Below are 144,179 nucleotides of genomic sequence, written 5' to 3' on the forward strand. Positions count from 1 at the left end.
AGAAGACCAGAGCTCAGTGGTTCTAGGTACAAGTAGGCCAGACCAGGGTGGCGCCTCAGTGATGTTCAAGGTGAGATAGCAAAGCTTTGTTTTTAGCATTGTAACAACACTTTATGTAATTATTCCAGTGTCTTACCAGATATTGTTGCTGTCCTCTTGGTGCAGTGAGATTTAAAGGGATGTTGAAGCCAGTTGGCTAGAATTAGTCTAGCCAGTCTGGCAGTGAAGTGCTGCTTCTTGCTGCTCTCCAGTGTTACTGATGCATAATAATGAGAAAAAGTTTTAGAAAATGAGATGCAAGCATCAAAAACACTATATTCTCCAGAAGAGACTGTTGTGTTTTACTACATCACAGCTTTTAATATGCCTGGAAAGACCTTCACTGTCTTTATGTTGTGACCAACTCGACCTCCTAAATAGGTGAGCTACCACATACAAGTGGTTAATAGGACCCAAAAGCAGAGCTGACAGGACTAAAAGCAGACAGATACGAACAGAAACCACATGTTGCTAAACAATTAAACAGTGCGCCATCACTTGTCAACAGCAGTACCCATATTGATTTTTATTATTAATAAATAAAACAAATTTGGGCACTTGCAACATCGCAGAGTTACTTGTGAGATCTGAACACAAGCTGAATTAACCACTGCATATGTACTGTGCACAGTTACCACATACGCTTCTGCATACCTTTCATTTATCTGGAGTATTTAAGGGCTGATCAGGGCTGAAATATCCCACCCAGTATAACTAGTAAGAATCTTTGTCTACATGTATCGCTAAAGTTGACAAAATGACAAACCCAAAGCATCAAATGATGGGCAAAAGCCTGGGACACCAGAACATAACCAATGGGTTTTATCTCATGTTCTTTCTCTGCAGGGTCCAGAGATGTGCCTGTGCTGGTTGGCAGATCTGTCCAACTGGACATACAGGATAAAGACCTGATTTTTAATATTCTTTCCTGGAAGCACAATGAAAATAGTATTTTACAGTTTATTCCTAAATTTAATGATGTTACTCTGTATGACCCTTATAAACACAGTGTGGAGTTTAATAAGAAAACTTACAGTCTGACCCTGAAGACGGTACAGAAGAATTACAGTGGACTGTATGAAGCACAAATATCTGGTCAAAAGGAGAGAACTGTTGTGCAGTACAACCTTACTGTGTTCGGTGAGTGTTTTGTACTCTTCATTTTCAGTGTGATTTTGCTGTGTGCCTGTGTGTCCCTGCCTATTTTAAATATGGAACAGGACAGTTTAGCATGAAATCACCTCATCATTCAAACCCAAAATTTACACATGTGCCTGAAGAGAACCCAGATACAAACTGGGTTCTCAAACCAAGTCTGGCTGTTAGTTATATGGTATCACTTTGAGATGTTAAAAAGGCTTGAACTGAGAAACTACATGATTTGTTTTTTATCCAGATTAACAGATAATAACAAGGATTCATTCAGAAAATAAATTGTAATAAAAAAATAAAAACAAATTCTGTGAATTTCAATTCTTAGATAAATACACAGATTGAGATGGTTCATAGCACTTCATGCCAATATTCCCATTTCCAAGTTTAAATGGCACAAGTTTTTGCCCTAATCCTGAACAGATGCCATTAGTTCAGAGCAACTGACTTTTACACTCAAAGCTTGTGCTGCTAATTCAGTTGTTTGTGATGCAGAAAGTTTAAATTTGAACAGAGATTTAGCAACTTGGCTTGTAACGTGAACATAGCCTGTTACGGTTACTAGGATTTTATTGTGTGTTTAGTAACAGTACAGTGTATGTATGTGTGTACCTCAGATCCAGTGGAGGCTCCAGCTCTATCTCACCAGCAAAACAACATCACCTGTAACATCACCCTGACCTGTAGAGTTCATGACCTCTCGATCAGCTCTAACTGTTATAATGAAATCTGTGATGAGAAGATTGCAGATACATCACCTAGAGGCTTCATGCTTTCCCTGTCTGTCAGGGGCAGCTCCATCATCTGTAACCACAGCAACCCAGCAGACTGGAAGGAAGATGTGACTGATCTGGAAACATTTAGACAGTGTGGTAATAAAGACTGTACACACATGCTCAAACACACCTAATTTCTTCAAATCTGTACATTCTGTGATGGTGTTCCAATACCACTACTTATCTTTTTCTGACTATGGTGTATCATCTGCACAAACACACCCCATTATTTTAACCCATTTTTGTTTTTTGTGATTAGGGTTAAAAGATACATCCAGTGACTCATACCCACATTTGTCCTGGCCTGTCCTGAGTGCGGTGATGATCCTCATTCAAAGTGTCCTGAGAATCATCTAGTCACATCTCCACTCCGGAAATTCAACAGGTATTTTTTTGTTAAATTGCATGTTTGAATGTAAACAATCTCTGGCACAACTCTTGTTTCTTGCTGATGTCAGTAGCATCAGTATAAAAAAAAAAAACAGGAAGGTAGCGGACAACAGAAATATTTTTACAAACATTCCGCAATTTAAAATTAAAGCATCTTACAAATATGATTTAAGTACTGTTTTACAGGAACCTCTACATTTTATAACGTCTGTATGTATGCTATATTGTGTTGCTGTCAGACAAAAAACTTTATCTCCAAAATGGCAACTTTACAGGAAAAGGGAAAAACATTTAAAAGTAAAAATATTTTATTCCAGGGTTTTTATTGTATCAGTTCTATTCATCTATTCCTTATGAAGTTTGGACACAATATGAACAAGTGTTTAATTTATGTTATGTCAAAAAGTGAAAACCCATACTGATCATTCTCCCAGGAGCTTAAAATGACAGTAGCTTTCTTTTAACAAGCCAAACTTTGAATCCCACACTATAAAGGCCTGCGCAGTATGAAATCAGAAGGAAGTGCAAAGAACCTGAGGAAGGAGGAAAAAGATCAAGAAGAGGACACAGAGGCATTCCATTAAAAAAATCTACTTCTCAATTCTGTGAAATTTTAGAAGTTGAGTATTTTACTGAAATGATCGTGTTTGTTTTCATTATGTGTGTTAATAGCAAAGGTCAACATACATATGAATGAGTTATTTGGGTTTAGCCACCTGTATTTTTCTACTAAAGTTTTCCACTTTAACACAAACTACAAAAGTTTTCTGTACACACACGCACACAGTGGGGCAAAACGTATTTAGTCAGCCACTAATTGTGCAAGTTCTCATACTTAGAAAGATGAGAGGTCTGTAATTTTCATCATAGGTACACTTCAACTATGAGAGACAAAATGCGGGGGGAAAAAATCTAGGAAATCACACGGCAGTGATGTTTTGGAGCTGTTGATGGCTAAAACATGGACTTTCAACTCCCTCCACAAATTGTCTATGGGGTTGAGGTCTGGAGACTGGCTAGGCCACTCCAGGACCTTGAAATGCTTTTTACAGAGCCACTCCTTCATTGCCTGAGCGGTGTGTTTGGGATCATTGTCATGCTGGAAGACCCAGCCACGTTCCATCTTTAATGCTTTTTACTGATGGAAGGTTTTTGGCTTAAAATCTTACCATACATGGTCCTATTCATTCTTCCCTTAACACGGATCAGTCATCCTAGTCCCTTTGCATCCCCTATCCACCTCCATGCTTCACAGTAGGTAAAAAGGTAAAGGTGCACGTATACGAAATGGGTCCTCCGCATTTAACCCATTTGTGGTAGTGAACACACTCACACACACACACTAGTGAGCTAGGGGCAGTGAGTGCACACACCCAGAGCGGTGGGCAGCCAACTCCAGCGCGCGGGGAGCAGAGAGGGTAAGGGCCTTGCTCAAGGGCCCAACAGTGGCAGCTTGCCAAGCCCGGGAATCGAACCCACAACCCTGTTATCGATAACCCGGCGCTCTAACCGCTGAGCCACCACTGCCCCATGGTATGATGTTCTTGGGATGCAACTCAGCATTTTTCATCCAAACACGACGAGTTGCATTTTTGCCAAAAAGTTCTATTTTGGTTTCATCTGACCACATGATATTCTCCCAACCCTCTTCTGGATCATCCATATGCTCTCTGGCAAACTTCAGCCGGGTCTGGACATGTACTGGCTTAAGCAGGGGGACACGCCTGGCACTGCAGGATTTGAGACCCTCTTGGCGTAGTGTGTTACTGATTGTAGCCTTCGTTACTTTGGTCCCAACTCTCTGCAGGTCATTCATCAGGTCCCGCCGTGTAGTTCTGGGATTTTTGCTCACCGCTCATGATCATTTTGACCCCATGGGATGAGGGCTTGCGTGGGGCCCCAGATGGAGAGAGATTATCAATGGTCTTGTATGTCTTCCATTTTCTTACAATTACTCCCACAGTTGATTTATTCACACCAACCTGCTTGCCTTTTGCAGATTCAGTCTTCCCAGCCTGGTGCAGGTCTATAATTTTCTTCCCGGTGTCCTTCGACAGCTCTTTGGTCTTGGCCATGGTTGAGTTTAGAGTCTGTTTGAGGCTGTGGACAGGTGTCTTTTATACAGATAACGAGGTCAAACAGGTGCCATTAATACAAGTAACGAGTGGAGGACAGAAGAGCTCTTGAAGTTACAGGTCTGTGAGAGCCAGAAGTCTTGCTTGTTTGTGGGTGACCAAATACTTTTTTCCACCATAATTTACAAAATCAATCTTTAAAAATCCTACAATGGGATTTCCTGATTTTATTTTGTCATTTTGTACCTCATACTTGAAGTGTACCTATGATGAAAATTACAGATCTCTCTCATCTTTCTAAGTAGATTTTCTGTCATGTATTGATTTTATAGTTTTATAGTTTATTTTCTTCACTAATCACCATTTTAAAATAAAATATGTTAAGGTGCTGTTTATAAATTATTTAAATTAAATTGCACCAGCAGAACATACTCTGCAGGACTATATTCATTACAGTAGCTGTTAGCTTCTCTCTGCATTGAAAGCTCAGATCAGCTCCACTGGTTTCCACTGTGAGAAATGTTTTTGAGGAACTATACAAATATTGGAATATTGTTTTAATATCTTAGCTTAATGTTACCAATTTTCTCTTCTTTTTTCAAATATCAAATAAACCATTCATTTGTAAGCACTTTTGTCATTTTCTCCCCCAAAAAACATTCTCACCTCAGAATGGTTTATAGACTACTTTAAAGACTAGCAAGTGTTCCTCAAAAATGTCCATCCATTTATCTTTCCCTCAGTCCTGACAAACATCCATGCAACTGATGGTGCAACTGAGCAGTGCCTGATTTCCTCCAGACATACAGATGTACAAAATGAAGGGTTAGGAGTGGCTTTTCCAAACCAGTCACCTTCTCTGTCAGCTTTTCTAGAGTGAAATAGCCACTATATATTGACCAGATGCATTTGCAGCATTTAACACATTTGTTCATCTAATTGTACATCTGTAGTTGACTGTCTCTAGGGTCTGCTGTCCCTGCGGACAAGGTCTCTGGTTTAATGAATGGGTTTATGCATGTGCAAAGCACACTGACTAAAGTATCTTTACAGTATTGCACTACCACAGCTATGTTTGACTGTTGGTATTACGTTCTTATTGTGCAATGCATTATGTCAGATGGGAGCAACTTCCTAGATGAATTGTCACAAAGGTAGGCCAACCATGGGGAAGACTCCTTACTCTTGTTCTTTAGCCTACAGAACATTGCTAAAAATCTAGTCCCAGTTATCATCTTTATCAATAACGTGTGGGTTCTGTGAGCCATCATCAGTTAAAAAGCAGAAAAAAATAGCCAGTTAAAGCACTTTTTTTTCCCCCACAAGTCCTCCATAAAAGGTAAATCAGCATGTTTTTCATCTGAGTTGTAAATAGGCTTGTAAACCCATGTCTGGACATTTAAGGCTATCATATCTCTCATTTGTCATTCATCAATGAGTTCTTACGCTTAATTTGAGGCCCTCAAGCCTAACAAACAGAGAGGGGTTATGGCCAAGGGGAGCACACAGCACATATCAGTTAATGTGACGTCAGTGGATGTGTGCAAGGCTATGAAAAGAATAAACCCACAGAAGTGCACTCAAAGTTTGCTCATCGGAGCTGGTTGGTGCGTTTGTGGACATATTCAACCTGTCCCTTTCACAAGCTTTTGTGCATTCTTGCTTTAAGACCACCACCATCGTCGCCCTCCCTAAGAAAAGTGTTGTGACCTGCCTGAATGACCTGTTGCACTTACTCCAATTGTGATGAAGTGCCTCGAGAGAACAGTCATAAGCCACATAGAGAAGACCATCTCAGACACTCCAGAACCACTACAGTTTGCGTACTGTCAGAACTGATCCACTGACAACGCAGTCAACACTGCCATTTACACAGTCCTCACACATCTGGAGGGCAAGGAAACGTATGTGAGAATGCTGTTTCTTAACTACAGCTCAGCATTCAACACGGTCCGAGCTGAGCTGGTGGACTGGCATGATGACAACAGTCTTTCCTTGAAGTTTTATTTCCTTGACAATACCAAGGAAATGATTGTTGATCCGAGGAGGAGGCAGGAGCTACATACACCCCTGTACATATTTAGTCAGAGGTGGAGAGGATGAAAACTTTCAAATTCCTTTGACAATCTCACCTGGTCACGCACCACATCGTCTGGAAGTCCCAAAAGCGGTTGTATTTTCTGAGAAGGCTGAGGAAATTTGGCATAGTCAGCCAAAATTTCAGCAACTTCTACAGGAGTATGATGGTGTTCTTACTAGCTCCATCACAGTCAGGTATGAAAACCGCACCACTCAGGAAGGCTCTCCAGCGTGATCAAGACTGCACAGTCCATTTCCAGAGCAGCCTTAACTGTAGGACAACTACAGGACCAGGGTCATCAGGAGGGCCCACAGCATTATCGAGACAGTACACACCATCAACACAGCCTCTTCACGCTCCTATTATCGGGCAGACGCTACAGGAGTGCAAAGTCCAGGACAGCCAGACTGACAAACAGTTTCTATCCACAAGTCAGCCCCATCAACACCTCTTACCCCATTTCACTCTGAACAGGCTGAACTCTGACATTTAGCTGTTAATATGAGCCCACTACATATAAATTGCTGCTACTGTTGTACAAATACTGTTTACTTTTGTACTTGCACAAATCACTTTATTCATGCATATGCAATTCTACTTGCACAACTTGCATACGCAATTGTTTCTCTTTTTATAGTGATCTTTATAAGATATCGGTAAATGGAGGAACTACAAAGTAAGAAGTATGTGTAACTGCTTGTTTCCGCTGTGCATATGACAAACCTTTAAATATTTGAGTCATTTATACATCAAAGAACATCCTAAAAACTCAAATGCATCGTATGGCAAAATGCTAAAAGCAAAACGTAGTTAAGTTATTCATTACCACAGGATATAATTTTTTTTTAACATTGAACTGAAACTGCATGTTATGTTTATGTCTCTTTGCATAATAAACGTTTTATGTATTCATCTTCATGTTTTATGATTCTCACGGTACATTCAGACCCGTGCCTTGCCCTGGGTGGTTTAACATAACTTCCTCTTCTAAAAAAGGAAGTCTCTCATGTGCAGTATGATGGCGATGGTAACGCAGCTGATTTTCTTTCTTGCCGTTTTCAACTTAATTACCGGTAAGCCAAAGTCTCTTCTTTTCTTCTTCATGTTACACCAGAGGTTTACACAGCTGAACCAAATTGTTTTGACAAAAAGACCTTAAAGAATCTAATTTTAAGAGCGGAAGCCACATGTCATTCTGACGATATAAATTCATATTTAAAAAATTTGATTTTTAGAAAATCTCCCCCAAAGAGGGGGATATGTTTTAGGTAGTTGACTTTAAATAACAAATTAAATAATGTATTTTTTTAAAACAAATCAATTAGAAATTTATGAACACTCCAAATACAAAAATTATAAAGTACAAAAATAAATATACAAAATAAAATTTAATTAAGAATGACTCACTACTCTATTACTAAGTACGTACAAGCTGACTGTAGCTCAGTGCTTCTAGGTACAAGTAGGCGAGTGATATTCAAGGTGAAAGAGTAGCCTTTTTTCCCCTTCACAAACATCTTTTAACAAAGCACTACTCACATTATGTGTCAGGTTGTGTAATGTGAGCAATGTGTCCCCCCCAAACTTTAAATTTAACCTATGTCACTGACTTTTTGGCACTGTTTCTGTAGACTGTTTTCCAGAATCAAATTGCTGTAATAAACACATAAAACTCCATCTTCAGAATACAGCTGTAATGCAGAATATCTCTACTGTTGGTAGCAATATGTTAAAGGACATCACCGCCTGAAAACTATGAAATGTGTTGATGTGAAGCACCTCTTTCCATGTCTACATTAAGCTACACAGAAAGTTAAATATATGCTATACCGCCAAGCAATTATATTTTTGTTGAATGGAAGAAACATATGATGCATCTCTGTTACCCTGAAAAGCATGCGTGACCGCTTAGTTACATTGCCCAGTTAGGGTTAACAGAATCAAATGCTAAAGGTTAGCTCAGAACAAACACTGCCCAAGATCACACTGAAAACAGAGCATTTTAAAATTGCTCTCCAAGATGCAGCTTTTTAAGCTTTTGTACTGTCTTTATTCTTAGTTCTCTTTCTCAGATTTTTTGTTTAACTATATGGATACGTGCGCATGTGTAATTTTTACTGTACATTGAAGGGTTGTTCGGATGAACCCTAAAACAGGATCTACAATAATGTCTGGACAGGGTCCGTAAAATGGATATGGGCCAGTGTCAGCATGGACCTGGTTTCCAAATGCAGGGTCAGATCTGCTTACTGTACTCCTCTGGATCAGCACCAGCCAAGCTCCAGCCGAGTTCCAATGCCAAGCTCTGGCATTTTAACTGTTACGTTTTTAAACGGCTTCATTTCAGAGTAAATTTGGCCACAAATGTCTATTAAAATATTAACATTCTGCTATTCAGATTTAATTTTTCTGAACTAGCATTACAAAACACTGATCCAGTCCTCTCCAGCTAGTGTTTTATTCCAACATTTCTGGTTTATTTTAGGACTATAATTTAGCACTACATCATTGTTAAAGTTTAAAAGAGTAACATTTGTACCATCTTGCTTTAATGGGTGGACTGGTCCTCTGGTCAAAATTATTTCCTTGTGTCCATGAACCCCTGCATATGCAAACTTTACCTAAAGGTAAAGTTTGTTACCAAACAAAAATTCAAGGCTGAAAACTAATTGGTTTAGTTTGAGTCACAAACATAATCTGGAAGGTTATTCCAGAGTTGGGGAGTTTTATAAGAAAATACCCTTCCCCCTCCTGAAGCTTGTAAGTCGAACTGGAACTAGTAAGTCGAGCCATGTCACTCGACTGCTGCATTCTCTTCACTGGCTTCCTGTATCTGCCCGCATCAGATTCAAAACCCTGACGCTGACCTACAAAGCTATAAATGGACCAGCCCCTCCCCTCCGTGATGGCAATGGTCAAAAGCCAATCTGCACCAAGAGCCCTCGGCTCGACCCGCCATCCCTCAAAATCCACGGAAGACAAGCGTCCAGGCTTTTTTCTGTTCTGGCACCAAAGTGGTGGAACGAACTTCCCCTGGGTGTCCGAACAGCAGAGTCGCTCGTCTTCAAACGCAGACAGAAGACCCTCCTCTTCCAAGAGTACTTGGGCGAATAGCAGAGTGGTCACCTTATTGACTTGTGTTTAGTAGTGTCTAAACTTAGAGGTATCTTTAAATTATTAGTCTATTCAAAGTAGCTGAGGTTTTTCTTGAGTAAATAGCAAAGCACTTTTGTAAGTCACTCTAGATAAGAGCATCTGCTAAATGCCTTAAATGTAAAAGTAAGTTTAGTGTGTTAATACTTTTAGTCACTCTACTGGGACAAGCAGCACATCACCTCCAGGCTCAGCGAGATATCAGAAAAATGGAAAACATGCACCAGGCCTTGTGGTCAGCTCAAACTCCTTGAACAAGGATGTCAGGGGAGCAAGCGGGTAGCCAGGAATACCAAGCTATGTGGTTCACTATCTACTGAAGTTGACAAAACAAAAAATGATGGGCAAAAGCCTGGGTCACCAGAAGATAACCAATGGGTTTTATCTCATGTTCTTTCTCTGCAGGGTCCAGTGATGTGCCTGTGCTGGTTGGCAGATCTGTCCAACTGGACATTCAGGATAAAGATCTGATTTTTAATATTCTTTCCTGGAAGCACAATGAAAATAGTATTTTACAATTTATTCCTAAATTTAATGATGTTACTCTGTATGACCCTTATAAACACAGTGTGGAGTTTAATAAGAAAACTTACAGTCTGACCCTGAAGACGGTACAGAAGAATTACAGTGGACTGTATGAAGCACAAATATCTGGTCAAAAGGACAGAACTGTTGTGCAGTACAACCTTACTGTGTTCGGTGAGTGTTTTGTACTCTTCATTTTCAGTGTGATTTTGCTGTGAGCCTGTGTGTCCCTGCCTATTTTAAATATGGAACAGGACAGTTTAGCATGAAATCACCTCATCATTCAAACCTAAAATTTACACATGTGCCTGAAGAGAACCCAGATACAAACTGGGTTCTCAAACCAGGTCTGGCTGTTAGTTATATGGTATCACTTTGAGACGTTAAAAAAAGTTTTGAAATGACTTGTTTTATATCCAGATTAACAGATAATTAATTGACTAGCAGGGGCTTAGGAGCTTTTAAACTGGAATGTTTCATTTAAAAAATACATTTTTAATTTTTCTATGCATCTTAAAGCTGATGTAGCACAGGTGTGATGTTTTAGGAGCTACACTGGTGTACTGGTGTCTTTAAACCAGATCTAAAATCACCTTCATATTTGTATCTAGATTGGATACATATCTGATTAGTGTCCATTAGAACAGCCAAATCAGGTGTCTTTCCCTGCTGCATGTTTACAGTCATCAGAGCTGTAGAGTCTAATTTGAAGTTTGCCCTAATCCTGAACAGTCGACGAGTTGTGAACAGAAGTAGATGTGAACAAAAATTGAGCAACCTGGCTTGTAATGGGAATGTAACCCTATAATTGTTATTAGGATTTTATTGTGTGTTTAGTAACAGTACAGTGTATGTATGTGTGAACCTCAGATCCAGTGAAGGCTCCAGCTCTTTCTCACCAGCAAAACAACATCACCTGTAACATCACCCTGACCTGTAGAGTTCATGACCTCTCGGTCAGCTCTAACTGTTATAATGAAATCTGTGAGGAGAAGATTGATACATCACCTAGAGGCTTCATGCTTTCCCTGTCTGTCAGGGGCAGCTCCATCATCTGTAACCACAGCAACCCGGCCGAGTGGAAGGAAGATGTGATTGATATGGAAATATTTAGACAGTGTGGTAATGAAGACTGTACACACATGCTCAAACACACACATTTCCTCAAATCTATACATTCTGTGATTGTGTTGTAAGACCACTACTTATCTTTTTCTCCCATTAGAGAACACGCATCAGTCGCCTTTGATATGGTACACCTTTTTTGGTGTGGCTCTGACCGTTCTCGTTCTAGGTATTGTTGTAGGTATTATCTGGATACAGAGGACTAAATCAAAAGGTATTGATTTTCACTTATTAGTACATTCATATCCTTTTGATCAGTTTGTCATTAGGTAACTGACTTTTTTATTTTAAGTTGCATCCATTGCTGGCACAGATGTGCACATGCACATGTAACAACTTGTGTAGTCTCTGTAGAAAAGTATTGTGAATAGAATCACACACTCTGGAGCAGAAAAACACATTTTTTAGCACCATGCCAAATTGCAGGAGTGGGCCAGAGCACGGAGCTGTGTTCTCAAAAACAATTGTAAACAATTGTATGCATAGTATATGGCTTATAAAAGGCACTTTTTATTCAGTTTTGTTATGTAATACTTTATTGTAATAATTCTTAGAATTACACAACGATTTGTATGTGTTCAATTAAAGACAGGACTTAAACTCAGTGATTGCATTTAATAAAGCAGCAACTGATTTATGAAAACTTACTGCAGGACCACAATGTGCTATTTTGGTGTGCAGTTTCCTGCCACCATAGCCTGCTGTATACTGTGGCAAAAACACAGGTTTAGATGGTTCAGATTTATTTTCAGTAGTGTGTCCTCTATGTTAGGTCATCAGATCTAGACAGCTGTGTAAAGTGATTAAAGCTACTTTAATATTCTCTTGGTTGGTCTGTTGGTTTAAAAGCACACAATGGCTACCGAACAGAGGAACCTTAATAGCAGTTTACTCTAAATCACACTTAGTAATTGTTCCATTAATTCCATTAAATTCAAAAAAATTTTTATAACCAATTTCTGTTTAAATTAAAGTCTAAACACCACACAAAATAACAAGGATATTCTCTTAATTAGATTAAAAGATGCCCAGTGCACGAGCCGGTAAAAGTAATCAAAGGTGAACTTTGACTATACGCATTACCAAGAACCTTAAACTCAGAGTACTGATGTACTGCATGTTCCATGACCAGCACGTCCTATGCAATATAACAAGGTATACATAATCATGTTCTTGAAGATATGTGTGTTTATATTACATTCCAATAAGACTTATCTGAATAGCAGGTGCATACATTAGTGGAACAGACATACAACTTGAGTAAATCTGTCTCCAGCTGTGAGTACTTAAAAACAGACTTTAATGTTCAGGGACGTGACAGCTCTAGAGAAAGTTGACCAGTGCTGGCCCTCCCAATGCTCGATGAAAAACGCCTTTGGGTGAGGTTGTGGGTGGTCTGTACAGACTGCAAAGAGAGTTAGAGGTGAGCAGCACAGCACATATTCAAGTATCAGACATGTATTATTTCAGGAGGAACATACAATTTAAATAATAAATTGCTTAATACTTGTCTGAAAACTGCACTTTGCGTTGTAATTGGCAGATTAAGACGCAGACCAGCATACATTGCCCGATTGTGCTTGGAGACAGGTTGGAAGGGAAAAAAAAAAAAAAAACAAAAAAAAAAAAACAACAACGTTTGGTTGGATAGAAACCTCTCAGAAACCCTGGGATGCATCATCAGTGATGCTCCTGGTGTCAACTGGGGTTTATGGTTTTTCAACATCAGGCCCCCTCGCCCAGATGACTCCTCTGCTCAAGTCCCAGATTGCACCCCAGCAGCAGCAATCTACGAGCTAGCCCTCTTTATCCAAAGCCAACATATGGCTTTCTCTGCAGCTTCTGTAAAAGATTGAATGACCCTCATCTTTGCCACACAAGTTACTGCTAGGCCTACTAGTGCTTTACAGAATAAGCAGCCAGCAAACCCCTGACAGCCCACTTCAATAGGCTCACAGGTAGCCCGCCAGCCTCAGCTTCTGCACTGCTCTACCAGCACACGTTTTGTGGAATCAGAGATGATTAAGTCAGGGCGGAGGCTGGTGTGCATGATGTGAATGAGGAACTTAAGCTGTTTCCCATGACCTGCTCTCACCAGCCAGTCTGGAGCTGTGAGCAGTCGGCTAGCTCTTGCCTGTGGTTTGGACAGGTTTTTTTTTTTTTTTTCAGCACTAATGAAAGGGATGTTTTTTTTCTTGGGGATATAAAACAGTATTTGGGAGACCAGAAATCTGAGTATTGCACACTACTCTATTCTCTCCCAAACTGTTGACTGAAAATCTGCAGGATTGTTATCATACAGTAAAACAGTAATTATACCATGAATGCACATCAGATTATCTGTAAAATACAAATCCAATCCTGTTTCTTAATTCTCAGTAGTTATCAATTCACTAGTTATCAACTAGTCTATATACTACAACAGCATAACAGAATTTAATAAATTATGTTATGATGTTTTGGTTTTGCTGTGCCGCCACAAGATTTTCAGTGATCCCATCTGGCCACCCCCATGAAACAAATCTGGGGTGCCACTGTCAAGAGGCACTGGGTTTTTCATTTTTGCCTGCAGACAAAGCTACTAAAAGCAAACCTTCACCCAATTTAAATAGACCTTCAAGATCTAAACACAGGAATGCAACAAAGAACCACAAAAGAAACAAATATATCTAAAACAATAGTAATTATCAATAATTTGCAAAGAGTAAAATAAACACAAAACGGTTCTATTGAGCACTTAAAAGGTTTGACTCCATAAAACCCTTTTTAGAGGGTTTCGCTTCATAAATAACCTTCTACCAGATATCCTTTGTATGTGAAGAGCCATTTAACCCAGCAAAGAACCATTAAAGCATTCACACTGTCATGGAGGTACACAGAACCATCATCTTCACAAAAAAGGGTGAAGGAGTAAATTAACAGAACAAATTAATCCATAAAAAAGGTCAAAGTGATCATAGACTATGTGCAGGTGAGTGTACAGTGTGTGCCCTACTGTGGATCAAACAGGATAATCTATATGCAATTTAGACCAAATTGAGAGCAAAATTGTGTTCAGTGTTTTCCATCTATGACCTGAAGGGTTCATTTTAATTTTGTATTCCAAACTGCATAGGAGAAGGCTCAATACAGTGTGAGAACACAGTCTATGCAGAAGTTGAGGTGAGATTTAAACATTATTCCTTTGAACATTTAGTGGTTATTGCCAGGAAATACTGTGTAAGATTCACAAATGGCATCAAAATTAATGACTAAATTGATGACTGTGTGCAGACCAATGCTGCAGCAACACCACCGCAATCATCATTAGAGGCACCTTCGACTGTGTATAGTGTTGTAGGGAAGAAATCCCAGCCAAATGAAGGAGAGTCCAGTCAAGACACTGAAAACCAGGTGAGAATGACCAAAAGATTTAACTGTTTCACTTTCATTGAAAGTTAAGGGTTTTCCTTCGCCTGTAAACATTTTGGACAAGGTTTTTGTCATATTTTCATTTAGACTGTAGATTAATAGAGTGATTTTAGATCCCTTAAGTTGTTTACAAACAGACCATCTACACCCATTGTTCAGATTATACATTTGGCAGCAATTCTGGTCAGTCTCCTCATCAATGACTTAATAGCATGTTTTGTAAATTATGATGTCGAAATATTAATTATCAATTACTGCCAGTTTCTGTTTTGAGACAGAACAATACAAAAGTAAATAAATAAAAGCACTTTATATATTAATGGATTAAAATGGGCTCATCCTGCCTCGTCAAGACCTTTGTTTTTCCATTTTTCATTTTGACTTTGGCAAACATTTTCTTTACCTTGTGACAATTTTGTTATGATGAATGGCTTGATAGAAATGCTCCACAATGACTTATTCTTTACATTCACTTTAGTGGAAAGTAGTAATGCTTACAAATGTCATTTTGTGACAAGTTTAAGAAACTTGCCATTTTAAATAAGAACAATGTACAATTTACTATACTTTGATACAAATTTGTAATTTTCCTGAAAATATTTAGGGACCAAGATCCACAATGAACACTGGAGTTCCCAACACTTATGAGTCAGTCCCAGAGAGGGTAAGGATAAATTAATAAACTAAAAGTTTTAAGAATTGGTGATTCTAGGTTTTGTTAATTGAGAAAAACAGCAAATTGCACATTTTGACCTTTCTTGTTACATTACTTATTAAAGTTCAGCTAAAACACATTAGAACACATTAGAAATGCTTTCTTATAAAGAAATGTGCTGTTTAACCAATCATTAATTCTGTGAATTTAGTATGCAATCTTTAAGTGTTAAAATGTTAGCTATATTTTTTCCTGTATCTTTCACCCAGCCACAGCCTGAAACCATCTACGCCACCGTTACAAAACCCAGCAAAACCTGTGAATGAAGCCTAGTTAAATGGAACCACAAGTGCATCTTGCTGTATCCAATATCTTTGAATGTGAGTGTGTGTAATATAGAAAAGATAGTTTGATTCACTACATACCTGTAGTGAACACAGTGTATATGGATTTTGGTACTAGCTGACCAGCTTGTGCAAAATGTATTCCCAAACCACATTATGTCTGCTACTTCATGAATTTTGTACAAATTTGTTTAGTTTTGTTTGCACCAAGATAGCGATGAAGAACATTTACTTGGATATACTTGTTTGCTTACATAACTTTTGTTATTGACCAAATACTTATTTTCCACCATTATTTGCAAACACATTCTTTAAAAATCAGACAATGTGATTTTCTGATTTTTTTTTTCTCATTTTGTCTCTCATAGTTGAGGTCTACCTATGATGTCAATTACAGGCCTCATCTTTTTAAGTGGGAGAACTTGCACAATTGGTGACTAAAAACTTTTTTTTCCCCACTGTATTTATAGGTCACTTATTCTGCCCTAGAAAAAAAGAACAGCTCAAAGAAAGCAATAAACACTCAATATTGCTGTGCCATTGAAGTGATGTGTATGTAAATATCTAAATATATATTTATAAAATTACACATTAAAATATCAGTCTTTTGCTATGAAAAAAAACATTGTCCATGCTGTTCTTTCTACTGTTTTTGGTAACTGTAGCTTAACAGTCCTACCCCCCAAAATACGTAGTGGCTCAGCAGTTAGAGCTCTGGGCTATTGATGACCGGGTTGTGGGTTCAATACCCAGGTTCAGCAAGCTGCCATGCCACATTTTGGCCCTTGAGCAAGGCCCATCACCCTCTCTGCTCCCCGGGCACCACAGCATTGGCTGCCCACCGCTCCAGGCATGTGTGCTTCCTATAACTGTACTGTTTGTGTAGGTGTGCATATATTCACTGTATAGATGGGTTAAAGACTAAGGTCAAATTCCATCTGTGTCCAACACTAATGGTGGTATTGTTGTCTTGATTGTTGACTCTCCTGCTATTGAATGCTGTCAGGTACTTTAACTTAATTTACACTCATTGCTGACACAGATGTGAAAATGCGCACACAGCTTGTTTAGTCCCTGTAGAGGAGTACTGTCAAGAGAACAGGACTCTCTGGAGCAGATAAACATAAACCTGTTGGCACCGTGCAGAAAGCCAGGAATGGCTAGAGGGGTATGAAGCCCCCAAGCATTGAGCTGTGGAGCAGTGGAACAGTGTTCTCTGGGATGATTGTGCTCCATCAAATACTTTTAGGATCTTACAACATCCTGACCTCACCAACACTCTTGTTGCTGAATGCAAAATCTAATAAAGCCTTCCCTAGACAGTAAAGAAGGTTACTCCTTTTTAATGCCCTTGATTTCAGAAGAAAGAATGAATGAGGGGGGGGGTATTCTGTTTGGAGAACTACATATAAAACTGCATATCTGCTGCAAAGGTGCTGAAACTGAAAATATTACAAAACCTACAAAAACACTCATTAGGCAGCAATCCACTTTGATGAATATAAATGATAATTTTGCAAACTGTACACTCTTGCTGGTAATACACCAGTGGTTGTTACATGTGGTTGACATTCATTTCTTCTCACATCTAGCTGTGGTCAGTGCAGAAACACTTGCCACACTAAGAAAAACCCTTCAGAGCAAGATTTAGATAGAAATAAAAAATCTATATATTATATTTAAGGGTGATTGAATGTTTAATATGTATCATTTAGCCGCATGAAATGCTAAATTAGTTATATTGAAGCATTTGGCATCCTGAAGTATTCATTCTACAGTCTGTTCTAAGCTACATCTTTCTGAAAGCAGTACAGCAAAGGCTTTTACTCACATGCATCACATCCTTCCGGTCACATGGTCCTGTCTACTTCAAGGGGAAAAAAAAAAATTAAAAAAAGACGCTATTTATAAACTTGTCACAGCTTCTCACAACGAAGGGAATATACTGGCTGTACGCTAGAAGAGGATAAGATTAGCTGACATATGATTCATTTACAGCATAATTTCTGTATAAATGTGAGCCATAGTTGTTGCTATATCCAGTGTGATTCATTAAGAGTTGAACATAGCCCAGAGCAGAACCCCAACAAATTACTGAAGTGTAATCTGATAGCCTGCAAGTCATGTTTCAATTTGAACCTACATTTACTCTGAAAACTAATACAATAAACACTGGGGTTTTTGTTTTGTGCTTAAAAGACCAGAACTTCAAGATTGGAGATTTGGAGAACTGAAGATACAAGAGCAGAGGGAAGAAGTCTGAGTAAAACAAATGTGTAATAAGTGTTACCCCCCACCCCCAGACTTCAGTTACTAAATATTGTTGCAAGACATCATTCTACAGAAGTACCAGGAGAAATTGCAAAATGTAACCTTGCTTCCAGGAACTGGTCACTCTCTGTAGTGTAGCAGTCAAGACTCAAGATCAAGAACATGATGACACACTGGGTCAGAGTCAAGGGATAAATTCCGTAGTCATTGAGACCAAGTCAAGGCAAAGAACAGGCAGAGGCGAAAGAAAAAGTAAAGAGCTCTTGTCACTCAGCATTGGGAGTGGGAGGGCCGGGCATTACATTGGCCTTTTGAGTCTGGATAGCATCTGGACCTACTCTGACCGGATTCTGTTTAAATTAGTCATTAAAATGCGAGCCTTGTGGGACCAGATGAGATCAGATTTTACTTTCTTGTGTAAAAAGCTCACCAACACGAATTTCATATGTTTTACTTCCTGTAATCAACAATTTCTCCACCAAAGTGTCCTGCTCTGGGAGACTGAACAGTTTAGGGGTTCCACAAGTGGAACAATAGATGGTTCACACAATGCTATAACTGTGGTACTCCTTTCTTTGGACGTGGAAGCTCAAAACTACGTCTTGTGATTGATCTTCACTGTTGCTCCCTCTTTCATACTACAGTAACAAAACACATTCCGTTAAAGCTTGTACTAAATGTGGTTTGGGTGATCTGATAATCCAATCTCAATGTGTCTTAAGAGACAGTGACAAGTGGAATCTGAATCCCAACATGTTTTGGATTAAGCACAAGCTAGCATTCACCCTCTCTGTGTTAATGGCATGATGTGATAGAGGGTGACATCTTTTTAGAGGGAAAAAAAAAGACGTTATTTATAAACTTGTCACAGCTCATCTCACAACGTAGGGAATATACTGGCTGTATGCTAGAAGAGGATAAGATGAATATGATTCATTTACAGCATGATTTCTGTATAAATGTGAGCCATAGTTGTTACTATATCCAGTGTGATTCATTAAGAGTTGAACATAGCCCAGAGCAGGACCCCAACAAATTACCGAAGGGTAATCTGATAGCCTGCAAGTCATGTTTCAATTTGAACTTACATTTACTCTGAAAACTAATACGATTAACACTAGGATTTTTTTTCGTGCTTAAAAGACCAGAACTTCAAGATTGGAGATTTGGAAAACTGAAGATACAAGAGCAGAGGGAAGAAAATAAGTGTAAAACAAATGTGTAATAAGTGTTACCCCCCCAGACTTCAGTTACTAAATATTTTGAGTAGCACAAAATCCTGAGTAGGGAAACTTTCAGTGAGAAGTGAACACAGCAAGCCACCTAGACCTGCTATCTCAGTGGTGAGTGTGTGGCAGACACCAGTCCCTCCGCAGTCTGTTAAAGGCTCTGTACACGCCCTTAAAGACTAACTACATGTCTGTGTGCATGTCAGTCTTAGGATCTCAGTGGCTAAACTGTACATCCCTTTAGACAGATAATCTTTATGGCCTGTTAATGAATTAATTGTTTCTTACAGCATTGATGTAAAAGTATACAAAACATTCAGCTTGCAGGTTTCAGGCTTCCAGTCTTCCCAAAGGTTTATTAACTATTTAAACAAGGACAAGGCAAAACTTTAAATAAGCAGAAAAAGTTATCTGCTTGTTTAGAAACACATCACATTGTCATACAAAACCTGATTATACAGCGCAAGTAATATGTGATTCATAATCTTCACACTTGCATGACTTGCAGTTATTCACACATCTAGCTGCAGACACATGGTCCACAAAAACACTTGCCACACACAATGCAGCATTGAAGTTCCTGTAGAGGTATAGTATGTCCCTATCAGAACAAATGAGAGACATTTTACAACAAATTCACTCATCTTTAGAAAATGCTGAACATTTATATTCCTTAAGCATGCAAAAGAACTCAGTCTACAGCCTGCACTGCAATTCTCCAGTAAAGCAAAAGCTGAATCTCTTAAAAACACACACATACACCTACTGCACCACATCCTTCCTGTCTGCTTCAAGGGGGGGGAAAGACTTATTGACTAACCTGCCGCAGCTCAACCTCTGGCCTAAACAATGTGCACACTATACTACAGACTATACTAGAAGAGCTGAAGACAGAGAAATAACAATTAGTTCATCACCAGTTAAGCCATGTTTATTCATTAAGCCCTTCTAATGATGTACATTCTCACAAAGCTGCTTTACAGAGATCCAGGTCTGAGCTACTCTTTAACAAGTCAAAGGTGAGGCCGTTATCAGTGCAAGAATCTTGAAAGGAACTCAAAAGGGGAACTCCTCCGTGTCTAAATGTGAGCCAAAAGCAACTTCCTACACTCATCGGGCATTTTATCTGAAATATTTGCCACAGTTGTACTTTGTAGGTGTATGCTTACCGACTACAGCTCATCTTTTACTGCACAATATATTTGCGGAAAGGGCCTACAAGGAAACCACTGCTGATCGGTTAAAGTTTGGGTGGGGGACCATCTTCAACACAGCAGCACCAAGTGCCACTTTAGCTGGCTTAAAAATATCCAGCTAACCACAGTCCTGTGACAAGAAACTAAACACTGGCTAGAAGAACTGAAGGTTTAATTGTTGCTCTGGTAACGTTTGGTATGTGCTCCTTCCCTCCTACCAAAGAACACATGGTAGATGAACCGGTCATGCCTAAACACCCCTCTTAAAAATAAAGATGCTCCAAATGGTTCTTTGATCTAGAAGAACCACTTTTGATAAGGAACCAATAGAGATAATAGTGCAAGTGTGAAGAACTTAAATAGATACATTTAAATAATTTATCATTTTCACCACACTCACATCTGCATTACAAAAGTGGCTTATCTATATTAGCACTCAAACCTTTCGCAGCACTTATATTTTCGAGAGCGTGGGATATCACACTCCGATTTGCTCTTTTGCTTTTACAGACCACACAGTTGCAACACCCCCAAAATCTCACACTGATGATGCCTTTTTCACTTAAACTCATTACTTAAGCACCACTTTACACTGCAAAATGTCAAAAAGTGTTATCTTGCAAAGGATGTCTAGTTTATTTTTGAAGATGTGGTCAGAGCCAGTGGACCTTGAGAAAAGAAAAAGGGAAGTCATACCAAACACATTTGGAGCATGATTCTTTGCTGCATCCTTGTTCTATATTTATAAATCACTCAATTTTACAAGCTAAAAAGATATATTAGATCATGCTAAACTGACATGTTTTCACATACTTAGTTAATTCATTGAATTCAGAATATTATTGTTAAAATGTAAAAAAAATTGAGAGAACGCCTACATATCACCCTTAACTTTATGGTCTGAAAAGAGCTTATGGTTTGTCAACACTACACCCTCTAGCGGTCCAAGAATGTCATGTGACAGGAAAGATAGCAATGACTGTTACCCAGCAACTGAAAAACTAAGACAACCAAACTTGTACAGAAGTAAGGTAGCCTTTTCACACGATGAAAAGATAAAGAAGAGAAACCGTGAAGCTCATGGTTCTGACTGCACAGGGCCACACTTCCCTTTTGCAGTGTAAAAACGGCTTTGTTTCCATCAATAGCTTAACAGCAATCATATCGTATCAAGCCGACTGCAGGGTGAGCAAAACATACAGCCTGGCTAACTTCCCGTCTCAGCTGAATGCTGGTTAGATCAGTCATCCAAGCACATTTTTCAAGCAACACTGTGCCCTTTCAGTTCATTATGATACTGAGACATATAGTACACACAGGGGTTTATTTACAATAACAGCCTTATTTAAGAAGTTTGGCATTCATTTAACGAACCTCAAGACCTTCTATACAATATAAAGTTCACACCGGATTAAGCACAATTTAGATGCTGTTAAGGGTTGAACCAGAAAATCCCAAAACTATGGTAAAATAGTTAAGTATATATATATATATATATATATATATATATATATATATATATATATATATATATATATATATATATATATATATATATATATATATATAGAGAGAGAGAGAGAGAGAGAGAGAGAGAGAAAACGAGAAAGAGAGAGAGAAAACGAGAGAGAGAGAGAACTGCATCATATGATGTCTGCTGGTGGAGAAAAATTAGTGTTCCCCTTTCAAAAAAAGGGGAATTCCACCAGGTTTTTAAAAGATCATGCGTAATTCAACTGTGGAGGTCATTGGTAGATGTCAGAGGTTTGGTATGAAATGGTTCATTGCAGAGACAAACACAAATAAAACAGATTTGGTAGATTATTTCTTCGCTTCTTGGCAATAAATCTTTTGCTGTTGGAAAGCCTGTTAATTTCCATTTTAAAGGGTTCCACATTTCTAAGGAACATGCATTTGTGGGATGAGCAGTAGAGCGGAGTATGTTGTTTGGCAATGGCAGAGAAGATTTGATAATTATTTAATGGGCACAAACAGCTCATTTGGCTGATTGACACTTGTACCTCCACCTGATTGGCAGCACCTGTGAGCATGGGCCCTCAGTGGTCAGTAGGTGCCTGCTCCAAGAACCGGCACGCCATGTCTCACTGATCTGGATAGGGCCTGTGTGATTGGGCACCTTCAATCTAGTGTTCCACAAAACTAAGTTGCAGCATTATTTGGCCTCCTCCTCTTCCTCCTCTTCCGGAACGAGTCCAGATTCCGCCTACGGCAGTTGGATTGTAGGATCAAAGTGTTGAGATGATGCAGAGAACACTATGCCGATTGCTGCACCAATAGAGTGAGGGTGTGGGGCGGCATCTCCCTCACTGGAAAAACAACCTCTATCCTCAAAGATGACTCCAGGATTTGGGAGTGGAGAGGATGTAAAGGCCTGCCAGTAGTCCTTACCTCAACCCCATTGAACACTTGTGGGATCAGCGTGGGCGTGCGGTTCGTGCCAGAGAGGGGAAAAAAAAACAAAAAAAAAAACAAAAAAAACATGATGACCAGCATGAGGAGGAGATGCCAGGCTGTGTATGGTTTTTCCACACGCTACTGAGGCTCCTGTTTGTTAAATGAAAAAAAATTAAATTGTTATTGCCAATTGCCAATGTGTGTTTCTTCAAACTTTCTTCAAACGAGTCAATCGCATGGCAGAGAGGATTTGGCCATTTTTTTCATGGGCTCAACCCACATACTCAGCTCTGCTGCTCATCCCAGAAATGCATGTTCCTTACAAATGTGGCACCATTTCAAAGGGGAATTAACAGGCTTTTCCATCATGTGGATCAGGAGGTAGAGTAATCGTGCATAATTTTACACAAATATGACTCCCTGCCTCACGAGTGTTTCACAAAAGTTACATAGTGCAGTTAGCAGCATGTTGAGCCCAGACTGATGGACCACCATTTAAAAAAGTAAATAAATAAAAAAAAAATTAAAATACTGGCTCAGACATTAGGCAGTGTGATCGTAAATTATAACCATGTTTTGTAATAACTTTGTGGAATTAAGATATGTGGTTCCTATCACTACTACAAGAGTAACCGGCATGCAGCATCACACGATTCCAAATTACTACCTCAACAGGTTTAACATAACTATCATACAACACATTTAACATAATTATCATAATTCTGAAGAGCAACAATAAGACGCCATCAGGCTGGAGCAATGGATTTTGAATATGCTTTATTTATTCACCATTTCTTTTATCACAAAGAAAGTCTTTGAAATGCAGACTAGAGTCCCTTCTGTATATAAACTGTACACAAAAGCAAGGCACTATGCTGTACATTTACAGTAATTCATTCATTTTCACCCCATTTCTCCTCACACAACCAACACTCCTGTACCTTTGAGGCAAGAATTCACAACAGCCAACACACTTTGTCCATGCTGCAAAAGAGAACTCGCATACTTGGCATGTAAGCTCCTCTTGTGATGGAAAAGTACCAGCGCAACTGTAATACTATGACAACACTTTTTTAAACTTTTTTGTTAATATTTTTTTTTACCACACATTTTTTTTAAATTACGCTGCATTCTCCTCAAACATGCACGCACCAGAACAGCACCATCCCCACGGCAGACGCAGGACGAAACACAGGGACACCGGGACACCATAACTGAGGGTTTTTTTGTTGTACAAAGAGAAAAACACAAACCGTTTTTTAGTAAAAGACAGTAAAGAGCCTTACTTCACAGCACGGTTCATAGAAACACATCACACAGACGGTGGTGGCTGTTGAAAGTGCGTAAATTGTGCCAACACGAACATGACGACATCACTTTCTCCCAACACGACGGACAGAGACGGACACCGCGGCAGTTTAACACGCAAAGTGCAGATTCTAAAGTGACCTTTGATGTGAACCCCCCCACCCTATCTCCACTTATACCCCCATTCCTGTTCTCAATGGGATGCATGACCCTGCCCAAGAGGGGTTGTTTCAATGATGACCAGAGGGTCATATTACCCTAGTATACACCGAACCGGAGCGTGGTGCGGTACCATCAACGTGATAAGGTGATTAAAAGAGTCCTTTGGCTTTTTTAAGGTTGACTTGCTTCCATCCTGGCAAGGCCTCATACTCCTCCCTTGTCATCTCCAGGGCAATCTGTGGAAAGAGAAAACGCTCATGTATCCACAGATACTGCATGGTCATTGCTGACTTATTTCAAAAGGTCTTTTAAACCTGGATGATTCTCACTTACACCAAAACAGTAGTGGCTGATGTCTAATAGCAGTGCGCTGGTTTACAACCACTGTACGTTGCAGACTGCAGTTCCATTGATGCATGTTGTTGCCATATGGCAACAAAAGGGCAAAGTGGTTTAGGTTTCTTTAAATGGTCCAATTTTTAATAGAAAATATATATATAAAACCATGACATTTTACAGGTACTTCATTAATGCAGTAAATGACTGAGGGAAGACACTCCATCTGGCAGCAATATTTTAAGATTAAAAAAAATAAATTCAACCTCCACCTTGCGCCTCCTCAGCATATTTAAAAAATTATCGTTAGGGGAACGATAAGAATGTGGAGGCGGAGCAGGTAGAATAGAACTAAGCCAATCAGTGCTTTTTGGGCTTTGTATGTTGCTATGGTGACAAATGGGAGAAAAAAAAACTGTTGAAAAATGACAGTGAACAATTTTTGTAAGAGAGATACATTGAGCTGATTTTAAGCACTATACTAATGAGCAAAAAAGTCATTGGGCCTTTATAATAATAAAAAAAAAAAACATTTACACTTAACTCACACAAGCTAATTCATTACAAAGCCGAGTTTTAAGAGGTATCATTTGCAAATGGCACCACTTTCCACCATGTACATGTATTTTATGAGAATAGTGTTTTTTTTTTTTAAACTTTGACAAACTCATGTCAAACTCCAAACAAGTAATGTATTATAAAATAAATTAATACTCGCCAGAAAATGTGTGTCTAGAAAAAGTAATGCAATTTAAAAACATACCTTCTTTGCAAGAGAAAATAGATTTAAACATTCAAAGCTGTGAAACCGATGCAGCTACTTTAAGCAGCTGGTCACATTGCTTTTTCAAGCTTGCTGTGGCTAATAACGCCCAGTTTAACACTGCACACGGAAATAACTCTGCGGCTTTAGTTACTGAGGAACTAAAGAAAAGTGTGAGACAGAACTTTGAACAATTCTGAATATGGCATTAAGGACCAGTTCATTTTCGCTGTTCTTAAAGTTTCTGTATATTTTGGATAAAACAACTGTTTTAAATGAAATAAAAGAATAAAATAAAAAAATAAAATAGAATTAAAATAAAGCATTGTTTTTAATAAGACACTACATACACAAAATTTGCAATCAGCTCACCCCACAAACATCTAATGTGTGCAAATAATCCTTTTAAATCTTTTCATTTATTTTTGTTAATACATCTAAATGAAAGAAGATTCCTGCACACTAATCCGTTCATTGAAGCAGTCATAGCCTGTTAGAGAAAATAATTTTACTGACCAGTGGAGGTCAGTACATTGACACTTCAGATTCAAACTGTCTGTTCTGAAAGGCCTCATTTCTGCTCTTTACCATGGGACAAGGTAGAAGATGCCTTGGGTTTCACAAGGACATCTACAGGGGGCATTTCAAAATGGAATTAGGGATGCAGAGATATTTTGTGTACAGCTGCTGATGTCAGTACAAACATTTATGAAATTCTGAAAAGGAGACTAAACCCATTTGGATCAGCATTACTGTGAAATATAGCTCTTACTTTGTAGGCTTACAAATGCAGTAATGGCAATAAAAATGCAGATATTCGTTGGCATCATAGAAAGGCTTTGGATACATTTGGGTATTCATGTGTTACGCGTGCATTTGTAAACAGTTAAAATCACTGTATACAACTTAAAATAAACGACTGTTGATATTGGACCTTGTATACCATTCAGTGCTCCTTAAGAAGCTTTGCTTGGATCTTTGCTTTGCCTGATCCAAGAACTTCAGCTTTTGTTCCTCAGATCTTTTGCTTTTTGGCAGTTTTTTAGCCATCACTCCTTGAAAATGCATGTAGAAGTAGCTAGCAAGGGCCAGATACACAATCTTCCCTGCTCCTCCTCACCCAGTTCTATGCCCAAGCATAAACATACCCTGTTGCTAATTGTCTGGAATAGTGTTGTGTATCATTTAGAGCCACTTTGTTTTCCACATTTACAGATCTAAGGATGGGTGCAAACTGCTGACTTTTTCCCAGCACACAAATAGACCGGGGGGTTAGCGAACATGAGGAAGCATTTGTTAAATTTTACAAAAAGTGTATTGAATTGTACACAGTACCTTTAATCTCAACATTTTGCAGGCTATAAAAGCGGTGTGATGTGTTTGGTTGTGAGGTTCACAAGTTGCAAATGGTTGGGAATTGCTGAAACACATCTTCCTAAGATACAGAACTTATATTTAAGAGCTTGAATTTAATGCCCTTTCAGTGACTGGTCAGATTTGTATGAACTACTACAGCATTGGGGAACCACTCACCAAATTGTGTGAATCCTTTCTGAATTCACAGCTTGTTCTTTAGTATAATTAGGAAGGAAAAAAATTGCAGACATCCCTAAAGAAGCAGGGTTGATTTAATGGTGGTGGCTTTTTGAATTTAGAGCTTCACCAGAAGAAAAGTCAGGGTGTGATCATGCTGGGAAATCTTAAAAGGAAAAATGTGACAAACGTGTCCACTCCGTATCAGAGTGTGCTTCTGCAGAAGTGTTCTTAGTAACAATGCAGAAAGTGACAAAAGTGTAGAAGAATAAAGTGTGCAGGTCAATTGGTGAAGAAAAGACAGGAGAAGTGATTTCACTGTGCAAGACCTACTCATTTAAGAACCACTCACCTACCCAGAACTCCCTACAAACCAGCCTGAAGTACAAAAAGCAAAACATCAGATTCTACACATTTAGTAGCTTTAGCACTTTAAATGGTGATATAATTGTGGCTATGTAATATGCTTTTAATATGTACAGCTGGGATATTTAAACAGTAGGTGTGGTCTCACCTCAAAGTCTTCATCTGATAGGTAGATTTCAAGGCGTAAGGGGTCAACACCATGTGGAAGGGGCCGGCTCTGCAGTGCTGCAAGCGGATATGTGCTTTGACAAAGACGAGACAGAACATCTTCCACCAAAATAATCTGGTTACATACTTCTGCCTCCTACAAGTGAAGTTACACACATGAAAAAGAGAATTGAATTGGGGTCAACATTGCACTACTGCCACACGATTGGCTAATTGGATAACAGTGTATAAAATCAGGTAGATATGGGTGAGTAGCTTCAGGTAACATCAGACAGACTGGCAGATAAATGTGATCAGTGATTTTGAGTGTACAATTGTGCTGAGCAGAAAAGCATCTCAGACTAAATGCATTAAGCCTTAAGATGGGTGGGCTCCAACCCAGAAGACCACGCCAGCTTCCACTTCTGTCAGCAAAGAAAAGAAATCTGAGGCTGCAGCGGCAACACACTGACCAAAACTGAAGAGTTGAAGACAGGAAAACATGGCCTGGTCTGATTAATCTGAATTTTTGCTGAGGCACACAGTACCTAACAGATGGTAGGTAGGGTCAACAGTCCAGGTTGGTGGAGGTGGTGTAATAGTGTGGGGAAAGCCTATCAAAAGACCCTACCTGCTGTTTTATTAAGGCAGCTTTACCTGTAAATATACCCTAATGTTACTTGTGTTGCATGCTATGCCAAGGCAGCCCAAATGTCGTTCATGTCCACAGTCATCAATTTGCCAAGTGCAAAGCCTATAAGACTCCTTCAGGGCAATTTCTGCTCACAGGTAGTGCTGTACGCTGCAGTTTCTCTAAATCTGTTTATACAAGAGCATCCACATGGTTTAGAACAAATTAACAGCCAGGATAAGGAAGAGAACGTCAATTAGGATATTAGTATTTGACCATGACGACACGTCTCAACCAACCAAGTCAATCAATTCATTGGTATTACAACGTAGGATTGAACGATACTTTTTTGTTTTGGGGGTATACTGAGTAAGAATTGAGCCTAATCTAATCTTATTACAATTTAATCTACAAGTTTTCTAAATCTACCCAATTGACTATCTAACATTATCTGATAATTTAATGCTTGATAATTGTGAATGTGGGATTTTCCTATTCAAAACCTGCTCAACGTCACTCCTTGAAATATGAGGAAGGGACTCGAGACATGTAAAGTGCCTTGACTGCCATATTTTAATACTTCCGGCAGGCTAAACAGACGTCATTTTACCTGCTTAGTCGCCATTTCCTCCTAACAGTTTCTGAGTGTGAAAAGGGTCCATTGGGGTTTTTTTTTTTTTTTTTTTTTTTTTTTTTTTTTTTTTTTACATAAGTTTTTGAATCTGAATCATTGCATGCTCCTTCAGAGGAACTTCAGAATACACCCAACACTCTGTAATGTAAAAAAAAAAGGCTGGAGCAAAACTATGCAGGGTGGTTGATCCAATGTTCATATACGTGACCTTACCCGTTCTGTGATCTCTGCAATATCTTCTCGATGCTCCCAGCTGGGGAACATGTTGGTGAAGGTAAGAGGCTCCAGCCCTGCGTGGATCAGGTAGGACTTCTGAGGATTATTCTCATCTTTCTCTGAAAGAGGAAGACAACCTTTCAGCAGATATGCCTTCTGTGCAGTCTGGCCTGCGCTTTTCACCAAAAAAAAAGGCACAATGGAGTAAAGCACTATTTCAGCTGGAGTAGCTTCCCCAGTGAAGGTTCTGTAACGTCATGTGTAGGAGATGAAGTGTCTTTACCACAGATAGCCCAATTAAAAAATGTTGTAGCCAAGATGTACACAGGTTATCCCAAAGGCACCAGTACTAAGCAGCAGGTTGCGTTATAGTGCTAGAACCATTTCAATTTATCTTAGTAGTTTTAATACATTTACAGTATTTTGCATTTTTACATTACTGAACCTCACCTCGGCAGTACCGGAGCACTGTTTCCATGGCGCATTTCCTGTCAGCATCCCAGCGGATGCGTGCGGAGCCTGGGGCATCAGTGTCCTGTGGCCACCAGCCCTGCCACAGGTACACCTCATGATAGTTATCGACCAGAAACAGGGCTAATGAGTGAGAAAAAAGGAAGAAAATAAAGAGGAAAGGGCGGATCAGTCAAGGTGTTGGTTTTAATTTTTTTGGCTTGTTGTACCTTTGTAAGCAAAGTCACTTAATTAGCTTTTTGACAGCAGGTGATTCAGTAGTGAATGAACTCCGATAACCTCCTCCTGAGGAGAGCAGGCACCAAGGTGTCATCTCTGAAATATCCTCCTGGCCGTCTGTCACAATCACTATCTCACTACTATGGTTTTCTTCTTCCAGGAAGTCCAGGAACCCAAACACTTTACCAAACTTCTTTCAGACTACGTATATATTACAAATAAGGCCAAGAATCATTCGTGCTCAACTGGTTCGATAGTTGCATGGTGCTTGGACTCCGCTGATCACCACTGTTAATCTAACTTGAAAGCTAGACTCTCATAGCGGATGACACAACCTCCCCCTTACAACAGTCACTTTAACTGCCTGTGGTTAGGCACATGAGCACTGAGTGCACAGAGGGAGTGAGAACATGAACAGACATGAACAGATATGCACACATGGTAGTTAGCCCTTGGTTGTAGCCTGTATGTTCTATACCACTGCTGCTATCATGGATTATGATGAGTGAGGCGTTGGTACTCCCCTGTCCAGTAAATGGTCTTCATTACATTGCACTACACTCCAAAAATTAAAAGCTTAATATCTACCTGACTCATGAAATGTTACCAAGTCCAAATTACGAATTTTGCCAAACAATTAAGAGTTTGTGGAGAAGCTTCTGACTGCAGTTGGATCTAATTACTTACTTGATTGTTCTGACACCTTTTCGTGACTACAATTGGTCCTAATGTTAAACACCAGAGCTACCTCCGACAGCAACTGGTACACATGGCACACCTGGTTAACCTATTGCTAGACTGTGGAGTGATTCAGGTAAAGCATGCTGCCAGCCTTTAGATAAAACTCTTGATGAGATGTCACAGCATGCACATGGGTTACCTGGCTGCGGCGCAGAGTACAGGTCCTCTTGGAGGAAAGGGAGAGAGCTGACGAGTTCTGGAGCTCTGGACGGGAAGAACAACTCCTGTGCCACAAATTCACCCGAAGAACTACTTAACTGGAACAGCCGTGGGGTGAAGTTAAACTTGCCTGGGTCTGAAGAGAAACAGCAGAGGGTTTACAAAACATACAAACTGTTACTCTGCACACATATACCTTAAAACTATGAAGAGAAAAAAAAAAAAAAAAGTATATGGTAAATGAGAGACTGTACCTTGGAGCATGCAGTCATAAGCCTTACGATCTTTCCTGCCCAACGCTTCCCAGAATCCCACTGGCTCCGCCCCCTCGTCACACTCATGGATGGTCACATTGCAACTGCTGTGAAGGCCTGCTTCCAGTGGTCGCCTTGAAGAGATAGCATTAAGCTGCTATATCATGTTTACTTGAGCTTGAGTTCTATATATTGTGAACAAGTCTAAAAAGACTGACCAAGAACTTCTTCAAAACTCCAGCATCTCTTAAACTTACTGCTCTTTGATCTTGTCTGCGGCAGTGCAGGACACCTCACGAGTGTGTTCTTGAGTTTTGCAGCCATGCCACAGGTAGATGAGAGCTTTGTTTATGTTGAGCAGAATCATGGAGGTGCGAGAACGCAGACTACTGCAGTGACAAGCAACCTCGAGTAGGTGGCCTTCTCTTGGAACCTCACCACGTACACAGTACAGACGCCACTCATCTAGAGATTGAGGGGAAAGAGGGGGGAGCTCAGAAGAAAGATACCTCTAGTTAAATTGTTCCAAAGTATATATATTGGATATAAGTTGCAAAACCAGCCTGTTTTAAGGACCTTTATTGGAATGTCGCAAAATCAGACATCTTTACATATCTGCCTGTTCAGCCTATAGTCTAGCAGATTCCAGTTTAATACCACCATTCGCACAGTATTAAAAGTGTATTGTTTTAATGCAAGACAGCCAATCAGAAGGCATCTTCAGCAATACACTAATACTCTAGTATATCATATAGGGCTAGTTGTGGCTCAGCAGTTTAAAGCATTGGGCTATTTATGACAGGGTTGTGGGTTCGACACCCAGGCTCAGCAAGCTGCCACTGTTGCCTTTGAGCAAGGTCATTAACCCTCTCAACTCCCTTGGCACATGGGCTTACTTATCACCATGCATGTGTGAGCGGACCTCCATTTATTCCCTAGGCTGTTTTTGTTACTGTGTTTTAAAACTGATATGTAAATGAGATCTGTTCTGATTGGCTGCCTTGCCTTTATTGGGAAACACTACACTTCATATTTTCAGTGGGATTAAACTGAATAGGGAGATATGTAAAGATTGTGACATTACAAAAATTTGTGCAAGGCCCTTAACCCTCTCTGCTCCCTGAGCAGATGTTAAAGTCATTTAACATTATTCATTTTTATACAAACGATTTCCTGACCCGTTACTATGCTTTTAAAACTGATATGTAAAGGAGATGCCTTCTGATTGGCTGTCTTGCATTAAAACAATACACTTTTAATACTGTGCGAATGGTGGTATTAAACTGGAATCTGCTAGACTATAGGCTGAACAGGCAGATATGTAAAGATGTCTGATTTTGCGACATTCCAATAACGGTCCTTAAAACAGGCTGGTTTTGCAACTTATATCCAATATATAGACTTTGGTACTTATGGCACTTGTATCATATAGAATCTCAACAGAGCTGCAATAACATTCTGCGGTCATATACTTACGCTGTAGCCAAACCCTTTCTCTAGTTTAAGCATATTACTGACAGTCATCTCTGGAAAGCAATGTATTGCCTGTAGTGTAAATATTCATCTCATACTTCAACTTCATTCACAAATAAACAGATCCAAACACAAGACAGTCCTCACTCTGAATGTTCTCCTCCTCTTCTTCCCTCTTCCCAGAATGCACGATCATGCCTCCGTTGAAGCACTGCAGGAAACACGGTGGCTCTTTGCCCTGCTGCACCTGCACCTATGAAACAAACACACCTCTAATAAGCCTACCCTTTTTGTGCTTTTGCACAATTAGTGTCTTTAGGCAGCACTGAAAAGTTAAGGGACTGATTAGAGGTAAGGGCTACACACCAGCTTATGGATATTATAAAGTGGTGCAGACAGAAAACCTCCCACCCCAATTACCTGTGCCCCTCTCTCCTCGTCCAGCTCAACAGTCATCAGTGCAGAGGTTCCCTTCTCGCTGACTGTGGAGTTCCTGCCCTGCCAGAAGAAATAGCAGCACTTCTCCCGACCTGGACCAGCACTGCGAACCTGCTCAGGCTTCTGCCTGCTTCCCACTGTGTGCAAACAGACAGACACACAGACAGACAGACACATGGCTACAAATTAGGAACAAGTTGGTACAGGGATATTTCAGAGGCCTTTTTCCACTCTCAAAATTAGAAAGGAGAAACAGACAAGACAAATGAAGAGAAGGAACAGAAGGCCTAGCCCATGACAGATCAACGTAAATATCACCAAATGCAATCTATTTACTTACCCATATTTACTCAATTTAGAAGAATAAGAGATTTGTATTCGTTTAAAGCTACAGATCATGCCATGCAAATTATAGTGGGAAGCTTGATTTTCATAAATATATCTGATATAATGGATTTATATAATGGCGCCATCTAGAGTACAGTTGCAGGTATTGGTGGTTTTACCACATTCTATGGGAGACGTTCAGTTATGTAATCAAATTCCATTTACATTTCCTTTAAGATTTCCCAGCTAGTCAAGCCATGTTACTAATCAGGTATCATGAGGTATAATCAGGTATGATAAACATGGTCAAAGACTGAACAACTACAGTAAGGTTATACTGGCACCATTTATGATTCTGAACGGAATATCAAAGAATACAGTATACTAATTAAAGCCTACCTGTTTATTATACAGTACTACTAGATATTTTACAGCTCAATGGTTGTAAACGGTTTCCCACGAAACACAAAAACGAAACGTCTCTGCTTCTTCTTCCTCCTGACAGTAATACTGACCTGCAGCGCTCACCATGTACTTCCACTTCACCACATATGCGTCTCCCTCATGGAACTGGCCGATGCTCTGCTTGGGCAGTCGGCTGTAGTCAAACTCCAAAATGTGCCAGACGTCCACACTGACCGTGCTGATTTCAAGAGAGCGCAGACGGTCCTCAGAGCCGCTGTCCACAGGCCCATGGCCCCGACCCACGTCCTGCCCATCTATGACCATGCTGATTGTCGACTGGAGGACCGGCAGCATCAGAGCCACATCATAAGCGCGGCACTCTGAGCGAGAATCCGTACCCTGAGAGAGCTGATGGGAGTACGCGTGTTGGTAGGTGGAGAGCAGAGAGTGCCTGTTATTCTACTACTGCTATTATGATTATACACTCAGTTACAGTCAAAGCTCTAATGTTCAGAAGAAACTGACCTAATGTTCTCCAACATCCCAACAATAGATTAGAAACTTCCACATCACAAAATTACGTCTCCCCAAGCATCCATACTTAACATTTGGGGCCCCACAGTTAAATACCACAGCTCAAGAACTCCGGTTCCCATCCTTGGTCCTGAAGGAACCCCTGTCCTGCACATTTTAGTTTACTGCTCCCAACACACCTGTTCCAGAAATTTAGCTCATTAACATGCCCTTCCTACATTTAAGGTGGTGTGTTAGTGCAAGAAATTACAAACCTACAGGGCAAGGGGCTCTCTCTGGCCATGGTTGGAAACTAATGCTCTAGAACACAATATTCCAACCCTATTCCTGGAGAACCCCCTGTGCTACACATTTTATTGGTTTTCTGCTCCAACACACCACCTTCAATCCAGAAAGGGCTTGTTAATTAGCTGATCAGTGCAGGGAGTCCTCCAGGACCAGGGTTAGAAATCACTGCTCTAGAACACAGTGGGCAGCTCTCTTCCTGAAAATCGACCTTCCTGTAGGTTCCACTCTCTTCAAAGATTCATTGAAGGCAACAATTAGACAGATTAGATCTAACTGTTTCAGGGATAAGGGAGTAAAGAATGCTGACTGATGTCCTTGAACCATTTTTGGTTATCTTTAAGAACTATTTTTAGGGATGTGTGTGTAAAGAACTGTTGAATGGTCCATTACATATCTCTTTTACAAGCATGGTTCTTTGTGGAACCAAATATGGTTCTTCTATGGCATCACTCAACCATTTATGAGAGCATAGGGTTAAGACAAAAGTCCACCAGAAGGCTGATCAGGTGCAGGGTTGTTTTAAGCCAACTGACAGCACAGAATGCTGATTGCTGGCTATGCTTGGGTCACTAGACTAAAACTTTAGGCATTATTGCACTTCATACAGCCAAGCATAATAAAGCTACACTATATGGACAAAAGTACCGGGACACCTGCTCATTCAGTATTTCTGAGTAACTGTCTCTACTGTCCATCTTATTGCATTCAGCAACTAGACCATTAGTGAGGTCAGAATGTTGGATGATCACCCCACCTTAGCCTTAATTCATCCCAAAATTCATCCACAGCTCAATACTGAATAGCCTAGGCATAGTGCCAATAGGTTCATGTGTATCTGCTCCGAGGAGTCATTCTATTAGCAATCGAATTGCTTCTCGACAAGGACTATACAAGCAGTCACAACTGGAGATCAGAAGGTTTGTCTGAGGGTTCAGGGTTGGCCCCACACATGGATGCCCACCAGGGTCAGTAATGGGACTAGTAGGGGTTAAACATTCTGACTCACTCTGGGTTGTGCACTGCATACGTGACCCGTGTGAGATTAAGATTGGGCCCATTTGGGAAGCCCAACTTGTTCCCCATAAAACCCACTCAAAACCTATACCCACATTCCACCCAAGTGAGCCCCACACGAGTGTGTTGGCTGAGGTGTACCTTAAAGGTAGGTGTGTGTTTACAAACATTTGAACATATAGTGCATCTTTAAAGCAAGTTACTCTTGTTACTCTTACAGCCAACCCACATACACACAATAGGGGAATTTACCTTCTGCTCAAAAGACTGTTCATTGCCATTCTTAGGAGAACTGGCGGTCTCTCTCCAGTCCAGAAATTTCTCTCTGAACAAAGATGTCTCATTGTGTTCCGTCAACCTGCCAAATATGGCCCAGTCTGGGCGGCCCTGACCTTTCCTGAACACACACACACAGACCCACACCTTCAACATCTTGAAAAAGGAAATGCAAGGTACAATACTCAGCAAGAAGGCAAACAGTACTCTGTATTGTTCGGTCTCCAAACCTAGGTATGAGTGAATTGCATCCTCCTGGGTCGAGTGGGTTGATGTCACAGTTGGTGTAGTCAAAAGTGCCATTCCACAAGTGCTTAGCCAGCTGAAAGGCCACCTTCCTTTGAGCCAGTGTTACCTCTTTACCATGCCACACATACACCTCACTGCCAAAATCGAACACCAGCACCTAAAAAGACACAAAGGCAGTCAGCCACATTTAAATCAACAAAAGTAATCAAAACACTGAACATTTTAAGTCACATCCTAACACGAGCTTTCATTTGCTGTGTGGTGGCTAGATCTGGGTGACGTAATATATTGGTGATGACTGATAACACTGACGACACTTTAAAGATTTCAATCTTAAACACCTTGCCGAGGTTTTACTCTCTTTTGCTGTTGTGAGCCTAGACAGAGCGTGGATAAGATGTAAAATGATTAAAGCTTAATACTTAAGCTTAATTCTTTCCCCACAGAAATCTACAGCTACACTGCAGAATTAGTTTAATGAGAATGGTGTAGATATGGCCCACACTTCAAGTTCCTTCCCTCAAACACCACAAATTACATAAGCATCAATTATATCAGTATATATAAATTACACAGCAGTAGCTGAATAATTTGCAGTAGTTCTGGACAACAGGCCTTAAAATGAAAGCTCAAGAATAATCCTAGATTTCAGTGGGTTAAACACTGAACGCTCACATTTAGCAGTCTGAAATTCTGCAGAGAGAGGAGACTGCCATGATTTCACATCAGCAGGAGATCAAACAAGCACATTTTCAGCCACAACTTTCAAAATGAGAGAATAGTTGGGTTACTCAAAAACTGACCTAACCTTATAAACTGATGGAAAGACAGTACAACGTAAGTTTGTAAGTCTAATAGTCTAATATGTGCACACATTTTTCAAGGTGCTAGGGAAGGAAACTGTTATTTATCCCTTTAGGCACTGATCAGGCCTAGTGGGAACATTCACATTGTTGTTCAAACTGCTCCTGAAAGTAATATTTTTAATATTTACAAAAATATATTGAATATATGCATAAATGGATAGTTCTATTATCAGGTTCTAATATTTGTCTGACGGTAAAATCACTGTCATTCATGTACTTTAGCAGCTTACTGCTTTAACGAACACATTAATACATGCTGTAAGGAATTTCAGTAAAACAAAAAACATGCTGTGTAGTAAGCTGAACTGATTTCAGACCTCTTTGGATCCCAGCAGGGAACTGCGAGGTACTTTGCCCCAGAATTCATCATCAGGAAGCAGCCTATCATTCACCAGGCGGAAGACACAATTAGTCTCAACGATCGCGCTCTCAAACAACTCATCCTCTTCTGGAGACCCAGCCGCTGCAGTGGTACAAACACGTATTAAAACAAGCATTCATACTGAAATACAAAATCATGATTCATATAAAATCAACAGTTTAATCATAATTTAATACTTGTTTATTGTAAGTAACTACTCGAGCAGTTTGCAGTGTTTGCGTGTATTGGTTGAGGCATCAAACACATACGTTGGTAACTGGCTGGTCCGCCGAGGATTTTCCAGAATTCTGCTGCTGCCAGGCTCTGAGAGTTCACCCCCTCCTCAATGGTCTCCACCTGTGTTGCCCGGCAACCAAGGTCATGGTTCAACTGGATGAAAGTGGCCATCTCTGATGCCTAAATCAAAAGAGAATAAGGGGAGAACTAAAGCCTTCTGTATTGTGAGCCCCATCCAAGCTTCACAACCCTCCAATTAATTTGCATCGCTTTTACATGGTGTTTCACAATGAATGCAAACAGTCCCAGAGAAGACTGGGACTGTAAAATATCAAGGTTTGTATAATACTAAAATTATGATGGTAAATAAACATGAAACTCCGGCACTTAGACTGTACATAGCCTCATTGGCACAGTTACTGCATGCTAAATCACCAGCGAAGTTTGAATGAAAAACTAAGAAATATGATTGAACACTTAAGTGCTGATCAGCCTGATCTGAGACGTGTCTGGATATGGGCCTATTATTCTAAGAAGTACAGGTGATTGACAGCACCCTGTCAGTACTCTCAGGTTGTCATGCATCAACTAAACATTGAATGCTTTTCTACATATCGTTACAGTCACGCAAAAAATAGGTAGTGGTGTTCCCCACTATGCTACACCCACCACTAGCAATAACTTGCTTTCTTTTGGCTGCGCTAGTTTAGGTTCGCTTTAGATTTCTACATTTCACCATCTTAAACATTAGAGAGTTGTTAGTTACATATTTGTAACAAGCCACTGAAGTCCAAAATCGGTGAGTGTACCACTGAACCTACATTAGAACATTTCATAAATATGGATTTAGCTTTTCGGTAGTTTTAATCAATCAACATTATTACTCCCAAAAGGACTTAAATGCTTAACAACGCGGAGTAGCCAAGTAGCATCGTACCTTCGCCCTCTCAATGACATTCGCAAACTCTCCTATCCAAACAAAGCAGTGCTCAGGGGTAACCAGTAGAAAGCAGTCACCGCTGTTCAGAGAGGATGCTCTGGGTTCCACTAGTCTGGTCTGAACATGTCGGCGACCTAGACAACACAAAATGTATGGTTAGCAATCTCAAACGGCAGAAGCCTGCGTATAGTGCAGAGTAATTCTGCCCAAATAATCAGTGTTAGTGTAATTACTATAACTCTGTGCTTCTACAACAGTAAACACTCTCATTCCAAGCACACAGATTCCATGAAACAAGCTGTAATAAGAATGTCTCTAAATATATATAGGGAGTACTGGAACCTGCATCTCAGCAGTACTGTAGTTTGCCAGTAAACATGTATTTGTACATTTGTTTTCATTTAAATGTTATAATAATCATAAAAGTAAATCTCATCAGTAGTCATAATACATTGATTGTCAGTAAAATTACTGATATGTTGTTTAAAAGAACAGCTAGAACACTGTAAGGACTTGTTCAGTTCCAGCAGTCCACCTGACCTTCTTTAATGAAGAACTGATTCCAGCTTAGAAAGCCAGGGTCAGAATACATGGACAGTCATGCTACTGAGGCCCTGGAGCAAAGAGGGTTCAAGGCCTTGCTCAAGTGCCCAACCGTAGCAGTTTTTGTGGAAGTGGGTATTGCACCCACAACCCTGTGATCAAAAGCCCATCTAACAACAGAGCCAATTTATGCCACTTATTTTTCTTTTCATTGCTTTATTTAAGGTGCTGTTACAACCAGTTAGACTGTTAATTACTACATTGGAGTAAATTATTCAGTTTATTTCAATGCATTTATATTAATTTGACCCTTAAAAAAAAAAAATGTAACAGAATTAGTGTAGTGTCAACATAAAGGTGTGTGTATATATATATATATATATATATATATATATATATATATATATATATATATATATATATATATATATATATATATATATATATATATATATTTTAGGGGACATCAAGTGCCTGCAAGGGTGGGACTGACCTTTGACCTGCATGAGCATGAGCTTCTTGTAGGGAGTCGCACTGTTATTGGTGACCTGCTCGGAGATGCTGACGCTGCGCAAACTCACACTGCTGTAGCTCTCCTTACTGGCCAAACCAGCCAGAGCAGCATCCGACAAACTGGAGCTTTTACTCACTGCAAAAGACACAAGCTTTAATACACCGAGCAGCCTCCAACAGACTGGAGCTAATAGACCAAAACAAATTCAATTAATTGATACTGGAAAAAGTCATACTGGTAGCTGGATGCATTTTAAACACATCTTTAGGCAACACCTAGGTTAACACCCTAAAGCACCCATTCACAATTTATCTCTTGACTCGCTGTACTTTGTTCAACCCTCTGTGCATGACTTGATTTATTGTATTTAAATTTCCCCGTTTACTGAAAGCAGACATGGTATAAAATCACTTTATATAAGAGTATCTGTTAATATCCACCTATATAAGCAGGCTAAACTGCTAAAGGCTGAAATTATGCACGTGAGCTTCCATAATACATAAAATAAGATGCTATATTTCACTCTACTTCCCACCCTCCATCACTCACTCTTCTCCTGCGTGATCCTCTTGCTCTCCACAAGGCCAACGTTCAGCCGTTGTTCGGTGTACTCGTGCCTAATGTCCTCTCGCGCTGCAAGGATCTTCAGTGGGTTGCGAGAAGCCTGAACGTTACGTGATGGACGCACTGCCCTCTTGTGCTGCACCATTGCTGAGGTCAGCCTGAGGTCAAACAGATTAAGGCCAAGGTCAGAAGAAGGTTGTGTACAAGCACATTTTAGACATACAAACACTAAATATAACTGATAAATATAATTGATAATATGAAAATATTTACATATAAAAATGTTTTGAAAAAACAAGAATATTTCAAATAATAGGTAGCAATATATTAAGTATATTTAATGTATAGAAGTATATTTGTGTAAAATATATTGCATACATTGCAGGGGTTGGGCTTAGTAGCATAAATGCTCACATTCTTTATGCATTTACATTTCAGAAGTAAGGAAGCCTGTTTAAAAAGAGTCGACACAGGGACTTCATAACACGCACACACTCAATGAATAATGTTTCAATAAAGCAAACCATGAGGATTTATGAATGAGTTTCCGGTATTTGCAGGCAGACGTCAGATGAAACAATTCTTACTGCATTGATGTAAATGAAGAACAACTTCCATGGTCCAGTTAATATCTCCATATATTGTTTACTACTGTACTATTATACTGTTTTAACCAAAGATGGCTTTAGGAATAACTTGCAGGAAAATATTTAGGGCAACAATTGTTCTTAACCATGCCTTTGTCTATACAGTTATGAAGCGCTGTGATGTTCATCCGCTAGTCCCAGTGTACATCAGCTGGGCCCTTGTGTGAAAGCAAAGTCATTAACTTTATGAACTGATTATGCTAGTAACCGCAAGGTGACAGACATTTCACAAAGACTTGAGAGCTGCTTTTTAAACCAGTCCATGCTTGTTTATGTGTTAAAGCAGAATTGTGAGAATTGGGTTCCCCCTACAATCAGGAAGTGAATTTGGGTTTTGAACCACCCCTGCAGGACACACTTTTCTGGACAGGCTGAGAGATACAGAAACAGCATCGGGTGGAACTCAGCATGTGGATCGAGCTGGTACAGTAATATTACAAGATCTAACATGTTTGTGACTGACGTTACCAAGTTTGTGGGATTGTTGTTCTGCTCACAACTTACATAGTGCAGTTAGCAGCGCGTCAAGCTCAGAGTTGCATTGATGTTGATGCTATTCTCCCTTTGACCAGTCAGTGGAGCATAAACATTATTTCACCTTGTTGCTTTAAGTCGCTATGCAGGTTGTCTTCAAATGAAAGCTTAATAGAAGAACTGTAGAATAACAGTTTGTACAGCTTTCAGCACTATTTGGTGGCATGATCGCTTGATTGCATGCTCCTGCGATGTTAATTAGCTGCCCTCGTTTCACTCTCTGAACACCTCTGATTAGTAATAGCGGGAGCTATTGAGGCCCAAGGCAATCACGGCTAAGAGCAGAGCAACTGAGGAAGTTAATCAGATAATTCTTCAGTCAACCACAGCCCTTCCTCTGAGCATCTGAACACCAAGCAATATCAGGGGGAGAAAAAAGTTAAAAGTTAAAATACACCTTCTTACCAGAAAGAGCAAGGCTAAACTGCTATATGTAAATGGAAACATATGCAAATATGAATTGGTGGGGTCACCAAATCTACATGACATGCTGTTTTTACAGGTTACTTTTCATATATGAACTGCATGGACTGGGAATTTCAGAGACTTTCATTTAAAAAACAAAAAACAAAAAAAAACTAAATCCTGCAACAGTTTCTTCACCATATGCTTACATTGGCGTCTGCTTGCCGAAGATGGAGTCAAAATCTTCCTCGATTGGCACTATGCTCGTCATGCTGCGCGGAATGTCTGCCACATGACGGTAGAACTTCGAGAAGATCTCATCATCCAATCGCATCACTTCTTTTACTGCCTTTTCAGTGACCATCAGAGTGGTCTCTTGCAAGCCCGTCACTAGGAAATAAAGGGAGCGTGAGAAAGCAAGCAAGCAAATAAAGAGAAAAAGCAGAAACACCATCAATTCTAAACTCTGAAAGATACAGAGGATCAGTACAGATCAAAGCATCTACAGAACTTGCCTTTACTGTTCAGGCGTCCCAAAAACGTCTCCAGCTTATCCAGCTTCTTGTCTGATTCCATATCTGCTCTGGCTTCAATCTCTGCAACAGAGACGCTGCTTTTCAGAGCCAGTATGACTTGACAGCAAGACAGGCAACACATTAAAGAAGGTAAAAGTAAGGAATAGTGAACTATGTAGTAGCTGAGCGCAACATTTACCCTCCTGTGGTTTGGAGACGGCTGGAACGTTGCTTTTTAGCTTGGCAGAGACTGGAGATAGAATGGGACTGATCACTGCTGAGGAAGCAGCCAAACCTGAGATAGAATTAAAGCAAATGATTTATAAACCATTAAAATGTAGTTATAGATTATGCACATTTAAAAAGGATTTCAGTCAATACTTAAATATAACCTAATTAAAAGTAATTGTCCCACAAAAATCAGATTTTTTGCCATTTTTGTACATAACTTAAATCTGGCAGTAGTTTTTTTCCTTGATGATTGATCCAATAGAAATGCATCAAAATGATTTGGATAAAATCTTTATATTGCCTTGTTTATTTTCTTCTTCTGTAAAGTTGCCATTGTAGATACAAGGTTATTGTTTGACCATGAATGATATAATTAATTAATTTAATTAAATCACAATGCATAAAAAAAACAAACCCACACAGATCTGTCATTTTATTGTATGAAATAATATTGAACTAAAAATAATGAAGGGAATGTTTATTAAATCTGTTAATGTAAAAGTAAAAGCGTTAAAGGTTTTGAAAAGTTTCCATTATCAAGGTATACTATTTTGCTCTGTCTACAGATTATTATTTTTTTTTTTAACAATAGGTCTCATCACAAAGCAGTTTTACAGAACTCCAGGTGCAAGCCTGCTTAGAGCATGCCAAAGACAAGAAAAACTTCCCCTCAGAACAAGAGGAAAAACCCAAGACTCAAAAAGGGAAGCGATCTTCCTCCAAATACCACAAAAAATAATAAATCAACAAAGCTGGTATAATAACCGGAAACAGTAAAGCAATAATGGAGAACTACAACTAAGAAAAGCTGATCGAAGGACCGGATATCGGAAGAAAAGATGAGGTAGGTACAATTCGGTCACAAGCTTATGCTGAAATGGCACAAAATTGATCATCTTGATGGTCACATGAGAATGATGTGACCGTCACATGAATGTCAGGTGATTACAGTAGGGGGCGGAGTAGCAGAGTGTTTACGTAATTGGAACAGATTATATACACAGTCAGACCCATAAGTATTTGGACAATGACAAGTTTTGCCTCTGTACATCCCTTCAAAGAATTTAAATTGGCACAATGAAGTGCAGGGTGATTGAAGTGTAGATCTTCAGACCAAAGGTTTAACATATACTGCATTAAAAAATGAGGGCATTACAAAAATAAATAAATAAATAAAAATAAATCCTAAATAATAAAAAGTCCTCCAAGTAATTGGACAATCTAACAATTATAAATATAAACAGTATTTAGTACTTTGCCGCAATCGGCTGTCAATGACTGCCTGAAGTCTGGAACCCTGACCGATCCCATATGATGAGTTATCTCCCTTGAGATGCTTTGCTAGGCCGTCAGTTGCAGCTCATTTGCGAGCCTTCGATCACATTTTGACCTTCACGTAAAATCCACTGAGGTATTTTACAGAGGCAAAATTACATCGCTGTCCAAATACTTATGGACCATGACCATATTGAAACATATCATCCCAAAGTTTAGTAGTTATTTAATCCAAAAAATCAGAACAGGAAAGATCAAGCGTGCCTCTCTAGTTGTAAAAACATGATCGGATCTGTTCTAACCAACGTATAAACATCAGTCTTAATTGGGATGTGTGTATTTGTGTGTGTTGTATCCCCTCCAACCTTTCTTCATCATCCGGGCCGCCACTGTGTACTGGGCCGAGTCATTTGCAACACCCTTCCCAGTACTTTGCCACGACTCTTCTCGGGTACAGATCATCTGCTTGCGCTCCTCTATGGACATCTGCCTCTCCCCCTCTTCTCCAAGCCTCTGAAAGGACAACACAAAATGGACATAGAAATACCAGGTCATAGGGTGCACTTACTGTATATATTTGGTACAAGTCAGATTCACAGGCAGCACACAATTGTGTTATTCACAGCATTAAAAAGAAGTCAGCCTTGACTTTTGTTTGAAAGCAGGGCAGAAGACGTAGAACAGATTAAATGACAGTGCTGTTGGAACAAGTACAGTAACTCAAGCTTAAATACTATGAACATTAACATGATGAGGAAAAAGAAAGCTGTGTGTAGCAAGTAACCTTGTTCTTGACTCAAGTATCCAAGTTATAAGAATAACTATATTTGCAGAGCTGTGTAAGAACCTGGTGATATGATACATATGGCAGTTTTCCTGTATTGTGACCTCTGTATAGTGACCGTATAGAAAACACCATCATATGCATAACATCTGTGTAAAGACAAACTTTTTATCCAATCAGATAGTAAGAACTGAAGACTAGGCACAACACTGCTATCTAGTGGTCAGTTTAAACACAAAATAACCCACCGTCTGCCACCAAATCGATACAGTACTGTACAACATATCACAATACTTCAATATCAATATTTTCTTCCCTTATGGATTGTTACGTTCAGTTGTGGTTGGCAGGGTCAAAAATATAAATACAAATCTAGTATTTGGTTACATGTGCTTTAGCAAATGGCAACTTCACCAGATGCTTTTGGTGGCCATAAACAATCCTCAGGCAGAAGGCTGGTTGGATAACTGACCACTATTCACCAATTCAATTCCTGCCATGAACCAAACTTTGAATTACAGGCCATATATTTCCGAGAATGTTGTGGCCAGGAATTTAGGAGTAACAATGCTTTATCCATTCCAGGATCACATTTGAGGTCAGCACCTAGTAAACCTGGTAATTAACAGGTGAATAATCAGGGGTCCTAGATCAGGAAAAGCACAAAACTGTACAGTAACCCAGAAACGTAGGCCTTGAATTGTCCATCCTTTGTCTACCTGATTTAAGGGTTTAAGAGTATGTTGAAGAACTCTGAGGAAGCCTCCCATTTTTATTATTCCATTCACCCATTTATTCAATATAAATCAGACTTTCTGGCCACAATGGGTCTGGACCCTACCCAGAATCCTTGGGAGCAAGGACAGGAAAACTTCTTGAACAGGCTGCCAGTGTTGCACAGCAGTTTATTCCTTCCAGCAAGATTGAATTTGTGATGCAAGTGGGTGTGTTTATTATTGGCCCACCAGTGACCTACAATCCTCAGCCCTGAAAAACCAAACACTCTTATCCATGGTAAACCCAAAATGACAGACGTGTCATGAAGAATGAAGTGTGTGCACACCAACCCAAGAACTTACCTGGCCTGGATGCTCTACAGGCTGACATTTTTGGGTAGAAGGGAAAGGAGGGGGAGAATAGGTGGAGGCAAAAACAGGCTCCTATAGACAGATGGTGGAGTGAGAAGACAAGAGCAAGAGAGAAAAGAAAAGAGACCAGAAGAAAATGAAAGGACAGGAGGAGCAGTGTGAAAGGCACAGGGCAAAGTCAGAAAATGATTCAGAATACAGGCAGAAAATGAGGAGAAACAACAAAACAAAAACAAAAAAAAAAACAAAAAAAAAAAACACCACACCCACACATAAGGATAGTAGGACTCCAATGAATGAGTTTTTAGCATGAAAACAAGCTGCATCCACTCATTAACACATGCACTGAGAGCCAGTACTGTAATGAACTAAATTTTATGAAGCTGAAAAATACCACTGGTCCCTTCTAAACAGTTCAATGGACAATTCTTTAAACGAGAATGGCAGTAGTTTTTCATACATTCTGCTTAATTAATTCACTAATATGTAAATGTACATTTCAGGAATTAAATGCACAATTTAAGAGACCTCAGTGATCACTTCTGATCAAGTTAACCCTTTAAAAGAACCCATAAATAATCTGAGATGTTTTTTTTTTTTTTTTTTTTACTGTTAAAATTGTATTCCTGGATCCGCACTAAAGACTTGTTTTTCACACACCCTTCCCTCAGATGACCCACTCAGGAAGCAGATACACAAGTCAACCAGCTGGTTGACTTACCCAGTTAGGGCAATTCTAGACATGAACTAACAAGCATTACATAACAGTCACTGAAACATAGTGGCAGTAAAATATAATGCTCAATAAAACTTGGACAAATATTGAAGCAATTGAATGTCCATTCCTTTAATCAGTGTCATTTGAGAGAGTACGTTGTAATGTTTATAACTACCTACTACTCTAAACCACTGCAGCTATATCCATTCGATGCACAATGTCCTTCAAAGAGATTCAGCTTTGACAGAAATAATGAGTACTACTAGCTAAAATCTTATTTAAATATACACATTTCAGTCTGGCATGAAAATTGGCAATAAGACGTTGTGCAGTGTTTATGCAGAGCTAAAGTTAGCATCCATTTCTGTTTACCCTAACTGGGCAACTCTACCGAGCAGTCACAGATGTATTTCAGGGTAATAGAAACACATTTTACTGTTACGTTTCCTCCATTCATTAAAAAAACATAATGGTTAGGGGGTGCAGAGTGAGAAATTAGAAGGAATATCTAGCTGTTTCACGCCCAAACAATCAGCATTCAGACAGTGGTGTCCTTCACACTGTCATCGGAATCGAAATCGAAATAATCGGAATTACACACAAAATGATCTACCAGGCTGTTTTAATGCCTGCTAAAGGGTTCATCTTAAATCTAGAATAATAAGGCCTTAGGCTCTTGCATACAGACCACCTACAAGCAAGAAGGCTCATGGGTTTAGCCCTCGGTTTGATGATTGTTAAAGGGTTAAGCAATGTTCACAGTGGTGGTGATAGGAACCAAGAATATTTATTGCTTCTAAACGCTAAACACCGAAAGCTGTTGCACATAATGGTAACAATGTTGCTGATGCCCAAAACATTATTTTGGGACAATTTTAATACGTATTGGAAAATATTAATCACCAGTCATTTTGGAAAGTAAATAAAATGGCTATATGTATGTTGTACACATTGTGATGCCTGGTTCAACTCACAACCACTGTAAATAAATCAGTAAGCAGTTTATACTGTTGTTTCAACAGCTAGTGCATGTCCCAATTGCACCATATACAAGTGAAAGTCACCAACTTCAATAAAGGAGATTGTTTGTTACCCATCAAAGAGCTCGTCAGAGAAACAGAAAAGCCACAAGTCAAAGTGTCAGAATGTCAGATGACCACAATGGCACTGCAAATCTTGCAGAACAGCATCCAAACACCTCAAAGTGTGAAACACAAAGCCAGAAGCAGTGCTTTTGAAAAAGAAAAAAAGGCCTTTTTAATTACTGCAGTTGCTGCAGTAGCGAATGCACAATGCATTGTTAAAGCTTACCCAAACCTGCTCAGATGATGAGAACTCCTCAAAAACAGCCCTTTCCTCCTATAACACAAGGAATGTATCTGCAAGTAAGACACTGCTGTGGAAGTTAATTCATGCATTTTGACCAGAAAATAACCAATTATAGCTGTGACCGTATGAAATACATATATAATATATATAATAATATAAATCAGGCCAGAAAATTTCAGAGACCATTAGTGTGTGGCATGGTTGTTGACGTTAGGATTTGCATGCAGAAGTTGTACTGATGCCACTTCTGGTTGTGGCCCCTAGTTCACTAGTGTGTGTGTGTGTGTGTGTGTTCACTACCACAGATGGGTTAAATGTGGAGGACACATTGTACAGTGTACTGTTGTACATTGTACTGTACAGTGACAAATACGTGCACCTTTACTTTACTTAGAAAATGAGCAAAGGGTTCACATTCTGTCAGTCAGTCAAATTAAACAGGCCCTAAAACTATTTATCTTGGCATAGTTCAGTACATGAAACACTTCATTAAAAAGAAAATCTGGTATAATCAAAATTTAAGCTGTAAAAAAAAAAAAAAAAATAGTATTTTGAATCCCCAAAACTGTTACCCAAGTCTTAATTATATTTATCTCACCAAAATACACAAAGACTGAGGCAAGTAGTGAGAGCCTTTTAAGGTGTATTTAAAGCTGTGACACTTTAAAATGCAACAGCCACTTCAGGAGAATATGGAAGCAATGGGGTATCCGTGCTAAAAGCTAAGCCTAGCCGACCAAGGGCAGCATCACTATTTAATGGACTGACACGGATAGCTGAGTTGGGCAAAAAGCTAACCCTAGCTGACCAAGAGATGCACCACACTGAGAAGGGGCCTTCGTGCCTACCATGTTTTTAGCTAGCTAATCGAACATCATGCCAAGGGGACAAAGAGGACAGTAATACTTTCTGGTAAGACTCCGGGAACATTTAAACATTCTTGTTACAGTGCTAGAAACTGTGCTATACCATGTGGCTCCTGTGAGCAGTTGCAGTGACGTGAACCACTCAATCAGAGCAATGCTAATAAAATTATTTCACAATCCCACCATAAAAGGAAATGTCAGGCTTCATTCTAAGGCCAAATGTAAATGTTTCTAAAACCACATCTGGGGACAAGTGATGAAGACTGCAGAGCTGATTAGTGATTTTAGCCAGCCCAAAGCCTAATGTCAGATTGAGGTTGAAGAAACAAATTGATTAAAACAAAATGAGAAAATAAATGTTTTTCACAGTATATTCAGGGTGACCTCATTCCAACTGAAAATAGTCTCCGGTCATTTTTAGCTGGACTTTCCAGCCAGTCATTTACCTTCTTCTTGAAACCTTGCTCTTGCCATATTTGGCTGCTCTTCTCGCTCATTGACACCACCTCCTGTACGACTTCCTGCTTCTTGTTGATCCTGTTCTTCCAATCCTCCTCCCCGCTCTTTTTCAACATGGCTAATCTGTGACAGATGGAGAAATAAGATCACCTTAACAACACTCCAACCACGCACCCCTGAACACACTGGTGGCACTTCTTAGGGGACAGTAGACCCCTAAAAGTCTAGCACTTTTAAGCAAAAACCTTGAGGAATAAAAGAAAGACCCCAACCCCAATCCCAACAGTGGGATTTTGCTTTCTCATTACAGTCATATGTCTTTTCATTCTCCTGTTCATTCCCTCTCCGACCCAACAGCACACCCTCCCCACCCCTCTTCATTCTACCTTCCAATTTATTTCCCCCTCGCCACAAAGAAGAGCAGACAGCAGAGCTGTGTTCTAAAATAGCAATCTCTCCGTGGCTCAGTGAAGGCTGAGAGAGGAGCGCTGACCCACATTCATTCATCAAAAAGGACACAAGGAGAACAGCAGCGGTCCCCACACCCCCTTCATCGGCTCACAATGCACTCAGTGACCAGGTACCATAAAGCCTCAAGAACTAGCCTCTGTTTTGGAGTTTCTCCTTGCAACATTTGACAGAACATGGATTACTTGATTAAACAGACTTTCAGTGGAACTAGGAAAACAAGGGGCCAGCTATTCTGCCCTACATTAAGCGAGAGACTAAAACAGTAAGGGTCCGGGCATCTTATTTATAAAGCACACTTTAGCAATTATTATTGGTTAGGAGTCTCTATACCAGAACAGTTCAGAGTGTGACACAGAGGCCAATGAGGATGTCCTTTCCTTATACTGTACAAGCACTGCAGAACTCATATGGCAAAAGCCTGCTATATGCAAACGAGCGCTCTAATCAGTTGTAAAATTGTTTAAAACGCTGTGAGCATCCTGGGCACAAACATTCCCTGGCAAGTGTTGGATGTTCTGATGATTCAAGACATTGATGTGATCCAATTAAATGTAAATACCCTTAGTTGAACATAATGCAGGCCTATTATATACTGAGCAGACTTTAATTTCTTACTGTACATCAGGGCTGTACATGGTTCACACAAGCTTAAGTGTCCCATTAGTAACAATAAAGAGAATGCCAAACTTCACAAAGACAAGAACAGGGTCCTTCATAAAAACCATTCGGGTTTATATTATTGTTATACAGTATACTGTCATATTACATAGTGTATTTCCATTTTTGTGCTTTTTTACTGAATGACATAATCTAAGAGACAGGGGCCAGTTTAGCTTAAGTGAAATTTATACATGATGAAGATCTAAAGGATTGTGAAGAATTTCTAATTGATTTTACCTCTTACTGCAATTTTGAAAACAAAATTGATTTTGTATGGTGATCAAGCAAGTTTGCTATTTAATGCCATGTATATTTTATGAAAACTTGCTCACAAGCCTAGTTTTGTGGTACCACTTTCCTGAAGGAAAGCATTCGAATAACTACCGGACATGTACAGAACCAGGCAAAAGTGTGGGCACTTGATTGGCTGCATGTGTGCTGATCATATTTTTGTTTTAAAAAACAAGGACACTGGGGACACATTGGTATTCACCACAGTAAGGATGCCATGTCTTTGGGGGGGGGGGTGGGGGGGGGGGGGGGGTATATGACCAAACAATTTGGTCATATAGGTTTAATTAGTACATTTGTATGCCATAGCTGCATGGTTTGAGAGGCATTTTCACCCTCACATCGCTTAGGCCTACTTGTCTCTCCTCCCACGACTCCCTTCAAGCCCTTCATGACAACTGACAAACCTACATAAACATTTATGAATGCTTATTTCAACAAGCAGCAGCTTGTGTCAATGTGGAGGTTATTTCACACCTCAGAAAGGGTTAGATCCACTTACCTCTCCTTAATAGACATCGACGTCATGGTTTCTGGTTCTTCTTGAGCTACAGGCTGATTGTCTCTGGAGGTGAGGGGCTCAATAGAGCCAAGGCGGTCAGTAACGGAGATATCCAGTGGTTGAGCTTGGCTGTAGGGTCCTGTTTGGACCTGGGTCTGATTTGGTATGAAGTACTGGGGTTTGGGTTGTGTCTGTGGAGGGACCTTGGTCTGTGGAGGGCTGTAGGAGTACGGCTGAGTGGGGAGGAACGTCTGGGGCTTCGGTTGAGTCTGGGGAGGTGCTCTGGTTGGTGCCGGTCGCTGAGGTTCAGGGTAGACTTGTGCTGTTGGTGGTGGAGGTGACTGGACGTCTGCATATGGGTTAGGATGAGGTTGAGTGTGGTGGTCAGGGTAGGACGGCACCTGGGTTCTAGCAGGATGAGGCTGAGGTGAAGTCTGCCCGTAAAGTAGGGCCTGTGGGCGTATGTGCGTCTCAGGGAAGGTTTGAGAGTTAGGTTGGGATTGCAGCTGTGGTGATGTGTGTTGCAGGTAAGGGAGTGTCTGAGGGGCAGTATGTGAAGCGTGTGAAGAACTTCTGGAAGCAACGGCTGCGGTGCTCACAGTACGCACTGGAGGACTAGGCTCAGGAGCGTCTGGAAATACAGTTAATTCAACATTTAGGGCAACTCAAACTACAAATCATCATTGATATGCACTCTAATGTGAAATCAAATTTATACATGCATGGTCAAAAGTATACATACAGCAAACCTAATATTTGCTTCTGTCAGAATTTAAGCTGGATGTTGTGACTACCGGTGTCTGCAGAATTGGAGTTCAATGAAAATGTTGGTTTCCTAGCATAGACCTGACTTACACCCAGCCCACACATTCCTGATAGTGTTGAGGCTAGGACTTCAAGGTCAATGAGAAGGCCACCCCAAAAGCTTCATGTTAACCAAGATTTGGCCATTCCATTGCCACCATTGTGTGTTTTGGGTCATTGTCCTGTGGGACCATCCAATTATAGCCAATGTTTAACCATCTAGCTGATGGTATAAAGTTATACTGAAGAATTTGAGCAATGTACAAAGTTCCATTGGCAGAAACCAACCCAATTTCATGAAGCTACCACCCCCATGCTTAACAATTCAGTATTCTTTGACCATAAAACTGCATGCATTCCTTGCAAGATGCATGAAAAAGCATTCTCTGTCCACTCCTATGTGAAACTTATGACTAGACAGCGACTGGTGTTTCGTCTTCAAGATCATGGCACGTCTCGGCCTTGGTGGTTTCTGGGCTGATCTGATCATCTGTTCTCTCAGATATAGCAGGGGTATAGCAGCTATACCTCCCAATAACTTGTTCAAACTGACAATTTTGTAAGAAGTTGTCCCCAAGAGATATTCCTGGCTTGTGTAAACTTACAACCAAACTTCTCAGATCTGCACTGAGCTCCTTAGACCTTGTTATTGCACTGTATGAAATACGAAATCCTTCACAAAGAAGCCAATCATGATTACTAAAAAGGACTTTAGGTGGCTATAGCAATTTAAGACAGTTTTGTAATTCCAGCACTACTGAATTAATAATCAGAGGGACGTGTATGTATGCATCTTTGCATGTCTGTATGTAGATTTCTTTGATCCTGAAAACATAATGACACTGCACTGATTAATGGTTTTTTGGTATTTAATGGTTCAAAGATCACCACTATAAGCCCTGCATTACCATGACTGGCCCATCTGTGTAATATAAACCTTAGACCACAATTGTGATTTATCACAATAATGAGCATCGTATTTCCCATTCTCATTCTGAGCTGTGTAGTGTCTGAACGGTTCAGTTAAAATCAATCATGCTCTCTGTGTAAAGAAACATGCATTTGGACAAGATACGGATAATATATATATAGAAAGGCATAGCGATAAAATGATCATGATAATCAACACAGTTGTATCCTCAGCTCTTATATGCATGTATACATCTCTACAGTTACGGATTGAGTAGTATACACTCCATTGCCCTTCTTGTCATTCATTTTTCTCTCCATCCCAAGCCTGCAATTGATTAATGCAAATCCACTCACACACTCTTAGCACCAAGAACACATCCTCTCTCTCTCTCTCTCTCTCTCTCCAGAGACAAAAGCATGAAGGAGAGATAGTAACACTACAGCAGGAAAAAAAAGCCTCCCACATCCTTTGCACCAGCATCATCAGTTTGTTGTGTGATTTCCCCGCCGCAGACAAAGAAAGCCGTGGGCTGGATGGACGGCAAAATTATGCTAATCACATTCAGCCCGAGCAGCATGGCAGACGGAGCCTGCTTAACCCAATCAGAAGGCGGCTCCGGCGGACAGGCAGCCAAGTGTGACAAGGAGTGTGTGCGTGTGTCAGTGTCCGACACAATAAGAACACAGTAGAGCAAATTGCAGCCCCAAACCGGCTCTTAGGAGAAGTCATGCATGATTGCCCCCTGTCCCCATCTCTTTTTTCCCCTCCTTTTTCTCTCTTTCCTTACCTGATCTGCCGCACGCTTGCTCCGTCTGAAAAGCTTCTGGTGACAAGTAACCTCCTTTCGGGACCAGCGGGCTGTCCTTCTCCCTCTTCTGCTCTCGGTCTTCCACTCTCTCCCATTCACGCTGCCTCTCTCGCCCCCTCTCCCCCTCTCCCTCTGGCTCTGGCTGACGACTCTGCTTGGTCTCTCCCCTGCCGTGAGCGTGCGAGAGGGTGTGCGCGAGTGTGTGTGTGTGAGGGAAAGCGTGAGGTGGCTCCGCGAAGCCAATTTTGCCTCTCCACCCACTCTCCTCCTCCCGCTTCTGCTCATTGGCTCGGACCGCTAGGTCCACGCCCTTGGCCTGCGGCGATTGGTGGAGGGTCTCCGCTGGAGGTGGAGAGCATATTTCAGGGGTGCGGTTCTCTCCGCTCTCAGTGAGGCTGAAATATCGAACTCCTCTCTCATAGGCCGGAAGCTTATTGTCTGGCAGCTGACTGGGCGAGGGCTGAGTGGGCGGAGCACAAGGGAGGGTCGTGGGCATCCCCAAGTGGACGTCTCCAGTCACTGCCATGGTAGGGCTTGTCACCGTGGCAACAGAGGCCTGGGCGGTGACCGCGGCAACGGACCGGACCAACGATGCAGAAAGAGGCTCCAACTTCAGGCTACCGTTCTGCAGCTTTAGGGAGGAAGAGAAAAGATGGGGAAGGAGGAGAAATTAAGGACGCAGAGGAGGGAGGCAGGGGGTTGGGGGTACATTAGGCAGGGAGAGGTCAACAATCAGTGGATAGATCTTTGTCTTCTTTAAAAACAGGACACGTAAGCATTCACATGGTCACTACCATCATCAACACCACTCTCAGCTTAACATGATCAAAAACGCTCATCGCAGAGGGTCATGTCCGTCTTGCATGAAGCACAGAAAGCTTGGATGGTGCCTACAAGCATGGCATACAGAGTAGCTTCTACAGCAAACCTGGGTTCCTCCTTTTCCAGCCATGTACGCAGTCCAGCAATGTGCACATTACATGGTCTGCAGCCATTACTGCAAAGGTCACAAACAAGATTATAACGATGCTTCATAACAATTACTGGGCAAATATCTGAGCATCTGCTACTACTAAATGAATTATTCTTATATAAGGGTTGGGTGAGAGTGGTAATATGTTTTTTTGAAAATGATGACATTTTGCAAGGTCAAATGTTTGTTCCCCATGTATCTACAACAATAAACTGTGGAATAAAAGGCTGGGGCTACTCAATATTAGGTAGGTGGCATCAATATTATGGTGAAGTCATTTTATTTGCTATGCAAATAAGCGATTACAAGATAATAGAAATTATAGGGGAAAAGGAGGATGTAACCAGGCCTTCACCCAGCAACTTTCACCATTTATCCACTAAAGCCCACAATTCAACAGGCTGCACCACTTTTGCCTTGATACATCCTTACCAGGCATCCAAACCAGAGCAAATGGACGGCGGTTAAGCAAAACACTCTACAGTAAAAAGCAGGTCTGTGGATGCAAAACTATGTATTCTAGCTATCAACCAATCAGGAGCAGTTACCGAGCAGGATGCATAACTGAGCTGGGCTGGGCTTCCAGAGCAAATTCTTAAATGGCCGAGTGAGCATCGCCTTAAAGGCTCACTCTACCAGTTAAGATGATCTTAAGTCTAAGATCTGCTTTGGGAAACTGCGCCCTGATCAGTAGTCACCCATTCGATCTTACTTGCTTTCCCTGTGCTGGTTCTACAGAACCATTGGTCATGGGTTCTGGATCTTTGCAACCTGACGGGGCTACGTCCTGCGGTTGTTCCTGTAAAAGGGACAACGTTCCTTCATACTCAAACATGACTGAAGCAAAAAAGTCCCATTTACCTAGACAACGTTCACTGGATAAATAACATGTTCTACACAGACAGTATTCACTGAACATAATTACAACTTAAACAACAAATCATGTTTAAACGCCACAACTTGCATCCATATCAATAACTCAATCACAATGGGTAGGACCAAATTCATGAGGAACAACAATCCTCTAGATCTTCTGGAAGTTCTACATCGATCATGGACTAAATATGAGCTGTAGCCCAACCAGGATTAGTAAAATATTCCTAATATTTACTTAAAGCCACTGTAAAACAGCATCAAGGTAAAATGTGTTAATACCTCCTGAAATCTTCAATATAGATGTTCACACATTTTAGATATAGGTGTTTGATTTAGCCAGTACGAGAGTCAGCAGTGCTTTTCACCACTAGACATGGCCAATCAGAAGGCAGAAATCGGTTTATATATGGCAAGAGCCTACTTCAGCCTGAAAACACCTTTAGGATCACCATTAGAGTACTAGCCAAATTAACAATATTGCAGGTTTTGTGGACATTTGCGGGCCACATCGAAGGCCAAGTTCTAATACTCAGGTTTGGTACTGGAGAGCCAAAATCCAGCAGAGTTTGGGGACTTGCCTCTGCCAACCCATCTTCTAAACAAAACTAACTAAGCAGTTGAATCAGATGTTAGAACATGGAAACCAGACTGTGCTGGATGAAGGCCTTTTAAGACCATAACTGATGACCCCTGCTCCAACATAGCAAAAAAGAGGACTGCACTCACTTGCTCCACCTCCTCATGGGTGATGGGCTGAGTTTGGAAACGGGTGTTAACCCTGCGTAATCGTAATTCAGCACGAGAGCCCTCTACTTGTTGGGTGGCAGGTTGTGACAGGCGGTTAAATAGAGCCATTTTCTCTGCCAGGCTCAGCGCTGATAGGTCTGGCTCCTCCGTCTCGGCCTCTTTTACCGATTCTGACACTTTGGGTGGAACCTCCTTCTCCTGTTCCCGCGGAGTAGAGCCTGGAGTAGAAGATGCTTGCAGACTGGGTGGATAAATCAAAAATGATCACATGACAATGAGTCGTTCCCATTAATTATTAAAAAAATTCCTACATCCAGCAGAAGCCATACATGCTGTAAAATGGCTGCATATACTCAAACTTAAAATGAACTGCAAAATGAATTGCAGTAACTAGCAAATCAAAACCAGCAGTTAGTTCCACATTCTCCAGGCATGTGCATTGCCAGGCATTTCTCAAACGGCCTTTAAAAGGGTTGCAAAATAGAATAGCATATATTGAATATAAACCATAATTGCTCCAGCCAGAAGTGCCACATATAGTACACAGACCAATCAGCCATAACTTTAATACCACCTTCGAAGCATGGACTCCACAAGACTTCTGTGAAGAAATCCTATGGTATCTGGCACAAGGACGTTAGCAGTATCCTTCAAGACCTGTAAGTTGTGAGGTGCGGCCTCCGTGGATCGCATCAATCAGCCTTAGGTGCCTATGGCCCTGTCGCCAGTCCATAGGCCGTCATTTCTTGGTACCGACCACGGTGATTCAGTCCGAAACTTTCATGCGTTGCGAAATCATATTTTAAAAATATCCAGATGTGTGTGGACGGAGACTTTATTAAATAAATAAAACAAAATGTCTACATTTTGCTCAGTACGATACAGCTCAATGCAGAAGCACAAGTTCACTCAGAACATTTTTCATACTTCTTAATTACAGCCCATGAGGACTCAACATGAAGCTGGAGTGTGTTAAAAGGGGTGAGCGGTTGTAAAAGTGATAGAAATAGAAGGGGGCCTGCTGTCAGAGGAGGAGTGCAAGTTTAGCCCTAGTAAATAGAGGACAGACACACATTGGGAGCCTGACCACCGAGGAAATTTCCATAAACATATGGACAAAAAACCCCAAACCTCATACAGACAACACCATTTTCTCCTTTATCTACATCAGCTTTCAGTCTCAAGTGTTTACACAGCGTCACGGTCTTCAATCCCCAATGCATACACACATGCACATCCAATAAAATGACTGCACCTTTGACATTTCACCCTTCCGAGAAGCACAGAATTAGTTTCTCTCAGTTTCTTTAAGTGAGCAAGTGGACAAGCCTCAAGGATTGTAACACAGCCACTCTACAGCCCTGTTCTGGCTGAGGCACAGGTTAACACTGAAGTAATAACGACAAATCCAATATCTCTAACAAACCTATTATATAAATGGAAGAGTTCAGTCTTCATTCGAGAAAGGCAGAGTAAAAATAGAGGTTGTAACCTGAGACAATGCAGCATTACACCAGCAGAGGGTGGTGTAATGCAAAACCTGACTGCTGAACCAGTGAAAAATGGCCATTTAAATAACTTGGGGAGTTGTTCAGCCAAACTGGCCAGCTAAGAAAGTCAATAACAACAACTTCAGCAGTAGTTAAAGCCTTGGACAAAGCCATGCTGCATAGAAAGCATCAGGCACTGCATCATCTACATCCAGGCATTACACATACAGTACACAGGTTAACTAAAGAACAACATGGGATTTACTGGTCAAAAAGCTTATCAGAAGCCTTCAAATCTCATGCACAAACTCTCACATCCAGGTACCTGAAGCTAGTCATTGAGGTGCTGACTACCGTAGGACTGGGAATTCTGGGTGTTGTAGTATGAGCAGTGGTGATTTGGGAGGAGGAATCAGGAGAACTTTAGAAAAGCACAGAATAGGTCAGAGGATTTGTAGTGATGAGTTGTTGGTACAGCACTTGTCTAATGACAGTAAAATGATTTGGGCCCAGTTTCCCCAATGCATCTTGGTGTCAAAGGCATGGAGTCTGAAGTATGACACTTGCTTAAACATTTTCATTTAAAACTTGTGTCAAGATGCTTTCAGGAGACCAGCCCCAAAGGCTACAGTAATAACACTCCGATCAGATCAATATATCAGATCAACAAACAAATCTTTAGAAACACATTAAAAAGCCACACATGGTCATCTCATTTTCTGAGGCTACCAGCATGGCTGCCCTTACATATAGTACAAACACATAAAAGGGGACACACATCTACCTTGCTTATTTCACAGGTCTAGGCCCTCACTGTTTGCTTTACATGGAATTCCTACATCACACAGCAAAATATTAAGATCATTTTCCCAAATGATCTAAAACCTTCTAGACGGATTGACTAATCAGTCAATTGATTTTATTTAAATAGCTATTATATGTACACAATATCTGGACTAGATCTGGAGGGAGCCTTGGAACACAAAATGTCAGCCCTGTTCTCCTGCTCAACCTCAAATCACATAGACCGGCAACCGGTCGACTTTAACACAGGCTGGTTCTGTTGTAGACCTTGCTAAGTTTGAAGTCAAGCAGCAGTTTCACTTACTTGTGGTTTGCTTTGTATTCGTTTAGTTATATAGTTCATTAAGGGATGCTTTTACATCTACCTTGTTTGGTCTGGGCAAACAATTTAGAGTGTAGTCAAAACCAAATTAGTAAGTGTGAAAGGTGCCTCAGACATGGTTTCGTCTGACCAAAAGAGATATGAATCAAACTGAATCATGGTTTGGTTTGTTTGTAGTGTGATAATGCTTTTTTGGATGGTTCAGATTTTCAGATCAATTTACAGCAAGGTTGGGCAGTTTATTACACCGACACTGTCTGGCACTGGTAGCGCCTCCAGCCTCTGGACACTACGCTGACAGACACAGCAAACCTTCTTGCCACAGCTCGCATTGATGTGCCATCCTGGATGAGCTGCACTACCTGTGCCACATGTGTGGGTTGTAGAGTCTGTCTCATGCTACCACGAGTGTGAAAGCACCACAAACATTCAAAGGTGATCAAAACATCAGCCAGAAAGCATAGGCACTGAGAAGTGGTCTGTGGTCCCCACCTGCAGAACCACTCCTTTATTGAGTGTGTCTTGCTAATTGCCAATCATTTTTTCATTCCATTTGCACAACAGCATGTGAAATTGATTGTCAATCAGTGTTGCTTCCTAAGTGGACAGTTTGATTTCACAGAAGTTTGATTTCCTTGGAGTTATATTGTGTTGTTTAAGTGTTCCCTTTATTTTTTTTAGCAGTATATATCTGTTCATAGGTGATGAGAAGTTCTCATCACTAAATATTTACAGTGTAACAAAGGCATGAACCCTGGTTAGTGAATGGGTCACTGTTTAATTACACGCATCATGTTCCAACATATTTTTTCTCCGCAGCCCACCCACAGCCTTACTTTCCTACCCGCTCACTTTCACGAGCAGCCAATAATCCAACTGGCCCAGCCCACCTCAGTTCCCAGAGAGCAATACAAGCCACCTGCACTGGCCAGCAACTTGGCCGTTTGCTGTCCAAGGTACTGTAAAAAGACCCACCCACCAATTACTTGGATCATGTGTGACCTACTTTGCGCTGACCTTGAACATGGACCATATCTCTATAGGGTTACAGACACAACAAAATATAAGGTGTATAATTACTAAAATGTCAATATTTTAGTGCAGTAAAATCAGCATCACCTAAACATTCTGCTCTTATAATCAATGTGATTTAGAGATGTGCATTTCATAAGTTAGGTGTCCAGATGAAGGAGGGAGGTTTATTAAATAAATAACAGATATGAGCAAAGAAGTGGGGGTTCAGACCCTTCAAAGAGAGATGATCTGCCATGATCCCTACATACAGTAACATGATGTCAGGGGAAGTGACCTACGTGGCAGCGATGACCACTTCTTCTGTGGTGACCGGCTGAGTTCGTGAGCGGTCCTGCATCCGTCTGAATCTCCGCTCCACTGCTGAGTTACGTGATCGTGGTTTAGGAACACCACCTTCTGAAGTCTTCTCAAGCTCCTGTGAAAGGACTGTAGTAGATCAATACATACAAAGACGAAGCAGACCAAAAAAGCAGACCCTGTGTGCTCTGAAAAAAATACATAAAGTATTTCTGCTTTTGTCTTGTATACAAAACAGATTTATACACAGGCCACATTTCAACATGCTTTAGTGCAAGTACAGTTAAGAGAGCCAGAATTCCAATACCCTGAAGAGGGACCTCTTGGCTGCTACACTCATCTTTGCTCGCTCGTCTAACTTCTCTTCATCAACTAGTGAGAAAAAATGATGATTAAGAATGACATTTTTCAGATTTGTTTATGAAATCCATGAACTTAATGTTTTAGAGGCTCACCTTCTCCCTTCTGTAGCTCTGTAGGACTAAGCCGAGACCTAGAGAAGAAAAGCGACAATTTAGTTGAACTACTACCATTCAATTCACTAGATTACAGAAAACAGATTTTCTCCATTATCGTCAGTCTGCAACTGCAAACTCTTGGGTTGCTGAGAGTCTAAAAGCCTAAAAGTTGTGACAGTTTAGTATACTGGTCTGTTTCTCACTATACCTATCAGACTCCAGTCGTTCGGCTGATGTGATTGGCTGAGTCCTAAACCTTTCAGAAGCCTTCCGGTCATCACCAGGGGAGATGTACCGCCTAGGCCGCCGCGGACCTCTCTCTCTGTCGACATTCCCTGCTGAATCGGTTTCCATGACAGCTGGGTCTACCTTAGACTCCCTTAGCCACAGAAGGCAAAATAATTGGAATGGACAAACAGGAAAGAGGGAAGGAACACATGATTACTAAATCAAGAAAATAAAGAATGTAAATAATTATTCCGGGACAATAGTCTTTTAAGTCATTAAGTCACACAGCAAACAGTTTAAGAAAATCCAGCCCCAAGCAATATGACCAACAACCAAATAGTTAGGAGTTTGTTTATTATTATTATTAATGGACATACATGCAGCTTCTTAAAAACATGCCAAACTGACCACTAATTGTTTATATCCATTTATAATTCAAGCCAAATTCTGGCACAAAAAGGACTCCTCTTAGCAATGCTAACTATTGAGTAGGGTTAGTAATCATAGTTTACAGACAGCAAGTCTTAAATTAAGTTTTAAAAACATGCCTCAACTAATCAAGGCAGAACAAGCAAGAAACCAGGGGTCATTTTACAGAAATGCGCCATCTTTAATCCCCAGTTAAGATCTGATAAATTCAAGAGGCAAAACTTGAGTTCAGTTTAGTTAGGAATTATACGCCATATGTCCAAATACTTGTGGCCACCCCTTCTAATGAATACATTTAGCTACTTTAGGGTGTACTCATTGCTGACAAATGTGCAAACGCACGTGTACACACACAGCTTGCAAAATCCCTGTAGAGAAGTAAGGCCAATACAAGTGAACACTCTGGAACAGGTAAACATGAACCTGTTGGCACCATGCCCAATGCCAGGCAATGCGCCACAATCTAGTCGAAAGCCTTCCCTGGACAGTAGAGACAGTTACTTCAACAAAAACAGAATAAATTATGTAATACCCTTGATGGTTAATACCCTTAATCATCAATGAGCAGATGTCCTAATACTTTTGTCCATATAGTGCATCTTAACATCTTCTCAAGGTAGGAAGGAAATCCAAAACTACTCAATCAAGGTTAATGATCATATGCTATGGCTGTTACTAGGCATTAACCTTGATTGACCATACATATACGGTCAATACCTAAACCACATAACTGGAAAGTTATATAGCTAGGCAGGTTAAAGCTAGGGCAGCATTTCGGTCATATTGTAATGACACTTATTTAAGAAAGTTTTGATGTTTCTACATTTTTTGTAGCAAAATCTTTTCATGGTGACTAATCAGACAGGGTTTCTGTAATATGGCTCCCGGGCCTTGCTAGATAAGATTTAGGTTAATGCTAAATATAACCATCTATTTAAAAGGCACACTAATTTAGATTTACCTAGAACTTTTCACAATGTCATTGTGTATGACAACACCAGCAACGGAAACAGGATCTGTGGTGTCTAATGCCAGCTGATGGCCCACATTTCATGGTCCCAAAAGATTTAGGCAGATCCACCAAATCCTAGGAAAACCTTAACTACTGCACCTTTGGCTATAACCCACTGGCAATGTCACAATCAAAGCCCAACAAATCAATTAGACATGCTCTCCACACAGCAAAATCTTTGTAAACATCATGACACACTGCATGTCTGCATACAGCTCAGGCCTGCGTCCAGACGCATTCTCCAGGTAGGAATGTCTGAGCTTCGCCACAGAAACTCTTGTATCCAAGGTGCCCACTTCCCCATTGGCAGCTCCTGTCTCTTTGGCATGAAGTCCTATTCCTATCGGTATAGACTCTCGACTTGCGGCACGCTCGAGACTGCGAAGTGCTACGGAGCGCTGAGTGACTCCAATGTCGGACATGGAACGAGTCCGGATTTTAGGCTTGAGGTCGCCAGCGTCTCTGCTTCCTCTGTGCTGTGCTTGGGGAAGAGAAGAGCCTCTCTGCAAGTACCCACCTACATCGGACGGTCTCTGATTCGAAGACTCATTGGCCTGCTGCTGTGGGGGAGTGGTGTCCATGGGTTCTGGAGAGTTCTGCTGCAGCTGAAGGTCTCCATCACCTCTATTCCTTTGACCACTGGACTGATCAACTCCATCATTTCCATCCCACTTATCTGACTGGCTGATTCTATGTACTCTACGTCCATTCCAATCATCCTCTGACTGGCTTATCCTTCTGCGCCTGACTTTCCCTTCATCGTTCTCTGACTGGGTGATCCTTCTTCGTCTTCCATACCCATCCGGCATCTCTTTGTGCATACCTCTATGACCTTCACTTTCTAGTTCATCTACTTCATTCGATCCTCTGACTGGGTTTTCGACTTGCATCTTTGGATCCTCCTGTGGCAATTTCTGATCTGCCCAGCCTGCCTTCTCATCAACTTGTCCACCTGACTGCCGAATTACGTCCAACCTGCTTACTTTACCAACATCCTTTGCCCCCCTCTCATCTAACTGGTCCACCTTCTTGTGATCATGCTCAAACCTTTGTGCCATCATGCTCTTCCGGTCATCAGGTTGTTCTCGTTCTTCTGACTGTCTGATTCTTCCATCATCTTGACCTCCTCTCTCCTGCAACTGGCTGACCCTTTTGTCTCTTTTACGTTCTTCATCCCCCAATTGTCTCACTCGCTCTTCATCATGCCCTTCTCTTGCTCTCAAGTTGCTGACCCTTCTTCTGCCTCTACCTGTACCCTCATCTGACTGTCTATTCCCCCCTCCAGCTCTTCCCTTTGCCTCCTCCAATTGACTGATCCTCCTACTTCGTCTTCCCTCCAAAGCTTCTTCGGAGCACCTCTGCATGGTGTCATCTACACTCTTCTCTCTGCGGCGAATTTCAGAAGGCAGCACTGCCTTTCTGCTTTTCAGCAGGCCTTCTGAGGGTGGATCAGCCCTAGACGCTGCTCGACCCTCCCTTTGGACAGGGGGAATATGATCAGCGCTAGCTCTACGGCTGCTTTCTACACCTTCCCTACCAGAGATTAACCTAGGTATGTCCTGGGGGTCTGGAGGCTCATGGGATTCAAGCCTTTCAGGAGGTCCAGGAGAAGAGTGAGCAGCATCTCCATTCAAAGGTGCAGGTGGCTGACTTGGCCGGTATACCGGAGCAGAGTGGGAAGTTTGACCATAGGTAGGAGGCAGATCTTCAGTGGTACTATAAGGTGGAGGCTGGCCTTGAGTGTATGCAGACACAAACTGTTGGTTCTGTACATACGATGGAGGCATATGCAAGGAACGCTCATATTTGGGCGGCAGTTGTTTGGCAGGTTGGTGACTAACGCTGCCCAAATGCTTTGGTTGACTGGTCTCTTTATATCTTGGTTCAGGTAGTTGGGCATCTCCAGAACCAGGCCATGGTTGCTGAAAGTCCCTGTATCCAACATAGGACTGCTGACCATGTGTTTCATATGTCCTCGATGGGGGTTGCTGAGCTTGCCTATAATCAGCAGGGTAACCTCTAGTGCCAGGATGTACTCCATGACCTTCTGCGTCAGCTGTGTGCAGGATCTTCTGAGGTTCACCTGAGGGAACGCGCCGACGACCACTTGATTCTGTATTCTGAGGGAGATGGTATCGCGGGCGTTCAGCACTCTGTGTTCGATGGTGATGGGAGGGCTCTGTGTTAAGGTTCTGCTGTTGGACTGGGGGTTCTGCACTCCGTGTACGCATTTGGTTCGTGGGTTCAGAGTGAGGGGCCAAATAAATCGGAGTAACTGTAGGGTGACGTCTGACTGAGGACACATCTGATCCTGAATCAGATGCCCGTCCTACGCTGTCCTCCCTTGCCCGTCTTTCTCTCACGCGTATTCTTCGTGAGGGGACAAAAGAATACAATTAGCTTACAGCCATTCAAAATGAGAAAGATCCAGAAAAGCTTTTTAAAACTCACCACACTAAAAACATTTGTGGCTCGAGCATTTGCATTTTTGGTGGATTCTGTGGTCCCACAAATAGGGAAGGATTAATCACTCCAACAAGGCAAAAATATGACTGTAGTGGTCCTGTTGTAGAAGCTACAAAACTGTATAGGACAACTTACCTGCTGGTGAAACTTATAACTGGGTTCACCATCCATTCAGCCCACCCAACCTGATATCACCAGTTATAGCATGGACGATAACAGTCCATGACATGATTCAGTCCAATAACACTTTTCCTCTGACTTTCTACAGCCTACTGGATTTGAAATTAAGCCATTAAGTTACATGGCAAAATGTACAAAAGCTTTACATGTTTATTTACTAAATCTACTTGGTAAACTAGACAGTATTAACATCTCTTTACACAGTCCCCCATTTTCATAGGCCAGTTTACAACTTTAGTCATCTGTTCATGGACTGATAAAGCAGTTAAGAAGACAGCACAGCTATTCACAAGCAACAGCATATTAGGTCATTTGTGAAAATTAGTCAACAAGACAATAAAATGAAGGGCCTGGAAGAACTGCAGTATATGTGTTGCTGAGATCCCTAGGTGGTTGAATAAACATGGGCATTTCATACTTGCACCTTAACATCACTTCAAATCTAATGTGCTGGAGTGTAGAAATACAATTCTTCCCAAGTCAAACTCTGGATGAATGATGAATAGCTTCTCTATTTTTACAAAGAGACCCCTTAAGCAACCAATGCTATATTAAGCACTGTTATAACTGAGGAGTAGCCCCACCAGTTTGTAGAGAAGTCCTTGTAGTTACTGAATAATATGCCTTGGTGTTTAATAAGCCATTGAGAGTTAAGGGCTTAAGCTTATAATATTCAAATTAGCTCAAATAATAATAACCAAAAGTAAGAAATCCATCTCCACAGACTTTGGGCCTATTTACACCTGACATTAACATACGTTTTTGGTGATCGGATCATGATCATGTTTGGATTTCACTTGTCCTCATGAAAAGCCAACTGTAAACACTTCCAAGATGAATCTTACCCACTTTTTTTTATACAAGTCAGTCAAAAGAAAAGAAAAAAAAAAAGAAAGAAAAAAAAACCAAACCAAAAAACTTCACCATTAATAAGATTAAAATTGGTCTTAGTTTGTCGGGTCGGCCTCATTTTGCGTGTTACTGATCTGATCGAGCAGTTAAAGGAATGCAAGAACCATCCATTGTTCTACCTTGTGTAGAACCCCCACTGTTCCTTTAAAATGTGCAGTCTCCTGGAGCAAGATTTTGATGAGAAACTGTTTACAGGACGTAAAATGGAAACGATGTAAGCATTGGTGTGTTTAAATTGCAGGAAATTTAAATCCAATCTTATCTGGTCAATGGACACTGAAAACGCATTTTATTGACAAGTGTAAACAGAAACTGGTCAAAGTAGATCCAGATACAATCTGAACACAAGAACGCATGTTAATGCCTGGTTTTCGAAACATCAAAAAGACCTTTCTCTTGCTCTCTGCTTCAGTGGATGGTGCGGTACGGTCAATTCAGGGTCAAGAGAGAAAAAAACCAAACAAAAAAAAAAAAAACATGTAGTCCGAATCAGAGACATGCAAAAACAACAAAAACAAACAAACAAAAAAAGGTTATATGTACACTTGCGCTGCACCACTTCAGAGATCCTTTAAAGTTTTAAAGATTTTTTTTTGTAGACAGGGTTTGGGGTACTTGGACATTAGTGGTACATTTTGGTATGGTCTGTTCTACAGTCAGTCAGAATGCAATTAAGGGGGCTATGTTAGGACGGAAGGTCAACTACAATGGGTATGTTTGTACATCTCTTGCAATGTACACTATAGCTATAGCTTTAAGGGAACAAATTAAGTTAGAAAACCACAGTTAGCGGGACCATTGTTTATGGGGAGGGGGTTGGGGTCACACCCAGCACTCTGGTACCTGGAGGGCCAGCTGATAACAGAATTTGTGTCGCCATCCAAGTCTTTCAGGAGAGACCATTCACTTTGAAAGTGAGACGCCAAGCTAAAGAACATCAGCCAAAACAGTGCAGCTTAGACAGGCAGTACACTCATAGCTTTGGGTCATTGTGACATTAAAATAAAGCTCATTAGCATACTTTATTTGCGCAGAGATGATTGACCTCTTTAAAGGCTGCCTTGTGATAACTGGGAGCCTGGGAGGTCATATCCAGACACATTCATTTTTGGTCACTAAAAACAGAGCTTTTTAAAAACTCTCTCCAAGGTGAAGATTTTCAAAAACTCGTGTGGGCGGGGAAAACAGCTTTTAGACGGCATAAATTTGTGACTTGCATTGTACACTTCATAGGAAGTACTGTCATCACATACAGGACTAGCATGCTCAAGCATGCATCTTCATCACCTGGATAGAAACATTTTTTAAAACAGGGAGGAAATTCTTAATTTTTACAAATACCTGGATAGGTGTGGACGGGGCCTGGCTGTATAACCTTCCCCACAAAGGCTGGTATGGGTGAAGGTTTCCATTACAACAATGCTAGACCTTTGTCAAAATAACTCCATGTGTATGATCGCCACCACTCAGGGGATTTTAATTTATACTGTTCCTCTAGAGTATCAGTACATTTACATTTACAGCTTATCCAGAGCGATGTACAAGGTTACCTGTATTACAGAGGTGGGTCAGTGTAGTGTTAAGAGTCTTGCCCAAGGACTCTTATTGGTGTAGCGCAACATAGTCACCCAGACCGGGAATCGAACCCCAGTCTCCCACATGGTGTGGTAGCTCAGTGACAGGTAGTGGTGTTTGTTTGCGCCACACCAACCACCGCTATATGTATGACTAAAACAAACACTGAACACCAGCTATGCTACTTTATAATTATCAGTATTCACAACTACAAATAGCTTAAATTACAAGACAAAACATTCAATCTCATCCCCAGTCCTACAATAAAATTAAAAAATACTAAAATAATAAAGTAGCCAGTAGCCAGAAGCCAGTGTTTCCCTGACAGTGCTATACCCCAAAACAAATGCTTGGCAGAGTGCATAACTGCTGGTGTGAGCACTCAAGAGTCCCAGCCATGCCATTTGCTGTCTCAAGGCAGTGCTAAAAGTTGGCAGGCTTCTATTTAGTAGGAAAGGACAGAACAGTCCCTACTCCTCTACAATTACTGTGCGACATTCTAGCCTCAAATGCACTCAATGCGGAGTAATCCCACCATCTTAAATTATTAAAAACCAGACTTCAATATTAACATTTGTGATCAATACAGGTGATTTTAAAGGAGTTAAAGTGATAAGTCTGATACTATGTACATTTTAGCCAAGTGGTTTGAACATTATAAGTACAAATCCTGGTGCTAATCATCAGCACACCATCAAAGCTATTTTTCCTGTAGGTGCTCAGTATTGGCCAATGTTATCAGTCACCCAATACATCAGCCATGCTCTACTATACCCACATAAAGGGCAGCTGTGGCTCACTAGTTAGTGCGCTGCATTATGGGTTTGATACCAAAGTCTGCCAAGCAGCCACTGGTGGGCCATGCTCCAAGGGTGCCGCAGCATGAAGAGAAGAACTGCACTGTACTGGAAAAGTGTATGTTTGTATATGCATATTAAGTTCAATAAAGAAGGGGTGATATTTAAGATTCACCTGATCTTCATAGCTCAGACAATAAATGCGCATTAAGCTCATGAAAGCATATTAAAATAAATTCCATATGCACATTTATGCACCACATCATGAGAAAGGGTCATGTACACATGTAGTTACAGCAGGGTGAAGTGAAAGTCTAGCTTGAAGCATTGATTACAGGTCTACCTCTTCCACTACATTACCCTCCACATCAGTTTGACACGTTCCTGACTTCACAAAAATAGCACTCGATTCAGCATTTACCCACAGACTCACAGGGACACATCAGCATTACCCTGCAAAGGAAGTGCACTTACAATAAAAGATGGATTTGGAGGAGAAAAGAAAGGACATTGCTGCTAAACATTAATGTTTAAGAAAAACAGGCCACATCAACGGAATTCGTCAAGTAATCACTTTAAATAAAAATTAAATGAAAACAGCTATTCTGATGTGTTCACTTCTATCAGAGGGTGAGCAAATACAAATATCCACTTACTGGCCGGCTTACTGTTTTGGGTTCAGGTTAGAGAGTTTTAAAGCTATGAGGTCAGATTCCAATATTAGCAGGTCCTGCTGTTCAGCCCTGAGCAGCCTGGAACTTAGGACGAGACCTGCATACATTGTAAAGCTAAACGTAATTCTAATACTAATTCCACAACCAACAGCTGGCTACTGCTCTGTGCCTGTACTATACGCTCTAATTTGAATGAATGTGTCCGTCAAGGCATTTTGAGCCTGGCTAGGATTTCGGATTACTAGATTAAAACAATTAAGTTTGGCAAGTTAGAATGATTGAGTATGTGCAACTGTGTCAAATACACTAAGAACTTAAAGCATGGATGACCAGTAAACTGAGACCCTGGTTCAGTCAGTGGATGGATACCAGTGTTTTAGGGTGGTCTCGAGTCAGTGTTACCTTCTGGCCCTCTCTTTTTAATTAGGTTGTTATAGTCCGACCTGCCATACTCTGATAATGTTCCCCTTCGCTGTACTATACAAGACTGACTGCTTGGCTCCCCTGCCACCCGCGTCAGACCAGCGGGCCACCCTCCTGCCACTGCTAGCTGCCTAGCGGCCATGTTGAAGTTTACATGGACTCAATTTGCTACTATTATTTACCACATTAGCCATCATTACTTCCATCATTTCCCCCTCCCATCTTGACTATTATTATATCAGTTATATTTATGATTATATGAGCACACATGAGCAGAGTAGTAGTCTTACAGGTTTGTTAAGGGTGACTTCTCTGTAACATAAGTCATTTTGACCAGAATGTTGACGGTCCCCCTTGTGAGTCTTGGTTCCTCCCAAGGATTCTTCCTACAGTTCTGAGGAAATGTTTCCATTGCCACTATAGTCTTTGGCTCACTTTGGGTCTTTATGTTTTGTTGATTTCTTGTCCTATTACTAGATTACCTATTACTGCTTTGTGACGATGCCAGTCGTAAAAACCGCTGTACAAACACATTTGATTAGAAATAAACCTGCATTAATAGCATGACAAGCTCATGAAATGTCTGGCAAATGGAGTATTAAAAGGTTTCTCCAGACGTATACAATTATGGTGATATTAAATTGAACTCTACTACTGCTGCTCTCCAACAGTATGTTAGAGAATGCCTTCACAGATTACTCTGTGAAAGCACATACTAGCCTTCACCATTCTGACGCATTTCATAGTGTGATGGAGTCCTTAGACCTTAGTTGCTGGGAATTGAATTAATTATTTAATTTGGGGGGGGGTCTAAAGCAAGGTTTCAGCAAAGTACTTTGAAATAATTTTTGAAATGTACTGTCTGGACCTTAAAGAAACTTTTTGATTACTGAGTAACAAATATACACACCCCTGTACTGAGCTTTAACATCAAAGGTCACCCTCTTGACCTCTATTATTTGGTGTTAACAAGAATGCAAAAGATCTTCATGGACATCTTGACACGCTAAGTTACAAAGGACTAAACCCACTGACAAACATCTCGGTCATTAACAGGGTGATACCTGCCCTTGCTTGGGGCTTTCAACAATGTATACGCTGTAACGTCTATATCCTTATAATAAAAGTTATATACAGCAATGAAGTTGCAGGAATTCTGAACGCTTAAACTCACCCCTGCCGACTGAGGATGTTCTGTGCTTGCTGCTCGATGAAAAGGTCTCCAGGGGAGATGCCGTATCGCGCAGAGGGCAGCGAGGCACGGCGAGCTGTCCGCGGGGAGCTGGCCACTGCCACTACAGCAACACCCCGGGCTGGCTGGGAAGGCGCCAGCTCCACTGTGACAGGAGCTTCCTGAGTGCGGGATCTAGGGCTCCTGTCCGGCGTTCTCCTGTAGTTCTCCAGGTTCATTGCCCTCTCTCTCTCTCGCTCCGCATCCGAACTCCGGCCCCTTCTTTCTTGACCTGGCAAAGTGCTCGCTGGCTCTTTGGGTGGAGAATGGGTGGGGACAGTGACGGGGATGGGAGCGGAATCAGTGGGCATGGAAACCCGTCCCATCCCAGAGCTGCTGTATTTCAACCTGCTGGTGCTTTGGTCGTGGCCACCCTCTTCCCGCCACGCCTCATGTTTCTCGCCACGTCCCCTGTCAGGTGGAGGCAGTTTTTCTGACAAGTCAGACTCCCTCCGTGCTCTTGTGTATCGTGGTATGTAATCCATATCTGCCTCCTGGTCGAGAAGGATTCCATAGCGTTCCGATAATTGCCGCCGACGTTCAGCCTTATAGCGAGCAATGCGTTCAGCTTTGGAGGTGAGGCTGGCCGGATCGGACCCTCCAGGGTTGGGTGCCGGGTCGGGATGGACAGGAGGCTGGTGATCGGGCCGTGTGCGTGGTCTGGACGGTCTCTCTGGAGCTTCTTGTTCATCACGACTGTAGCGCCTTACTGTAGCAAAACAATATGGACAGGAGGAAATTAACTCATCTAAAATTTACCCAGAAACATTTGTTAATAGCAGCTGTGGAAAGGTCCAACAAGCTTTATTAAACATTGGCAGGAATCCCATTGGCAAGGGCCCAGAAACATCAAACTGTATTTACATTGGCATAGCGGAACAATGACAGGAAATGAACCATGAACCTCAGTGTTTCCAAACAATCATAACTAAACACAGGGCTGGAGAATAAGCCAGTTTGAAACTCCAAAATCTAAATACAACCAGCCACACCAGCGAAAGCTTCCAGGAGAATATGGTGGTGTTGATACTAGAGAGCAGCATATCACCAGACTCTACAAGTTATAGGACTATAAGCTGCTATCCTGATCTTGTTTAAAAGTGGACAAACAAAGATCAGTACATGCCTAAAAGCTAACGTTCACTCCCTTGAAAACAAACTGGACTACCTCAGCTGACTACCAAACTGAAGCTAAACACATCAGAAAGGAAACTAGCATACTTTTTATAAACCTGGAATGTGAATAGGAGGCAAGGCTAAAAGCTAACCTGGCTACAATTTCTTCAGTTTGACAACAGCTCTGGTCCCATAAACCAGCCAATAAAAGCAGAGCTTTGCCCCTCCCACCCCAATGAGCCCCCCACCCTCCCCCAAAACAACCTATTTGGAAACTCTTAAATTAAGATCATCTTGTATAGCCATTTCACAGTAGCACAGCACAAGTTAGCCCCCATATTTAACCTATCCATGGCATTGTGAGCACACAACCAGAGCACCACCCCAGCACTGCAGCCGTGCCACTCCAGGGGATTGAACTGTTGTCTGACAGTTAGGCCAGGGCCGAACCACGTATACATTATATTTCTGATATTGACGTAAATGAAGTAATCTCTTACCCACAATGCCTGGTTCACTGGAGTCTGAAGCACGTGTATAGCGTGGAGTGTCCTCCTCCAGCAACCTGTTGGTCACCAGGCCAGGTGCATGTTGCATGCTGGCAACTAGAGCAGATGGAACATCAGTTTCGATACCCTCCAGCCTTCGTGCAATCCTCTCTTTTCTGTAAGAAATTTGATTTTTTTTAAAGGGGTCTCCTTTAATCATAAAGTACACATTTTTATAATAAAAGGTGAGACTAAGCTACACAAGCTAATGTTATTCTCAAGATATACACCTACAAGGAGTGAGTTTTTCCTTGCTGTACCAGACTGTAGAGTTAAAGTAGAATGGTCAGCCTCATTGTGGACTTGCTCGCAGGTTTTTATTTCTCTTATTTTTATTATATTTATTTTATATTTTTCAAGTTTAATTGTACAAACTCACTCATTTAGTTTTATGACATTTTAATACATATTTCATGTTTAGTGGGAGCAAAAACATTTATGCATCATGTAATTATATTGATTTCAGTATTCCTACTAAATAATAATGAAAAGCCATTTTCTGTTCAGTTTTCTGCCTTTGATGAATATCTAAGCCATATTCTAGGTTTATCATGTCATTCTGCATCCAAATATAATCATCAGCTCTGTACACACTGTTCTACATACACTACTTTACACTATATACAATTCTAATGAATGCCTTCAGCTATTTTAAGCTGCACCCATTGCTGATAGTTGTGCAAATACAGAAAGACAGTCTAGAACCAGTACTGCCAACAGAATAGGCCTCTCCGAGGCAGATAAACATGAACCTATCAGCACCAGGAGTGCCAGGAGTAGACTACAGGAGTATAAAGCCTCCCCGCATTGAGCTGTGGAGCAGTATAACCGTTCTCCGGACCTCACAAATACACCATTGTCGCCATGTTAAATTAATTCCACATAGCAATGCTCCAAAATCTAGCAGAAGGCCTTCCCTGGAACACTCAAATACACGAACAGAGTAAACTGTTAACCCCTGATTTCAGAAGAAACTATGAATGAGCAGGTGTCCAAAAACTTGTCCATAGATTGTACATTGATTAGCCATGAAATAGGATTAACTGCGCATATTGAACGTCTGAACAGCAAGACATACAGCAAGAGAGGCTGGAGGACAACTTACCTATTCATTTTCGGATCACTTTTGATAGTGGATTCAAATTGTTTCCTTAGTTCTGAAACTACAGTAAAAGTAAAAAGTTCAGTGAGGATCTTCAAATTCGCTCTCAAAACCTTAGACTAAAGATTAGCAGGAGGTTTAGCACAGCTCACCTTTGGGCAGCACAGCAAGGAGTTTGTCATCAATATCTGTGACACTCTTGACTAGTGTGTTCCTGTCTTCGAGGGAAAAGTCTTTCGGAAAGCTGTAATGAGGAGACGTTTAGAAAAAACATCAACATTAACAACCAAAAAATAAATTAAAGTGAAAAAAATGGTAGCTTTAAAATGTCCAATTGTAGGATGTGGAGACTTCTAAGAAGTACCCTCTCTTTCCAGGTCATACTATTGCCCAAGACTACCTTATTAGTTCTAGATTGGGGGGGATGTTTTGGAATCCTGTGTCTGTCCCATGCTCCTGTGTGACATTTTAAGATGAATTAGCAAAGGGTGTCGAGGACTCTGAATGTTCCCCTGGTCTGCCTCAGGAATAGATTAGTAGCTGAGCTATTAATACAGCATCACTCGAGTTCCACCTCGCCATGGCACTGTGCTTGCCCAGACTAAACACGGTACTCCAATTACCACAGTTTGCAGTGCATACATATGCCAATACACAACTCTCCCTTTTGGTTGTTAATGAAGGGAGTGTATCGCAAATAATTTACATGTGATCACAACTTGACCAATAGCAGTTATATCGTTGTATTTATTAAGCATGTTGAATAACCATCCATAGTGCAGACTAGAAAAAGTAAGTGAACCCTCCATTAGCAGCACCTCCACCAAACGTTTCCTAATATCGGAGGAGGACCATTCTACCCTGCACACCGTCTTGTTGCATTGCCCATCTCTTCAATTTAAGGTCATGGACTGCTGCCCTCACCTCATTTGACCGTAAAATGACTTGCTACTCCTTTGAAACCATTGTTCCCTCATTGACTGCAAGATGTCCAGGCCCTGAGGCAGCAAAGGCGGCCCAAACCCTGATGCTCCCTTCACCATGTTTTACAGTTGGGATGAAGCTTTGGGGTTTGTGTGTTGTCTTCAGTGTTTTTTTTTGTTTTTTTCCCCCAAATATAGTATGGTGCATTTGGGCTAAAACAAATTACTTTTGTCCTGTTTGTCTATAGAATATTTTCCTATAAGCATTCTGAAGCCTACAAGTGGGAGCTGCAATTTTTTTGGACAGCAGCGGCTTCCTGGTGCCCTTTCATGAACACCATCGTTATGTTTTTTCTTTAATAGTGAAAACATGGACAAAAGTTTATATGGTTTGTAGAGCCTTTTGTAGGTCTTTGTTATCCTTATGTCCTTTGATCTCTTTCATGATTGCCCGTTGTCTTTTTGTGATCTTAACAGGACACCCAGGCTTGAGTAGCATGAGTCTTGAGTTTTTCCATTTGTAGTCAAATTATTGAACAATAGATTGATGTACATCCATGTCTAAAGCAATGGTTTGGCAGCCTTTTACAGATTCATGTTTCTCTAAAACTTCTTAAATGTGTCTGCATTGAGGCACAGCTCACACTAACCAATCTTTTCTTAGAACATCAACAAATCTGCTGATAACCAGGATTTTAGGGCCTTTACCTAATGGGCAAAGCAGCTGCAAACCCCACATTTCCTAAAATCTCATCTTCCTAACAAAATCTGGCCTTTATCCAGTTAGTGCTGCAAAAATTTATTGCACGGGGCCCTGAGTGGTCCAGCGGACTAAGGCACTGGTCACTTTGATTAGAGGATCGCTGGATCGAATCCTGGTCATGATGCAAGCAATTGGCAGCCGAGGCCCCAAGAGACCACAATTGGACTTTCTCGCCTGGGTGGGTAGCTGGCTCTCTCCCCACTCCACGTCGCTGCCCAGTGATATTACATCAGAGGCGATTTGAAAAATGAGTGGCTTGACTGCACTGGATGTGTTGGTCTGCACATTGGGAAATTGTGTAGGAAACGGTGGAAAAATCAGATCATTTTAGACACAAGGATAACCTTTCTAAAATAATTAAGACCAGACAATACTTACATTAGTAATCAAGTAGGGTTATTTCAAGACTGTTCACATGCTTTTTGGGCTAAATAATCATAGAACATCCCAATAGAGCGAACTATAGCTCACAGAAGATGCCGGTGTTTAAACCCCTACTGCCATTCCTGTGTTTGTGGCTATTCAAGCACATTAGGGTGCTAAAGACAATGGTTACAGCCCCCTTACTGATTGAAACCTGTGAGAAATTTACAAGGAAACCACAAAGAGTCATTATCCAGCAAGTGATTATGCGGTCACTGAACACTGGCTTTAGAGGTTGCCCCTAAATTTCTGGCACATCAGAAAAATGTGGCCGTCAATGGTCAGACTTTATTGGTGTTGAGAGACAATTCCGCATTTAACCTCCTGTGTGGCCAATACACTGTGGCATGCTGGCCTTCACGACAGGTGGAAAGTTCAAAGACTGTCAACATGCCCGCTGTACAAGCCAATGCATTCATGGTAGAGCTTTTCTAGCTACTGGGGTCATCTCTGCTTTATCGCAAGATACTCTGGCAAAGCATTTCAATCAAATCAACATTTCACAGTTGTTCAGCTTCAACTAGTTTCAGAAGCTCTAAATAGACTTGTTTAGGTGGTCTGACACCTTCATAAACTGAAAATAGACTAAAGGAAGTCGCATAGCTAAAAACAGTAACAGCCACTTTAAAAGCTGAAGTTTGTCATTGCTTTTGTCACGAACCACATATGCAATCTCAAAGCCTTAAACAAGTCTTAAATAACTACAATAGAGACAAATGGGTAGGGTGGGGCACAGGGTGGGGAGCGAGCGAGCATTTTGAGTATCAACGAATATCAGTGTAAAGTGGTAAATAAAATTGAATGTGTACAATTCATTTTTACCTCCATTATACAGATTAAAGTACACCAAATTACGGCATATTTGAATTCTATGGGTTTTACATATCAGGACACTATAAAGAAAACACATTCGGCCCCTAGCAGGCCTCAAAATTTGGTAAATACAACCAGAGACGAACACACAAGACAAATGACATCACACATTTTGGCCTATTTTTGTTAAATAAATGATGACAAATCAACACCACCCCTACTGCTCCCATAGGAAAGAAGAGGCTATGAAGCTGCTGCTAACCAAATGCTCTTGATTCATTGATCAGCAGCAAGTGTGACATCTATAAAAGCAGATGTTTTGGCAGTTTGCTGGTCTGGAGCATCCAGGTATGTGTTAACACACCAGCGATGATCTTGGGGATTTGTTGCCAATCTTCTCAGAAGTGGACTTTCCAGCAAATTCACCCAAAGCTCAGACCGTAAAAAACCTCAGACACTACAAGCATCAGTTAGCATGTTGAAAAGTTCTAATTCATGACCGGACAATTAGAGCAGGACTGAACTCATTTCAATGAACTAAAGCTACACTAAGAGTGGGCCAACATTCTTCATACAGAAAACAAATGTTTTTACTGCTAAAGGTGGTTCTACAAGCTATAGGTTCATTGGATGCACTTAGCTTTTTATGTGTGACTTCTCCATTTTAGCTTTATTTTTGTCAAAAAAGTAATAACACTGTGGAATCTGTTGTGTGGTGTTCATTTGTATTTACCCAATTCTCAAGACCTGCTAAGGATTAGATGTGGTCCTGACACAGAAAACCATAAAAATCAAAAGAGGGTGTACTTACTTTTTCACAGAACCGCATTCCTTATATTATGTTTTAGAGAAGCTTTATTTATATATTATTCATTATAAGAGGGGTGTTGGATTTCTTCTCAGAGCAGAATAGGGTTTATTTCCCTGGCTGGGAAAGCACACTACCCTATGCAGAGTCCTTGGGCAAGACTCTGAACACTACAATGATCTTATCCACGGTTATTGATTATTTGAATGCAAGCTGCTCTGGATAAGAGCGCAAATAAAACAAAATAAAAAATAAATGAAAATAAATACATTTCATTAATTTCTAATGAATAATTTCAAATCTAATTTAAATATATGGACATGGCAAATCTCAACCTGTATATGAATATGGAATTTCTTTATTAGAGGCTGCAGCTTAGAAGGCCCATTAAGTGAGGAAACACTTGTAGAATGATGACAAAGAAGCATAAAGGCATAAAGACAGATTTTATAACTAAGGAAATCATAATAAATGGACATTTGGGGCTTTTCTTTATTTATCCTTGGGATAGCATGCCTCCGGACATTACCCAGCATAAATCATGCTGTACCTGGTGTCACATTAAGGGTTGCTTAAGGTTTCCATTCTGCTAATGAGGCTTAACAAGCTCTCACTTGCTAGACTGGCACAACAGACTCTGTCCTCAAGAACCTCACCAGTCAATGTTCAATCAATTCCTAGCGAGTGACTGGATAAGCGTTTTTACACTTATCCAATGAATATTGCAAAACAACAAATTGGGCCAGAAAATAATATTTTAAGGGCCCATAGTTTTTTTTTTTACAAGGTGACTTTCAGCGGACCTAGCACCACCTGCTACCTTCCTGATAGTTAGTGTTAGAAGGCTTATTGATGCCTTGATTAATGTAAAATGTGGGTAAATATATGAAGTGGAGATCAACTAACATTAAGAAATTGAAAGAGAATAAAAACCCACACAGAATTGACAAGAAGAGAAGGAGACTGGGAGAGCAACGGAAAGTGTGTGCGAAAGCCAGAACAAAAGAAGTGAACTCAATGTGAAGTAATCATAAAGCTAGCCAGTGTCAACAGGGACAAACGAGAAACTTAGAAGTCAGGTCCAAGAAGTCCTTTAGATGAGGGGAGTGGGGGGGGGGGGATCTTTGCAACCAATTCATCTACCAGATCTTCATCAAAACCCAAAAAGTGTTTTTACTTGTAGAAAAGCAGTAGAAAAGTATTTTTATCTTTAATAAGTGAGTCTGACCTATGATGTAAACACTAGGTTTCAAATTTCTCCATTCACTCCCCCTACTTCACCCAGTCCATGTAAGGAAACTAGCTGTAAATCAGCCCATCTTAAATTTATAGTTTCTGTAACCTTTTGAAAAACAATTTGCATACATGAGTTATAAGCAGTGTTTCAGCCCAGACTGCTGTTTGAATCAGGCACAATGCAGGGTAGCCAATCAGAGGTCATTTATACATCAATAGTAAAGGCACAGTAACACTCATCCTGTTTAATTCAAGGATAGAGAGGTTCATGTAAAAATCTAAGGAATGGGCTCTTAATAAAAAATTAGGCAAAATAAACACACCTTAGCACGCCTTTCTGTAGCAGCGCAGGGTTGCACAATTTAACTGAGGACTCGCCTCCAAGCCCTGCAGAGAGAGAGAAAGAGACACACACACCAAACAAAATTCAAAGATGATATTTGGATGGGCAAGCCTTCATTCTTTACACTCTAGCATGGAGCATGCAATGTCTTTATAAGGCTGCCTGCAATGTCTTGGTAAATACTTTCTTCTGAGAAGTTGCCTTATAAAGACAGCAGAGTCAGAGCAAAATGTAGGCCATCATGCTTAAATCAAATTAAAAGGACACATTTAAATAATGGCACCATAGAAGAACTTTAAAGCTTTCAAAACAAATGAGTCCCCCCCCTGTATGACTGTTACAAGCCTATGTGCACATTCAGTTTCATAAAGACAGACTAAAGACTGGAAAGCAGTCAATCAAGTAAATACTGAGAGCATTCCAACCATCATAAAGATCTCCCCTGGTGTGGGCATCTTAAGTTACTGTCTTTTCAAGCTTTTATTAGAGAGAAGGCCTCCTTACCAACAGGACCTCAAAACAGCAGAGCTACGCTGTAGTAGCTATGGAGGAGCCCTGACCTATAACACATCGCCACTACACAACTTGCTGTGGCTTTAACGACACCTCTGTGCTGAGCTGGGCAAACCTGGAGATGAGCAATGATATTTATGAATCACAACATGCTTTATTGAACATATTGAGGGTTAGCTGGATTACCACTGGTTCTTTATCTATTCCACATTAGATTTCGGAACAAATTACATATGACATTCTGATTACATCAATGCCATATTGTCCATCTGTAAACCATTCATAAGTCATGAATTAACCACCATCCATTCATAATTGGTCAGGGTCACGGTGACTCCAGAGCCTACTCAGAATCATTGGGGGCAAGGCAGAAATACTGCCTAGACAGGGCACCAGTCCTTCAGAGGGCACAACACAGCCATTCACATTTCACATGCAGGGCACAGTTTAGCCTAGCCAATTTACCCACCATGTGTTAAAGTAAGAGAGGGAGAGAACACCTTAAAACACCTCATAAAACAGAGACTAAAGCGAAGATCCAACCCAAAACCCTAGGCCCCTGATCCTGGAGACCCTCTGCTCAACAGCTTAGCGTTTTCCCTGCTTCAACTCACCCACTTCAGCTCACACAAAGCTTGCTAATTAGTCAAACCGGGTGTTACGGCAGGGATAACACTAAGGCGTATTTGCTAGTGAGCCTCCAGAACCATGAGCAGGGGGCCTCCTGAGAACCATGTCCTAAAGTAACTCCTTAGAGGAACATGCATTGCACCAGCACAGACGACACGAGGAGTGAACAAGGACGAGATCCCAGATGAAGGAGCTGATGCAGTGTAGAGGAGTCTGTGTTCTGTGCAAGTGCCAGCAAGAAGCTTAAGGATGCTGACTGCCACAAACCCTCGGCCCAGCGCGGGGAGGAATGAGGGATTTTCTAAAAATACAGGGAGGGACGGACAAGGTGAAAAATAGATCAGTCTCTAAAAGTGCCACCCTCCTTCTGAAGCACATGTGGCTCTCTGAGGAGGAACTAGAGAGACCGACTCAGCGAAACGCTTCAACGTATGAACATGAGGGAGCTGTTTTGGGGAAGAATAACTGTTGGGAGTCAGAGCTTCCCATAAATCACTGACATCATGATATGAACATGCCCGAGTTGGGCTGTGAAAATAGCTACAGTGTTAATTGGCAAGGGTGGTGACAAACTACAGAACAGAAAGTTGTGATTCTTTTTAGAGAAACATTATGTAGCATTTTGAAATAAGCAAACAGCCACTCTGGTCTTTGCACACTGCTAAATACACTACGTAACTTTAGAGAAGCAGGCAGGGCAATGCTCACAAGACCTGCGCAACACTGCAAACACTTGTAATTTAACTCTACCGCCTCAGTCCACATGCTTCTTTCACCTTCAGCAATGGTTCTGTATCTCTCAGCCTGCCCAGAACTGCATGTGTAAAGGGTGTCCTTCAGGGGTGATTCAAAGTGCGAATTACACTTCACAGGTGCAGGAAATGCCAATTCTTGCATATTGCTGCTTTAAGCACACTGCATTTGACTAATACTCGTTTTGGCACTCGTTTAAATCTATCCTGAAGTTTGGCTATACTTAGAAATTGCACTACGTTCTAGTGCTGTGTATTGGAAAGAATGTGACGATACGATACGCATCAGTGGTGTGGCGCAACAGATAACACCACTACCTGTGGGCTACCATACCATGTGAGAGACTGGGGTTCGATTCCCAGTCTGGGTGGCTATGCTGCGCTACACCAATAAGAGTCCTTGGGCAAGACTCCTAACACTACATTGGCCCACTTCTGTAATACGAGTAACATTGTAAGTCGCTCTGGATAAGAGCGTCAGCTAAATGCCATAAATGTAAATGTAAATGTAAATAACAGAGGGGTTACGATTCAATATGCTGCAATATATTGGGATGAAAATGAAATTAAAGGAAAACTAACACCACCATAAGCAAAACAGCTGAGTTATTGAAGAATTGTTGACTTTTCAGAACAGTGGAATCTGACATACAGACTACAACACTGCTATCCAGCAATCAGAATTTCAACACCACACAAAAACCACTGCATGCCACTAATCTTTGCATGTGAACTAGTTATTAAAAATAGATATCAGTACTCGAGAACTGATATAGTATTGCAAAACAGACCAGATTCTGCCCAGTCACGGCTGAGCAACGGGCCAATCAATCAATCACGCCATCATGGACCCCAGTAACCATCCCAAATCTGGCACCACAACAATTCTGCAACCAAGCTGTCAATCAGTCCGGCTGCTTGGTAATAGCGAGTCCGTCACCGATCGAAAAAGGACCATCTCTTACCTTGGCTGCACTGTGTGACATGGCTGAGGTAGTTAGTAATCCACTGATTCTTCAACATGTTTCAGTTGAAGAAAGTAAGAAAATGGAACTGATGAAGAGTCCTGCTCTTAAAATGGGAGAACGAGACAAGACAGAGGAAGAGCAAGCACGCAAACGAGTGAGCGAGAGAGAGAGCGAGACTGCTACGAACACTGAACTCAGCGTGATGGAAATGCAGACCCACGCACAGTCGTCCAGGGTTAGACCAAATCTCACACACGCAAAGGGAGGGTGGGGAGGGGGGGTTGTGCAGAGTGAGCGAGCGAGCGAGCGAGAGGTGCTAAGGCAGCTCACAGGCAGTAATCTGATTACAGGCAGAAATTAGCCTGGATGATAAAAGTGGATTGTGGGAGCACGGTGGATTCCCAGACTTACGACACGGCGACACACAGTTCAAAAGGTGTCAGTTACTCAGGGCTGCAGTAGGTTGCAATAGTGTGTATGTTGCCTTGGTGCTGACCAAAGTCATGAACCCCTAAAAAATCAAGTAAAACTCCTTAAACTGAAGGCAAGGTTGTCCAGACTGATTAGCTGTATTAGTATTAGCAATGTCACGCAATTATCTAATTAGCCAATCATATGGCTTCAGCTTTAGTTAATGTTCACATCAATCATTAGAAGGGGAGTAGGGCTGGGTGTGGTATGACTGTTTGGGCCAGGTAAGCTGGTTTGAGTATTTCTAGAACTGCTGATTTCCGGGGTGCTGATTTCAACACAACAGTCTCTAGACTGTGTCAGCAGTGCTGCAGACAGAAACTCCATGTTGATAAGCATGGCCAGATTTTACTGAGTGGGCAAAGACTATGGTAACTCCGATAAGGCCACTGCACAAATATGGTATGCAGAACTGCGGCAGATGAGCCAGAACAGCAAGACCATGCCGGCTTCCACATCTTTCAGCCAAGAACAGAAAGCAGAGGCTGCAGTGGGCACAAGTGGAGCCTGATCTCATGAATCTCGAGTTCTGCTGTGGCACACAGATGGCAGGGTCAGATGTTTGTGCCAACAGCTTGAAATTATGGATCCAACTTGACTTGGGTCAACAGTCCAGGCCTGTTGGACTGGTGGTGTGATGCACAGATAATTAAAATTACTACTTAAAAGCCACATTGAGTATTGTTGCTGACCACGTGCATCCCATCATGGGCACAATTTACCTATCTTCCAGTGACCACTTTAGTCTCAAATCGTCTCAATCTAGTTTCATGAACATGTCAGTTCAGCATTATTCAGTGGTGTTCCCTTTCCCCCGGATCTTAAGAACACTTTTGGGATGTGGTAGAACGGGAGCTCCGCAGCATGAACATGCACCTTAAAATCTGCAGAATTGTGTGACACAAATCATGTCAACATGAACCACCAACATCTCGTGGAATCCATCCTATACTATGGCTTTGAGAGCAAAATGAGGCCCTACCCAGTATTGGCACAGTGTACTAAATAAAGTGCTCACACGTACTGACAGCACCAATACTGAATAGGCCCTCCTTTTGCTCTGAAATAGAGTCGAGACCAGCACTTAGACAGTTGTGCCACTCAGGTGCATTATGCAAGTGAAACCGCCACAAAACAAGTCCATACATGGAGTGTCAATCATGCAGATACAGTATTCATATCATTTAGTATATCAGTGGGGACTTTAAAGAATTTTAAATTAATTTATGTAAAAAGTTTCATCCTAATTCTTACTTCAGCAACAACTTTCTTGGTACAGATCTACAGCATTTTTACCTTTTAAATTAGCAGAAGTTAGTTAAATCACTCTTGAACCCCTAAAATTCAATGTCTTAAAATGTTATTCAAGTGAATAAAAAACAATTAGCCTGAGTGGTGTAAGCGGTTCTCTATAATATCAATGTATGAAATTATTTTTACAGCACTGCCAACAGCATACAAATTACTCAATTCTAGTATTCAAGTATTTCATTCACATGTAATCATTTCAACTTTTAACCATCACATCAGTCACTGTTTGTAGATTTAAAAATAAATAAATAAATAAAAAGTAATTATAAAAACCACCACTACATTACAAGAAGGGTTCCAGTATTGTTTATAAGCTTGGTGTAAGAACAAGCATCAAAAGCCTAGAAACTTGTTGTTCAAGGCAGCACTGCTTGGCTCCTCCTTCACATCTAGTCACAGTAACGTGGACCCCATTAGATACTAGGAGGACATTAGACATAACATGTCAAAAGTATCCATATATGCCTTTGGCATTGGCATTGCAAATTGCATGTGTGACCCCAGTACTACACTCTTGGCTGCAATCAAAACCTCACATGTTTATCTACTTGAAAGAAAGTCAGCATGAGCAGGTGCCTCCAAACTTTTGGACACAATTATCTGCAGAAGGGTCATTTCTAAAAGAGATCACTAGATGGCATACCAGTGTGCAGAGCCCACAGAACACTGCTGTAAACTCGAGAAGGAAACAGGAAGAATGGCAGCATGATCATTTTATAGGGAATGAAAGTCAGGAGCACAGTTTGGAGTGTGTGTGCATTCTATTTAAATTTTTGTAGTCCAGGTCTAGATATTATGACGTACATCAGGTCAATCCCTGATACAGAGGGACTATTGAACTCCTGAGATTTTGGGGAAAGGATAGTGCTTGAAACAACCACTATGACATAGTGCATTTACAACAGGATTTGTTCAATCGAATGGTAATATTATAACTAACTTATATAATTATAGGTAGTATTTGTGACTTCTGTATTCAGGCCCTGTCCTCTGGAATTGGACAGTTTATTAGATCATCTGGAGGGACCATAAGGCCTAACTTGAGGAGAACATCTTACAAACCAGACATTGTGTGTTTTAGACAACTGGTCTGGTCATGTAAACATTTCATTTCAAGTAAATTTTACAGGATTTTGATACTAAGCAAACAAACGTAAAGTGTCATTTATTGGCACCCAGTAAATAACAAACAATGGGGTTAAGATGGTCACAGGGTATATATCAGTTTTAGTGATGATTACAACAATAATATACACACACAAAAATGTATATTACTGTTGTATGGCAAACTGTTCACCAGCAAAGAGGATTTATCACTCAGAACTAGCAGCACTTGCATGTGATCAAATTAATCAGTCATTTTCAACTTCCACCAACCAGAAGACCAGCATGAGCTGGCCACAGCTTTTTTAATCAGCCCACAAATCAACCGGAAGAGAACACAAACTACCAACTCCGTTGTGTTGGCCAGCAGAGGTCTACCCTGACTAACTTAACACTAAGTGATTGGTAGGATGGCGGTCTCTTCCCAAAGAGACCAAATATGCTCTTTTGGACTCCCGGCCACTGAATCACTGGGGATCAAACTCAGAAGCCCATTTTTCTGAAGTTCAACAAGTTACAACCAGTGACAGCAGAAAGCATGGACACCATGGTTCCTGTCCCTTCAGCTCTATAAAAACTAAGCCAAAGTTTTCCGTCATGTTGTCAAATTTACAATTACAGTCTGCAGAGTAGAGACCAGAGACTGAGCCAGGTTCGATTACTGACTTGGAAGACCCACTTCCTTCTCCCAGACCAAGTATGTCTTAAGCAAAGCGGATTTTCCCCTGGATACTTTATGTAAGTGGACTGTTTCAGTGCACTTCATATTCCACCACAACTCTCAATTCTCCATGGAATGAATAGAAAGGACAAGATGAAGGTACTGTAGACTGCCTCTTGCAGCCAAAGCGATCAATCACTTAAATCACTTAAGTGCAACTCCACCTTCTTACAATATAGCAGAGTAAGGTTTAAAACATTTGTTAAAAAATAAAAAAAATTAAAAAATTAAAAATAAAGTGCCAATATTAGCACAGGGAAAGCTAACCGACACTGGAGATGCACCGGAAATGGAAACAGATACTGGAGATAGGCTGGGAAAGACAGTTTAGAAGAGAATAAGGAGATGAAAAATTAGCCTTTTAGTTGGAGTGTGATGTGTAGCTCCGCCCACATCACACCTCAACTAGCCAGCAGAGGTGCTAGACCTGTGGTTGCTTCCCTTTTGAGAGGTGTGGCACTGTCCACGTTCCAACAACCTCACACTTCCCAACATTGAACACAATAAATTATACAATGACTGCTAAATTAACATGAATAATGATTTCTCTACAATGAAAAATGCAGTGTTCAGATGCGCAACTGCATCCATGTATGATCATTTATTTATTTATTTTTTCGAATAAACAAAAGGGTACCTCTGTCATATCCCCATCTTCTCCCTCTGTCCCCACCCCATTAAAACAGTCCGATTTGTCCTAACAGGTGACCATTTGTGGCGCATAATCTTCATAAATGACCTAAAGAAAAATGTAAGCCTTTTAAAACGTGACCCAGTTTATACTGAAGTCACTTAGTTTTGAATGTTGTATAAATGTGCTATAGGCTAGTACAGGACATCTATAACCATGTTATTAATGAACTTGCATCAGTTTTGGACAGATATTAAAACAGCACTGTTTACATCAAATAAACACGTACCGAACGTGTGTACACTCAGGCACCCACTCTTAGTCAGTCAGTCCGTCATCTTCCCACCCCCAGTATGCTCCACAGTTGCCCTTAATAAGGTCATGTGTGTTATGATTGGCTGAGAGGCTGACAAGGGGGTGTGGAGGACTTGTGTTTACTCTGCTGTGGTGTCTCTCTTCTCCCCACTTCCCCTTCTTCGCTCCCTTCATCAGTCACTCTCTTCTTTACCTCTTAAAACAACATAACTTCTCTTCCACCTTCTTTTTTCTGCATTCATCTTTAGCACCACCCGTGAGCACAGCTCTGTCTTCAGCATGCCGATCATTCCCAGCTCGCTCACGTTCGTCGACGCAAATAAACAAACCTCTGCGTAATGCGGGCACAGGGCCTACTCACGTGCGCACCCTTTTCAAGAGGGTGAAGTGAGGACGACGTTTCTGCAGCACAAACAGATCAACACACTCTGATAAACCCACCTACTGGGACTACTGGTGTGCAACATCTGCACAACATCTCAGCCTTTTCTAATAGCAACACAAGAAACCACACAAATTGCCAGATAGGATAGAACGGGCTAATTGCAACAGATGGCCTTTCAGAGACAGCAATGTTGTCAATCAACTAACATGCATCAAAGTCTTGCAGAAATCCTTCTTGTATGATTGCTAAAAGGCTAATCAAAACCAAGAGGTGACTGCAAAATTAGGAAGATTTAGCATTCAGACTATGGAGTGGCGGTGCACTGTTCTACTGTGCAGCGACACCAGCGCAATTATGACCTTCATGGAAAAGTAATCTGCTAAAGTTAATAGAACGGTTTGGACGTGTTGCAGCCTTTAGCATGGGAAACATTGAACTAACAGAAGGGATTCAATGAAATCAGCTAATTATTTGGAAATGAGAAAAGGTTATTGCATGGGGGGGGGGGCTTAGGAAGAGAGAATGGGATATTAAGAGTGGATCGGTCAACCGATTATAATCTGATCACAGTATTTCCTGGCCGTGTTAACAGCGGACCTTTCACAAGGCCAAGTACATTCAAAAGGGGATCCAATCAGTGATCGATACAAAGTCCAAACCAGGCCTTCTTTTAGGGGCGTCACAGTACATTAGGATGGCCACATTAACTTTTTGGATGAGAAATTATCCCAGACAATTGCAATAAAAAAGGTAATTTTATGCCACTGACAATTTTGTAAGAAGCTTGATGATGCACTTAAATCTTTTTAAAGAGTAATGAACTGTTCATTATGATGAATATTCAGATACTGGAACTGTAATTTAAAATTTGCTTTTATATTAAAGCATTAGCTTTGGCTGAGTTTGAGTCTGCCCATTCAGATGAGCTAAGAACAGCAGCTAATCAAAGCAATATCAGTTGATGAGATGGGCGAAATACGAAGGCTTTAGATGGATAATGCACAATTTCACAATGCTAAAACATGACCATGCACTTAATCTACTGTTGGGCATTGATTGGCACTGGTTGCTTTGTTCAGCGTTCGAATATATTTTATTAAGAACCAGATCGTGGGCAGAGATGTATTGCTACACCTCTAACCAAGTATACAACTTAACATTACTCCGCACCCATACAGTACTCACAGTCCTGACCAGTGCACTAAATCTACTGTATTTTGACCAGTGCTACCACATTTTCTATGCTTTCTTCATTCTGACTCCTTACACTGGATGCTCAATAGGTAACTGTTAATAAATAAATAAATAAATAAATAAAAACATAGGTTTGGCATCATACACAGAATTTACATAATACTGCCTGGGGCTTCATATTAAATATTTATACCCAAGATTTTTCCTGGAGTCCCACAGGGGACCATTATAGTGGCCATACAATGGCCTCCATTATCCATTTAGAACATGATCCTAAGGTTTCTGCAATCTCCCCACTCCTAATGGATACATGCCTTCATTACACGTGAGGAACGTGCAATGTGGTTGCCAAGCAACAAAACTGTTTACATGAGAGGGGAAAAAAAGGTAGAAAACAGCTGACCACATCAAAGCATGGTGGGAAGTTCGGTCCATTAAGTGCCAGAGACAACACAAAGTTCATTCTGCATACCGGACCATAAGCCACAGCTTACCAATATATACACAGACTAGTGCATGCATGCTCTCACAACTGTTGATTTCACCCCCACCCCACACATAAGCCTTAGGGATTCGTGCAAGGCTACATGTAGTTCAGGTATTCTGCAATAGCCACTGTGAATACCCTCACTTAGACAACAATAAATGTGACCTGACATTAAAAACACATTAGCAATATCTCCCAGCGGCAACTGCATAGTAACATGTCTGGACCAGGTCTAGAGGTAGTAAAGCAAACCAATATGACCTTAGATCTGCATCAGTGCTTTGAACCTGGCGAAAAAAAAGTGAGGCTGGTTTTAAATGGTTGCATCGGCCATTGATCCTCTTTTGCGCACAACACCAAACCAACTGTTAACTTGAGTTGTGGAAAAATGTGCAGCCAACAGAACTCCGTCTGTTCCACCTCCCCTGGACGTCGCGGGAGTCTCCTGCATTACGATAGAGACTCCCTGATGCCTACAGTTACATATAAAATCAGAAATCTTAATTTTCTTAAGAGCAAAAGAGAGAGAGAGAGAGATGAGCCTACAAGCTTCAGTGAGCGAGCTAGTGGGTGATTGATGTAGCAAGCGAAAGTGACCGAGCATCCTGATTGATCCTCTTTGTGCCAAGCAGACCTATTAAGCCGTTTCACACGTCCACACAAGCTGCTGTCAACACCACTTGCAGTATGCGTAGCGCTTGCCAGTAGGCCGCAAAAGTAGGAGGTGCTCTTTGTGGCAAGGGAGGGTCTACATACTGTATGTGTACAGGGTACTTGACGTTAGCTTGGAAGTTTATTTTCCGAGGCGCTTAGCTCTTCGCTAGTTTAAACTCCAAACTCCTGGTTACTACAACTGGGGCAGACAACTGCTTCAAAGCTAAACCTTCTCTTTACGGTCATGATAGGTTTTCAGGCTGGTTTTGTACAGCTTGTGCTAAGAAACAGATCACACTAGCCTTTCCTCAATGTTGGAGGGAACTACCAGACAACTGCTCATCTATTGCGCTGAGAATCGGTCAATGAGAGATTCGCAAGGGTTGAACTTTATAAGATTCATATCTAACTTTCATAGAGGTCATTCTTTCATTACCATAGCTAATATTTAAACTGGCTAGATAGCTGTTAAGGAGCTCCTCAGCTGACGTCTCACGTAACTCCCTGTAGACTTGCTTGAAGACATAATTGACAGTGTCAATTCTGTCAATACAGAGTTATAGGACTAACTGTACTTAATATGTCTAGAAACAAAAACCTCTGATGAAGCTTATTTGTCCCCACTGTAAAGTTCATCTGCAACTTCACCACTATTATCATTTAATAATTATAAATGTGTGCTATTTTGATTCTGTAGGAGAGACAGTGCCTTAGAGAGACTAAACTGCTCTAGAGCTCTCATTCTGGGTGTTTGGGGATGTCACCACTTTGGGATTATTCATCCATCTACTCACCCACTCACCCACCATGATGACAGCCCACAACAAACACAGTCAACTCGGGGTGATGTCTGCCAAGTCCTGACCCAGGAAGCTGTTAGATCAGATCATGGTAAGTTGGGCTCTGAAAGGTGCAGTGACAACTCGTTCATCATAAACACTGAACAACTACTGCCTTAGGAAGAACTGGCTACAAACCGCAGTCCTGAGAATTAACATCCGCAGCTTTAATTTACTGTCTGTTCATTCTGACCAAATTTCCCAGTTAAAAAAGGAATAATCAAAGTTAACAAGGCAATACAGTCACAGGTAATGAAGGGTCAGATGCCATCTGTGCCACAGTGTCATTATATGACTTTTAGAACTAGGCCTTCAGTTTGGGCCAAATGAGGGAGGGAGGAGGAGGGGGGCTTTCTGACTTTCTGACTTTCCAGCCCACAGCAATGCATCGGGAAATAAATTGACCGTTCTAGATAAAACACACGGTCACTTGAAAAAGTTAGGACACCATGAAAAACTGTGTGTAACATTTAAATAGATTGATTTGATCTTCACCAGGACATTACTGCAGCCGATTAGAACATGGTTGAAGAGGATTGTGAATCAGCCGGTCTTATTTAAACCTCAGATATTCAGTTTGGTTTGCTCTGGATTGTTGAAGTGAGTGGAATAATCATGGCAAGATCCAAAGAGCTCTCTGAGGCCTTCAGAAGGAAAGCTGTAGGTATATAGGAAGGAGTCTAGGAATGGATTATAAAGACCTCAAAAAAATAAGTAAATAAAATAAATAAAGCCATTCCACTGTCCAATTGTGGAGAACATTTAAAACGGCTGCTGTTACAGTTTTCCATTTCTAATGAGTAAATCCTGCTAGGACTCAGAAGGTCCAGAGTGAGGGTTCTTCTAATACAATATGTCCCAGCCATTGAGTATCAAAACGTGAGTGGTTTATACCAGTCACTTAGACGTTATGATGATTAATCAGATCTGTTCATTTCTGCTCTTGAAGTCTCAACCAATGGGAGAACTCACCTGTCTGTATCTACCTAGATACTACTAAACACAAAATTTTGATGACAATTTTCTGGTCGGCAGTTCAAATATTTAACCCTTTCGTTGCCAACCAAAGCAGAATGATGGGATAAGACAAATACTGTAATAACAGCAAAGTTCAAATACCAGGATTCTTATCCGTAATTTGCGTTCAAATAGCAGCACATGGAACACAATAGTGGAAACACGCAACTATGTCGACCACTGGTTCCCAAACCTTTGGGTTTAGGAACCACTTTCCCATTGCTTCACCAAAGGAATTCTTAAATTCACTCTGGTAATTGCTGAGGGCTGTTTCTAAATTCCTACTGAGCCTTAGGACAGAGGAACTGGGAAAGTTCCCCTGCTTGCTCTCCCTCTGCTCCCAGTACTCTGCCTTTATTAGGGCACAGAGAGCACATACATACACACACAGGCAGGGTGCAGTTTGTTTAGTTTGCCACCAGACTTTAGACGACAGAGTGAGATAAACCAGCTTAGTAGTGCTGTTCGCACAAGCCCACACTCAGGACTGTAAAGGCTAAGACCCTGTTAGGCTGGTGAACAAGGCTGACAGCCAGTGGGCACTGGGCACTAAGCTTCAAACCTGAACCCTCATGTATCAGAGTTCACAGCTATTATACTCAAGTGCACACTCATTCTAGATTAGTACATCCATCAAGAAGCTTTTAAAAGGTACACTGGTGGTGCACTACATTGAGAAGCTACGAAGATACAGAAGTGTAGAAGATATCTGGGACATTAATTGCAAAACTGATCCGTCAGACCGCAATTATAACCAATAACTTGCACGTTTGCCTTTCTTAAACCAACCAATAAACAGGAATGCTTTGTCCAGCCCCTAGCAGCATTAACTCTGACTCAAGAAGAGAAAGAAATGATTGTGGGATTGCAACTTTGCAAAGAGTAGGCCTTTTGACACACCATGTTATAATACATTAACCTCTGGTTACTGAGCTAAAGAAGGGAGCTAAAGAAGTAAAAGATGACCTGATATCCAAAAAGCATAAGTTAGTTTTAAAAGAACAAAATGGGAAAATAACCCAACATTTGGGCCCCCTACACTGTCAGCGCTAAATAACACCCTCTTTAATTAGTATTACACCATGTAAAACACTCCCGGAACTAGTCTTTCAGTCCTCATTTGGGGGATTTCTATCCATTCCTCCTTGCCAAAAGCTTCTAATTCTGTGTGATTCTTGTCTTGCATTGCTCTCTAGATCTATCCATGGATTGTCTATGATGTTTCAGTGGGGGGGGGGGGGGGGGGGGGGGGGGGTGATGCTGTGAGAGCCATGGCAAATCCGTAAGCTTGCTCTTCTTATAGCTTTCTCCTGCTTTGTGGGCATTAAATATCAACAATTTTAGACAGCTTAGAGGCTGCTGATTGCTGGGACAATGTTTGTGTCAATATTTTAAGTCAATATTTATAAGGTTTTAAATATCTGCAACTCCTGGTCTTACCCAACAATGACCGCAACCAAGTCACAGCCCATAACATGCCAATTATGGTTTCAGACCTTGGCATTAGCTGCCTTTTTGCCATCAGAAGCCAGAATCAGAGAGAGCACAATTAGCAGTGATCTTTATGGGGGGTTGACGGCACCCTTTCTTAATCACGCTCTAGCAATGTAGGCTGGGACAAGGGTCTCTGAGCTGGGGACCTGGAACTTTCCTTTAAGCATGGCGGGTGCCCAGCAGTTCGAGATGAGGTGATGGCTAGCTTTGCATGTATATTTGCATGCATCTGGTGCATTTGGTGCATCTTGAAAACATCTAAAAACACATCCAACTGGAATCTGAGGTAATTTGAACTCCTCCTTTAAGTTGATCAGCTGTCCTATTTCCTCCTGATCTTTACCTTCTGCTGCTCCTACCCTGGAAAAACAGAGCCGTGGAGCAGAAGGGAGGGGGAGAGAAAACCGTAGCAGAAGTTTCTGGATTCAACCCTGGTCTTTGTCAGCTTCTTTGACTTCTCCAGCCGATGAAGCAGCAGCTTTGCTCTCTGCTCTTATATGGCTAGAACACAGGAACACTAAAGAACTGAAATCTGCTGAGCATCCACAGGACTGAGGTTAACTTCTACCAGCTGGCTTACAATGAACTGTGCACAGCTCGTTTTCAATACCATCTAAACGTATTGCACTTGGTCAGCAGCCAATGAAATATCATTTATCATTTGAGTAATTGGGCGCTGGCCCAATGTTTGTGGCCAGCGCTTCTAATGTAGTCATTCAGCTACTTGCAGATTTGCAAATGCACACACAGCTTGTCGAACAGTGTTCTGTGGAATGATAGTGCTCCATCCATCACTTCTGGGATGCAGTGGGGTGGTGATCACTAACACTCTTGTAGCTGAATGCAATCAAATCCTCACAGCAAAAGTTAGTAGAACCAAAATCTAGTAGAAAGCTTTACCTTAAAACCTGCCAACCTGCCAGTCATGCAGATTTCTAAATTTCACAATATCAAGGCTTAAGATTGGACTAGCCCCTCATTGCAACAGTCATAACCTGGTCTGAACCAGGAGCCCTTCCAGCTTCGAGTACAGCTTGACCCGACCCACCATCCTTCAAGACAAGAGTCTAGACCTTTCTCTGTTCTGGAACCAATAGGAGATCCTCGAAATCCATTTTAAATGCACCATATAGCATATGTGCTTGTAGAGAAGCGCTGACAAGAGAATAGGCCTCTCTGGAGCAGATCAACTTGAACCTATTAGCCCAATGACTAATGTAGGACTAAACCAGGTGTGGGCTAGAGGAGTATAAAGCCCCCCAGCATTGAGCTGTGGAGCAGTAGAACAGAGTGAAACAAAATGGGGATGTCATGCTGTGATCATCCAACATCCAGACCTTACTAACACTAACCCTCATAGCAATGCAAAACCATCTAGTGAAAAGCCTTCTTCCAGTAGAGACAGTAGAGAATGTTACCCCAACAGAAACAAACTCTTTGATACACTTGGTCAGAAAACAACAATGAATGAGCAGATGTCCCAATACTTCTGTCCACAGTGTATTAAATGAGATTTGTATTTAAAAAAATATACTTTCCAATATTCTAAACTCCCATTTACCTTTTTTTTTCGGAATGACCTGATCATTTTAACTTTGTATGTGTTCATATACCATGACGGAAGGAAAAAAGTGCCAAGAATGAATAATTTAAAAAGAATTAAAACTTGTATCTCCCGACTGTGGCATTTCACAGTCACAGCTGGAACAGGGAGTTAAAGGACAAGGCAGAGTTCAGGAAGGTTAACCAGAGACAGTATGCATGACCGTTTATTTTGACAGGGAAGGCAGGTGCGACCAACTCAACAGCTGCAATATCAGACCCTGGCCGAGAGCCATGCACACACACTGTTAAAAAGGTATTTAGCACTCCAGACTACAAAACAACTGAAGCAGACTTCATTTCACAAAACTGGTGCTCTACACAGTTCCTCCACAGGCCGGGAAATCACACAGCTCAAAACTAGCACCTACACCAGAGTGCTTGGCAAGACTCCGTTCCAAAAGGTCAATATGCCAGGAGCGTGATTTGAAACTCATCTCTGCTCCACTTACTGTCTAACCGCCTAATAAGCCTGCTGGGTACATGTACACCTTCTCCTGAGAACATCTACCAGACATTTTCCTCCAACATTTTTTAGAATTTCATTATAAAGCTAGTTCAGCTTTGCATTTGATCTGTGAATGCAAACAGCACACAAACAGCAATCAGTATCTTAACTGAAGACTAGTGAGACTAGGTGTAGGGGATAAAAATAAATCTGACAGAAAGCTGAAAGTAAAGTTTTTTTGTCTGTGCTTTTGGTTCTGTAGGCCACTCAGCAAGTTAGACTTGCTTAATTAACGCAGCTACAGATCCACAGAGAATCAGACAGCCTAGTGCAGCTGCCTTTGACTGACTGCTGAGCTACTGGCACAAACATGGACAATAAAAACCAAGTGTCTGAGAAAGCAAAGTTAAGCGTCGAGTCAAGTATAAACAAACAGTGCCTATGTACACTTTATTTGTGTGTGTGTTTTTTTTTTCATGCCAATGTAAAAATATAAATAAATTCAGCAACAAAAAAAAAGTCAGGTAAGGAATTTAGCATTTTTAGGCTGTAGTGGGAAACAGTTTGACCTATGGTTGATGTAGATGCAGGTACATGTAGACCAATAGTAGAGGTGATCAGGTGGGACGTAAAATTATGAAATCAAGGACATCGCACACAATTTTTCACATTTTAAAAAGAGGCAATATGTTCACCTTATGTTGCAGGCCTAGTCCACGCAGTTATTTTTAAAACCAAAAAGGATTTTTCTCTATATATTGGGCTCGTCCACACAAGTGTTATACGTGACAGAAAACCAAGGCTTTTGAAAATGCTCACCAGGTTCGTGATTTTTGAGTTCTCAGTTTTCAGTGTACAAATGACTGACTTCACAATGTTGGCTTGCGCATGCTTGGTTCTGAGTTTATGGTTTCATTATACTACATCAAATCCTCACAGCAATGTTCCAAAATCTAGTAGAAAGCCTTCCCTAAAAAGTAGAGCAGATGTCCCGATACACTAGATCAGCAGTCCAATCATGTAACTTTTTGTTTTTGTATACTCCAAATACTCCAAAAACTTCCCTTCTCATTCGGATCACGAATATGCGATGCCACAGCAACATACCCCCCCTTTTTTTTAAAGCTTTTTTTACCCTGGTACAAACTTTAGTTGTTTTTAATTTGTGTGAGAGAGTTTTGGTAATCTGCTATCTGAACGCCATACTGACACAACCTTCATTGTCAGAAAATTAACTTCAGCTTGAAATTGTATTTAGGTCTGGTGTGGGTGTTGCGCGGTTTCTTGATGAATTTGACAAATTTTTGTAAGGTGTCTGTGCCCCTTACTGGGCTGGCATGATCATATGTGGTTTACTAGTGGAATCAGTTCTTCCTTACCTCACTGCATGACTAGGCTTCTGACTGTTTATCTGCATGGACTGAATCATCTGTCACGTTTTCGTCTTAATGGCTTGAGGCCATATTTACCTTTTTTTTTCTTATATCGGTTTTGTTTTATTGTTTTTATTCCTGTTTTGCTTCTTATTGTTATTATCATCTGGTGTTAACCTGAGGAGGATGGGTTACCCTTTTGAGTGTTGGTTCCTCTCAAGGTTTCTTCCTCTCGACCCAAGGGAGTTTTTCCTAGTCACTGTTGCCACTAGCTTGCTTATAAGACGCTCGGACCTGGATCTCCGTAAAGCTGCTTTGTGACATTTGTTGTAAAAAGCGCTAAATTTTGATTGATTTTCCTCATGGGTCATAGTTTGAGTGAACCAACCACTCCAGTTTTTGGTTTAGAATACAGGCTCGCTTGGTTTTATTTCCATTAGCTGGTTAACTGTGTGAGGGGTGTTCTGGGTTTATTGACAAACATAGCAACTAATGGTCCTTTGTGGTCATTACTTTGTGGCAGCAGAATTAGGGTGACTGAAACAAGCTAAACCTGTTGGCTCTCTACTCCCAAAGTTGGCTCCCAAACGTATTGAGACACCTTATTCATTATTTCCTGTTTAAAAAAAAAAAAAAGATTTACTTTTGATATTTATTTATTGTAATAAAGCTAAAAAGTTTATCCTGCTTTTGTTGGAGTAACTGTCTCCTATCCAAGGAACACTTTTTACGAGATTTGAGAGCTTTGCTGTGAGGATTTGATTGCATTCAGCGACAAAAGCTTTGGGGAGGTGAGGAGGTTGGATGATCACCACCCCAGCTCACCCCAAAAGTATTGAATGGAGCACCACCATTCAAGAACACAGTTCAACCACTTCACAACTAATCTGCTAGAGGTTACGGAATCATTTCTAAACCAGCATCGGCCCCATGCGTGATCTCAGATTGGTGGCCTTATTAATTTTTACCTTTGTAAATCATTTGTGACCATGCACACATGCATCTCTCCACACATCTGCTAAACGTCTGAACCCCACTTGGTTATTGGCTTAGTCCATAAGTCGGAGGGCAGCTCCAGGCCAGGGTTAGTGTTTCACACACTAAGGTTACAGAGTTCTGCCTTGTCTCAAATTAAATCTTCGTCTGCTGGAGCCATCTTCAGGAACAGTTCCAGCAGTTTGGCAGGATGGACTTGTGACTGTCTTTGTGGCTCAGGATAATAATCAACAGCACTATAATTGCTAGCAGATAATCAAGCACCAAATACTCATTCAGTTCATCCCACTTTTGTTGGAGTAACAGTCCATTTCCAGGAAAGGTTTTCTACTAGATTTTGAAGAACTGCTGTGAGGATTTGATTGCAGACAGGAGTGTTAATGAGGGCAGGACGTTAAATGGTCAGCACCCCATCTCATGGAGCAAAATCTTTCCAGAGAACACAGCTCCACATTTCAATGCTGGGGGTGGGGGGGCATTAAGCAAGGTGCCAACAGGGTTTATGCTCATCTGCTCCAGTGTGTTATTCCATTGTTATTCCAATATTTCTCTACAGGGACATTAAAAATAAATAAATAAAAAATAAACTATTACATAGATTCCTCTGCAGGACGCTCTGAAGCCTACCATCAGTTTCACATGATTGGTTCAGCCGTATATGTTGAGTTTGTATAGGTCAGTGCTTGATCAGAGAGTCTATATCTTAAACACCAAGTCTAAGCATCTATTGGTCTGTTGATTTTCAATGTGTTGGTCCTTGCATCTCAAGGCATCCCAAATGTAAACAGCAAGACTGCCAAGTACAGACATGCCGGTGAAGCAGTGACGTTCGCCAACTTGCTCCGGTTACACCGCCGCTCGTGGCAGATGATTCTCGAGAAGATCAAACCTTTAGGAGGAACAGAAAGTTCTAACCTTTACATTTATGAGTGAAAACAAAACAGGTGCATAAACAAGAACGCTCTACACATCCACAGCAGATTCAGCGTAAACAAGCAATTGAACTAGACTTATTCAATGTAAATATGTTAAACAAAACACAGGTTTCATGTAATGTGTTTATCATCTAGTACTCTACCAGTGCTTCACAATACACTGTTTTCTTTTTAACTAATCTCTTTCGCTATGGCTTTTCAAGGCCGTCCAGGTGGTCTCAGTGGCACTGACAGTAGAAGTCCTCTTTATTGCATTTTGTTGAGAGCTGATTAATCTGTCCTTGTTTTATCCTGCCAGGCCTGCTCCAAATGTGTTCTCAAACAACAGTCATGCACACAGAAAGACTGCTGAAAATGTTTAGAGAATTGGAGGGACCGTCAGTTATCTTTAAGATTCAGTAGATACAATGGGCCTAGTGGCCTATAACAGTCCTGAGTGTTTGGAGAATTCCACTGCGGTGTTATAAGATATACAACTTATATAATTACCCTCCAAAACAATCAGTGAACCTACATTTAAGATTATGTAATACTGATAAAGAAAAAATCTAGCAGAATTAATGTAAACTGGTGATTCAGGCATGAGGCACTGCATTTATAACCAATATCTATAATTATGTGACAGAGGTTTTAGAGGTACTAAATGTTTCAGATGTCTGGTGCCCATTAGCACAACTCCAGTTTCTCCAGACTGGAATAAAGCCAACCCAAAACCTGATCTGATCAACCAATGTGACCTGGTTAAGAATCCATTATTTTGAGTCAAGTCAAATTCCCCAGAGAAAGAATCCTCTGGAACCATGATTGGTCTAAATGCTCCAAGCACAGACCCGAAAAGCATTGTGATGTGGTTACAGGAGTTGTCTACTGGCTGGTTGCAGTACGACATGTAGGGCTATTACATGAAGTAGCACTGACATGAAGTGCACTTTTACTGTTTAAACATTCAACTCACTGGCCAAACTAGGACCCCTGGGGAAAAAAAGATCAGCTCTACTTCTGCACTGTAAGCTCAATGAAAGTGGTCTGAGACGCACTTAGTCTAGGAGAAGGGGGGGGGGTCCAGATTCGCCTATGGTCTCTACTGCCTGGACTCTAGTTGCAAATTTGACAGCATGTCAGTCAATTTTGGATTCGTTTCGATAATGGAAGGGAATAGAACCATGGTACCTATGTTTTCTACAGTCATTGGTCTCAATTATTTACACCTGCACAAACAGTTCAGTGTGCAGGGTTTCAGCTGCTAGCTGCTCAGGTCATATCTAAACAGCCTATCTAAGTTTCAGCCCACATGGACCGCAAGTGTCAGAATCTGGATAACATCCACATTCCTACACATTCCAGCAAAAGCTCACACACTGATAGCTTGTCTAAACACATGTTCCCAACCAAGTAAAGAAAAGGCAAATCTGATCTGAGCATCACAGGCTTGCTTTCTAATTGTAGCCACACTGGCCAAATGTAATCTAGAACACATGTGCAGCAAACTGATTTAGGTGACAGCTAAGTGCACATGCTGGAAAGCAGGACCAAAGTGTGGTCACTCGTTGGGCTACTGGATTATCTACACCTATGCATTCCTCTTGTGTCATTGGGAAGTTTTTCTACTTTATTTTGGAGCACTGCTGTGAGGATTTGGTTGCAATTGGCACCAAAAGCATTAGTGAAGTCAGCATGTCGGATGATCACCCCCACACCTCATACCCAAAGTTATTGGATGGAGCACCACCATCCCAGAGAAGACTGTTCCACTCCTCTACAGCTGTTATGAAATGTAGAAGTTGGAACTATATCTGAATGAGCATTAGAGATACATACCATTTTTGTGCAAATGCACAGAAAAATGCACACAAAAGATTGCCCAATTGCCCAACACTGCATAAGCCTCACCCTAGTGCTGCAAAACAGATCTGACCATTTGAGGCATGGACTCCATAAAACCTCTGAAGGTGTTCTGTGGTATCTGGCACCAAGACATTAGCAGCAGATCCTTTAAGCCCTGTAAATTGTGAGGTGGGGCCTCCGTGGATCGCATCAGAGAGCCCATGCCCATGACAGTCCCCAGTTGTCCTTTCTTGCATGAATTTTGGTAGATAATGACCACTGCATACCAGAAAACCCCACAGGACCTGCCTGATGTTTTTAGAGATGTGATCCAGTCTTGTAGCCTAGATTATTACACGCTTATTTTCCTGCTTTTAACACATCACCTTCAAGAACTAACCCACCAACTTCACTTGCTGCCCAATATATCCACCCCTCACCATACATCATTGTAGAATCAGTGCATATATTGCATGGACTCTACATGGGGGGCAGGGGGTTTGGGGGGGGTAGGCCCTGTGGCAGACAGAGATCCTAAAAAAGTTTTAATTGAGTATTTCTGGCAAAATTGACCTCAATAATTTGATTAAGTGCACAGGTTGGAAAGCAGGGCCAACCCAAGCCTAGAACATGAGCCTTTCTTAAACGTTTAAAGATGCAGGGTGGACGGTCATGCCAACCGTTGCCTCTTCTGGTCAGTCCAGCACAAGGCATATTACACTCTTAAAAAATAAGGTACTACAAAAATTAAGCAATGGTACTGCATGCATAAAGAACTATTTGGAGTGTGAAGAACCTTTTAAAACTTTAAAGGTGACTAAAGGTTCTTTTAAAAGGTTCCTTAGCATCACTAAAAGAACCCTTTGAAGCACCTTTATATTTAAGAGTGTAGGACTTATTATAACCAGTGCAGAGAATGTGTAGGGGGGGCACAAATACTCACTGTCTTTCAGGCTCTGTCCAAAGGTGGTGGTACGTAGCCTCACCTGGACCCGGTCAGGCGGATGGAATTTCTAACCAGCTAAAATTTGTTTTGCTTGAAAGTTCTTGCAAAAGTCCTTGGGTATTCCTTGTTAAATCACAACAAATCGGGAAGGCGAAAGGGAAGAGAAAGACCCTGATGATCAAGCTATATCCAAAAATATGAAACTTAAAGAAAAAATAATTAAAAAACAAGAAAATTTCTAGGCAAGGATTTTAGGAAAAGGGGGAAAGAAGGGGACGGGAAAGAGGGAGCGAGGTGAGGGGAAGGAAGGAAGGAAGGAAGGAAGGAGAGAAGGAAAGGATGGGAGGGATGAGGAAATCAGGCAGTAAATATTGAGTAATAAAGGTCAAAGTCAAATGGAGAGAGCAGAAAAGTCCAGAAAAGAAAAGAATATTCCCAGGGGTTCTTCAGAACTATTCCAGAAGGAAGCTCTCCGGATTATCGCTGCCTGGATAAAGAGTGCCTGCCAGTGTGGGAAAAGCCGCAGGTGGGAATTTTCTGAATTTTCCCTCTCAGCTAACAGCACTGTGGAGCTCCAGGGTGACACAGCAAACTACTACAGAGAAACAGAGAGGAGGGGGGACGCTCCGGCAAGTGTGAGGGGCGCACGTGGGAGAGGTAACCTCACCCAGCATGATCCATGTATGGGCCTGAGAGAGGAGCTCAGCAAGAAGGGAATCTGCCATAAATAGCCAGAGAGAGAGAGCGAGTGCCAGACACACACATACAGAAGTCCTATCCTGTGGATCATTTTCTTAAAGAGAAACCTGCATTACCAGTACTCTGACTAAATATGAGCTCTGTGCATGTGTGTGCGTGCGCATGTGTGTTTCTTGCCTGGTCTCTTAATTGGCTTTGGCCTCAGGCGTTCCAGCGGCAGCCCAAACTAGCGGTCACTGCCGCTCTGGCCGAGCTGAGCTGAAGCCATGTTGAACGTGGTTCTGGGATTTGGTGACAGCTGTGAATCTTTCTTAGCACATGACCAGACCACCGCAGTCTTTTCACCCTCTCTCTCATACACAGACACACACGCATGCATGTTATGGTTCTAGACAAATATTTATAACAACCCACCCATCAAAAGATACACAGCCTCACTGTTCTCAGGAAAAAGCAAGAATGACCACAAATGTCCCAGCTACCGGTAATAAGCAACACTCTGCTGTCCTGCTTGGTATGAAGTGTAGGTTCTGCCTCAAAAACAACCAGTGTTCTAAAGGTAGTCTAAACACTTAAACCAGAGGTCAGAGAGGCAGATAATTGCTTAGAAACAACTCAACCGCACCAAACAGAAATTTAGATTTGAGCTATATTGCAAAAACAAATGATTTATTTATTGCCCTGTTTCTTAGCTTTTCATTCATACCATGACATTTCTCTTTAAAGCTAAATAATAAGAGTTTGGTACAAAAAAGTGACTAACTGAACCTCAATTATTGTTGCCTCTCCACTGAAAAGAAAATCCAGCATAAGCAAAACAGAGCTGGAAAACAAGCCAATTCAAAAACATCCAAACAGGCTTGATTTTATTTACACCCCATTTTTATTTAATGTGCATTAAATAAAACTCAGCCCACTAGCTGCAACACAAGCTGCGTTCCAAAGCCCAGGCTGCAGTTGAGGTAGGATGGGTCCTCGGTAGGACTGTCCTATGGCAACTTCTCCTTAGTAGCCTATTGGTCACACAGATGGAACAGTCACCGGAAAGGTCTAGTCTCTTGCAATTGAGGAGCGAAACTTGGAGCCCTTTGACTTCTACATCCTGCTTTTTCACTTCTTCACAGAAATGAATCAATTATAAACATTTCCCTAGAAAATCAACGCTGCTCTGGATGCTTCTTTTCCACAATTTTCATGGTGCCATTTTTGCCTAATGTAAGACAAGACAACCATTTTCACCGTTTATGTTTGTCACAGATGGAATTTGGCCTCCACCTTTAACTCATCCATGCAACACACACACACACACACACACACACACACACACACTTTTTTTTTTTTTTTTTAATTGTGTTAAAGATAGTTTGTCCAGAAAACTGTTGAAATGATCACCACAGTCAGTCAAAGCTGTTCGTTTAGATTTGGAGACCTCACAGCCTTCTTACCTCACAGGACTAACTGGCAATATTAAACAGTATTAAACACTGTTCGCTAGTGATGTATAGATGCCTTTGAGCACACAGAGTAGAACAGTAGGAAACAGCAGAGAAGCTAAACAGTACATAACCATGTAAGTATTACAAACTCATGAACCCCAACATCTAACCATTATTGGGGGACAGTTTTTAATTCCCCCGAGATTGACATCCATTACAAAGCTTTTATACTGGCCAGGCCCGACTAAACACACTTAAAACTAAAGCCTGAGAGATAACTTCCAATCTCGCTCCAATACTTCCAATAACATCCAAGACTGATGACATTTTAGTGGTATTGGCATAAATTCACCCACAAAAATATTATTAATAATATTATTAATATATTTCAATTTCAAGAGTTCAGACGGTTTACCAAGACGTGTGCTAATTTTAACAGTCAATCATACCTATGAGTAAAGCACTATGATTAAAATGGGATAAAAGTAACACCAGCATTTGTAAAACCTAACTTTTCACATGTCTGCTTGACCAGTTATTTAAAATCAGTCACATAATCCCCATGTGTACTGAGGGCTGCAAAATAAAGATTCACTGGGACATAAGGTACACTGGCACTAATATCAAATAAAACTGCCACATGACCGATGGAAACCTAACCCCAATAGAATGGCAGTACACACACAAACAGAACACGGACCGTCTGAAAGCTGCATAGAGGAACAGACAGTCCATACTGGGAGAAGTGTGAGTGTGTGTGAGTGTGTTAGTGTGTTTTGGAGAGGCCTAATTGTCAGTAAACTGCCAGGACATTACATGACATTACAGTGCCTACATTAAAGTGTGTTCAGTGTACACACTGAAGTAGCTACCACACAGGTTGGTTCTCTCATTAGGTCCAGAGGACAAGAACTACTTCACTCAGAGTAAAGTCTCATTTACCATGTTCTACATGTCCCCCAAAATAAGACAAGCAGCCACTTCATGGTGCCCTCTGGTGGTCAAAGCTGCACTATACCACTAAGCCAAAAAGAAAAGGGGGGGGGGCAAGGTTGTCTATTCTTATTACACTTTGTACAGTAAAATGAGTACTTCATTTGCTCCAGTCTGTTGGCTGCACTGATCAATGTACTGAATTGAAAAGTTTGCTCATGTGGGTTCTGTCTTAATGGTACCAGAACAGGCATTTATCGGTTATTTCATGTTATTCTTTTATTTAAATATACTATGTAACTTTCGTAAGGGCCAACATTGCTTAGACACAATGTAACAATCCTATTCACAACCCCATTATTTTGCTGCAGAATGAAACACCAGTCGTGTTTTTTTAGTCAAAAGAGCTTGCAGGAAAACTAGAAAAAAAATACATTAAAATTATTGGTTTTACTGGTTTAGCACCAGCAACATGCTCACAGAAAGCTACACATAGCATCAAACTGTATTTATTCCTATGTCCTCTTGTTAGGTCCTGAAGAAATTGTAGCCTATTCGCATAGTTTGTCTTTGTTCTATATAGAACCACTGTCTTCACTAAAGAACCCTGCAGGGAAAACAGCATCTCACAGCACCAGCCATGCCCCTACAACCTCTTTATGCAGAAAAACACGTGTGTTCAGACTAAACAGGATTTGAATGATTAAAATAAATACTGGTGTAAACACTCGGACCATGCCAAATAAGTGGACCATGAGCAGGTCAATCTAGTACTATAGGTCACTTTAAATGCCTGAATGAAACAAAACCACGGTTTAGAGCATGGACAAACAGGAGAAAGCTACTGATTATTATAAGGACGGACATTGTCCTCAGCTTATTAATGCCTGTGCCAAGAGGCCCTGGTCACCAACATACATGTCTTGGTCAAGGGCACAGCACAGGCTTCCCTGAACTTCAGCAGTGTTAAACAAGGTGTCAATGGTGTAGGAGGTCAATGGTGGGGAACCCATACATATATTTAAAAAAAAAAAAAAAAGTGTCTAAAGAGTTCACACTTTTACCAATACTCAGCTTTAGAGGCTCAGTTTGGGGTCTTTGAATGTCAACCAGCCAACAGTCCAATCCATTCAGCCCATGCTGACTGCTGATCAAACAGCAGTCCGGCCTATACCACTTTCACTTCTAGAGTGGTCTGCTGGGGCAGTAGCATCTCGGCGGCAGATAAGAAGAGACTGGACAAACTCATAAAGAGGGCCGGGGTGTGCTGTCCTGGGGTGCTTCTTAGACCCAGTGCAGGTGGTGGAAGACAGGAGGATGACAGCCAAGCTGGAGAACAGCTCCCACCACATGCATGAGACTCTGGCAGCACTGGGCAGCTCCTTCTTTAGCGACAGGCTGCTTCACCCCAAGTGTGTGAAGGAGCAGTATCGCAGGTCCTTCCTTCCTGCTGCAGTCAGACTCCACAACCAGCACTGCTCCCAGCGGACCACATACACACACACTTAACTACACACACATGTTCAGGGAATAGAGATCCCTCAATGCAAAAATACTATGTATATACCCCGCCATGTGCAATTAAGAGTCATTTGCTGTAAATAATAGTTATTGCTTTTTTAATTCTTATTTATATTGTGTACATAGTGTAAATTAGACATTTTTGTAACTGAGTGTCTTGCTATCCCTTTCTGCTGTGACACTGAGAATTTCCCCCTTGTGGGACTAATAAAGGATTATTTTATCTCATCTTAGATTTTCCCAGATGTGAATATTCCTGTTTTGTGCTTTTTTCTTCTTTTCCTACAATTTGATTGAACTAAGCTGTTGATTGCCAGGTTTAGTCAGTGTGTTGGAGCAGGGGAACCATCAAACTGTGCTGGACTCCAGTCCACGGGTCCCCAGCCCTGCTATATACAGTGTTACAGCATGAGAATTGATGCCAGAGTACATTGCAGCCAATCAGAAACAGCCTGGCTTCTATTTTTTAAAAACACAAGCAAGAAAAACACACGTTAAAATGATTTTACATAGAGTTTTGTTCTGAAAACTGAAATCTGAAAACCCACACACCTGTTGAAAGGGAAGAGGGGGAGGCAAGTCTAAGAGGTAAAGGTATTTGTCCGTATACACTGTACAGCGAAATGGGTCCTCCGCATTTAACCCATCTGTGGTAGTGAACACACACACACACACACACACACACACACACACACACACACACTAGTTAACTAGGGGCAGTGAGTACACACACCCAGCAGAGAGGGTAGCAGAGAGGTGAAGGGCCTTGCTCAAGGGCGCAACAGTGGCAGCTTGCCAAGCCAGGGAATCGAACCCACAACCCTGTTATCGATAGGAGTTCAGTACACAGCACTCATCCATGACTTCACGAGGAGTCTCAGGCTTGTTATCCCAGGAAATGCTTCAGAAATGGCTGAGGAGTTGGAGTGGATGGGCTTAGACTAACTCAGACACTCTGAAATGGCCATATTCTGTTTATATCTGGGGTAAAACGGTCTTATCAACCTAAAGGAGCCACAAACAACCGCATTTCCAGCAAGACCCATCAGCATATGACTCCTACTGACCCCCGAATGCAGAGAAAAGCCATGCACGAAGAGAACACAGAGAAGTTCCTGAAGAAAATATTCACCTCCGAAACAAAAAAACATGCAGAAATGAAGTAGCTCAGCTTCTAATGTAGCCTCGTTACAAAACCAGCAGTGTGTTTTCGTCTGCACATGCAAAACACTAGCGCCACTTCTTTCAACATGTGGCTACAACGTTTGGAGAAGCGAGAGAAATAAGTGTGCAGCACCACGTAGCTTACCTCCCTGCAGACTTCAGCTGCCCCTCTTAAGGAAAACACTCTCGTTTTTAGGGAGGAAAGCGTCGTTTGCCTGCCCTTGGCTTAATTTCTCTTAACCGGGCGGCATAGTTACGGTGCCAGAGGGCGTCTTTACCGAAACGCGGCGTTTCACAGTAAGAGGAATCAGGGCAGGTGGGTTATTTAAAACTTACGTCAGGACCAGCGACCAATGAGGAGGCGGCATGCGCAACACGTTAGTCGTCTGCCAATCACTGTGTTTGTGATTGGTGCCAGAGGCTGGAGGTCAAGAGCGCGCTGAATATTAATAGGAATAACCGAATTTTCCAGTAGATTTTTTAAAAGATGTTTTTAATAAATAAATAATGATGATTAAACTAATAGTAATAGTAAATTACACTGCAGTGGAAAAGCATTAATTAATAATAATTCAATGTTAATAAGAATTAAATTGTTCAGTTCGTTCAGTTCTATCCAGATAAAGCTGTTTACCAAAGGCCATAAGCTTAGTCATCTCATGCCAGAATGTGATATATGACAATATATGATATATAAGTTATAAATATATTTAAATATATACATTTATATTATATTTATATATATTCATTTATATTAGAATATGTAATTCCCTCATTTGTCACATATAAAAAAACAATTATTTAATTAACAATATATATGACAGAAATTCATTATTTCTTACATTTTCTATTTCACATGAGAAGGAAAAAAAAAACTTTTAATGGAAGACAAATTTTGGAGCATTTCCAATGGTCTGTTTATCAGGAAAGTTTGACACAATGTCAAAAACTGCCCAAACTGCCCAAAAGAGAAGAACGGTAAAAATTAGATACAAGGATTATAAATATATATCGATCAGGTGAAGAAACATGTGCTGATTATCTTCATCTACTAAGGGCGGGGTGTATTAGAAAGCAAGAGAACAGCCAGTTCTCAAAGTCTGTGCTTAAAAAAGGAAAATTGGGAAAGCATCAGAATCTGAGCTACTTTGACCAAGAACCAAACTGTGACGGCTAGATGACTGGATCAGAACATTTATAAAACATGAGGAAGGTATTGTGGGTTTTTTCTGGGATGCAGTGATGCAGTACCTGCCAATGGTGCTCCAAGAAAAGACAGCCGGTAAATCTGGTCATGGGCACCTAAGGCTCACTGATGCAATCCTCACAACTTACATTACTTAAAGGATCTCCTGCTAACGTCTTGGTGCCAGATACCACAGAGCACCAAGGCATCATCCATGCCTCGATTAGGACAGTTTGTGCATTTGTGGCCATATATCAGATTTCTGAATGGGATCTCACCTTACATTTTTCTGTATCCTCAGTGGAATGCATTTCATTTGCAGAAATCTGTTCGTGAGAGAGAGAGAGAGAGAGAGAGAGAGAGGGAGAGAGAGAGAGACAGAGAGAGAGGGAGAGAGAGAGAGACAGAGAGAGAGGGAGAGAGAGAGAGAGAGAGACAGAGAGAGAGAGGGAGAGAGAGAGAGAGAGAGAGAGAGGGAGAGGGAGGGAGAGGGAGGGAGAGAGAGAGAGGGAGAGAGAGGGAGAGAGAGAGAGAGAGAGAGATGGAGAGAGATCGGCTGGTGATTTTGACACTTTTCTCTCGCCAGACTGCCACACTGAGTTCAGCCATTTGGACTTGTATGTTGGCGGAGCTCTGTATGAATGGATCACAGCTCTGGCGCCGCATTTCATGAATGAATCGGAGCAGAGGAGCATTTTCTGAATGGAGGCTAACATCCTCCCAGCATGCTCTGGGAAATTTGGAGGGCATCCATCCATCCAACCTGCTAAAAACTGCCTTTGCCAAATTCTCTCTCTCTCTCTCTCTCTCTCTCCACACATGTAAAAGCACTCGCGCACACACACACACACACACACATACTTTGATATGCAGACTCTTTAAAAGTAGTAGAAAGCCCTGTAGCCATCCTCAACATTAATCCAGTTTGAAAGTTTTAAAAGTACAAAAAATTCCCAGTAGAGTAAAACGGAAACAGCAGATCGGTGTAACAGTCACACAAGTGCTGGGAGAAGATAGGAAGAGATGACTTTAATGGGGCTAGAATTATTCCCTATTCCCCCAAAACACTTTCCTTTTAATATTGTAATACAGATTCACATCCAGTGTTCGCTTCACTTCCAGAGCATTTCAGATATATATATTTTTTTTTACATTTTTCAAGGTCATGTATCCATATGATCTGACTAGAACATTGTCTATATCTATTCTATATTTATCTATTTTATATTTCTATATGTATATTGAGAGATGGAGGTAATTAAGAATTAAGAACAATTACTTAATTAATTGTTTTTTTTTAGAAATGTCTTCTAAAAATATTTTGCTAAATGTAATTAATAATAATACTTTTTTAATTATCTGGTGAGGAAAAGGTTAAGACACCCCCACATTAATTACCATTTAATGCCTAAAAATAGACTCACATCAGCTACAGATCATTAGAACATAGCTGGAGAGGATTTTGGATGGAGCTAATTAAACTGTTGAAGCTGCTGCTCTCCTTAGAACTATGGTCTGACCAACCCAAAGTCCAGACCTCAACATCACTAAAAATATGTTTTCACATACCCAAGGGTGCTATTGCATTTTATATATATATATATATAATTATATTATTGTATAATACAGAGCACAATTTAGAGTTAAACTGTAATCCTAATAAATAAATGTTTATTGCCCCTTATTTTATATTAATAATAATATATAAATTATATGTCAGTAGCATAAAATGGTCTTAAAATGACAACAATGTTGTTTATCTCAATTTTATATCATCAAAAAGATTAGTTTTGTGACAGGCTTACTTCTGACTTTTGAAGTACAGTACAGTATACACCATAATATGTATGACTGTGCATGTGAATTGAGCACAGGAACTGAGCACAAGAAAGCACATTTCAATACCAGTTTCATACAAATCTCAATCCTTCACATATCAGCAAAAGCACATATCAGTAAAAAGCATTTCCCGACATTCTGCTATACTGTTAGCATTTTTAACATACACATGACCACAGTACCACCAGGGTTAAATTGTAGAAAATGTTTATTAAATTTGACTTTTTTTGTACCTTATTTAACATATTTACATTTCAATGCCTAACCATTTACAAACATGGAACCAAAAGTCTGTTATGTTTCGCTAAATGAATAATGGTTCAGGTACCTCAAAGATGTGGAAAATTAGCATCAAAATGTAAATCATGTCACTCTTGGCACCCCATAGCATGTAGCAAAATGTAAAGAGCAGTTTATGCTTTAAAGGTATACACTGCATTACAGTTATGAACTCCATAAAGTCACAAACTTCCAAAAAAGAATGATGAATTTCATCTACTTTTTCCACAATGAGCGTTCTCCGAGTGCTACAATGGCGAAAATGCTACATCGGTCATGAAAACAGCTCAAAATAATAACAGTTATGGGCCTGTCGGATGAGGGGCGGAGAACAGTTCCAGTCCATGTGCTACAAAAATGTTCCTTTCAGCTAGATGTTAGCTTTTTCAAACTTGCCAATAAATAATAAATATTTGGCTGCATGAGTGAAAGATTTATAGAGTAAAACAACACTGCTATGAATGAATGAAAAATGTTACAAAATCAGAATCAAAGATATACAAATGTGAAACAAAAACAATAAGGCCACATTTAGCTTATTTAAATAAAAAAGTTAAACTAAAGTAGGTAAATACTGATGCTGCAGTTGTTTGCTTTGTCATATACACTGTAGGCTACCGTATGAACTTTGGGCTGGTTTCCTATCTGAAGAAATCTCATGTTAAAGGGGAATTCCACTGGTGTTTCAAAACCTTAGAAATAATTGAATGATTAAGATGTTAACAAAGTCATTTAAAGTGCTTTGGTGTGAAACGCTCTGTTCTAGAGAAACTGACTGAGTCAGAATTGTTTACATTGCCTGATGCTTGAAGCATCGTCTGAAACACAGCTCTGATGCTGCGTTCGAGGGCTCATTGAAAGGTTGTATATATCTGATTGATACCAGTTAATTAGTAAATACAACTTCACTCTATTCAGGTGCTTGTCAGAAGATCCACCCACTTAGCATGGACTCATCACAAAACATCGACATGAAGTCGTCCACAAACACTGCAAAATGTTGAGCGAAAGGGAGTAATAATCATCAGATAAGTGATCGAGTGTTATAAAAAAATTAACAGAAGAAATAACGGTAAAGGTGAAAGGTTGCGATATACGTCACATCTCAGAAACTCATGTAGCAGAATCTAAAATCCCTTCTGAGTTCCCCACTTGTAAATATCACTGGCTGTTTGAGTGCAATTTACAAGCGGTACGAACGGTATTCCCCAGTTTCCCACACAACCTGAACACAGCATGAGATGATGTTCTCATCTAAATTAAAATGATATAATACATTCATGGTGTATGGCAAAATATCAAATTTGGCCTAGTAACACAAATTAGCGAATTGTATAAAGGTCTTATTATGAAATAAATATTTTATAGAATCAAATGTAAAAGATGGAACTTCAAGATAAATTATGTTAAGAATCTAGGAAATATTAACAATCACATATGAAGATATTACCAATTTCTTCATAATAAATTTCCCATTTTAAATCACATGATTATTTTTTCTTTTGTTTCCTTTCGGAATCTCTGTCTCTTTGGAGTTAATATTAAATTATTGAATAATATTAACTCCAAAATATTATTACAATTTGTCAAATATTCATTAATATTCACTACAATTATTAAAATATTATTTTAATGCATAGACTTTTTGCCTTTCATGCCTTATTTCGAAGACGTCATCTTATTTTAAAGGAGTTACAGAATTGCTTTGACAGTTTGTTTCAATAACAGTAAAGTTTCTCTAGTTTTCAGCTTTGACGCTTGTTCAAGACATTTTATAACAAATTATAATTAAAGAAAACACATAAAAAAGATTTTAAAAGAATAGTTTGTAACTACTAAAATTATTGTTTTCACTACTTTTTATCATATCAGCCACAATATAATTACAATACAATACAATACAATAAAATTATATTTACTGATTTTAGGAGTATAAAGGCCATCGCACACCGCGCTAAGACGCTTTAATGAAGTTAGAATGCCAGTGAAGATTCAATATGAAAGCTCCTGTTCAGGATGGTGTGTGGTTGTGTGGTACACAGTTCTGGGTATTTCCCCACTTCGCTAATCAGCTTATCCTCACCCACAAAGGAGTTTCCTGCGAGCAAGACGTGGCAACAATAAGCTATGAAGGGCCACTAGGAAATCATAACACAAGTCATTAATATATTAAATATTAACGATTTCTGCATGATTGTTTTTGCTATAATTTAGTGTCATAATGAAAGACATCCTGTGTGATTTGCTGAGGAAGTGTGTATACCTCTAAAAAACAATGGTCTTGAATTTTAGGACGCAAGGGCGTAAGCGCAGATGCTTCGAGCTATGCAGACTAGGTTTCATATGTAGTTGCGTTAAAAATTGTGTCACAATGAATTTTATAATGCAACACAAGTGCAAGCTGCATTCTAAGCGTTGCCACAAGGGGCACTACAGCGACAGCCAAGATGTCTTGTACCGCCAGTGTGTTTTTTTTCAGTCAACTGTCATGGCAGACTAGTTTTCATTTTGATTTGTCCTCTAGCGCCCCCCTGAGTACTGAATGTTTTAACCGTCACAGTAACGTAAAAACAAGTTTGTACAGCAGAACTCTTGGCAATTTGCATTTGCACACTTGCGTTAACCATTTTTCTGGCCTTACGATTTTTGACAGCACTTCTCTCTCTTTTTCTCACTATACTGGTGTATAATTATTGCTGAATTCTTGATTTTTTTTGTTTTAAACATGGATTTCTGCTGGATATCACTGCAACTGTTAACAAATCTCAATCAGTACTGTTAGCATTTCATCCCAAAATACTCTGAATGACTTTGTGTACATCTCAACACCAAAATGGGTGGAACTGCCCTGTACGCTTAGCCTTGAAACAAATAGTCAATTGGCACATCTTGTCCTAGTAGTGCACTACTCAGGTTTATACTCTGCATGGAACATCAGCCCTTGATAAGTACATAGGCTGATGTGGATGGCTGAATTTTGCTAAAAGTGAACGAACATACATTTCTCATTTAGGATCGATGGATCGAGGATAACTGCAGCGGTGTGATACATATTCCAAGCACAAGCTGAAATCCACATCATATCAAGGTATACAATGGCGACCCTCATCATTCACAAATTTCAGAGCAAGAACAAGGCATACCGCAGGTGTCTCGACAGAGATATTCTTAGCTAAAATGGACCTATTGATTTCTTTTTCCTCTCTTTTTTACAGCACTAGAAAATTATATACTCTTCTTCCCGCGCTATACAGCAAAATGATACTGCCAACTGGATCCAAGAGCGAAGAAATAAAATATCATGGTAAATACAAAATATCTCTTAAAATATTTAAAATATACTTTTATTTTGTACATTATGCGGACCGGTTAACAATTTCAATGATAACAAAAATAAATATTCGGTGAAATGCGCTTTTTTTTCTTCTTCTTCTTCTTTTGTAAGTACGCATGGACGGCATGGAGGGCAATGGCGGGACGGGGTGGGAAAGCAAGCGAACACGCGCACGCACATACACACACACAGAATTTTGAAAACACTTTCTTGGTGAGCGACATTTAGACAGATGACACCTGTACACATGAGTCTATCCTGGTTCTCGCATATTCTACAGCCACTGAGCTTCATGTTGGACAATATTGCTCTAGCTATCATACACTATCGCATCATATATCATACCACAGCTTACCATACCATACAATATCGTGCCATTATACTATCAAGCTTTAAAAACCCAGGGAACCCAGTGGATGTTTTTTTTACTGTCCTGCAAATTATTTAAAAATAGTAAAAAAATAAGAAATATGATTAAATGTGGCTTAAAAATCGATTATCACACCTCTTTGAGAACTTTTAGAGCATCATTTTAATATTGTAATTGGCACAGCATACTCCCGAAAGAGAGAAATGAGTGAAAAAGGCTCTTCAGCACCATCAGTCACTAAAAGCATTCTCAAGGTTTTAAAGAAGATAAGATGAACTTAACTGATGGTACCCATTCAGAGAATACACTCACAGAATGCTGACATGCCTGGTTGGACAAATGAACGGACGGATGAAGGAACTGACAACAGACTAACAGAGAGATAGACAGATGAGCTAGCATGCTAGCTTTTGGTTATGCTGGTTGGGTTAGCTTTATCGTGGCTATTGACCTGCATTTAACTAGAGGTTATATAACTTGGAATTCCCAACCTGTGACACAAAGAAAACACACAGAAGGTTGGGATAAGTTGCTGTGTTTGGCTTGGCTCAGAAATTTGATTACGAGCCACAAAGTGCAAAAAACATGGACGCCTACATTAAAGCTGATGTGGTGTTTTCTTTTTCCAAGCAACAAACTTTTACGTGTAGACATATTGATATTGTCCATATCAGTAAAGGCTATTACTATTATTACTACAACAGACCAGCAGATCAGAATGCTTGCAACTCATGTGTGGTCTGATGAGGACTAGATTATTTGAGCTCAATATAAATGAAACAGTGAAGCGATAAATGACATTGTCCATCCGAAAGTCAGTTTACCATTATTAGTAACAGGAGCATAAATTTGTCTTATAATGTGTCTTAAAAATTAGGAAATGGTATGTTCCTACTGCTGGCGGTGCGAGCAGCCATGTTGATTTGATGGCATACATAGGCTGTGAACTGCCTACTAATTACTAATACTATGTTTTGAGTATGAAGTATGCAGTACAGAAAAATGTGTTAAAGTTGAGTATACTTAAAAATCCAGGATAACTACTTTTAGCGTTCTGTTGGCGAGTCACAGGCATGTACTAAGTCTCTTAATTTATCATGGATGTGTTTTAGGCGTAACATGCAATAAACCAATCAGCGTGTCACTCGCCATTCCCAGAGCCAGGTTCAATCTGACTTTGGCAGATGGCTATTTCAATGGTGCAAAGTAGAGGTGTATTCGCACTGGGCACACGCCTGTGTTGACAATTCACTGCCAAGATAACAATGAAAGTATGACATCTGCCTAGGTTGTTTTTAGTCAGTGGCGCACCTGTGTTTTCTGTTGCCAAGATAGCAATACGACAGAAATTGACCTAAACACACCTCATTTCGAGACCACAGTGACCATCGGAGTAGATATATTCGCAAGCACCGCTGCTGTTTAAATGATGCAGGCGTAAAAATAGACTGTTGGTGGGGTGTAAGATGCAATGCAATGAGCATTGCAACGTGCCTTGTGCAGGGTGTGAGATAGGGCCTTTAGCATGTAGTACGTAATTGGGATGCAGCCATAATGTTCTCAACTCCACTCACAGAGCATGCCATCTAATCAACATGGCGGCTCACACCATCAATAGCAGCAATAGCTAATTCGCTAACAAGATTAGATACAGTAGTAACACCAATAGCCTCCTCTGATGTGGACAGTATGTCTATTCATGATCTTTTGTTGCTTGAAAAAACAAGTGACTTCCCAACTTCAAACCAAGATGAATTACAGGAAAAACTACATCAAAAAACATCAGCCTTTTGTTTGCTATTTGAACATTAATCATAGGTCCTACTTTGTATACGTTCATCATTTTGACCCTAAGAACGGGGTTGGCCTGCTTAATAAGAAAAGGATTTGGGTTCCCTGGGGCTTTAAACGCTGCTATCTCTGTAACCACTATTAGCAAAATGGTAATGGTTGTAATGTTTTCACATAATGTTTTTTTTTCATGTTTCATAACTTTTCAAATCATGTCCTATCAACGTTTCCCCTACGTAAAGTCCTAAAAATCTGTACACGTTTTAAGTGTTATCATCGCGAACACTTGTTAGCATTTATTGCTCTGGGGGGTGGGGGTGGGGGGATGGGGCTTTGTCTAGAGACACCATGTTAAATTAGGGAATTAAATAGATGTGTTCATATCTGGACCCTGTTTTTAAAGTCTACATTGCCTGATAATAAAAATACCCTAAACCTGGGTCAGTCAATGGCATTTCACATATTTGACATATCATACAAACATTCATAAACATTTCGATATTGGACAATACCAAACATCGCGTTGGTGGCTCCTATTACTTTGTCTCCACGTAGGCTTATCATTACTGGTGTTGTTTATCCGAAATCAAGGCCACTATATAGCTTGAATTCTCTTTGATTTTAGCAAAATAAAATTTATGATATAACCTTCCGTTTCACAAGGTGCTAAAAATCGAGATCCGTCAAATACTAAAATGCTCATCCTACCCGGGCCTCTAGTTAATCTATAATACATGGTTTTAATCACTACAGTATGTACTGTAGCTTTTTAAGTTCAGGGTCATATGTTACAATGTGCTAAAGAGAGGTCTGGCATTAGGGCACTATGGCAAAAGAGCAAAAAAAAAAGAAAAGCAAAAGAGCAAAAAAGCAATGAACGTCTTTGATCAATTAACAATTAACTGCTAAAGGAAAACAGTTCTTGAGCCACTGATCTTTACTTGCTACTATAGTTCCAGCTGCCCATCGGAGATGGAGCTCTCTTGTTTTGGAGTTAAAACAGTTCAGGTGATGCTTGAAATTAATAATGCAAACAGTCCTGTAAAGTCTGCACTACTGGCTTCAGAAAAAAAAAAAATAATTAAACCATGAACGTGTAAAAGCACCGACAGAACATTCATGTCCAGACAGACGAACCGAATTACACTGGACCGACTATACAAAGAGACCAACAAACTGGTTCCGACAAACTGACACAAGTTCCATGTCAGCAAAAGAGAAGCACTGGGGGAAAGAGGACTCACACCGCTGCAATCCATTCTCACCTTAACTGTGGGGGGTGGGGGGGGGGGATTGAAGAGGTTTGAAAGGGGTTAGACAAAAGGTTAGATAATTACCTCTGAAGACATTAACAGAGAAAACACTGCGAAAAATGATACCTTGGCAAGTGAAAACATCTTAAATTCAAGTTTATGTGTCTGATATTTCTGTTTTTAAGAGAAATCAACTAATATTAAGATTATATTATATTATACAACTATTTTCTCAATGTTTCCTGAATGTATTGGCAGATATTTTCACCTTGTTTCAAGAAATAATGCTGTTTTCAAGCATAATTTCCAAAATTATTTGCCAGTAGAATAAGGCCTGGCCCACAGTGCAGGATTATTGGTCCAATTTTTAAGGCCAATCCCAAAAACTTTGGAAAATGTCCCAATTTCAGGTCAGTTTTTACAGATACATTATCCCTTGAAAGAAATGTAATATTTGGGATTCAACATCTTGTATTGTGGGATGGGAAATTGGGACTCTCCCATATGAATCACAATGTTGACCTCATGCATGACATCACTGTCAAAAAGTTTTTCACTTTCACTTTTTCACAATTTTTCTACATTTTAAGTTTATTTAACATTTTAATTATTGTAATTCATTTAACTTAATTTTTACATTTAAAGATTTTTTACAGTGTATTAATTAGTGCATTGCAGTCACTCACAATGTGATGACTGAATGGCAATTATGGACAAAAAAGGCACCTGTACTGTGGACCAGGCACAAGACTAGTTATTTTATCTACCAGGGTTGAAGGGGGGTATAATGGGTGCCATGACAAAATGACAACCCCCCCATATTATTCCATGTAGATGTGAGACACTGTATACTTGGAAGTATCCAGAAGTTCTTCCTATCAAAAAAACCCAATAAACCTTACAATTAGGGTGTTGCTCACATGTGCACCTATAAAAGAGGTGGTTATGCAGGAATACATGCTTTTTTCATTGGTAATTCAGTGATGTGGTTCGGTGAGCATGTCATATTGAGAGCTAGATCTGTTGACTTCATTTAAAAATAGCAAAGAAAAAGAGGTTTGAAATCCAGCCTTAGCCACTGAACCATTTGGAGTGAATAAAACTGATCATTGAAGCTCATAATCTTCAGATTCTCTTAATATTAAATTACATAAAAGTATAATATAAAATAATACAAATAATATAAAAAGTATAAACAGTATAAGTACTAGAAATACCCCCCTTGCGATTTGAACCTGCCATCAGCAAGATATATGAACTTAAGTCAGCCCTGTTACAAACCCTTTTTTACAGAGTATTAAATGCTTTAACACAGAGAAAGTTCCAAGTGCTTCAATTCTCTATGCATTCAATCCACCATTAACTGATTATGAGTTCGGACCCCAGTGATGCCACAGTCAGCCACAACTATCCAACCTCAAAGACAAGGCTGTTTGCACTGTGTGAGGGAAAGAGTTGAGGGCCATGGATAAAATAAAATTATGTGTATTATGTTTTTTTATATATAACTGAGACGCCATATTTAGAAATGTGAATTAGGAGAACTTCGGATTGGATGAACTCTAGTGTGCACAAGCTGATTCCTTCAAAAACTGCTGTTTATTTAGGTGACTAATTCTAGGAGTTTAAGAGATTAAGATTAAGAGATTACTTTTCTTTTTTTTTTTCTTTTTTTTTTACAAAAAAAGTAGCAGTGAGCTAGTCTGAAGAACAAACCCCGGATCCAGATTTCTCCTGGACGCTAATCACTCAATGCACAAACTTGCTCACTTCCATCACCACCACAGTTAATTGAGCCCAATAAAGTACTGATTAGGCAAGCCAGCTGTTGAATGACAATGACTAATAGCACTGAGCTGCCATGAGTGCTTTGGAAATGGGTAAATGAACACAGTGGCATACATAGAACCACTGCTGGGCCCAGTTGTCCAAAAGCATCATAGTGCTGAGATCTCAACATATTAACAGGTAGAGAGAGTGTTTAGTGTGATACTCGCTTGATCACTGAAGAATTATCTTTACACTAAGATGCTCTTGGGAAACCCAGCTCGGATTAGCTTTAGCTTTACTAATGCATTTTTTGGGAGCCTAAAACTTACTAAGACTAGCTTTCAGATGATTTCACTTGCAAAGATTTCATGTTATGCCGTGATGGAGAAGGAGTTTTGGTGTCCGGAATGTCTTGGACACAACAGTAGAAGGGGCTTGAGGTCATATATAGGAATAGTTAGTCCTAAATATAACTGAATTTACTGCGAAACAAGTACTGATACCCAGAGGACATTGCAGCCATATTAGTTAGGCTGTGGGGATCCCGCATTACCTAAAGGGAGCACAATCAAACAATGCTAATGTGGCTAACAGTGACTAAAAGCTAAGCTTGCGAGATATCATGAAAGATTAACATCATTTGGGTAAGTTATCCCTTTAAATGCTTGGGCCCCTTTTGAAAATGGAATATTTAGCAATATGTTACAAATTTGACTTAGATTGTACAAGATAGGGCCACCAGAGGATGCTTGAGGTTTACAGACCCCCCCATCAGACTCTCTTAACACGCCAAGGAATCGAAAGAAGAACCACTGCGTAAGGGAGGATACGGAAGGTAGGAATGGTCGGGACTTGCCTCCTTCTGGCAGTGGAGCAGCAACATTAAGAAATCCAGCCGAGCTGGATCAGAGCGGAGGTGGGGTGGAGTTGATACACAATGCTCTTGTCGGAGAAGGCCATTTTATATGTGTGTGTGAGTGTGTGTGTATGTATGTGTGTTGAGAGTGTATTTGTATCTGAACGCATGTAAGAATGTGCATACATGATGATGAATTCATGTGTGTGTGAGTCTGTTTACATGTTAACATGTCTGCATATGCATTATGCAATTATTTAGTGCATGGATTGTGTCTGTCAGTGTGTGTGTGTGTGTGTGTATATATGTGTGTGTGTATCTTTGTATTTTTGTTGTGTGGTTTCATGTGAGTGGCATATGAAAATGAAGGCATTTAGCAGACAGCCAGGTCACAGTGTTGGAAGCTGGCCCTTAGTGGCAATGGATGACACCCTGACCCCGTGACCTTAGACTTCTGAGGGCCCAGCTATGACTTCTCCACCTGGGTGGGCTCCTGCGACTCTGAAACAAAGCGAGAAAGGTGTTAATACAGCCTGGTCATCCCAAATACAGTCAGCATATTAATATGATTGTTGAGCATTGGACATCCCCAATTTAAATTGTTTTGGAAACCAGACATCTTTAATGCCTAACATAAAACAAACACACTGCCTGATATCTGAAGCAAAAATTCACAATTCACAGTTTCGGCTTAAAATATCCATAATTATAGAAAAGTTGTAGGCTTCACGAGTGGAGCTGGGGACCCGGCGCTTTCCTCAGAGTGTGTTGGCTGCCTAGCAATGACGCATTGGCAACAGTTTGAAAAGAGCCGATGGCTGGCTTGGCTTTGCATGTATCTGAGTAGACATGTGTTAAACCCTTACCCACCTAGTATTGAGAGCATTGCTAGTGCTAGAGGGAGGTATAAGCGGGAGGGTTCATTGGCAGTACCAAATTGGGAAAAAAAAGAAAAATTAGACAAACAAATTTATATAAAGAATTTAATCCTTGTTAAACCTTGTTATCTGGTCAGTGAGTTTATTTGCTTAGTAAAACATCAATATTACAATAACTACAAATAACAATCATACAAAAAGTAGCGGTTTTACATTACTGTGTTCCTTAAAGCATCTCCAAAGATCTCATCATAAGAGTCTAGTGTTATTTACAGTAATCATCCTACACCTGGTTTGGAAAATCAGTACGTGATGATGTTAAATCAGTTGAGCTGCTGATGAAATTTGACTGTTTTTATGTTTCCCTTCATCTGTTCTAATGAGATCTGAGTTTTTACCAAAATATTTTTTTACTGGGATAAATGGTTTAAATGTGTGTCTAAAACCTCCTGTAGTGTACTGTGTATATATTTTCTAATTCATTATCTTTACATTTAACTCAAAATATGTGTTGGTCTTCTCATCGCTTTAGACCACCATCACCACCATTGTAAAGTCATCCATGTTGGTATGTTTCTCTATTATTATTCTCTATTACGAGGTACCATTTCACATCAAACCACTCAGAATGACTTTGTTTACTTTGTGTATCTTAACTATTGCATAACAACTGAATTATGCTGAAATTTTGAAGACCCCTTTACGATATCCCATTTGGGCTGAATGTTAAATCGCTCCCTAATCCAGGGGTAGTGCATTATGAGAGTTATAAACTCCATGTTTTCTTGATTCTCTCTGCAGTGACTAGATCATAGTGGGCATACATTTGTCACCTATTAAGAAAATGCTGATACAGCATTTCTGCTGTGTTCCTAAAGTACCTTACAACAGTTTGTTGATGCTTCTCAAACATCAAACTTCAATCCAACTGAAGATAATGCTAATGTTAACAGCTGTCTACCTCTTTGCATCAAAAAGAGGTAGACAGTGTAAATGATGGAATGTCCTTGTTGAAGAATGACATTATCAAGAATGTGAGGGTTTTATTAAGCTCTTGACTGGCCTGATAATGACTTGAATAGTTGAATCAAGTGTGTAAGAATAATGGAAGGGGAATGGGTAATCTGTGCAGTGCATGATGTTGTCAAGACTGGGATTAAGAACCATCTACAGACTTTTCTGCAAGAGCTACTTTCCAACATACATGATCAGGTTCTATTTTTTTAACTAGAGTCAGTCATAAATGCATAATCTCAGCTTCTCAAAACTAATGCTACTTAATGGCATTGGGCACATCACACGTTTGCATTAGAGCAAAACTCAAAAAACATGCCCAAAGCTAATAAATGAGTCATAATAATTGTACATGTAAAGTGACCAAAACACATCTGGTACAAGAAATAGGGTAGGTAAAAAAAAAATTAACTCTGGTGTCTAAGAGCATTTTCTCGATTTTTGCACACTTTCTTAAATTTGCTTTTAATAGCACTTGCCTTTAAGATAATATTGTCTTTTATATCAAAATGTTCAAAATAATCTTAGCTTTCTCTATAAGACCCCTTGTGACCTAGAGCACTGTGTGAAGAGATGCTCTGACCCTAAACCTGAGAAACTGAGGTCAGATTTTAGAGATTCTTCGTATTTCTTGTGAAAGCATACTCTCACTAATTGTTTTGATGCTTGAAATGAGTTGACCCGAGTTTTAGGTTCACAAAAGTCCTGGAATGTATGAATAAAATAGTATTAACGGCAGATGTAGAAGGTGAGTTTCTGAGTGCCCACTGGTCAGTTTCACACAAAACCATAGATGCATGCAGAAATCCACCAATTACAGATGAGAGGCAAATGGCGGACACACAAATCCACCAGTTAGACAAGTCGAGAGACAAAAATATTTGTATTTGACCCGTCTTCATAGACTCATAACTCCAGATGTGAGTCACATCTGATCTGGGAATAAAATGCAATGGAAAGGGGTGAGCTCTACAGGTTCAGAAAATGTTTGAACCGTACTTCTGAGCTGTATTATCGAAAAGGTATTAATAGAAACATTGGGAAACATTGAATTTGGTGCACCGGGTTAACATAAGGATAGTATTATTGGTAAAAGCAGAATACTAACTACTCAGTTAACTTAGTAATAAATATATTCATATAATTAATTTCCTTCAGACAAGCACTTACCTCCCCTCAAAAATCTGGAAACCTCATACAATGTTTGCTTGGAAATTTGTCGAAGAATTTTAGGTACTTAGGTTGATACGTTCCACTAGTGGTTTGAAGCATGGTTTTTTAGCTACATTTGGATATATCTTTAATATTTAATATATTTAGTTAAAATTGTACCTGTTGGGACTGGCTGGTCATCTTGTGTTTCCCCAGGCTCATTGCTGTCTGTACAGGGTGCACTGCTTTCTCTCTCCACCTTCTCTGCTGCATTTGGAAGCTCTTGAGAGGAAGGAAGGGACTGTTCATCATCCCTCCCCACCTCTTCAGCTCTAGACACAAAGCTGACCCCGTATAGTCCATCCCATGAGTCTGTGCTACGGAGGCTAAGGCGTCTCATGCGAGAGACAGTGTCCACCTCCCTCATACGGGCGAGTCTTTCCTCTGACCCATGTCCTGGTGGAGCAATAAAACGATCATGCAGGGCTTCAATTCGATGAGAAAGTCCACGGCCTCGTCTTCCTAAACTTGAGCCTTGCACCTCTTTGACACCAGGACTTACTTCAGCACCTCGAATCTGTCCCTTATCTGGAGTGTTATGTTTGTCCCCATCTGCGTCCTTATTAGAAGCAGCAGCACAACTTTGATCTTCACTTTCATCTTGCTTAAGGTCCCACTGTTTTACATCCTCATCAGGTCCTGTGTCACTTATATCCTTAAGTTGCTTGTCGGCGTCTAAATCCCAGTCTGAATCATCAGCACCCTGCCTGTCAATCCCACATCCACGCCAACCACCTAGACCTCGCTTTTCCCCACTGGGTTGTTGTCTATCACCATCCAAACCCCACCTGTCCCCATCTAAGTCCTGCCTCTCAGCATCAAGAGATCGCCTCTCCCTTGCCCAGCCATCCCCATTGTTCCACCTATCTCCCTCCCAAGTACTCCTCTCACAATCTAACCCTAAAGATAGCCTACGATTTGAATAGGCTAACACAGACAGGGGTAGGTGATCAGGAGGAAACTCTGGCAGTAGCACGGGATCCACACCAGAATGAGTCCACATTGAAGCCTTGTTTGGTCTTAAAGTCACACTGGGTTCCTTCTTGGGTTCGTCGGTTTGCTCCTGCACTTTTGCATCTTCGGTGACCGAGTCTTCTTGTTTGCTCTTTTCTGAATCTGACTGCGTCTTTTCCTCTGTACTACCATCATCGGTAATTCTTTCTACAGGCAACTGGCTTTCAGCACCCTGTGTTGGCTCATCCTCTTGCTTTTCTACTTGTTTCTCCCTTCCCTCACAAGTGACAAGGCTGTCTTCTTTACCTGTCTTGTTCGCTTGATCTTCTGCTAACTCACTGGCAGGAATTCCTTCTGCCATTTCAACCTTGCTCACTTCATCCAAGTCCTCGGCTGACCCATGTTTGGACCCGTCCCCTGTGATAAGGGTAGCAATATGCTTCTCGGCTAATGACAGCTGCATCTGCCAGTCAGCTGGTACTTCAGGGTTTGCCTCTAAGCCTGCTTTATCTCCTATTGACTTGCATGTTGCCATACTACTCAGCACACTCCTGTTACCAAGGAATGTGTTACTCTGGCTCGTTACCCTCCTAAAGCCTGAGCTTCTCTCTTCCCTGAATAAAGAGATTGGCTCCTGTCTCACCTGTTTTTCATTATCTAACACTAAGGAGCAGCAGTGCTGCTCTAAATCTACTGCAGATCCACCAGGCATGGCCACATGCTGTGGAGTGTCAATGCTCATGGCACTACCTGGTTTGGATTTTACAGAAGCCCCTCTGCTGATGGCCCCAGAGTCACGGGCAATTTGGAGCGTCTGACAGATGTGCTCATAGTCTGGGGGGCTGGTTAGAGTAGAGGCATCCTGCATGGGCTGCCTGTCTGCCCAAGGGACCTCAGCTCCCATGGATGAAGTGGAGGAAGTTAGTGCAGCCAAACTGTCATCTTTGACTGGAGTTTCCTTAGGAGTCAGGAGGTCCAGCTTAACTGATCTGCAGGCTTTGCGGTGAGTTATCTGGGACATTACTGTTTTGTAATCCCTGAAACCTGTTTCTGGTGGAGGAGGGGCAGGACAAATCTCCTCACGTAGCTGTTTGCTGAAGCTAACACTCTTCCCAGTTGACGGTCGGGAAAAGGCACTCTTAACCTCCCTGTATTCCGGGTCACTCCCTGGGACCAAGCTGGGTCTAAGTGTAGTTGCAGGCATCACCAGGGGATCAGAAGACAGTCTGGCTTTGATGCGGTCAGGGATTTGCATGGAGGAGCGGTTGGGGAGGTTATTGCTGGCAGTGCTGAGCTCCAGGATGTCTTTGTAGGCCTCATTAAGATCTTCAATGCACTGGTCCACGGTGGGACGCTTACTCGCTTGCTCTTGCAGTTCTTTGTTAATGGATTCTAGCTCCTCAACGGCATCCCAGGACCTCCGGCTCACTGGCTTCAGCAGAAACTGACCCAAGTTTTCTGGGTTGGGGCCAGCAGCTGACTTTGAATCTTCAGCCTGGTCCGAAGGGGGTGATTTGGGCGGAGGCTGTGTTGGCGGTGGAGGTGGAGGCTGAGATGGTGGTTGGTTTGGAGGGGGGGGTGGAGGGTGTGGAGGAGGGTGCAGTGGAGGTCTATGTGAACCTGTGCTCTTGAAGGTACCTGTCCTTGAAAAGGCGCTGTTGCTGGATGGTTTCAGGCTTTTCTGACCTTTCATGGGATATCCATAGGGAGTACTTGGGTCTGAAGCCCCAGAGGCACCCGTAGCCCCTGTGGCACCTGTTGCCCCTGTGGCTCCTGTGGGCCCTGGAGGCACAGTAGCTCCTGTAGCCCCTATAGCTCCTGAAACTGCTGTAGTTCCTGGGGCTCCTGCGCCCCCTGTGGATCCAGTAGCGCCTGTAGCACTTGGAGCCCCTGATCCACTTTCTGCAGTGGCCTCTGCTTCGGGGACAGCAGGCAGAGGTTGTGCTTCCATTTTATCAGGACCCGGATGCTGAGCACTCTTCGCAAGTTCAGGGCTAGTCTGGGTTTCCTGGTCGCGATACTGGTCCCCTGGCCAAGCCCCAGAATATCTTCTCAGCTCATCATGGGGGTTTGGCTTAATTATCCTAGTGCGAGAGTTCCTCCTGCGATGAGCTCTTCTCGTGATGATGCTACTGGACGCGCTGCCGAGTGTGAGTGCTTGTAGTTCCAAGTCAGTGGAGGTGGTGGATGTGCTTTTGAGGCTTTGGTTTGGCAGGGAGCCAAGGGTGTTGCTGTTCTCACTTGAGGAACTTGGTGGAGGAGGAGGAGGAATAGGAGGTGATTCCGGTTCTTTCTCTTCATTGTTATTTTGATCTCTGGACTTTCCGCTAGATTGTGAAAGGGGGACAGAGACCAAGCAGAAAATAGTCTCACTTAATTTCTTTTTCACACTCTTTTTCTCAGGCTCCTGGGCTGGCTCTGTCTTTGCTGTGGAAACGCTCTCTGAGGAACCTTTGTCCATGGCCTTGTCTGCTTTTGTCTGTTTGTCAGTGGCTTTTTCAGTTTTCATCTGGTCCATGCTTAGATCTACTTTCGTCTGCTTTTCGGACTTAATCAGCTTGTCAGTTAATTTTTCGGATTTACTCTGTTTTTCCGACATTTTATCTGATTTAAGTTTTTCTGAAATTCTTTCCACTTTCACTTGCTTATCTGGCACTTTACCCGGCTTGTCTAAAATTCTGTCTGCTTTCAGTTGCTTGTCTGGAATTCTTTCTATTTTCACATCTACTTTAATTTGCTTATCGGAGTACCTTTCTGCTTTAACCTGGTCTGGAATTCTATCTATTTTCGTCGGTTCTGTCATTCTGTCCGTTTTAATTTGCTTGTCTGTAAATCTGTCTGGCTTGATTTCTGTAATTCGTTCAACTTTGACCTGGTCTGCAACTGGTTTCACCGGGTCTGTGATTTTGTCTACTTTGACCTGCTCTGCACCTCTGTCCACTTTAACCTGTTCCGTTACCCTATCTACCTTGACTTGACCTTGATCTGGAATTCTTTCCACCCTAACCAGTTGATCTGCACTTCTGTCGACTTTGATGACTGGTTGCGAAGGCCTGGTCTGAAAAGTTGTGGGGTACTTGGAAAAGCTCTGGTCTGGTGCTACACTCTCACTGCCTTTGTTCAATCCCCTGTGCCATCGACTAGCATTCTCATGTTCACTGAGAGCTGGCTTGTGAGTGTCCGTGCTCGGCCCCTGGGTAGGGAGGAAGGCACTATCATGTGTGGATTGTCCTAAAGCTGCAGCGCAGGGAAGCTCTTTGTTGACGTGACGGATCTTGTCGGCGTCTGTGAGCGAGTTTCCACCGGGCCCCCCTGAGATGTGCCTGATGCGTGGGTCGTCAAACGAGACGTACTGCACATGCCCTGGCCGATTTGGTGCAGCAGGTCCTGGATGCACTGGCCTTCTAGGGACTACTGCCATGCTCCGGTCTTCCCGGCGTTCTGACCATGACATTCCTGCTGTTCTGGAAAACCACTCACCCATCTCTGCACTTACTGGTTCTCGTTTCCATCGAACAAGGGCAGAGTCAGCACGAAAAATCTGTCCACCCCTAGGAGGTGGAAATCTCCTGTACGAGGGGGGTGGTATGTATCCAGGGGGCTCCATACCAGTCAGTTCCTGATAAAACAGATCTGCCCTATATGCTTCTGGTCTCAGTAGCTCTGCACTCTGTGAGTAACAGATGGACCTGTCTCTAAGTAGTTCTGAGCTCTGAGAATAACAAAGTGATCTGTCCCTCAACAGGTCTGCGCTGTGAGAGTGACTTATAAAGCGGTCTCTTAACAGGTCTGCACTTTGGGAGTGACTAATGAATCGATCTCGTAGTGGTTCGGCACTTTGAGAGTGGCTCACCATGCGGTCTCTCAGAGGTTCTGCGCTCTGTGAAAAGCAAATAGACCGATCTCTTAAGGGTTCTGCACTCTGAGAATAACATCCAGACCTGTCTCTCAATGGTTCAAAGCTCTGAGAATAGCAAAGCGATCGGTCTCTGGGTTTGGACACGGGTTCAGAGGAGAGTGTTTCCCAGCTCCCCCTGTTCTGCTGGTGAGTCTCATAAGACGGGGGCTTTACAGGGCGACTGAATCGTGGCTTTGGCACAAGTGCAACAGGACCCTGACCATGAGTCTGACCACTCCACCGCTCTCCTATTGGCCAATCACTATGATAACGACCATATGGCACAGAGCTGTTGTTTCTCTGAGTAGGGGCCTGGCTTGGGCCACCTGCTTGGGGAAGTTCTCTGTACTGTGGATCTTCTGGAGAGAGAACCCGGGGCAGTGACTGAGATTTCATCCTGACTGTGGCAGGCACACTGCCCTCTGCAGGTCGCAGACGGTGCTGCTGTTCCTGAGACCAGCGTTCAGCCTCCCCATCGGACAGCTGCCGACCCAGACCCACCGCAGGGCGCCACTCCTCCGTGCCTAGGCTCTGGCATTTTCTCTCCCCGGTCACCCGCAAAGTCTCTGGGCCTGAGTCTATGGTCTCTCGTATCCATGACCCGTCCTCCCATCGTGCCAGTGGCCGTTCTGTCCTCAGTTCCTCAGCAGCCAGCACTGGGCCTCTCCAGAGCCCACCGGACACGCGCAGCTCCCTAGGGTCACCGTAATCCAACAGGGCACTGAAGTCCTGCCCTCTCCTTCTCCAGTAGGCAACATCTCGTTCTTCTGTATGTTCAGAAAAGGTTAGGCTAGGAGCATCATAAAACCTGCAGACAAAAATAGATTAAATTATTTATTTATTATGAAAAAAAAAACAACTTTCAACAAGATCAGTGGTTCCCAAAACAGGTCCTGCAGTACCCTTCCTTATCTTGCACACTTTAGCTTTTTCCAACACACTCAGTTTAACAATGGAATGTCTTGTTGAATAATCAACATGTTGGATCAGATATGTAAGATTGGAAAAAAAGTCAAAATAATGGGTACAAGGTACAAGTATGCCAGAACTAGGATTGGGAACTGCTGACATAGCTTTTATATTACATATATATGTATTTTTAGTATATATGTTAAGCTGAGTAGACTGTCTGAATACAGTTAATTGTGCTGTTTACATATTGAGTTCATTCAAAGTGGTTTCCTGTATACCAAATGAGTAATAAGGGCAGTATAAGTTCAATGCCATAGAACTGACCCTGGCACACAATAAACATAACCTTATACATATGCAACTTTTCTGCTGAGCATGTACTAATATAAGGACACACAACAGCAGAAGGAAACAAAACACTGCAGTTGTTTGATGCTGCCAAGGTTGTGCCAAATATGCACAGATTAAAAATGCATTCCCAACAGCCAAAACACAAGCTTGAATGCTTTAAACTCTATTACAAGCATAGTTTTATACTGGTTAAGGATTTTAAAAGAATATATACTGGTATTTAGTTGGGAACAATGGGTATATGAATTCTGACTGTGTATTCGTTCATATATTCATCTTCGTATCCACTGCTTTCTAGTCAGTGTTGCAGTGGGTCCAGGCCTTACCAGGAATCATTGGTTGAAATGCAGGAGTAACCCCCTGGACAGGGCACCAGTCCATCACAGGGTACCACCCACACCCATTCACAAATGTTTTTATTATGTATTGACAGTCTATTTAATAGCCAAAACAGTGTGGCCAAACAAGGAATGGCATGCACCAAGCACAGAAAGAGCCTTTAACTAACATGGCTAAGAAGGCTGATCTAGTGCGTTTTGGTATAAGTTAAGAGGGAGTGTATCAAGGCTAAAAGAGCTGGAGAACCATTGCTTTAGGGAACTATAACTCTGGGCTGTGTCTAAAACTGAAGGCAGCTGTCTTGAGGTCTTGCTGCCCATGCTGTCTCATAAGTCAATTGACTTTGAAAGCTGTGATTAAGATCTCCGTAAACCAATCACAAAGGCAGCAATACATCCTGACGTTGCCAAGGTATTGACAGCTCATGGCTAGCTGTTAGCGTTTAGCTGTGTTAACATCAGGGGTTACCATTTTTTCACTCAATAAAACATAATTTAAGAAGGCTGGGATACTGCACTTTTGAGTAGGCAGTATAGAGTAGGCAACTCGGAAATACCTACAGCATCTGCCACTCCTGACTACTTCATTCCTCTTCTCATATGCTTCGTTCTGGACAGGGTCATGATGGAGCCAGAGTCCATGAGTCCAGTGGACAGGGCGGCAGTTCATCACAAGATACCACATACAACCAGTAACTCCAATACACCTCACAGAGCACCCAGAGCACTCTGAGGAAACCCACACAGATGTGGGAGAACACACCAAACTCCTCAGAGGAACAAACCCACAACTCTAGGCTCCCAGAGCTGCAGCACCATGGAACTCCAGTGTGCCATGAGTTTGATATGACAATATGGCCTTTTTAAAACCGTGATGAGTCAATATAAGAAAGCCCTCAGTATCAGAACACATACACAACCCCATTCTAAGGGAATACAGATGCTTCCCTGAAGCAATGAGGTCAAAGAGTCATTCCACATCATGTCAGAAACCTTGGAGTCACTGTTTTAATAAGTACTGTACTTGCTGTTCAGTTTTATTATTAGAGGATTCTAAGAAAGAAAGGACTGTGTGTCATTTGGGCAAGATCTTTTAGACAAAATATATGAAATAGTTTAATTAGTCCTCATTTCATTGAGGTCTGTTTTTGCTTTAGTTCTGTATACATCACAGCTTCCGGCCTCTGCACATGGTCAGTGAGTGAGCCTCCTGTGGGAATTCATCTGTAATGTTCAAGAAAGAACACACTAAACATTGCTAGCTCATGTAATGCTATATGAACAAACGTATTGGGACAGATGTTGGGATGATCACCACCCCATCTCATTCCCCCACACCCCAGGTCATCCAAGGAGCACTGGTAAGGGTTCAATCAGTCCAAAGAACACAGTTCCACTGCTACACAGCTCAATGCTGGGGGATTTACACCCCTTATACCCTAGTCCACACCTGGCATTAGGCATGGTGCCAACAGGTTCATGTTTATCTGCTCCAGAGAGTCCTATTCTGTTGTTGGTAGTTATCTACAGGTAATGTTGAATATTAGGGGGAGAAAAGGGCTTTAGTTTCAGGAGTGTTGGTCATGGGCTCCCCCTACAGATGGAGAGTGTAGACGTTCCATTCCAGGTTGTCATTACAGCAACAATATGTAGCAATCGTACCTTAAAATAACAGTGGATGTTATTTGCAGCTTTGCAACTTTGGTGCACAAGAACCCTTGCCGGAACTGTGTAACACTGTATACCCGTCATATTTGTGTAAAATCCTGTAATATTACTCTAATGCCTCAGTCCACTTCTTTCACTTCAGATGCCAGTTCTGTATCTTTTAGCTTGTCAACATGTCAAAATGCATGTGTACTGCTGTCCATGCGGGGGCACTCAAAGCTTATTTGTATTTACTGCAGTGGAGTAAAAGTGCTTTACACTCCCCAACTGTAGGGGAAGCTCAAGATAGATTAGTTCTCACATAATGCTGCTTTAAAGACCCGGTCACACTGGCTATTCACGTTTCGTGTCGCCTTGCAAAATAGGCGTGGCTGCAAGGGGAAATCAGCGGTAAATCAGTAAAAAGATCACCATCTAATCCCACCTCCCGATTGACGTGTACCATGCTGCCTCTCATTTGTGTTGTATTTTGCAATAGTTTGTGTTGTATTTTGCAAATTATTAATAATAGTGGGGAGTACAGCTTTACTGCTGCTGTTGTCTTTCCCATGTTTATTCAAGCCATATACAGACATCTATAGCTTGTGTTCCAATGCAAGACTAACAGAAACCGTTTTTTCCTCACAAACGTGACGTCCGTTGTAAACAACAAGCGTGCGGTTCCCCAAAGACTGCACAATTCCAGCCAGTTTGGAAGAGTGAGTCTAAATGGACTTGGTTTCAAAGCTGCATTCCAGAGCTTCGGCTTTAGGCAGAACGGGCCCATTCATTTGAACAAGTCAAAATGTGGAATTTGTTTAAAAACAGTGTTTTTATTTTATTTATGGGTTTAATTTATGGGTGTTATTAATTTTTTTTAAATATTTCAATTCCAATGTCTGAATATTCATAATAATAAAACGTTCATTGCTCTTTAAAATGTATATTATATGCTATATCATATATGGTATTATATTAGCATTACATCAGAGGCACAAAATGCTCTTAAAATGACAATATTATCATTTAATGCAATTCTTTGCGGGGCAATTTATCATCCAAAAACATAGTTATCATGACAGGCCTAGTGTCTGAGTTCTCCAAAATGTGAAATTTCAACTCCATGTGAAAGTTCGCAGGCGAAATTTATTTGCTAGGAAGTCATATATGTGAAAATCGCCTGTGGTGGTAAATCTAACCGAAATGCTCCGGATTTTGCACATAAAAGATTCATAAACCCAGCGTGACAATGGCTTACTACTGCGAAGTTTGTATGTTTCAACGGATGAAAAATGTTAACATACAATCGTCTGCAAAAATGTGAACACCCCTGTGCAAATGGCAGGTTTTATTTTTTTAGTGAAATGAAATAATTTCCAAGAAATACATCGAAAATCTAATTGCAGATCTTGCCCATTAATGTATCATATTGGAAAGATACATTTGAACACATACACTACAAATGTGCTATTACCTTTGTACCTGACACTTTTGATTTAGCTTTAACATCTTTAACACTTTTTTACATTAAAATATGCAGAGGGTGTTGGAGATTTTGGTAAATGTGCACGTATTTGTCACTGCACAGTGTACACTGTACAGCAAAATGTGTCCTCCGCATTTAACCCATCTGGTAGTGAACACACACTCACGTGTTAGGGGCAGTGAGTACACACACAAGTCGGAGCGGTGGGCAGCCAACTCCAGCGCCCAGAGAGGGTAAAGGGCCTTGCTCAAGGGCCCAACAGTGGCAGCTTGCCAAGCCCGGGAATCGAACCAACAACCCTGTTATCAATATCCCGGCACTCTAACCGCTGAGCCACCACTACCCATTGTGCGGGGCAAACAGATATGCTTCAATTGATCTTTTTACAATGACTTCCATTGTAAAACTTCCATTTTGGAGATACAAGGTTGTTGCGTGAGAGCAACGATAATTGAACGTGTGTTACAAGCTTAAGATTAAACACATGAAATGTCTTTTAGGAAATTCAAATGCCAGAGTTTAGGCTAGAATGACCAAAGAACAACCCAGTGCAATGCTGTTAGCTTAGTGCTAACATGCTACTAGAATCCCAAAAGGGGCTAGTAGAAACTAGCATTAGCATTACCATGTTTTTTTCCCTTTTCTTTGAGTTTTGACATTCAGAAATAATGGCTAACAGCCAAGGATTTGGGGTGGTGACATTTTAAAGCAACACTATGGAAAATTTAATGGCTCCTGGGCTCCCCCTACAGTCGGGAAGTGTAATTTGCGCTTCTCAATTATTTAATTTAGAAAACTAACAAAAACAAGAGCGGGAACTTCAGCATACAAACGTTTAAACGTATCATTTCTGGTCTTTGATCTTACATTTTCTATAAAAGCACTTTGGCTCCATGTTGGGTGGTGCTGCTTAACAGAACGGACCACAGTGCTACTAATCGTTATTACACGTGACTGACTCACCCACTGTCAGTAGCAAGTGAGTCTCCCAGAGGCTGCAGGTCTCCAAGGAAACCCACAGGAACTTCCAGCCGCCTCTGGATTCGCTCGTGTCCCTCGTTAATATTATTGTTGTTCTCAGGGTATGCTTTTACAGTCTGAGCTGGTCTGTACGCCCCCGTCCCCGCTTCTGTCCGGCCATCCGCTCCTCCCTCTGCCGACCCGAAACCGTTCAGGGCCCCGCCGCTGCCACCGCCGGCGGGCCGGTTTTCCACGTTGTCACGCCGACACTCGTTGTTGCGATTGTCGTAAGGCGCAGTTGAGGAGGAGGGGGCGGTGCCACTCCTGGGCAGTTTGTATCCATGAGAGATCAGCAGGTCCTCCACACTGTACATCGTGCGTGCTTGTGTCTGGGGGTGTATGAAGGTGTACCTGAAGGGGACGTGTCAAAGTAGTGTGTCTGTGTGTGGAAGAGTGTGTATGTGTGTGGCCTAGGAGCAGTGCTGGTGAAGGCAGGAACACAGCTTCTTATCAGAGGCCATCACTGAGGAGAGGGGGAGAAAGAGAGAGAACAGCGTTAAGCCTTAAAGCAACACACAGAGCTTTCTAACGGTGTTTGTTCAACTCAATTATCATACAGTATTAATAAGAATATTGCCTACTGAGAATCCATCAGGGCCCCACTAGTAATTTCTAATAATTAAAAAATACATATCTGCAGTTTGTAGTTCATTTTCAGTGGAATTATGGAAGTATTACAGCACTAATAATATTTCATTGGAAAATCTTTGTTGGTAGGGTAGTTGGTTTCATTTTTGAACAGCTAAACAAAATAGGAAAACTGTCCAGTCAGAGTTTGGTTTCCTGTTGTCTCTAGGCAGATACAGCCAAGTGAGCTCCCCCATTGGTTAGGACTTCACAAGCAGAACTGAAAGCCAGATAAACTACCAGCATAAGTAGGAATTGACCGAAGAATCAGCCAATCATATTAATAATTTCATTAAGTTGAACAGATTTCTTCACTCTGGGCCTTCAGGAAGTCCTACTGCATCACTGACTGTGAATACAAGTGGCCGTCTCACCAGGATTCAGTCAGTTGGTGGATATAGAAGACAGTAGTGGCAGCTCTGTATGAGGGATCTTTACTGAAACATATGTGTGTGTGTATATATATATATATATATATATATATATATATATATATATATATATATATATATACAAACATTGACTTTGTTTACATAATTTGAATCGGGCAGTTCTTTCAATTTAATTTTAATGTCTAATGTACTGGCTTCCATTGTAAAGTTGCCGTTTTGGAGATACAAGGTTGTTGCGTGAGAGCTACGACATGTTGACGTCTGTTTCAAACTTGAAATTAATAACATGGAATATCTTTTAGGAAATTCAAATGTCAGAGTTTAAGCTAGAATGACCAAAAATGATCCAATGCATTGCTGTTAGCTTAGTGCTAACATGCTACTAGAATCCCACAGGATGTTTTTTTTTTTTTTTACATTTTGACAGTCATTGCCAAAAATAATGGGCTGAGTCTAATAGCCAAGGATTTGGGGTGGTGACATTTTAAAGCAACACTATGGATAATTGAATGGCATTTCTTGCTCCTGGGCTCCCCCTAGAGTTGGGAAGTGTAATTGCGTTATGAGCCGTCCCTAAAGGACACTTTTTTCTGGACGAGCTGAGAAATACAAATCAATCACTGGAAGTGAAAGAAGTGTGTGGTCTGACGTGAAAGAGTAACATAGCCAGATTTTACGTAAATATTATTTTATGTATTACCCATTACATAAAAATATGCACCCAGATGTAAAACTACAACTGATCATAATGTACCAAGCTATATTATACCGTAGATTATACATTTGTATTGTGACTACCATGCTAGCTTGGGGCTAGTTTGTTTGTGTCCACTGGCTAGAGCATTAGCCACAACAGACAGAGCAAATACATATTTATTAAAGTTCAGTGCTCTAATAAATTTGGTAGCTCACTGACTGGTGACATCACGCTCTGAAAATAAGTGGGGAAAAAAACAAGGCCATCGTAGTTGCGAGTTTAGTAATGCGCTGAATTCAATTAAGGGAGAACAAGCAAACCAGGATGAACGAGTGAGTGAGCTTCAGATCCATTACCAGGAAAAATACTTTACATTTCTGTCCTTTCAACAGCAGTCGCTCATTCGGATCATGATTATCAAAATGTTTAGAAGTGGGCTTTCTGTCAGTCAGACTTGAATTTGTTCTGTGGTGAGCAGATTGTTATGCTGCTAACTAGTGCTGCATCGATACCGTATCGTATCGGTGCCAATACCAGCACTTACACACATCCATACCGATACAGTATCAGTATTGGCAAAAGAAAGCACTGATACCAATAAAGCTTACTGACGCCATGTATGTATTTTCATTTTTGCTAACTTTATGAAGCCAATCATAAATGGTTATTACTATTAAATTTAATGGAATTTTTACATTTACATGTCCTGAAACCAAAAGATACACAGAGGTGTGTACCTGTACCTGTAAAAGTGCTGCAGAAGCACTTTTTGTATCTAAGCTCTGCTCTGAAATGTAAATTATAAACACCAATTAAAAGCTGTCTAGTCGAGCTTAGCCAGATTACACTTCCCTACTTGCAAGTGTTTCTGCATTGTGGCAATTTTTTATTTTCTCATAGCTCTAAAACTCTCCAAATGTGCAGTTACTCCACCAGTGAGTGCTGCTCTTTCAAGCTTATTATATCTTGTTTGGGAGAAGATCTAAAAAAGAGTTTTTGTATTTGATCATTTTTCAGTTTTTAGGATGAGCTGGTACAGAAGCCACGTATACGTAGAACTGTCTGCGCTGCTTTCACGACTACTAATACCACTGTAATATTTTGAGGTAAGATGGTATATAAAAAGTGGATACTGTCCCACCCTAAGTTCCTCCACTGCACAGTCAGGACAGTAACCTAAACCACAGTGTGTTCTCAATTTGAGGTCATTTTAAGAGATGTTTTTGCCAGTGTATATTATGCAGTACGAACAGTATCCATGCATGTGCTGTTTATTTTCTTCTTACATGGAGACTGCCCACTCAAATAATATGTCTACAAGTATCATTGGAATTGTGAAACCTATGTCGTGTTTAAAAGAGGAGGTGGATGGTTGTGCGTGTGCCAGTCCTTATCCTCCCAGTGTTGGGAACGTTACATTTGATATATTCAAAAATAAATACAAATAAAACTACACAACAGAATTAGCGCTACATGGACAAAAGTATTGGGACATCTGTTTATTTATTGTTTCTTTTGAAATCAAGGCTATTAAAAAAAAGAGTTGATCCTGCTTTACTTGGAGTGACAGGAGCGTTAGTGAGGTCAGGATTTTGGAAGATCACCACCATCCTCAACTCCTCAACTCCTCCTAAAAGTACCATCATTCCAGAGAGCACAGTTCCACTGCTCCACAGCTCAATGCAATAGACAAGCTGTGTGTGTGTGCATTTGCACAACTTAAAGTAGCTGAATGCATTTATTAGAAGAGGTGTCTGCTAATTTTATGGACATATAGTGTTAATAAATAATACTTTAATGAGGAGAGCTTTGGATATTTAATATATACAGTGATGTAAAATCACTACTTTTATATTAATGTTTTATTATTTTATTACAATATTTGTGTTTTACTGCTTTTATTTAATTTAATTCTGTCACAGTACTTAATGCATATCGCTGCTGTCCAATGAAAAACATGTATTACCAAATTATGTCCGATTTTAGGTTTCTCCATAGTTTGAACCCTGCAGCCGCTCTGTACACTGTGCGTAAAATCATTGGATTAATTGAACAACAGAAATGTTCCAAATTACATGGAATAAACTCTCATAATTTACATTGACTGAAAGTTAAGAGCATTTTGGACTTCTCCTGTAAAGTCACCATTTTGGAGATACATGTTTTTTTTTAATTGGCAGAGTAGCTGTAGCTGTAGCTGTAGCTTCTAGTCATGTCCATGTCTCACATTAGAGCCCGATCACTAAAAGCAAGCCTAATAACCCAACACAGGAGATGATGTCAGAAATATTATCCACAAGCTTGGATCAGTTTATACAACACTGAATATGTATATATATATATATATTGCTGGACTTTCTGATCCTAGATCAGTGTTCTTACATGCTTAGTCTAAGCAGTCCTGACACTGGAACACGCCTTAACATGGGAAACTGCTACTCTGTGATAAACTGGACATGCAGAAGAACTGCAGTGTTAAAATAAGAAATAAAAAAATCACTGTGCCATCATTCATTCCTAACGGTCAGTCCAGTGCTGCTAACTGCTGAAAAAGCATAAGCGCATATGGATGAACCCGCCCATCCAGGCAGCAACTCAAGCAGGCTTTGCTGGCTATTGAACGCTAATAAAACTGGGCGTCGGATTCGGAGCTGCGCTGCCTGCCGCTGCCTGGGTTAAACCGCAGGAGTTTGCTCGAGTTGAGTTTCCATGGTTACCTCCAATAACACAACACCCTCCTCCCAAATCCCCCCCACCCCCCCGCCTCCCCTTACACACAACCAATCCCATGTTCTTTGGAGCTGTAACCTTTAAGCCCGACCACGACCTTAGCATGACCTTGAACTTGGCCAAGACGCTGTTAATGACAATGACCTTGCCTCCCGCCCCGCAAACACTCCGCATTTTGAAGGGTGTGTTTACACGTGTCCCTTTCCTCGCTCGATATATTCCCCTGTTTTCCACAGCTCTTCCCCTGGACCATTTGATGACTGCTCTGCAGCGAGGCTGAAATTGCAGCGTAGGGTGAAATACCGGAAGCTATGCTGGGGGCTTCAGCTGGGACTTACATTAACTAAGCAGGAACCAGCATAATGTCTCTGCACATTGCAGTCCTCCCAACACACACACATGCACACACAGGCGTACCCACACGACCTCTGTTTGACCTCTGCACATACTCATATTCTGTTTGTGTGTGTGTGTGTGTGTGTATGATTTCTTCCCAAAGCCAGATGTTCGTATCTCAAAATAGCGTACAGTTCATAGAGCAGAAACCTGCAACCTGGTTCTTGCCCAAACAACAATGTAAATCTTAATGCTAATGCACTGTTTGATAGGCAATGCCTCTGACTTTGCCTTCTGGATGATTATTTATTATTTATTAACATTTATTTAATGCATATTAATGAGATATTGATATTAATGAGTATTTCGCTTTAAAAGACTCAATTGACAGTCAATTACAGGTATACTACAGTGATGTAATGTAAGTATCTGCAGAACCTGACACACTAACAGGCACATAATCCAGTTCTGGGCCTGGCCGAATGTGAAATGCTACAAACCGGTCCATACAATACATGGACAAAAGTTTTGGGACACCTGAACATTCAGTGTTTCTTCTGTAATCAAGGGTATTAAAAAAGGACGTTTATCCTGCTTCAAGGAACGCTTTCTACTAGACTTTGGAGGAGCATTGCTGGGAGGATTCGATTGCATTGAGTGACAGGAGCATTAGTGAGGTCAGGATGCTGGATGATCTACACCCCACCTCATCCTCAACTGCCCAACTGATCCCAAAAGTACTGGATGGAGCAGCATCCATCATTCTGAAGAACACAGTTCCACTGCTCCACAGCTCAATGCTCGGGGGGCTTTATACCCCTCTAGACCATGCCTGGCATTAGGCATGGAGCCAATAGGTTCATAGGTTTATCTGCTCCAGAGAGCCCTATTCTAGTCCTCTGGTAATATTTCTCTATAGGAACTAGACAGCAATGGGTACGACTTAATGTAGATGGCCACAAACATTTGAACATATAGTGTTTATACAGTACAGTAGGGGTTGACGACGTGGCAGAATTTGACTGGACTTACTGAACTTACTGGCTTTTACAATTTACGTGTATAATTACAAGGTACCACAATATTTCTTTGAGGTTTGATGAATTGGAAAAGACAAAAAAAAAACCCACCAGGTTGTGATTCATCAAAAACATAACAGCACAGTGAATTATATTCAACTCATCCTACTACAATAAGCTGAACACAATTTAAAAATAATAATAATAATATGAGGCAACATGCAGTTGTTCAGTGCTGACAAAGCCACAATAAAAACATATTGTTTTTATTTTAAAGATTTATCATGATAACGCTAAGTATCACCATGTTGTCCAGTGCTAATACAGTTACATATACTCCAAAGTGACGTGGAATACATTTTTATATTACCTTTATTAATATAATTTATTTTTAAAGTGGTATTTCTGAAGTCTCAATGGGAGTCTATGTAAAATACTATATTGACCATTAGTCAATTCATCATGAAATTTTGACACAATGTACAGAGCAACGGCCAGATTTACACTGTGTCAGAAAGTAAAAAAACATGACAATACAAAAAAATAGAAAACACAACGTTTTTATACATATTTATATATGATATATTTATATGATATATTTATTTACACAGTATACAGAGCAGCTACAGGGTTCAAACGATGGAGAAAATAAAAAACAGACAAAAATGGAGATGCATGGTTTTCATTGGACAGGTCCCCTGTGCAACACCACAACATCTGACTATTTGAGGCATGGACTCCACAAGACCTCTGAAGGTGTCCTGCGGTATCTGTCACCAAGGCGTTAGCAGCAAGTCCTGTAAGTTGTGAGGTGGTGCCTCCATGCACCGCAGCAATGGCGGCAATTGTCCTTTTTTTGACCATGTTTGGTGGGTACTGATCACGGCATATCGGGAACACTCCACAAGACCTGCCTGATGTTTTGGAGATGTTCTGACACAGTAATCCAGCCATCACAATTTATCCCTTATCAAAGTAGCTCAGACTCTTATGCTTGGCCATTTTTCCTCCTTTTATAGATAAATAGATAGACAGATAGATAGATAGAGAGACAGACAGATCAGCCATTACATTAAACCCACTGATTAACATTAGTTATCTTGTAACAATGTCAGGAAATTGAACATGCACGCTTTGACAAATTAAGCCAAATTGTCTTAAGAAGTCAGAGCTGTTTTTGTGCCATGAGGGGGACCTACACAATATTAAGCAGGGGGTTTTAATGTTATGGCTGATCAGTGTATATGGGTGATTGGACTGTATAGTAAACGATGTTCAAACTAGTTTGAGCATTTGCAAGCTTAGGCTTTAACCCCCCCAAAAAAATCAAAATAAATTTAACAAATATCCTCATATACACAAACATAAATAATTAATAACTGCTAACATTCATAAAGCTAAATGGCAACTGCATTAGCATTTTATGACAACTGACATAAACCTTCCTAGACACTCACAAAGGCATATTCCAAGAAGTGTCAGCTGTCAGTAAAGCAGTAAAGGCTGCTTTTGTCAACTTTGTAAAAAATCATGTCACTTTAGAAAGTGTTACAGTGTTGCAATTTATGCAATTTATGCTAAGTGTTATGAATGTTTATATATGTATATTTCAGTTGTCATAAAAGGCTTATTTATAGGGATGGGCAATATGGTAAAAATATTGTATCACAATATTTAAAGGCATTAATCAGTAGAGTCAGATTCTTAAAAACTACAATTTAAAAGAATCTGCTGCACTTTATCCAGATAAACCCTTAAACAGTCTATCTCCCGCCGGCGGGCCTGAAAGTGTTATTACAAACTACTATTACCAGAGAATAGCTCCACCAGTCTGGACAGAAGTCCCTGTAGTTACTGAGTAATACACTGTAGTGTGTAATGAGCTTTGGAGAGTTAAGGGGTTAAATCAGACTAATTACTGTTTGTAATGAAACTTGCCGTTGATCGGTGTTCTTTAAGCCCTGGCGGTGTCCTCGATATGCTTAGAAAAGCACACTGTTCATCACAGTATCAAAATTTATCACAAAACGATGAAATATATCATTATATTGCCCAGGCCTACTTATTAATGCTTCATTATTTCAGTGTTACCAGCCCTTAGCAAAGTTAATTAAACCGCTGATCACAACTACATGAAACACAACTAGTCCTGCAGCAATTTACACAACACTGATATCAGCACTCAACCAGACAACCAAATGAACCAGCGGGATTGTCTAACTTAGGGACGGAAAGTCTGTCAACATTAAATAAACATATTCTACAGTTTTAAGCAACTGTTTTGTGTAAAATGGACAGAAATGAACAAAGCACATTTTAATAAATTACATTAATATATTTTCACCCCCCAAAAAAAATCCCATTTAACGGAAGCAACGTCAATAGCACTGAAAGGTTTCAGCTTTGTTTCATCAGCAGCTGCATTTTATGCTGAGCTAACAAAGCCTGTGTTTGCTGACTCTACTCTATGTGACTGAATGGAAACGTGTGGCATTAATCAATTAAGTCCATCCGATAATTGTGTTATTTTTTGGAGTGTGAATAAGCATTAACATAAAAAAGAAGCTGATAGCATTCAGTAAGTTAGTAGTAGTTCATATCATAATACTTTTAATTCATAATACTTTAAAGTGGGGGGGGGGCACAAGTATTAGATCACGATACTTACAAGATATTTTCACAATTAACGATGTATTACGAAATTTACTTTTTCTTACGAGCCTGGAGAAACATCAAAAATATTATTTTTTATTTAAATCATTTTTATTTAATATTTCATAATATTTCACAAAATCCAATTAGCCAGGACCAGTTGAGCTCTCTTTGTTAATGGCAAATGCAGTTGGTCGGTGTTAGAAGTACTGATCATATCCACAACTTGCTCAGAAAGAGTACTGTGATGTAATTTATCACAATAACATCAAATATCAACCACAAATAAGCATATCAAACAGATATCAGCAGTGATTACATTAATATTATAAAGGGTCATGTTTGAGTCGAATGGGGGGGGAGGGGGGGGTTCTCACTTTACCTGATCTTACCTCACCTTTATCTTACCTAATACGCCATAATGTGACTGTTAATGGCAAGCATAGATGCACATTCACTGCAATTCTTAAAATGAAGTCAATATATATTATATGTTAATTATTAATAATATTTAATAATATTAAAATTTTCATATATATATATATATATATATATATATATATATATATATATATATATATATATAAACATGTACTGCATGAACCACCAAGCTGCTAGGCCCAGTACAGATGCAGTCCCCTACTTGTTTACACATTTTGGCTAGGGAGCCCACCACATCTGGCTGACGAACGCCGGCCCAACGGTCTGCAGTGCTCCCTGCTTAGTGGTAACAGTCAGAGGGAAGAGACGGGCATCGTCCAAGTGTGATATGACCATGACAGCTGCTGTCAATGCTATCACATCGGTGTTGCTAGGTAGAAAAAGGGGTGTTGCTGCCTCATCTTGATGGAATATGAGAGTGCAACAGCAGCACCGACCGGAGAAGCAGACGCTTCGATCTCGGCTGAGCGGATGGGGGTCCGGAGCTCGTCTTCCCTGACAAAAACTGACTTTGGTCACCCGCGGCTGTTAATCGCTCACTACTACTGAGCTGATGCATAACAGGCTGCTTAAGCCCTGCCTCGCATGCGATATGTGCAGCGATTTGTCTGCAGGCTCGCCTGCTCTGCTAAAACTTGGTTGGACTCTGATTCGGACGCTCTGAGCGAGAACTTTAAAGGTGCGGGGATGAGGAGACGAAATGAGTGGACTAGCTGCACTGGACTGGGCAGTGGTCACCCTCCGGAGCTTCTCGACAAGACTCTCAATGATGTTTTAGCTTGAGTGTGCAAAACTGCATATGGCCAGTTGGCAACATGGCAACAGCTGCCCAGGCATTCGTTTTAACACACACACACACACACACACACACACACGCACACACACAGTTTCTACAGAGAAGGCCCCAGTGCAGAGTGCCACCAGGTAGCTTTTTCTTGTCAGCACGAGCAGGTGAGCGCATGCCAACGAGATGGGAGGGAGGAGGGGGGTAAAACACACACATACACACACCACTAACACCCTTTTCCAGCGTCACTTCAGCTTTCCAAACGCACGAGAACGGCGCGTCGCCATAACAGCAACTTTGCAGGCAGGGAGGAACACCCAAAATAAGATAGAAAAAAAAACATGAACGCGCGCAGATGCACGCGCCTTAAGCCCCCCACCCCTTACCCTTCCTCCATACACACCCCTCGAAATCTGCACTCCCGTGAAATTTCCACCTCTGCTTGCTCGTTTTCGCTCAGAGAAGCCCCTCCACTGCGCCACACACACACACAGGCTTACAGAAGGGGGGGGGGGGCGGAAAGGTGCGTACGGAGCATGCTATGACCTACGCTGCTGCTGCTCCGCTCTGCTGCAGTGGGCTACGGTGCACCTACATTAAAATAGGCCGCTCACACACACGCGCGCGCGCGCGCTCTCTCTCTCTCACACACACACACACACGCATATTGGGGCTTGGGCTAAGTGAGCGATGCGCCTAGCACGTACCGTAACCACGCCGCAGGTGCAGCAGGGGCCAAAAAAAGCAAGCAAGCAAGCAAGGAAGCAAGGTGGTGGTGGGATTGGTTGGTGGGGTTGTTGGGGGGGGGTGGTAGAAAAATGTCAGCAAACGGACGGCTCGCGCGCCAGCCAATCATCACTTTCTCTCTCTCTCTCCCTCACTCTCTCTATGTCTCTCACTCTCTCTCTCTCTGTTTTTTTGCAATATTGCCCACGTCGACCACCGCGAGCATAAACACGTACTTGGCCTAGACGCCTAAACGCTCGAACTGCACGCGGACGAAACTGTAAGGCTTATTTTTTCTGCCCCCTCCCTCCTAACAACCCCTCCTCAGTTTGCAAGTTAAAGCCCCCCCCCCTCCCCGTTTTCGACACGGGAAAAAAATCTGCAGATGCAGATGCCTCGCTGCCGGGGTCTGCGTTTGCGCGCGCGCGCGCGCGTGCGAGAGCGAGCGTGTGCGAGCGAGTGCGCGTGCAGCCTATGCGTGCTATGTATATGTGTGCTGCTGTGTATGTCTTGAGAAGCAAACACATCCTAACACACACCACCGCTCCCTAGTACGAAGGACGGAAAAACAGAAGCACACACACACACACACACACATATATATATAAACACGAAAAGAGAAATAGAAGCCGTGCGCGTGCAGGCCGGGGCTGCGGCTCCGCGGCTCCGCGGCTCCCCGGCTCGCGCTCCACCTTACCTGCTGCCTCGTTGTGCTGCGCGCGCGGCCAGTGGCGCTTCGCGTGCGCCGCGGCGTCGCTGCTGCTGCTGCTGCTGCTGCTGCCGCGAGCGAGCGAGCGGGCGGCTGCCACTGCAAGGGACTGGAGCTGAGCATGCCTACAACGGGCCGGCAACGAGCTGCGCGAGCGAGCGAGCGAGCGAGGGCTCTGCTAAGCACGCGCTGCGCTCGTCATTCCGGTAGGGTGGGAAGGAGGTGGTGGTGGTGGTGGAGAGGAGGGAGGGAGGGACGGAGGGAGGAAGGAGGGAGGGGGAAGGAGAAAAGCGAGGGAATAGGGTGAGTTCAGGTAAAATGGGACACTTTTTTCAGCCGTTATGTCAATACGGAAACGCACCCTTAAACTGGAGGACTCGTTCACTGGGATAAACACATTAAACAGATGAAGTCTGTAAACACTGATAAAGTTTAAAAACCTACAGACAGCAAGTCAGTGCCATTTATACATGGAAACTAAGTGGTGAAACAGTCCAGAAATATGTCAAATAATCTGTAAATTTGACGTATATCTGACTATTAAGCATACAGCAGTTCAGCCGCGCCCGTCCACACTGAAGTTATAAGCAGTGTTGCAGTCCAGAATGCCTCTGATTGAGGCACACTGCAGAGGAGCCAATGAGAACAGAGGTTGTTTACACACACACACACACACACACACATATATATATATATATATATATATATATATATATATATATATATATATATATATATATATATAGGCACAGTCCCTTAAGTTCTAAGGGACACAGGGAATACAAGGAAATGCAGGATATGGGGGTGGTGGAGAAGAGGATGGAGAGGGATGCAAAAAGTTCTGGTGAAGTGGGACACATTTCAAAGCCATTATGTAAGTATTAACCCATGCAATTGTCTTAAAGGGACAATATAATAAAAAAAAACATAAACATAAGCATTTGATGAAGTGTGTAAACACTGTCAAGTCCATACTGTCCCTCCATAGAAACTAAAAGGCAAAAACGGCCCGCTTGTGTTGTTTTGGGAGGGGTGTGATGTCACAAAAAATGATGCATTTGCATATATCTGACTATTCAGCATACAGCAGTTCAGCCGCGCCCGTTCACACTGAAGTCATAAGCAGTGTTTCAGTCCAGAATGCCTCTGATTGAGGCACACTGCAGAGGAGCATATATCAGTCTTAAAGGCACAGTCTCTTAA

At 41.1% G+C, this 144,179-nt stretch overlaps 5 protein-coding genes across 13 annotated transcripts in view; 2 read left to right on the top strand and 3 right to left on the bottom strand.

Moving 5' to 3' along the window:
• The window catches only part of LOC140545529 (SLAM family member 5-like), a 6,391-nt gene extending 1,331 nt beyond the window's left edge, over window positions 1-5,060 (top strand). The window contains exons 2-5 of the mRNA XM_072668314.1: window positions 886-1,179; window positions 1,809-2,063; window positions 2,227-2,352; window positions 2,853-5,060. Coding sequence (XP_072524415.1) covers window positions 886-1,179; window positions 1,809-2,063; window positions 2,227-2,324 — 647 coding nt within the window. The 3' untranslated portion in view covers window positions 2,325-2,352; window positions 2,853-5,060. The remainder of the gene's footprint in view (window positions 1-885; window positions 1,180-1,808; window positions 2,064-2,226; window positions 2,353-2,852) is intronic.
• Window positions 5,061-5,144: 84 nt separating this feature from the next.
• LOC140545528 (SLAM family member 5-like) lies at window positions 5,145-16,348 on the top strand. Of its 3 annotated transcripts, none has more exons than XR_011978268.1 (9): window positions 5,145-7,585; window positions 10,071-10,364; window positions 11,061-11,312; window positions 11,416-11,529; window positions 14,431-14,477; window positions 14,589-14,708; window positions 15,331-15,390; window positions 15,651-15,761; window positions 16,094-16,348. XR_011978268.1 is itself a non-coding variant. In XM_072668313.1 (8 exons), exons 1-8 carry the CDS (start codon window positions 7,519-7,521, stop codon window positions 15,705-15,707), a joined length of 1,011 nt encoding a protein of 336 aa, XP_072524414.1. In that variant the 5' UTR covers window positions 5,145-7,518; the 3' UTR covers window positions 15,708-16,348. The 3 variants fall into 3 exon arrangements, 1 of the variants encoding a protein (XP_072524414.1); XR_011978269.1 differs by having other exon boundaries at window positions 16,196-16,348; XM_072668313.1 differs by having other exon boundaries at window positions 15,651-16,348.
• Window positions 16,349-23,615: 7,267 nt separating this feature from the next.
• On the bottom strand, window positions 23,616-81,105 carry svilb (supervillin b). 6 transcript variants are annotated; one of them, XM_072668482.1, is made up of 38 exons: window positions 80,970-81,105; window positions 78,090-78,153; window positions 72,953-73,044; window positions 72,804-72,861; window positions 71,651-71,814; window positions 69,978-70,743; window positions 60,316-60,486; window positions 60,105-60,142; window positions 59,957-60,021; window positions 59,631-59,767; window positions 55,681-55,942; window positions 53,085-53,736; window positions 50,581-51,211; window positions 48,644-48,779; window positions 47,314-47,361; window positions 45,276-45,356; window positions 43,778-43,925; window positions 42,106-42,201; window positions 41,907-41,987; window positions 41,601-41,781; window positions 39,791-39,963; window positions 39,221-39,376; window positions 38,182-38,318; window positions 37,277-37,424; window positions 36,964-37,109; window positions 35,762-35,937; window positions 35,508-35,652; window positions 33,530-33,827; window positions 32,670-32,824; window positions 32,397-32,502; window positions 31,034-31,241; window positions 30,777-30,910; window positions 30,503-30,658; window positions 29,383-29,526; window positions 28,930-29,051; window positions 27,453-27,608; window positions 27,291-27,316; window positions 24,482-24,542 (listed from the first exon to the last, which is right to left on the bottom strand). In XM_072668482.1, the coding sequence occupies exons 1-37, from the start codon at window positions 81,025-81,027 to the stop codon at window positions 27,305-27,307; spliced, it is 6,501 nt and encodes a 2,166-aa protein (XP_072524583.1). In that variant the 5' UTR covers window positions 81,028-81,105; the 3' UTR covers window positions 24,482-24,542; window positions 27,291-27,304. The 6 variants fall into 6 exon arrangements, with proteins under 6 accessions (XP_072524580.1, XP_072524581.1, XP_072524584.1 ...); XM_072668479.1 differs by lacking the exon at window positions 27,291-27,316 and having other exon boundaries at window positions 23,616-24,542; XM_072668481.1 differs by lacking the exon at window positions 24,482-24,542 and having other exon boundaries at window positions 25,411-27,316.
• Window positions 61,926-64,409, bottom strand: LOC140546193 (uncharacterized). The gene is made up of 2 exons (XM_072669409.1): window positions 64,378-64,409; window positions 61,926-64,146 (listed from the first exon to the last, which is right to left on the bottom strand). The coding sequence occupies exons 1-2, from the start codon at window positions 64,407-64,409 to the stop codon at window positions 61,926-61,928; spliced, it is 2,253 nt and encodes a 750-aa protein (XP_072525510.1).
• A 30,993-nt stretch (window positions 81,106-112,098) lies between the features above and the next one.
• Window positions 112,099-143,052, bottom strand: jcadb (junctional cadherin 5 associated b). Of its 2 annotated transcripts, XM_072668575.1 has the most exons (4): window positions 142,965-143,052; window positions 131,804-132,323; window positions 121,375-126,914; window positions 112,099-118,651 (listed from the first exon to the last, which is right to left on the bottom strand). In XM_072668575.1, the coding sequence occupies exons 2-4, from the start codon at window positions 132,172-132,174 to the stop codon at window positions 118,617-118,619; spliced, it is 5,946 nt and encodes a 1,981-aa protein (XP_072524676.1). In that variant the 5' UTR covers window positions 132,175-132,323; window positions 142,965-143,052; the 3' UTR covers window positions 112,099-118,616. The 2 variants fall into 2 exon arrangements, with proteins under 2 accessions (XP_072524676.1, XP_072524677.1); XM_072668576.1 differs by lacking the exon at window positions 142,965-143,052 and having other exon boundaries at window positions 131,804-132,403.
• Between the last annotated feature and the right edge of the window lie 1,127 nt (window positions 143,053-144,179).

The sequence above is a fragment of the Salminus brasiliensis genome, chromosome 23 (assembly GCF_030463535.1).
Source record: "Salminus brasiliensis chromosome 23, fSalBra1.hap2, whole genome shotgun sequence".
Taxonomy (NCBI): Eukaryota; Metazoa; Chordata; class Actinopteri; order Characiformes; family Bryconidae; genus Salminus; species Salminus brasiliensis.

Excerpts from the sequence above, each read along its gene's own strand:
- svilb (XM_072668479.1), bottom strand. The coding sequence starts at position 81,027 with ATGTTGAAGAATCAGTGGATTACTAACTACCTCAGCCATGTCACACAG. Across the intron at positions 47,362-48,643 it reads AGCAAGGTTTCAAGAAGAAG|GAGGAAAGGGCTGTTTTTGA; the intron begins GTAAATGACTGG and ends CTTGTGTTATAG. Across the intron at positions 30,659-30,776 it reads TTATGACTGCATGCTCCAAG|ACCCAGGCAAGTTTAACTTC; the intron begins GTACAGTCTCTC and ends GTTTCTCTTCAG.
- LOC140546193 (XM_072669409.1), bottom strand. The coding sequence starts at position 64,409 with ATGGTGAACCCAGTTATAAGTTTCACCAGCAG. Across the intron at positions 64,147-64,377 it reads GTTATAAGTTTCACCAGCAG|AATACGCGTGAGAGAAAGAC; the intron begins GTAAGTTGTCCT and ends CCCCTCACGAAG.
- LOC140545528 (XM_072668313.1), top strand. The coding sequence starts at position 7,519 with ATGTGCAGTATGATGGCGATGGTAACGCAGCTGATTTTCTTTCTTGCC. Across the intron at positions 10,365-11,060 it reads GTACAACCTTACTGTGTTCG|ATCCAGTGAAGGCTCCAGCT; the intron begins GTGAGTGTTTTG and ends TGTGAACCTCAG. Across the intron at positions 14,478-14,588 it reads CAGTCTATGCAGAAGTTGAG|ACCAATGCTGCAGCAACACC; the intron begins GTGAGATTTAAA and ends GACTGTGTGCAG.
- jcadb (XM_072668575.1), bottom strand. The coding sequence starts at position 132,174 with ATGTACAGTGTGGAGGACCTGCTGATCTCTCATGGATACAAACTGCCC. Across the intron at positions 126,915-131,803 it reads TCACTTGCTACTGACAGTGG|GTTTTATGATGCTCCTAGCC; the intron begins GTGAGTCAGTCA and ends TTTTGTCTGCAG. Across the intron at positions 118,652-121,374 it reads TGACCAGCCAGTCCCAACAG|AGTCGCAGGAGCCCACCCAG; the intron begins GTACAATTTTAA and ends GCTTTGTTTCAG.